Genomic DNA, 121,896 nt, shown 5'->3' on the forward strand with positions numbered 1-121,896 from the left:
TTAAATGATGCATCTTAAATTTAATAATTTATTGTAAATTTGTGGGTTTTTTCCTGCATTGAAATTTTGATGGTACAACATTATGTCATGTAATTGTAAAGTATCATATTGTAAACAAATCATTACATGAACATATTCCTACCAGTGCATGCTGGACTTGCTTGCTAGCCACCAACACCTGCTTGTTAAGAACTATAGAAGGACTTGACTGCTGATTGGTTAGAACTTGCGTTTTGTGTGTTTATTTGGAAAATAATATAATCACTACAACTTTAACTCTGTTACACAACAGGTGAAACATGTACAAATAGTTTGTCAGAATTTTCTTATCTTCTTTCCTTATGCTTCTAATGCCCCCTTGTTTTTGTTCAGTGCTCCCAATTGCACCCAAGGCTACTATACCTCCCCCTTCATCAGTCCAGCGTTCCCCATGGGTGCTATTGCCCATTATGGGAACCTCTGAATGTGATAATAAAGCCCCTTTGCAAACTTTAAATGTGAGTAATTGAATTGAATTGAATGACCTCCAGAGTTTCTCCTTCACTGGTATGTACTTGGGGAGGAGGGAGTGCCCAGGGAGGGAGGGCCAGAGGCCATCCATGGCAAGAGGGGAGAACAAACAAGGAAAAGAGGGAGATATTACAGTGATCTAAGACTTATTAATGGGGAACTTTAGTCAGCTGTGAAGGCTAAGATGGGGTGATAACCATACTGGCAGCAATAAAGGGGTGGGGGTGAGGGTGGCTACCAAAAAGCCAGACTATTGGGTACCAGCTTTACTTCCCGCCCCCTCATGCTTCCGCCAGTGCCCATGGCTGTGCCTTAGATGGCCCTATAAATGCCCCAATCCCAGCTTTCTCCAGAGACTGCTTGAAAAACCTCTGTGGCTTGAGTCCTTCTGCGTCTCTCAGTCTCCCACCGGGACGCCAGCCCAAAGGATGTGGGAGTTGCGTTCCTTAGCCTTCTCTCGGGCTGTCTGTACAGAATTCTTGGCCACTCTCCTCTTTGTCTTCTTTGGCCTGGGGTCAGCCCTCGACTGGCCTCATGCTCAGCCTTCTGTCCTGCAGATCTCCCTTGCCTTTGGTCTGGCCATTGGCACCCTGGTGCAAACTTTGGGCCATGTGAGTGGAGCGCACATTAACCCAGCTGTGACTATAGCCTGTCTGGTGGGTTGCCATGTCTCCTTCCTCCGAGCTACTTTCTATGTGGCTGCCCAGATCCTGGGGGCTGTAGCTGGGGCTGCCATTCTCCACGAGCTCACCCCACCTGCCATCCGGGGGAATCTGGTCATCAATGAGGTGAGTAATCCAGAAGCCTCACCCCTCAGGGCAGGGGATCTCATTGTATGATAGAAATAGTACCAGAGTAGGGATCAAGAGTTTCAAGTCAACTATTCCATGTAATAATCAGAAAGGAAATTCAATATAGTGGAAACACCAGGGGCCTTGAACTTAGCAGACACCTGGCTTTGAATGCTCTTCTGATACTCAATAGCTATGTGGCCACGGTCCAATCACTTCTCTTTGCTCCTCAGTTTTCCAGTCTCTAAAACATAAATGATAATTCCCGTGAAACTTGTCTCTCTGAGTTGTGGTGATGATCAAATGAATTCATTGATATTAAGTGCTTTGTAAATCTCAGACAAAGGGCTTTATAGATAAATGTCAAGTGTTACCAGTTCCATGACTCTGGGCCAGTCACTTTATTTCTCTAAACAAGTCTCATCCGTAAAATTAAGATAGCAACGCATGCCATTGACTTTACAGGTTCTTTGTAAGTTTGAAAACATTATATGAATGGGAAATATTATTACTATTCTCGGTCTCCAGTAATTGAAAAAGCTTTTGCTGATTACTGGGATAAGAGGGTCTAGGACTCAGGATTCTGGGTTTGAATCTGAGACACTGGTTTTGTTGTCGGTGTTTTAATGGAAAGGAGAGGTAATCAGAACAGTCCATGCTTAGTGAGGAATGTTGGAGATTAGAGGGGGCATTCAAGGGCAGGTGGAGGTTCTAGCCAAAATCAGAATCAGGGTTGCAAACATAATTAAAAGCTATCAAAGATCTAAGTTATCCTTAAGAACAGAGATGGAACCAAGGTGCATGATGGGCACATAAATTTAGAATTTTTGTCCTCCAAGGAAAAACCTCAGAAATCAGCACTAAAGTACAAGGTTCTTAACCTTTTTTCCTGTCCTGGACTCCTCTGAGAGTCTGGTGAAGTCTATCTGGTCCCTTTTCAGAAAAAAGTTTTTAAATGCATAAAATAAAATACAAAAGAAATTAGTTATATTGAAACCCAGTTATCCAAAAAATATTTTTTAACCCAAGTTCATGGACCCAGTAAAAAAAAAACAAACCCTATTGTATTGAAAAGGTCCTAAGCTGCTCAACTGGAGAGCTGGATTCTAGCTCTAGTCCACTTAGAACCAAGGGGAAGGGGTAGGTCTGTGTGTTCTAAGGAATCCTGATAAGGAGCAGTGGGGGTCAGGGATGGGGCATTCTAAGAGCAACTAGACTCTGATTCTCCCTTCAAGGGTCAGGTGAGGGAATCTACCAAGCTCCTTACTTATAGCTCTTCCAAGACCTCCTTTCCCTTCTTTCCCTGACTCATGCCTTGCCCCGGTCCTTCTATTTCTACCTGCCAGGGCCCCTCAGCCCTCCTCCCACCTTCCTATGAATGTGTCTACTAGAGCTTAGGCAAGGGATCACCCACTGCACCAGACACACAGAAAATGGTAGCTAATCCTATGGGGGAAACCAATTTCTTACTTGAGCTGTGTTGATGATTCCTTGTGACCCTAGGCAAGTTGCTAAATCTCCACGAGTCTCAGTTTCTTCATTTAGCAAATGAAATTAATAATACTTGTATTATCTACACTACAGGATTGCTATTAGGGGCAACTTGGCATCAGAGTAGATAGAGCACTGTTCCTAGAGTCAAGAAGGCTTGAGTTCAAATCCAGCCTCAGATACTTACTAGCTGTGTGACCCTGGGCAAGTCACTTAACTTTTGCTACAGTTTCGTCATCTATATATTGGGGATAATAATAGCATTTGCCTCCCAGAGCTGCTGTGGTAATAATAATTTAATTTAATATTCATTCATTTAATAATAATATTTATTTAATAATATTTATAAAAGCTAGCCATTATTATTTAAGTTACTATGAAAAATATGATCAATTATCATTTTAGGAATGAGGAAACTGAAGTCTAGGGAGGCTAGTTAGTGGCAGAGCCCAGACTAAGTCCTCTAACTATTTGCATTATGCCCCACAGCCTCTTAATAAGTTAAAACTAAGAAGAAATACAGGCCACACTTGTGTATGTGGTGCTGCTGGGCTGTGGTGTTTGTGGGAAGGTATTTGTGTAGTTGGAACAGACTCTGCCCATCATCACCTGGGGAGACCTAGAAAGCCTGAGTTCCAGTTCTAGCCACAGCTATAGAGAGGTCCTAGAGAAGACCTTTGAGTTAATAATAGCTAGGAATTACAAACAAGATTCCAAGAGAGGCACTATGATAACATTACAAAGAGCTCTAGCCTTAGAGTTCGGAGCCTTGCAACCATGTCTTCAAACAAATATAGCTTGCATTATCTTTGGAAAGTAATTGAATCCATTCTGTGAATTCATCTGTAAAAAAAAAGGGGGGGGGGCAAAACAACTACCTGTCTCACAGGAGCCAGATAGACTTCACCAGGTAGTTTACACAGCATGTAAAGAGAGCTCTCTATGAGCCTTAAAGATATGTAAAAATTGAGCTATTATCATAATGTAGCGATTGACTCATCATCTGACATGAAGAGAGCCAATGCTGGGAGAGGCTGAGGTACACCAGGCACATGTGCTACCCTCCTACACTGGCCACGACTTGAACTAATGGGACATAATCTCTGATTCTCAATCTCTCCTCCCTGGCCAGGTCCCCAAATTTCTCAAGGCTGCCCAATTGCTTCCGACATACAGTCCTAAAGTAATCCATTGGCCCAGTGGAAAGAGCCCTGAGTCTGGAGTCAGAAAAGTCAGATCTGAGTCCCAACTTTGTTGTTTATTTTTTGTGATCTTCAGCTAATCCATTCACCTCTCTGAGGCTCAGTTTTCTTCTGTAAACCGAGGGACTTGGATCTTACATCCACAGTAATCTGTAGGATTTGGCACATAACTTTCACTATCCCCAACCTCAGTCTCCCTGTTAGTCAGAGAGGGCAGTGCAAAGTCCGGATCACTTAGGTTCTTCTTCTTTGCCTAGTTTCACCCATTCAGTGATACTGGGATCCACTTTTTGTCCCTCTCTAGACTCTTAGAAGAGGTAAGTGGGATGCTCCTAAGAAATATCAATAAGACTGGGCCCTTAGAAAGTTCATCCCATCCAGCTATCATTTGCAGAGAACACAAAGCCAGTATGGATAACTAATGTACTGAATGATAGAATCCAAAATGTTCACTGAGGTTTAGAACATTAGGCTAAATCTAAGGAGATGAAGCTCAGAAGGGGAAAAGGAAGGTTTTATATTCAGGTTTAAGAAGTTGACTTTGAAAGACACAGGGAGGCACAGTTAGACAATGGTTTGTCTGAAAAAGTCTTGGGAATTTCAGTGGATTGTAAGCTCAGTACGAGTCATGTGATTATTTATGAATGGAAAGGAAGGAAGGAAAGAATGAAAGAAAAGGAAGGAGGGAGGGAAAAGAAGAGAAGGAAAGGAGGGAAGAAAAAGGAAGGAAGAAAGAGATGAAGGATGAAAGAGAGGATGAATGGGGGAAAGAAAGAAAAAAGGGGGAGGGAAAAGAAAGGGGAGGACAGGAAGGAAGAAAAAGGAAGGAAAAAAGGAAAGGAAGGAAGAAGAAAAAGGAAGAAAGAAAGAAAAAGACGAAAGAAGGAAGAAAAAAGAAAGGAAAGGAAGAAGAAGGCAAGGCAAAGCAAAGAAAGGAAAGGAAAAGGAAAAGGAAAAGGAAGAGGAAAAGGAAAGGAAAGGAAAGGAAACTGTGATTGTAATGACCCACTTTGGTCCCCCAAAAGACATAAGAAAACCTCTCTTCCTTCTTTGTAGAGGCAGGTGTGGAACATTGTATTTCATTGTCAGACTCCATCAGTGAGTTGATTAGTTTTTTGAAACTGTTTCTCTCTCTCTCTCTCCTCTCTCTCTCTCTCTCTCTCTCTCTGGGAAGGGAAAAGGGAGAGGTAAGCTTTGAAAATTGAAATGATGAAAAAACAACAGATATCAATACAAATTTTATGAAATGCTGGATTGCATGGAGGCACATAGCTTCCAGGAACAGGGAAGTGATAGGTCCTCTACTCTGCCCTTGTCCCATACCGTCTAGAGATCCAGGTTATTAGGTCAAGTATTACGTCAAGTTCTGGACCCCAGAGTTTTCTACTGATGAGCTAGAGGGGACCCAGAGCATGACTCAGACAGTGAAAGGCCTTAAGTCCTTGACTTGTGAAGATTAGTTGAAGAAATTGAGGCTACTTAGCCTGAAGAAGAAACGGCTCAGAGGAGATGTAATAGCTGTCTTCAAGTGTTTGATGGGCTGTCATGGAAGGCGGATTAGACCAGTGAGGTCTGGCTCCAGAGGGCAGAATTAGAAGCAGCAAAAAAGGCAAAGTTAGGCTGGAACACAAACTTCCCAGCAATGAACTCAGCCTCGGAGTGAACCAGGCTGAGGAGTAGGGGAGGAAAAGGTGAGGTGTTCTTACTGGAGATGTTCAAGCAAAGATTAGATGACCATTTGGACTGGGAATTCCTTCTTGAATAGGGATGGGACTAGATAATATTAACAGCTAATATATAGTATTTTGAGGTTCACAAAGCACTATATATGTATCTGTATCTATATAAATATATATGTACATATATATTTTTTATTTGATCTGAATAACAGTCTTGAGGGTAGAAACTCTTATTATTTCCATTTTACAGATAAAGAAACTTACACAGATGGAGATTGTGACTTGCTTGCTGGTGAGCTATGATCTGAGGCCAAATTTGAACTCAGGTCTTTTTGGTTTCAGGACCAGTGCTCTATCCACAGCACCACCTGTATTGGGATGCATTTAAATTTGAAATTGCCTGGTTCCATGATTCCCCCTTCTGTTACACTCACTAGATCCTCCCTCCTCTTTGCATGTGAGTGTCTTGGGAGTAGAAAGTATATTTTTCCTTCAAGATGGAAATTCCTCTGAAGGAGGGTGACTGCCTTCCACTGGGTGATCTTAGGTAGGAACTCCCATCAGAAAAAGAGATTGGGGTAAGATTGAGTTAAGCATAATTTCCAACTCTTAGGATGCTTAGGAGGTTATAACTTGTTATGACTACATTTATTTGTGTGTGTCGGTCTCCATGAAAGCGGAAGCTTTTCCAATTCAGCAAACATTTATTAAGTGCTTATTGTATACATTGCAGAAGCTACTCGAAGGCAGGGACTAAGATGTTTTTCATCACCATATCCCCAGGGTCCCAACAGAATATTTTGCACATAGTAATAACCATAACAGCAATAATAAAGATAGCACATATTTATAGACCAGTATTTATTTGCCTCAGTTGTAACTAATTTACAACAAAGGAGGAATTTCCTTAGTGCAGCTGTTGGAGAACTAACAAATGAGGCTCCCTTGATCAAGGAGAGTTGGTGGAATAAAATGCACTCAAGGTATTAAATGCTAGGAGAGAACTTTACGTGGCTGATACAGCTTAGAGGCTGTCCTGACCCAAAGCAGGATAATGGATACTAGGACTGCAGAGATCCTGAGCAGCCTAGGAGTCCTTGTGTGTCCATTAGTGCCTCGCATCACCAATAGTAGTGGGAGAGATTAAGATTTGATGCTAGAAAAGCCTCAGATGCCCAGGAAGATCACTATAACCTAGAGTAGGATAGGGAAGGAAAGAAAAAAAAAAGTAGGTTAGGACCTGGAAAAGAAGCCTGGGGGGTGGGGGGACCTCTTATTGGCAGCTGCTCCATTCAGACCAATGCCCGATCCTTGGGGGCAGGGAGAGGCTTGGCAAAAACTGGTGGCAAAAACTAGGCTTGGCGTTAGGTGTGGCTGGGTTATGAAATCAACCTTTAGCTCTTCTGCCTAAGGCTGCTCCCAGCCAACTTGGCACAGGGGTCAGGTTGGTGCCAGGAGTTATATTGGGATGGATAAGAAAAGAGCATAATTAGGGAAAGTGAGGCTCAGAGAGGGAGTAGGCATAGGCCAGGAGTACATCAAGGAATAGGCCAGCCCTAGGAAACAGAGACATATAGTGCCAGGGTAAAATTTTGGTCCCGGGAAAGATTGCGGGAGTGCGAATCATCCTCCAAAAACATTTCTCCCTACTATAGAAAACTTCCCCCCAAACTGGAGGCCTCAATAGCCAGCCAGTAACCTCAAAACTTGGGAAAAGAACCATAGGCTTAGCTTCTAAAGAAGCTATCCTTCTAAAGTATAGGCTTAACTTCTAAACTCCCCAAAACCAACTTCCCCCTCCCCAACCCCAACTCCCTCAAGAAAAATGCCACACAGGGCATTGTGACTTCCACGACAGTCAAAGTCTTCCCTTCGGTCTAACTTAACTCTCTTCTCCTGCCGTGAATACCCCTTCCTCTCTTATCCCATTTGCTTCTCCTATAAGAAAGAGATCCTACAAGAAGCCTGAGCCTGTAGCATGATCTCAATATAGGCATACCTTGGAGACATTGTGGGTGCAGATCCAGACCACAGCAATAAAGCAACAAAGAGCCACATGAATTTTTTGGTTTCCTAGCGCATATAAAAGCTATGTTTCCACTATACTGTAGTCTATTAAGTGTGCAATAGTATTATGTCTAAGAAAACAATTTACATACATTAATTTAAAAATACTTTATTGCTAAAAAGAAAATGCCAACCATCATCTTCAGAGCCTTCAGAGAGTCATAATCTTTTGCTGGGGAGAGTCTTGACTCAGTGTTGATGGCTGCTGACTGAGTAGGGTGGTGGTTACTAAAGGTTGGGATGGCTGCGGCAGTTTCTTAAGATAAGACAACATAAGTTTGCCACATATCTTGACTCTTTCACTTGAGTGGTTAGAGGCCAATGTAGGGTTATTAATTGGCCTAGTTTCAATATTATTGTGTCTCAGGAAATAGGGAGGCCTGAGGAGAAGAAGAGACAACCAGTCAGTGGAGCAGTCAGAACACACACAACTTTAATTGATTAAGTTTGCTGTCTTATGTGGGCCTGGTTTGTGGTGTCCCAAAACAATTACAAAGATCACCGATCACCGATCACAACAGGCAGAATAATGATAATGAAAAAATTTGAAATATTGGGAGAATTATCAAAATGTCAGGCAGAGACACGATGTGAGCATATGCTGTTGGAAAAATGGTACCAGTAGATTTCCTTGATGCAGGGTTGCCATAAACTTTCACTTTGTAAAAAAAAAAATGCAGCATTTGCAAAGTGCAATAAAATGAGGTGTGCCTGTACGTCCTTTCCCTGTTCTCACCTCTGCTCTCTTCTCAAGCCTAGATAATATCTGTTCCTATCACTGTTCCTCTTTACAGTCTCACTCCAAAACATTTATACCGTGAAGGTTACTCCCCTTCCTTTATCTGGGCACATCCTTACTCTCCCAGCTCCAGGTAGGAACACAAGATAGGGAAAAATCATGACTTGGGACTACGATGACAGGTGACTCTAGGTATGGATTGTTCTATATTATTTATACATATCTATATCTATATTATCTATATCTATATTATTCCCATATGGAATGGTAGTGGGGCAGAGGAAAGAATAAGGTGTCTGGTGAAAAGAGATTTGGACTTGGAGTTCTACCAGGTTTGAGACCTATTCCTTTGAAACATCTAGGTGGCACAGTGGATGAAGAGATGGACTTGGAGTAAGGAATACTTGAGTTCAAATCCTACCTTGAATACTTATTAGCTGTGTGATCTTGGGCAAGTCAATTAATCTCACTCAGCCTCAGTTTCTCTCATCTGTAAAATGAGGATAATAATAGCACCTACTTCACAGAGTTATTGAAAGGGTAAAATGAAACTGTGTAAAGTGCTTTGCAAAATTTAACATGCTATATAGATGTTAGTGATTATTATTTTTCCATTTATTAGCTCTGTGACTTTGGCCAAACCACAAAACATCTCTAGGTTTTAGTTCTTTATTTGTAAAATGAGGGCCAGAACTCTCAAGTCCCTTATAGCTATGAAACCCTGTGAACTTCCTGAAAGGAAGGAAGGAAAGAGGGAAGGCAGGAAAGAAGGGAAAGAGGGAGGAAGGAAAGGAGGAGGGGAGAGAGGGAGGGAAGGAGACAGGGGTACTTGCCTGCATTGGTGCTTAGGGCCCCATTTCCTCTGCTTCCTTCAGGCCACCCTTTACCCCATCGACTGCTCTCTTTCTCCAGCTCAGTAACAATACAACTGCTGGCCAAGCTGTCACCGTGGAGCTCTTCTTGACTCTGCAGTTGGTCCTCTGTATCTTTGCTTCCACTGATGATCGTCGAGAGGACAACATTGGCTCTCCAGCCCTCTCCATTGGCTTTTCAGTGGCTCTGGGCCACCTGTTGGGGGTAAGTCATAGCCCAGTTCAGGTTTCCTGAGAGAGGGGAAACACAGAGACCCCTTTCTCAAGAAGACACAATTCCCACTGCCATCCCTTAATGTGTATAGTGCCCTTTCCCACTATCAATTCCATGGTAAGACATAAATGACTATAATGATGATTTTAAAATACTTGGCATTTATACCTTGCACTTTAAGGTTGCCATTATATCCTCACAGCAGACCTTCTGAGGAGGACACTGTTGTGGATTGGGGCAGGGGTCACATGAGTGTTGTATATGTTGAGGGTGGGATTAAAACCTAGGTCTCTTCTCTTTACACTCCAGCTCCCATTCAGTATACAATGGAATCTTCATCCTTTATCCTGCCTCCTATGTGCCTATGGACACATACATCTGCCTAGGCTTTGTGGAGGCAAAGTGGTGGTGGGGGAAGCAATACAGGAGAGGAGGGAGGATACCAACAATGAAGAATCCAGGAAACCCTGAGTGAGGCTCAGGCTGGGATTGGACATGAAGTGAAATCCTCAGTCTTGCTGCCTTAAAGCACCTACTTGAATCCTGCTCCCTTTTCACTCTCCATAATCTTTTTCTCCCTCAGATCCACTATACAGGCTGTTCCATGAATCCAGCCCGTTCCCTGGGCCCTGCTATCGTCGTGGGCAAGTTTGATGACCACTGGGTAATAGCTGAAACCCTCTCCCCTCCCTACAAAAGATCCCAGAGAGAGACTGAGGGCCAGTATGTGAACCTTCTGGGAAAGGGGAATTGGGTCAGCATTAAAGGCTTAATCTCATAGGGATTTCCCAAAGGAATAAGATTCAACAACTCCCCACTATCAAAATGGTAGTCTCCAGACTCCCCGAGGAGCTTTGATGGTTCTTGAAGGAAGAACCAAGTCAGGCTAAGTCAGGAGTAAGGAAGATACAAGATACTGTAGAATTTCTACAGTTTCTCTTAGAAATGGCTTAGAATCACAGAACCACTTCCTTGGACTGGTTCTATGACTCCTAAACCCTCTCTTCTCTCCATATTCTCCTAGGTCTTCTGGATTGGACCTCTGATTGGTGCCATCCTGGGCTCTCTCATCTACAATTACCTCCTATTCCCTCATGCTAAAAGCCTTTCAGAAAGGCTGGCTACTCTGAAGGGAAAGGAGCCAGATGTGGACTGGGAGGAAAGGGAAGTGAGAAGGAGGCAATCGGTGGAACTCCACTCCCCCCAGAGCCTGCCTCGAGGCAGCAAAGCCTAATGTTCCTTTGGCCCCCTCATGCTCCCTAGCCCCACCAGATCCTCTGAGGCAAAGAGAAATGAACCCCAGAGACAGAGCAGTTAGGGATATCTGGAGCTGTTGACTGTGGGGGTCAGAGCTTATGCTCTAGACTGGAGGGGGTCTCCCATCCACACACTACTGTGCCTCTCTTCCATATGCAGACAGGAGACAACCTGCCTGCCCCCACCTGCATTCTCATCCTTCCAAGGATGGAAGTTGGCCCCAGCACAACATTAGAAACAGCTTCCTGTACATTTGTTGCAGTGGGTGACCCCTGCACAGGATACATATTGGAGGGGGGAGCAGCAGGTGCTGGTAGGTGTAAGAAGGACTGGGGCAAGGGGTGAGATCAGCAAACAGAAGCAAGAGCCTCTGAGCTATTAGTGAAGGAGCTTGGTAGATTCCCTCACTTGACCCTGGAAGGCCAAATCAATTCCCACTGTTTCTATAACTCCCCCTGCTTTCCTTAGGATGAATCAGAACCCACAGATCCACCTTCTCCCTCAGTTCTCTAAACATTTAGATTCCCTTAACTAGAGCTAAGAGCTGAGGGGCCAAGGAATAAGAGATCAGTTACCACGTAACAGTGGGTTTGTGTATCTGGGGTTGTGTGTGTTCATATATATCTATGTATGTGTTTGCATGTGCAAATTACTTATCAGAGTGTATTTGTACTTGCACAAGCACATTGTTGTGTTTGTACACAAATGTGTGTTTATACATGTGACTGAGCTGTTCTCTCTCTCTCTCCCTCTCTCTCTCTCCCTCTCTCTCTCTCTCTCTCCATATATATATATGTTTATATTATTACTGTGAATTTGTGTGTGTGCGTACACACAGGTATATTTGGGGATGCCCAGAAGACATGTTTTTGATTGTGTATCTTTGAGGGTGAATATCAGAGTCCCAAGCATGAGTGTCTGCTTTTGAAAACATCTGTGAATGGGCCTGAGACAATAACCCCTCCCTCTTTTCTTGACTTGCCTTATCTCTTCTAGTATCGCTGGACCTTTGATCATTTCCTCTGGGTTCACAATGATCATTTGAAATAAACTAGATTCCCCAGCCTAGAATCCTTTGATGTTTATTCATTCAAAGAGATATTCCATCTAGAGGCTAAATTAGTTGGTGCTGAATGGGGTGGATGAGGCAGGAAGAAGCTGGAAAGGCCAAGAAGGTGGCCACAGTTAGAGATCTATTTGGGGAGTGGGGTAGGGCAAGGAGCAGTCCGCAGATAACTGAAATAAATTGGAGGAGGGCCCTCAATTTCCCTATCCACTTTACCTAGAAGATTCTTCTGACTTGTCCCAGGTCCTGAATATGAATCTGCTGGGCTGGGTCACCCACCTGCTGGAACTTCTGGTCCAGGATCCTCACTGCCCAACCATAAAGCAGACACTCAGTCAGAGCATGGAACTTTCTTCCCTGAACCTGCCTGCCTGGACACAGAGGGGCACTGGGAGGAAGGGAAGGAGAGATGGAGAGGGGAGGAGACTAAGAACATCCCAGATGCCTAGGTCCCTATCCTTCCCTTTCCTCTACACTCTCCATTTAAGGAGTTGGGAGGAAGCTTTTTCTGAGGGTTTGTATGGATGTGCGAGTATGTTCATCACCTAGTAAGAACAAAAATATTTTTGTGACCCCTTGGCCTTTGTGTTGGGGAAGGGAGGGTGGTGGTGAAGAAGGCAGAGGGAAACTTAGAAAGGGGACGCTTCTTGAAAGAAGCCCTCCCACACAATACACACACTCCTACACTATGCAGAAACATGGCACCATGTACCACCTTCCTGTTCCTCCCATTTCTATCTATCCCTTCCATCCCCCAAACCCAGTCTCCCACTCATGAACCCAGTGACCCTTCCTATCTAGCAATGACCTCCACTCCATCTCAGTCTCTCTCAGCTCCATCTCCCCAGGCTCTCCCCATTTCTCAAAGAAGAGAACTGCATGGCAGGGGCCTCATTCTCAAGGATCATCTTCTGAGGCCAGGTCTGAGATCTTATTTGAGGTAGATGGAGGAAGGGAAAAGATTAAGAGGTCCTGAGGTCCAAGGTGGAGCAAGGTAGCTATTGTTCTGTATATATTTAACACCCATTTGCCCCTTGGACTTTCCATTCATAGACTCATGGCTCTAGAACTGGTAGGGCCTTCAGAGAACATGTAATCCAAACCCCTCATCTTACAGATGAGGAAAACGGGGCCCCTGACTTGCCCATGATCAAAAAAGCCTCAGAAAAGGGATTTGACCTCGGGTTTCTGACTCCAAAGTCAATGTTATTTCCACTGTGTGACCCTGCCACCCTAATTTCAACCAGACCAACAGGCTGATCACCCCTCACTCACACTTTGACTTTTTTCTGGCCTTTGATCTGCCCACAGGCTATTTTCAGTTATTAGGTGTTCTTACCTCTTCTCCTATCCTCCCTGACCATACCCTGCCTACCCCTTCTGTTCCACCCTCCTAGGATTTCTTGGATCTCACCTCGCTTTGCTCATTTTTTCCCCTTCTGTGACCTTAAGTCAATTAACATCTTAGGGCCTTAGTTTCCTTTTCACACTTGTCAAGTAAGAAGGTTGAGTTAGATCACCTCCAAGGTTCCTTCTAGGTATGATAGACTAAAATTCCTTCTCTCTCTGGAAATACCATCCTTCCATTCAAGCCCAATAAAGGACTCTGAGTACCAGGATCCTCAATACCAGATGAGAATAAATGACCTGATCATTGGCCTTCACACGCTAAGTACATACATAGAGGGTTCTCACACATACACATACACATACATACACACACACACACGCACACACACACACACTTTAGGATCTGAAGCTTAGCCTTCCTTTGGGGGACAAATAAAGAGCTGCCCAGAGGCAGAGATGGGGATACATACCCTCTGGTTCTTACCTATCTTAACAGCCAAGGCCCCATATGAATTCAAACTCCCTGGACCAGCTGGGGTCAAGTAGAAGTTAGTGTGATCTCACCTTACACAGGGTGTTGGGTGTGCTGCCTAATTTGCTGAGTAACTGAATAGTTCTAAGAAGGTAATTGAGCTCTAGATGTCCTTCCCTTGGGGCTCCCAACCCTGCTGGGTTCCAGGCGTCCTGTCCTTGGGTCCCCCAAATTTATGGGGACTCTTCTGTGTGCTGACACAGCAAACACCAAATTTGATTCAAGCCTAGGCTAATCTTCCCATCCTTCCTTCCCAGGAAGTGGCCCTCACGTCTGCTCCATTGCCTGGGTCAATAGGAGATCAGAGGTCAAAGCCAGGAGCACAGAGTACTAAAATTAGAAGGCACGTTAGGGGTCATCTAATTCAACCCATCTTTGAAGTACAAGTCCTCTCAGGAATCAGGAATCCTCAACTCCCCCAATTCCTCTTGTAAGCAACACTCTTAGTCAGGTGGAGGGGGGAATGGGGACCAAGAGCTAATCCCAGTCCACCAATCTCCACTTCTACTCCATCCCCCTCACAATCCCCTAAACAGGACAGCTGTTTTCCCTGTATTCCAGGTCGTTTAGAATTCTCTAAACTCTCTTCTTTCTCTTTTCTCTTTCCTTCTCTTCTCCTTCTCTCCCACCCTGTTCACTCTTCCTCAGGGTCAGGCACATTTCAGACAAAGGATCATTTGACCAAGACTTAACGACTACTTCCCTCCCCAAAGTAAACTAGCAGCCAACTAAGATAGGAGGGGCACAGATCTGGTCACAGTGTTCAGACCTATACATAGGAGATGTATCACAAAAGTGTGAATTTGATAATTGAATCATTGGGAAGGGAGAGAGGAGTGAGAAGGGGTTGGGTTTCTGTGGAGTCCCTGCAGCCTACAGAGTTCCCTAAAACATATCCTGCCCCATCTTCCAGGGCAGCCCCAAATCATTCTGACCTGAAAACTCCTCGTATGTAGAGTCAGTCATTGAGCCAACAAACATTTATTAAATACCGATTTTATGTCAGACGTCAGACTAAATGCTGTGGATACACAGCAAGGGAAGGAAAAAGAAGTCTGTGCTCCTAAGGAATACAAGTCTAACAAAGAAACTAACATGAGAATGACTATGTACCAATGAGATACAGACAAGATAAACGGGAGATAATCTCAGAGAGAAGGTGCTAGCATTTAGGGACTCAGGAAAGGCTTCTTGTACAAGGTGGGGATTGAACTGAGACCTAAAGGAAACCAGAGACAGAGATGAGGAGGATAGCCCCGTCAAGGGAGATTGAAATGGACCCAGGAGGAGGAAATAAGGTCTCTGTTTTGAGGAAGCAAGTTTGACAGGAGAGACAGTCCAGACATATACCCAGGATACACGTAGACACTTAGACATGAAACCCGACAAAGACTGGGATAGAGCCTTGAAATTAGTACCCTGACTAAGGATTATGGGAGGTGAAATGGACCTGGTAATGACCAGAACGATCTGTTCCTTTTTGTACCTACAGGTGTTTTGAGTCATCATCTGAGTCCTTTCCTGTGTTGAAGGCACCTCCCCCAGCTAGATTATTAATTCTTTGAGGTCAGAGATTCCTTTCTTTTGTCTGTATTTCACTCCCTAACCTGAGTTTTTAGAGGGCTGGGTCTGGAGTCAGGTAGATCTGAGTTCAGCATGGGCTTCAGATACTATCTGTGTGACCCTGGGCAAGTCATGTGGCCCCTGTTTGCTTCAGTTTTCTCATTTGTAAAATGGGGACAAAATAACAGCCCCTATGTAACAGAGTTGTTGTGAAGATCAAATAATATTTGTAAAGTACTTAGCACAGTGCCTGGCACATAGTAGGTACTTAATAAAAGCTTTTTCCTTTCCCCTCTCATAGCAAGCCCTCAATAGATCTGATCTGTTGATGAATGCTGGTCCTGCTCCCAACTTAGAAAAGTTCAGTCCACGTGGGTCATGTACCAGTTTGCTGATACTTACCCTACCACACCAGGGGAGGCCTGACCTCATGTCGGTGCTCCCCAAATTCTGTGGTCTGGTTGGCATTTTAGAGAGAAGGCATGAAGGCATTTGAGGGCCATAGAACAAATACCAATCCTGGAAGGAACAAGAATCAGAGGAAGAGATATGGAGCGGAGGGCTTTCCTCTCCTCCTGCACCAATTGCCTGGAGAGAGAGACATTCCTTGAGTCCCTGAAGGCCTAGAGATGAGCCAGGGGCTTACTACCTCGCCACTGGGGCTTTTCCTTACCTCATCCACCATTAGAACTCATGGCCCCCCAGCTCCCAATCCCCTGCTAAGTTGCAAACTAATCAGACAAATTACTTACCTTTTCTGGGCTTCAGTTCCCTCACCTGTAAAATGAGAGGGTTGTACCAGGTGTTATCCTGGATATCCGCCAGCTCTGAAATTTTAATTCTATTGTAGTCAAGTAATACAGTTGGTCTATTGTACACGCTAGATAGTGGTATAAAGGGAAGGGGAGAACAGTAATGGAATAGAGTTCAGGGTCCAGAAGATTTGGGTTCTGATCTTGGCTTTCCATTTACTGGCTAAGTGACCCTAGGCAAATCATATTCCTCCTTTGGACCTCTCAGTTTCTTCATTTCCAAAATTAAAGGCCATCTATTTTAAACTAGGTGGTCTTTCAGGTCCCCTCTGATTCTAAAGTCTTGCCCTTCTAGTTCCATAACCTTGAACTTCCTTCCTTTCTCACGGCCTCAGTTTCTTTACCTGTAACCTGGACAGGGGAAGGGGAGAAGGTGGAACCAAAGGATGCCTGAGGTTTCTTATGGTTCTAACATCATGTGATACACTCTGAGATAATCTGAAATCTTCCAGTCCTACCTACCTCCTATTCCATTCCAGATAAAGAGTCTTTTGGACTGGGCTGGACACAGCTGAGGTCCATAAAGATCTCAGAAAGATAGCAGAGCTTGATTCTGAGGTAGCCTCCCCTCACAATATCATATGAACTTTCTCCTGGAGACGCAGGCTCTGAATCTCTACAGAAGGGACTGATTTTGTTTGTGCCTTTGTAACTCTCAGCACCTTACACGGAGTAGGCATTTCCTAAATACTTACTGAATTGAATTGGATTGAATCAAAGCATACCTTGAAGTGAAAAGATTCCAGGCCCAGGAGGTTTTACCTACAGCTGACATCTCTCTACATAACCATGAAAAATTTGCCTATCTTATCTTCTTCTCTCCTGATTTACCCTAGAACAGGGGTGGGGAACCTTGAGGCTGAGGCCACGTGTGGACCTCTAGGTCCTCAGGTGAGGCCCTTTGACTGAATCCAATCTTGTCATGAAGACCACCTGTGGCCAGCCACAGGTTTTCCCATCCCTGCTCTAGAACATCAGGGAGCCAACACCATAGGACAAGGATCAAATGATTCTCATCTTTCTTCCTTCCCAGAGTGTCTTTTATTCTTAACTCCCCTGGAATGCAAGACATTCCTTGGAACCTCACAAGTATGCCTGACCTTGAGGAAGACAGAAGAGGGTGGCAGAGAACAAAGGAGAGTCTAGAGAATTCTAAATGACCTGGAGAGCAGCTGGCCTGTTTAGGGGATTGTGAGGGGGATGGAGAGGACATAGAGATTGGTGGAGTGGGATTAGCTACCACTTCTTTCCCCCCTTCCCCCACCTGATTAAGGGTCTTCCCTAGTTCCAAGATGGTGCTGCTTAGGGGAGGAATTGGGGGAACTGAGGATTCCTGATTCCTGAGGGAAAGTAAATGCTCTGAGCAATTGGAGATGAACTCTTTGATGAACCAACGACCTCTATAACCTTCCTGAGACTGGCCCTTGGCTTCATCAGGCAGTGTCTTGGCTCCAGGAGGGGTGATGGGGAAGTGGGGGTGGGGAAGGAAGCAACACGAGCCGGAAATGCCAGAAGAGATGGAACAATAGTGGGGTTTCATGGGCCAGTGTTTTCCTTGGCCTTTTCTCTGCCCTATGTTTACTCCCAGGCTCCTCCCCTCCCCTGGCCTCCATCTCTCCCTCCCTAAAAGGCTTCTCTCCATCCCCTCTCCCAACCCCCATCTGTCCACTGGCCAGAAAGTTGGTAGTTAGGAAAGGAAACCTGTTCCCTCACCCTACCTCTACCCCCTCTGCCAAGGCTGGCTCTCTTTTCCAAGCTCCAGTTTGCAACTGGGGGGAGCAGCCTCTGGTTTTTCTGCATCACACTGTCCCCCCCCATCCTAAGGACATCTCAGAGATGAGAGCTAGCTTAGACCATGATACACATGAAGTCACTGGGAGAGTGTGGTTAGAGTGACCAGAATCCCACCACCAGCAGCAGCTAAAGAATGTCAGTGACATCCCCCCACCCCCAGTCCAGGGCCCTGGGGCCTGTCCTTTCTAACACTCCATTCCTGGGTGAATTCCCTGACACCCCCCACCCCCCTTCTCTAAACACTAGTGAGCAGGGCACACACACTAGAACCTCATTCCCCACATGCCTGACCCTAGGTAAGGAAGAGGGAAGAGGCAGAAGGAAAAGAAAATGGGGCAAGAAAGAATGTGGGGAGGAACATGGGCAATCCTAACATTGATGAGGGGCTGTGGAAAAGTCTGTCCTATGGGGGGATTTAGAGAAGGGGAGTTATTGGGAATCTGAGATGGGTAGAGTGGGAAAAAATGGGAGAAGACCAGATAGAAAGAAACAGAGTGAGAGGAAAGGAATGTGAGAAAAGGGGGTAACAGGAGAGAGAGATGGGAAGTTCAAAGGGAAGAAACAGAGGGACTTGGAAGGGGAGCCAAGATTTAAGGTTAGAGAGAAAGGAAGAAGGGAGAGCAGGCTGTGAAAGCCAGGAGCCCACCAAGGGCACCCCCTCCTCCTCACTAAAAGAGGAAGAAAGAGTCTGAGTGGATTGAGAAACTGAGTGATCACTCAGATTTAAGGTCTGTGTATTTCCTCACAACAAGCCTCTGAAGCAGATCATGTAAGGATTACTGTCCCCATTTTACAGATGAGACTTGCCCATAGTCGTTTAGTGACAGAGGGTGATAACAGCCAGGATTTGAATTCATAGCCTCCAGACTCCAAATGGAATGCTTTTTCTAAGATGTATTGCCTCTCCAAGGGGAGAAATAGAGGGAAGGAACCAACGGGACAAGAGGGAAAACTGAGAAACAAGGAGGGGCAGAGAAATGAGGCAGAAATAAGAAAGGACTGAAGGTGGGGAGGGGGAGCAAGGTCCAGGAAGGGACAGGGTCACTCAGGCCAAGAAGAGAATCTGGACCCAAATCCAGGCTAGCTCCCAGTCCTGTCGGGTCCCCTCCTTTGACAAACAAAAACACAACAGCAGCAGACTCCACTCACCCTGGGGTCCACACGATCATTCACTCATTCACACACACACGGTGATTAAGTCTCCCCTATCTCTATCCCACTAAACTCTACTCCAAAGCAGAACAATTAAACCACCAAGGTCACCCCTTCCTCTCCCATACCTTCCCCTCTATGAGCTCTCCCCTTTCCTGGATGAACAGAAGACTGAGGGAGAGAAAAGGCCACCCTACCCCTCACCCTCTGCCCAGTGAATAGTGGAAAAGAACCCCAATGTCCTGACTATCTACCTAGTCCCAGCCCCCCCATGAAGGTGGGAAAGGGAGAATCAGGATTGGGAACCACTGGAACTAGTCACTTTCCTACCCTCCATAGGGCAGGCAGGGAGAACCACCTCAGCCCATACCTTAGGGAAACCAAGTGCTCCCATGGGGTTAACAGCTCTCATACTCATGGGACAAAGAGCTCTATTTAGTCAGCACACCATAGGGAGGTAGACTTGCCAAGTAGCTGGTGGGCACAGTGCCCAATCTTGCCACTGTGCCCTTGTGCCAATTTCAACCCATTGGAGAAAAAAAAAAAGCCCTGTGAGGCTTCCCATGGTCAGGGTGGTGGTACAGAGAGTTAAGGAAAGACAGGGACCCCTGGGGAGTGCAAAAGGCAAGGGGGCTGGATGCCAACTGAACTTGACTGTCTTTGCCCACCCTTGCCGGTCACGCTGCCTCAGCCAACTCAGGCAGGTAAGATGATTGGGAAGCACAAGATGCCTGAATCCTGAGGGAGAGAAGCCCAGGGGTGTGCTGTCATAGGAAGAGAAGCCAAGCTGAGGAGAGAGATTTGAGATTGATGGAGAATGTTGATAATAAACAGATAGATGAGACAGGGAGAAATCAAGGAGAGCAGAGAGGAAGGGGAAAAGAAAGCCTGATGTAAAACGAGACTGAAGATAAAAGGGGAGGGAATCAAGGGGAGAGAAGAAGAGAGGAAGGATTAGCTCCAGACTGGAATCTGGAGGGTGGTGGGAGTTGGCCATCGGAGAGAGCCCCACACCACACTTCTACAATCCCATGTGGAACCTAGCAGGACTGGTCACCAGATCCTTGTCAGTGGTGGATGGGTAAAAACTGTCTCTGAATCCAGGCAGATGGGAGGGAGCTAGGAGCCAGCCCTAAATGGAAACTTTTTTCCCCATTCACAGCCCCAGGGTGGAGGAGCCGCCCAGTTCTACCACCCCACCCCCTTTACCCCCTACCTGGACTCCCGCCTCCTATATATCCCTCTCCTCCTGCTCCAGTGCCAAGCAACCAGGAGTCAGAAAGAGGGAGTGGGAGACCAGGCAGGCTGGATTCAGCATAGCAACAGGAGGACAGTGATACCACCACCAGTGATACCCCTCAGGACTGCCAGGGAAGTTGCCTTCAGCCACCATGAAGAAGGAGGTGTGCTCAGTGGCATTCCTGAAGGCTGTGTTTGCTGAGTTCCTTGCCACTCTCATCTTTGTCTTCTTCGGCTTGGGCTCAGCCCTGAAGTGGCCCTCAGCACTACCCAGTATCTTACAGATTTCCATGGCATTTGGCTTGGCTATTGGCACCCTGGCCCAGGCCTTGGGTCCTGTGAGTGGTGGGCACATTAACCCTGCCATCACCTTGGCCCTCTTTGTGGGCAATCAGATTTCTCTATTCCGAACTGTCTTCTATGTGGTCGCTCAGCTGGTGGGTGCCATTGCTGGTGCAGGCATCCTTTATGGACTCACCCCTGTCAATGCTCGAGGCAATCTAGCTGTCAATGCTGTGAGTCCCTGGCCTAGGGCCAATTGAATTCTTGGGGGGGGGGGGTGGGAATGACGGGGGGATGGGGGGTGGGAAGGAGGTGTTGGGGGGAGGGGAGTATCAAATCATGGAGCCTTTTTCTCTCCATTCCCTTTCCCAGAGGGCTTCTGACTTTACACTCTAACATAAGCCTCAGTTTCCCATTTAGGATGTGGGTAGTAGGGTTGCCATTGTTGAGAGGTGCAATGAGGGTCCTCAACCTCTGCCAATGGATCCTTGGTCAAGCTCCTGCCCCCAAGCCCTATCCTCTTTCTACATGTCCTCTCCTCTCCTTTCCTCCCTTTCCTTTCCTTCCCTTCCCTTCCCTTCCCTTTTCTTCTCTGTTCTGTTCTGTTGTTTTGACTGCTTTTTAAATTTCTTTTCCTTTACCATCTTCTTCCCTTCCACTCCCATTGTCTTTCCTGCATCATGTCTCATTCATACTTTTCTCCTGGCTCCCAATTCCCAGATTCTGTTCCCTGATCCTGTGCTCTTTCCAACCGCCTTCCCTTTCCCCCCAATCCCAGTAGTCCCAATCTCAAATCTGGTCTATGATGTCTCTTATAGTCTGGACTCATTAATCCATTAATTGAATACAAAGAAGGATTTTCTTGGCTATTGTGCGGCAGTCTGCCCTACTGGAGAGACAGGTTTGGGGTTGGCACTGGCATTTGTCCAGGCATAGATAGGGGGAGAAGGGGGATAGTTGGGCAGCTCCCCACAGAGGGGGAGAGGAAACTAAGTACCCTTGGAAAGACAAGGTTCTCCTCTGAATCAACTTTGGATTTAGCCAGGACAGAGCTGTCTGGAGTACATGGGGGACCTATCAGAGGCTCTGTTCCAAAGCCCAAAGACTTTTTGTGATCAAATGAGATCATATTTGTAAAGTACTTAGCACATGGTAGGTGCTTAATGAATACTTGTTCCCTTTCTCCCTACATAATCTTAGTAAATGACTACATCTGCGCATAATTTGGGATGCTTTGCAGTCTATCTATAACTAGGATTCCTGGACAGAAGATAAAGCTTGTCTGGTTTGAGGGGGTCCAAGTCATTTTTCAAGGCCAAGATTCAGCTAATTTCTCTTAGCCTAATGTTTCAGGAAGAGGCAGAGAGACATGGGAGTCCAATAAACTAGTCAATGCAGCCATGATAACTGAAGGACTTGGGGTGTCCCTTCCATTCAGTAACCCTGCACAACTTCCCTCCTCACCTGTAGCTGAACAACAACACAACTCCAGGCCAGGCCGTGGTGGTAGAGATGATCCTGACCTTCCAGTTGGCACTCTGTATCTTCTCCTCCACTGATACCCGACGCACTGACCATGTGGGCTCTCCAGCTCTCTCCATTGGCCTATCCGTCACATTGGGACATCTGGTTGGGGTGAGCAAACTAGTCTCAAGGACTCAGCTCTGTTTTGGCGATAGGTTGGGGGATAACGATCTAAGTGAGAGAAGCGCCCATTGCATAGGGAGAAGATGGGAGTCCCATTGGCACTCTCCCTTGATCCCAGACTTTGGGAGAACCAAGGGGCTCAATGGACTGGTGAACAATCCCTTTTCTGGGCCCTGATTTACCTGAGATTCTGGTTCAGCTTTGAGTATTCCAAGCTCCAGTTCTGATCTTGTCCCTCTAGAAACTCACAGGATATGTTTGAAGGGAGCTAGAGGTTGGGTAAGAGGGAAGACTGAAGAATCAAGTTAGAAGAATGGAAGAATTAATTAATCCAGGATTAATTAAACAGATTGTTGAGGTGAAAAGTTCACCAAGTTGAGAATGAGGAAAATTAGGGTCTAATATTCGCTCCACCCTTAACTTGCAGGATGATCTTGAATAAGTCATTCCTCTCCACCTCAGTTTCCTCATATGACAAAAAAAGGGGTTGGATTACATGACACGTTTATTTTTTCTGGTCCTCTTAAAATTCCATATCAGTGTTCATGATTGACTGAGGGCAGGGAGGGGAGAGGAGCCAAGGTGAAAAGAAAGGAGAATTAAGCTCTTGGGTAACCACTTTGGTTGCAGATCTATTTCACAGGATGCTCCATGAACCCTGCTCGATCTTTTGGCCCAGCTGTCATCACGAAGAGATTCAGCTCTGCTCACTGGGTGAGACACCCTCCCCCTTCACTCCCCCCCCCACCCCCACTTTAAACCACTGGGATTAAATAGCTGGTGGTACAGGCAGAATGTAGGGTATCAGGGCTGGTTGGTGAGAGTTGAGAATGGAGGTATAGGTGGGTAGGAAAGTGCTAACTTGTTGACAAATTATATGGACTGCCTTTGGGGCAGAGGGAGGGAGGAGGATTTGTATGTTTAGTTTTTCTTAAAGGCATTTATGGCCTGCCCTGGGTGGGGCAGGGTGGGGTGGGGGCTGGGTTATGGAATCTGCCTCTGGTGCTGTTCTGAGAGGTTCTGAGTCTCCAGGTCCTTCTGGGTAGATTTCTTAGTATTTGAGCTTCTATGACCTGTCCCCGTGGTCACTGTCTTCACCAGGTGTTCTGGGTGGGGCCCATCACAGGGGCTGTCCTGGCTGCCATTCTCTACTTCTACCTGCTGGTACCTAACCCCATGAGTCTGAGTGACCGAGTTGCCATTGTCAAGGGTACATATGAGCCAGAGGAAGACTGGGAAGATCATCGGGAGGAACGAAAGAAGACTATGGAGCTTACCTGTCATTGACCTGTACCTGGCAGTGTGGGGAGAGACAAGGCTTTACTCCCATAAAGCATCCAGGGGAAAAAAAAGGACGAAAATAACAGCAAAGTTTCCTTCTTCCATAGACGTGCATTCTGGGCTGGGGAATCAGTCTCCATGGTTACCCAGTTAGAGCTGGGAGCTAGGACCTGCTCCTGGGTTGTCATGGGACTATGAGGGAAAGGGACCTCTCTATGAAGAATGTTCTCTCAGGGATGGGCAGGTAACTCAGAAATGATACCTGGAGGCCTCAAATTCAGAATCCAACAGCAGGGTCTAGAGTCTAGAACCTGTGGAAACCAGAACCTAGAACCCAGCCTACTGAGAATTCCGCCAAACAGGGCCAAGTTCTATAATCAATAATCTGGCCTGGGTTCAACTCCTCACCAGTTCTGCTTCAAAATCAGAGAAACCTGAATCCCAAGAAATGGCAAGGACTCTTCCCTCCTCCCTATCCATGCTCCTTAGCTCCTCTAGGAGAGACAGACTGCTTCACTGAAAGACACCTTATTTATTTTCAATCAACTAGGCCAAAGGGTAGGCTGGGGGTATATAGTGGTATTTGGAGGAGGACTGTTCCATCCCCCAATAAATCATTAATAATCCTGACCTGCCTCCTCTGTCCTTCCCTATTTAAGGCCATTTTCCCTGAGAGGGAAAGAACAAGACAGCTCCTTCTTGGACAGATAAGGAAAGAGGAAGAAAATAAGCATTTATTATATTTATGTAGCATTTGCCAGGCACTGTACTAAGTATTTTGCAAATATTATCTTACAGAAACCCTGTGAGATAGGTGCTATTATAATCCCCATTTTTACAGTTAAGAAAATTGAGGCAATCAAGGGTTAAGTTACTTGCCAAGGATCATGCCACTAATTAGTGTCTGATGCTAAATTTGAACTCAGGGCTTCCTAACTCCAGGCCCAGTGGAATCTCCATTGCACCAATAGCTATAGCACCACAGTTAGTTGACTCTGGTATTTTTTCAGAGAGCAAAACTAAACACCAAGAGTATTAAAAGGTAGATAAATTAAGTAGACAGACTAATACAGGAAAAAAAATGCAAGACCCGGAAAGGCCCAGAGAAAATTGAGACATTGAGAGAGACAGAGACAAAAGGACAGACAGAAATAGATGCAGACCTAAAAAACAACAAAAAGAGAGAAATCCAATTAGGGAGCACATAAAGAGAAGATTTCAGAATTTCCGGATTGTTCCCTTCTCCACCCCCAACTTCGAATACCAGCGACTTCAGCTGGGGATGACTCCCTTCAAAGCCATCTCAAGTCTGCCACTTTCTGAAGGACTTGACATTCACCTCAGGGTGCACCAGGGCTGAGCAGTCAAGGAGCAGGTAGACATTAGCTTGGGCAGCCCCTTGAGATGCCTAAGGAATGACACGGCTCCCAGGCATAAGAGACACTCCCTTGAATTGCCTGTTTTCTGGGTTTCTTCAACTGTTTGAGGGGTTCTCCCTCTCTCCTCTCCTTGAATTGTCATCCTCATTTTCTGATTCTGGTTGCTTCCCTCAATTTCCTTTCTTTGTGTCTCTATTAATGTTTCGATTTTTTTTTCCTTTCTTTCTGTCCTAGTCTCTCCTTGGTTTTTTGTCCCAGCCCCTACTTGATACTGTTTCTCTGTGCCTTGTTTCAGTCTCTCTATTTGTCTAGCTCTGTCTCTCTGCTTCCTTCGTCTCTCTGTCTCTGTCTCTGTCTCTCTCTGTCTATCTCTGTCTCTGTCTTTTTCTCTCTGCTTCTCTGGTTTCTCTGTCTCTCTCTTCCTGCTTCTCTGTTTAGATTTCTTTGTCTCTCCCAGTTTCTGATTCAGCCTCCCAGAGCCTTTCTATCTCTAACCATGTCTACGCTGAGGGGCCATTTGGAACACTTATCATGCTGGTCTATGTAACTTGGCAGTCAACGAGTTCCCTCATCAAGCTGCTCAAACACAGGTTAGCCCTGGGCCAGCCTGTTCCCTTCACTCAGGGAAGGGAGTGGCCCTTAAAGTGATGAAGACTTTCGAGCTGTATGGGCTAATAGGGAAGGGGGAGAAAATGGAGAAGACACCAACAGAGGACCAGGAGGAGAATGAGATGTTCAGCATGAGTCCAGCCTATCTCCCTCTTCCCCAACAAGGCTAGAGGCAGTAAAACCTGAATTGCAGTAAGATGGGAAGAGGAAGCCCTGATACAGAGGATAGGGAGCACTTGGGTTCTATCTCACTAATAGTCTGGGCTTTAATTATAGCCTTCAAGACTCAGGGTAGAATCATAAGATCATAGACTTAGAGCTGGAAAGGACCTTAACAGTCATATATTTCAAATCCCTCATTTTATATGCAACTGGTTCTCATACCCTTTTATCCTCCCTCCAAATTCTTACCCCAGGGTCTTGGTTAATGCTAGTTTAGGGAAAAGAGCCCTGAGGCCCTTGGCCATGCTTTCCCCTTTCTCTAACTGGGAAAAGAGTAGGACTGAGTCAAACTCCTGCTCAAGGCAGGACAATGCTTTGGTTGAGGACAGTGAGGTGGTAACACCTCAGAAAGCACATGCTCTGGACAAGAAATTTTTGTAGATAGGAGATGGGTAGTGAAATCTCTCCTTCCTTCTTTGCCCTGTAGAGAGACTTCCTCCCAACCATGTGAAGAGAAAGAGGGAGAGAGAGGATGAAAGAGAATAAGACAGATGTACACACACACACACACACACACACACACACACACACACACACACACACACACACACACACACACTCATACTGCAAAATTTTAGGGCTTTGGTGCTTGAGGCTGAGAATTTTGAAGGGAGGTAGGAGGGAGAGATACAAGTGGTAGCTACGAATTGTGACTGTCCTGGGAGCAGTGGCAGGAAGAGTGGGTTTGGATCGTAAGCTGAAGTAGAGACCCAGGTACAGGAGGGCATCCTAGGTCTGGAGAGTAGCCAGACATAAGCCAGTACAGAGAGATGAATCTAAGAGACAAAGAGAAACAGACAGCTTTTGAAAAACTCATTTGCTGTCTGAGAAGCTGGGAGACCAGTCTTATCTCCTGGTAGACATCATTCCCCTTTCCTGCAGGTTTGGAAGGAGTTTCTAGAACATGTTTAGAATGCTAAAAATAAAATATTTTCCCCTCTTGTCTTCTTTCTGTGTTAAATAGACAAGCTGTGTGACTATAGATGTCTGTGTAAAATAAATATGTATAAATACAAATAAAGTCAACAAATATATAGGATCAAGAGTAAGCTAAAAAATTTCCCTGGTATGTATAGGGGGGAGGCGCACGTCTAGAGGTAGATTTTTCTAATTTTAAAATCTTAAACAATATCAGTCCTTAGCTTAGGATTTAGATAGGGTTTCTTTCTTGCCCAGTCATTTGAAAACATGCAGCTTGATGGGGAGTGGGGGCTAGAAGGTTTGAACATGTGCATGGAAGGAATCTTCTGTTCCTGTGTCAGAGAGACCTTGACAAGACCACCGAGTTGGTGGCTTGGCTATAGCGCCATCTGGTGGGGGAAAATATTCTACTCCCTTGATGATTAATAAGGAGTCTTTCTGTAAAGTTACATAAGGTAGGAAACAAGGTGGCGTGGGCTGCTGGAAAGCCTACAGTTCCAAAATTTCACATGATATTTGCACCAAGTACACCCACAGCCTACACCTGAGTTACATATAGATGAGGAACCGAGGCTCCTACAAGTTAAATCATTCTTATAAGGTTGCACTCAAAACTAAGGTCCTCTGATTCCTGATTTAGAATTCTTTCCACTGCACTATGCTAAATAAAGAAAAGCTAGTGATGGCAGGAGGTGGGGTAAAGAGGGGAGAGAAAAGTCCAATTTATGAGTAGGGAAACCCGGGAAGCAGTTCTACTGGGAGCTTTCAAAGTGGAAGGGACTGGCTATCTGACTAGTTATTGGAAAGCCAGTCCTGCTTAGAGGCAAGGGAATGAACGAAAGGTCATTTGTCTGAGCCTTGATTTTCCCAACTAGGCCCTTGACGCAGATCCTTGGTGCGTCATAACCTCACTGTCCTTTGTTCCAGTTTTTGACTAGGAAGCAAGGGGAAGAAGGAAGTGTGGAAATGTTAGCAACCATGGTAGAAAGAGGGAAGAGGGTAGGATGGACGTCTAATTACACTGGTATAAGAAAGGAATTTGTCTCTCTTCCAGTCCCTCTCGCTGAATTTCATTTTCTTCATTTGTAAAGTAGACCTTTGCTGCCTACTTCATGGGAATATTTTGAAGATCAAATGAGATAGAAGTATAGAATACTGAACAGATAGATAGAATACCAAAAACCATGAGTTAGAGCACAGAATTTGGGGCCAAGGGACTTGGGTTGGCCTCACAACCATTATGCCACCATGAGTAAATCACTTCATCTCTCTGTGCCTCAGTTTCCTTCTCTGTCAATAAGGAGATTAGACTCATTTTCTAAGTTCCTTTCTAGTTTAAAATACAAAGTAGTCCCTTCCATTTAAGGCCTGTGCGCGTTTATGTGTATTCTGGCCAGCAGATGTCGATCTTGTCCATTGAATGATCTGTCTTAGTTGCCAGCACTCGCTGTCAAGGGCTGTTTGGGGGCCAAGACTCACAGGATGTAGAGTTGGAAGCAGGGGTGTGTTGGTAAATGTTTAATAATCAGCTCTCCAGGAAAAAAAAAATGCTGCATAACACACTTTTCAATGTCAGCTACATTACCATTTTCACTGATGCTTTTTTAAGTCCAGACAATCAACAGAAAAATAAATCAAACCCTGCTTTGTAACGTTTGCCAAAATGCTCAAGCTAAAAATTTAACAATCTGCTCAGGAAAGCATCTCTGACCAGGAGAGGTCTTAGGTTGCCTAGGGGAGTGAAGAGTAAAGTCTTGGCTCAAACATAGTTTCTTCCTTACCCCCCCCCCCCCTTCCCCCCATGATTCCTGGAAGATATGTTGCAGTTAGACCTGGAATCAGCAAAACTGAAGTTAAAATCCTGCTTATTTGTTTGACCTTGAGCAAACCCTTAGTGATGATAGCTAGAATTTTTATAGCATTTGACAATATTATCTCATTTTAACCTTACAGCTACACCGGAGTGGAGCTGCGATCATTATCCCCTTTTACAGATGAGAGAACTAGAACCGAAAGAGGTGCCTGAGGTCTCATTTGAACTCAGATCTTTCTGACTCCAGGTCCAGTGCTCTATCCACTGTACCACCTAATTGAACTGCTTCTCTCAGTCTTATTTTTTTAATCAAGAAAATGGGGATATTGATAGCACCGACTCCACAGGGTTGTGGACAAAAGGAAGTAACATATGTAAAGCCTTCTTCAAATCTTAAAGCACTACAGAGCTGGTTGGTATCACCATCATCATTCTCCTCCTCCTCATCAGTCCCCTAGTCAAACCTCTCATTTCTGGATTTTACTCACTATGTATAGGCTGAGGGTGGGCAGAAGGGAGATGAAGGGACCCAAAGGGAGCCATTTACTTGAAAATGTTTCCTTCGGCAGGAGCAGGCATCCTGCAGGGCTTCTGGGAGTGATGTGCATGTATAGGGTGGAGGAGGGGGCAGGAAGGAGGATGGAGAATCAATTCTAGGCTAAAAGTGGGTGAAGAGGGGCCTTACTGCCACCAGGGGGTGATGATGTACCACTCAGAAGATCATACAGTCTCCTAGATAACATAAGCACACATAGAAATTCTCATACACAGATGTCCCCAGGAACTCAAATTTGTCTGAACACATCCACACGCTTCCACATGCACATTTACATATCAGGTAAAGATTATCCTTAAGGGACCTGGATTCAATGATCAGTGCTAGGAAATGCTAGGAAACAGCAGAATCTATGAAGAACATCACTGTAGGCTGCAAGAATTTAGTACCTGCAGAATACCTCAAAAGAGGTATGGTGTGGTGGCTAGAGTCATACATCAAAGCCTTTCTTAAACTAGCAAATAACCAATTCCTGCCTTACAAACTGGGGCCTTAAAATATCAGTTCAACCAACAAATACACAAGCAGGGAGCATTTTTAACCTCTTTTGTCACCAGCAGATAACTGGTGCCACTGACTAGCAGTTAAATCTTGGACTCCTGGGAATGGCACCTTCACCCCCACCTCCCCACCCCAACTTTGATGCAACTTTCAGCCCAGCCCGCCATCGCCATTATCTAGGCAAGCAACCCCTGTGGAGAAGGGGCCAGACATCCCCCTCAACTGTCAACCAACTGCCATATGCCAAGATGGTAAATCAAGCTAGTTAAAGCAGCAGAGTTCTCTGAAAGGGAGATGGGAGGCCGAATGCACAAGGCAAATAAAATTCTTCCACCATCTTAATGACCATCTCCCCTCAGAACCAGATGGAGGACAGCCCAGGACCCTGAAACCAAGAACTTTGAAACAGTAATGCTTCCAGCCCAGTGCCCACAGCCATCATCCTGGGAAGCAACCCGTCTGGAGATCCAACCAGGTCACTGCTCCTGAAGGTGCTATAGACACAGCTGCTGAAGACTCAGAAAACAAAGTTTTTGCCACTAAAGTCTTTAGTACTGTCAAATGGTTCCACATCAGAAACAGATATGATTTTATTTGTAGAAATAACATTAAAAAAGAGCCATTACCATCTGCTTTGCAACTGTACCCTAAGGACCATGAGATCAATCCATCTGACTTGCAGCTGAAACCTATCACATAGATTGTCTCTCCCATTAGAATGTGAGTTCCTTGTGATCAGGAACTGTCTTACCCTCCTTTATGTATCCTTGGCATTTAGAACAATGCTTTGTATACAGAAAGTGCTTAATAAATGCCCTTTCTATGTATTCATTCATCTTTTGAAAACTTTTTTTTGTTTTTACCTTACAAACAGTTCCAGATTATCCCTGCTATTTTGCGAGAGCTCTCATGTAACAAAAATAAAACAAATCAATAAAACAAACTAATAACACAATAGAGGCAGTTAGATGGATAGAGCACTAGGCCTGGAGCCAAAAAGACTCACCTTTGTGAATTCAAGTTCAGCTTCAGAAACTTACTAACTGTGTGGCCCTGGACAAGTCACTTAACCCTGTTTGCTTCGGTTTCCTTCTCTGTTTGTGTGTTTGTCCTTCATCGCCGAAGAAGACCATGCCATCGGAGAAATGATGACATGACTTGCACTTGACTTTGTTCTGAGTGAGGAAGGGCTGTGCAGGTCAGCAGCCTCACTTCTCCTCCAGAGCCATCTGAATCCAGTGAGCAGATATTCATCAGGGTGACTGGAGATGACCCAGGATGAGGCAATTGGGGTTAAGTGACTTGCCCAAGGTCACACAGCTAGTGAGTGTCAAGTGTCTGAGGTGAGATTTGAACTCCTCCTGCATTGGTGCTCTATCCACTGCACCACCTAGCTGCCATACCTCATCTGTAAAATGAACTGGAGAAGGAAATGGCAAACCACTCCAGTATCTTTGCCATTAAACACCCAATGAGGTCACAAAGAGTTGTACATGACTGAAACAACTAAACAACAACAACGCTGCAGTGACCTCATCTGAAAATACACGTCACATTCCACATCTGCAGCACCTATTCCTCACTTCTCTACATTAGGGTTTTTTTTAAATGAACGGAAATCTATTTTCTCTCCCACCTATCACCCACCCGATTTTTAACAGAAGAGAGAAAAGAAAAACAAATTTCTTGTAACAAATAGGCATCATCAAGCAAAACAAATTCTCTCATTGGCTGAATATAAGAATGGAAACATTCTTCACCCTACATCTATCACCTGTCAGGAGGTGGTCATACCTCAGTCCTTTAGAATCTCAGTCCTTTTGAATCTTATGGATTTAAAAATTGATTACCTTTACAATACTGTTGTCGTCATATAAGTTATTCTTCTGATCTACTCTTTTTTCTTCATCATTTTATAAAAGCCTTCAAAATTGTTCAGATTGAAGCATTATCACAGACTGAGCTTTTGCCTACAATCACCCAGACACAATATTGATCCATAAAAATTTAAGAATAGTAAGAACAGTGTTTTTATTTTTTAAAATTATTTATTTAGTATTTTATTTTTTCCCAATTATATGTAAAAACAATTTTAACATTCATTTTTTAAATTTTGAATTCCAAATTCTTTCCACAATGAGAAGACAATTTGATATGGTTTATACACGTGTAATCATGCAAAATATATTTTCATATTACTCATGTTGCGACAGAAAACCCAGACCAAAAAAACCCCAAGAAAAATAAAATTTAAAAAGTATGTTTTGATTTACAATCAGGCTCTATCAATTCTTTCTCTGGGGATGGATAGCATTTTCATTACAAGTCCTTTGGAACTGTCTTGGATCACTGTATGATTGAGAATATCTGAGTCATTCATAATTCTTCATCATACAATATTGATGTTACTGTGTACAATATTCTCCTGGTTCTGCTCATTTCATTCAGCTTCAGTTCACGTAAGTCTTCCCAGGTTTCTATGAAATCTGCCTGCTCATTATTTCTTATAGCACAATAGTATTCCATCACAATCGTATATCACAACTTGTTCAGTCATTCCACAATTGATGGGTATCCCCTCAGTTTCCAATTCTTTGCCACCAAAAAAAGAGCTTCTGTAAGTATTTTTGTACATGTAGGTTCTTTTGTTTTTTATCTTTTTGGGTTTCAGACCTGGCAGCGTTTTTGCTGGGTCAGAGTAATATGCATGGTTTAGAACAGTGTTTTTATAGATGTTATAATACCAGATGTAGCAGAGTCTGAATTCGCCTACAGGGGTCACCACATGGACAATTCTTACAGTTACCTTTCCCAGTTCTGGTCAACCATGTGGGAGCTTTAGGGTCTGCTTCTGACCATGTAGTGACCTAGTGCTAAAAGGACTTAGCATTTTAGTATAACATGGCAAACCTCAAGTCATCCCTAGGCGTTGCCTCAGTTAGAATAAGAGATTCAGACTTAGCCTCTTCTGCCTTTGACTCTCCAGTTATTAACTCTAAGACATTCAAAGATGGGAGAAGAGGCTGACCTTTCTCCACCCCAGAATCATGACAATCATGCCCACGTGACCTCTAGTACTAGGGAACGTAAAACGAAGTGAACCTGTAACTGGATACGCATACTTCAAGATAGTGTCCAGGTGTGGAAGCCACCTTGTAAGATGGAGAAATCAGCAGAACAGAGCTGAATGAATGGAAGCGGGGGAGGAGTCTCTGGCTACCGCCCAGTACTCTTGGAAAAGACAACTAACAATTAGAACAACAAATAAGAACCAAAAGAGGATACGCAGAAACCTGGCAGCCTACCAGCAAGTGTCAGGGAGTTGTTTAGACAGTACCAACACAAGGTGAAATCACTTAACCGGTAGTCCTGAAAACTGCTTTAGGTTCTGATGAGGTTCAATGTGAGCCTTTCAGTAGATGATAACAGTAATTATAAATTAAAAAGCAGAAGAGGGATCCAGAAAATGGAAATTCAGTCTCCAGTTCACCTAGACAATGTACATCTCACTGTCATGTGCCATAGCCACCAAAGCAGCCCAAATCACAAGCCATATATTGGGAACAGGGTAAGGGCTTGACTTGAAAGTCTACTGAAGGGGCAGCTTGAGCTGAGCCGCTTGGCCGTCAGTCATTTTATGGGTAGCTCCTATCACAGCAAAGTAGCACATGGAGACTAACCACAAACCCGTGATCCTCCAGAGAAACAAACTTTGCCATAAGTTGCTAGAGTCCAGGCTAGGTATTACACATGGTCTATGGAGCAGTCTCCAGACCGATGACATCTTCACTCTTCATTACATCCTGAAGTGTGCACAGACATATATGGAGGAAAATACAAGGTGGTTTTAGGAAGGCGGGGTCAGAGAAGGCTTAGTGCAGAAGGGGAAGGGAACAAGCATTTATTAAGCGTCTACTAAGTGCTTTTCCTACTGTTATCTCATTTCATCCTCACAACAAACCTAGGAGGTAGATGCTATTATTATCTCCATTTTACAGTTGAGGAAACTGAGGCAAACAGCAGTTAAGTGACTTACCCAGGGTTCCACAGCTAGTAAAGGTCAGAGGTCAGATTTGAACTCAGATTTTCCTGACTCCAGGCCTAGCGCTCTATCCACTTTGCCACCAGCTGTCTCCTAGGTGATTAGGGGATGCATTCCAGGCATGGGAAATAGTCAATGTAAAGGCAAGAAGATGGGATGTATGGTTGGATCATGGGGTCTATGTGGAGGAGAGTAATGAGCAAAAAGGGCTCAGGTTATAGTAACTAGGCTTGTTCATAGTTGATCCTGGATGTAATAGGGAGCCACGAAAATTTACTGAGTATGAGAAAGAAAATGATGGGGTCAGAGAGACCTGAGCTTTAAGTCTTGTGGGGACAGCTAGGTGGTGCAGTAGATAGAGCACTGGCCTGGAGTCAGGAAGACCTGAGTTCAAATCTAGGCACCAACCAGCTGTGTGACCCTGGGCAAGTCACTTAATCCCAACTGCCTCCCAAAAAGAAAAAAAAAAAAGATACTCCTGACAGTGGTGATCCAGTTTGGCCAGAAGACTTTTGTGGAGAGGAAATCCACCAACTCGAGAGACAAGATATGGCATTTGGGTACAACTGTAGTTGTCAGGGAATTCTTCTTGACATCAAACTTAAATTCACCTCTTTGCTCCTATTTCTATGTGTTGCTCCTAATTTTGTCCCCTCCTTTACATCACAACTCTTCAAATCCTTTATACAGTTTCATGTCCCATCTGAGTCTTCTTTTCTCCAAGCTAAACCTGCCTAGGTCTTTCAGCTGATCCTCAAGTCATGAACGCAAGGCCCTTCACCATCAGTGTGGCCCTTAAATCTTTTTTTCTTCCTTCCTTCCTTCCTTCCTTCCTTCCTTCCTTCCTTCCTTCCTTCCTTCCTTCCTTCCTTCCTTCCTTCCTTTCTTTCTTTCTTTCTTTCTTTCTTTCTTTCTTTCTTTCTTTCTTCCTTCCTTCCTTCCTTCCTTCCTTCCTTCCTTCCTTCCTTCCTTCCTTCCTTTCTTTCCTTCCTTCCTTCCTTCCTTCCTTCCTTCCTTCCTTCCTTCCTTCTTTCTTTCTTTCTTTCTTTCTTTCTTTCTTTCTTTCTTTCTTTCTTTCTTTCTTTCTTTCTTTCTTTCTTTCTTTCTTTCTTTCATCATGGTTAAGTGACTTGTCCAGGAAGAGAGAGAGAGAGAGAGAGAGAGAGAGAGAGAGAGAGAGAGAGAGAGTGAGCTGGAGAGAGAGATGGAGAGAGACAGAGAGACCAAGACTCAGACAGTTAGTGAGTGTCAAGTATCTAAACCTGGATTTGAATTTAGGTCCTCCTGATTCCGGGGTCAATGCTCTATCTGCTATGCCCAGCTGCCTCCTTTACATCTTTCTTAAACCATGGTGCCCTGGACTGAACATAAAACACCAGATGAGGTCAGACAAGAACAGAGCACAGTGAGATTATTACTTCCATGTTCCTGGAAGCTATGCCCCTCCTAACACAGTCCAAGATTACATAAGTTCTTTTGCCTGCTCCATTATACTGTTGGCTACTGTTGAGCTCTTGCAGTCCTCTAAGATCCTCAGATCCTTTTCAGAACAATTGCTGTCTATCCCTGCTGCCTCCATCTTACATTTGTGGAGTTGGAGGTTTTTTGGTACCTAAGAACAAGACTTTACATTTATCCCCATTGATTTTCATCTTAATAGCTCAGAGGTGATCATTGAAACCACAGGAACTGTTCATATCCTCTTGTGAGAAAATAGAAAGAGAAAAGAGAAGGGGGCTCAGAACAGAGGCTTAGAATATACTCATGTCTGATGGGTCAATGAATGAATTTTTAAAAGCATTTATTAAGCACTTCCTGTGCATTAAGCACTCCTTCCAAGTACTATTCTAACAATAGAAGATGACATAGATGGGGAGGGACATTTTGATCTTGAAAACCGAAGGGATGGTGAGTAAGGCAATAGGATGGTAGATTCAGGAATCCCTTCGAGGAACAATGGCTGAGTTGAATGAAAGATGGCTCCATAACTGGAGAGTAGAGGAGGTCAAGAGATCAAGAAGAGAGGGAAGGCAGGAGAGAAGAAGGCCTGGAAGGAGACAGTTAAGTAAAGCCCATCTGAGCTGGCCTGAAATAATGGGTTAGGTGGGACAGTCATCAATCAGTACAGCAGGGCCTAAGGCAAGACATGGATGATGAAAAGAATCTATCAAACAGAAAGAGAAGAACCAGGAAAGAGCAGTGTCCCAAAAAACCAGAGGAAAGGGTACACAGGAGAGGATGGACAACAGTGCAAAATGCTGCAGAGGTCAAGAAGGCTAAGGATTAGCTATTCTGATCAAGACAATGGTTCAAGCAAGTTCCAAAGGACCCATGATGACAATTTCCACTTCCAGAGAGAGAACTGATGAACTCAAAGTGCTGACTGAAGCATATTTTTTAAACTTTGGGGCAGATAGGTGGTGCAATGGATAGAGCACTAGTGCAGGAGTCAGGAGGACCTGAGTTAAAATCTCACCTCAGATACTTGACACTCACTAGCTGTGTGACCTTGGGCAAGTCACTTAACCCCAATTGCCTCATCCTGGGTCATCTCCAGTCATCCTGATGAATATCTGCTCACTGGATTCAGATGGCTCTGGAGGAGAAGTGAGGCTGGTGACCTGCACAGCCCTCCCTCACTCAAAACAAAGTCAAGTGCAAATCATGTCATCATTTCTCTGATGGCATGGTCTTATGCACACACATTTTTTAAACTTTACTTTTCATGTGCAACATGGCTAATATGAAAATTCGCTTTGCATGCCTTCATGTGTATAATTGATTATCATATTGCTTGCCTTCTCAATGGGTGGGGTAGGGCAGGGGGGTGGGAGAGAATTTGAAACTCAAAATTTTTTAAAAAGTGAATCAAAAAAATTTTACATGTAATTTGGAAATGTTTAACTATGTGTATGTGTGTGTGTGTGTGTGTGTGTGTGTGTGTGTGCGTGTTTTAAAAAAGACTAAGGATTGAGAAAAGGCCATTAGGTCTGTCAGTTAAGAAATCATTGGTAACTTTGCAGAGATCAGTTTCCGTTGAATGATAGTCGGAAGCCAAATTACAGAGAGTGAGAGGAGAGGAAACAGAGGCAGCAAGAGTAGACAGCTTTTTCAAGGAGTTTGTCTGGGAAAGGGGAAGGATAATGGCTAACGGGGAAGTTAGGATCAGTAAAAAGTTTTTAAAGATGGAGGAAAGTTGGAGTGTGTGTGCAGGTGCCAAGAGGATATGAAGACTGAAGACCCAATAGAGAGGATGATAGTGGAGGAAATCTGCTGGAGAAGACAGGAGGGGGATGAAATCAATACATATACCATTCACAAATATAAACTCAGATCCATACCAACAGGGCCACATGCACCCACACAAGCACATATGGATACGCATTCTTTCTAGGAACTTAAAAGCACTTAGACTAAACAAGTATAAATCATGCATGTATATTCACTTGTCATGCACACAAATGTGATTAAATATGCTCATATATACATAAGTATGGCTCCATGCAGTTATAAATGCCCACAGACTCAGAGACACAAGGACACATAAGCCAGACAGTTTGTGGCTACCAACATTCACATATATGCTCAAATAACTTGATATATGCATAAGTGACTCAGGCTCACTCAGGTGCATCTGGAACATGCATGGTCACACACCCACACTTCTGTATGCCCACATATATGTTCTGTCTCTCTCTCTCTTTCTTTTTTCTCTCTCGGTCTCTCTGTCTCTCTCCATCTCTCTCTCTCTCTCTCTCTCTCTGTCTCTCTCTCTCTCTCTCTCTCTCTCACTTTTCACTTTTCCCAGTATTTGGTCTCCACTTTCCTACCAAGATCTACACATGAAGGTCAAGAATGTAGAACCTCAGTTCTTCCTCCTAGTATTTACTCTTTGTCTCCCACTTTTCTGAGCTCTACTGCTTTAACCTTAATCAGAGAATTCTTCCATGAGGTAGCTTTCTAGTCATACTGTCTTACTGTCTTCTCCCAATTCCAAGCATAAACTCAATTTCTCAACAAATCAGGAGAGAAGTCAGTGAACACATGCCTGTGTAGACTCAACAATTGTACAACTAACCAATCTGGCTAGGGAGAAACGTATGTGTGACAAACCAAGAATGGCATCTTAGCTACCATCCCATGGGCAACAAGTAGGCTCTGGACCTTGCAGAAGGTGCTGGGGATGGTTAAATACTAGAGGCAATTGGAGTAGAATAAAGAGTAGTTAACTGCCCACCTGACCTCAGCAGGCATAGCGCCCATTGCCAGTGGGATAGAAACTCATAGTAATTCTGTTTGGACATGGCTGGATGCCAGGAGGGAGGGAAGTTAGGTAAAGTACTTGATTTGAAGTACTCATGACCTTCAGTGTCCCCTCCAAACTTCAGTCAATCAATATAACATTTAAGAATCCTCTACAATGTGCCAGGAGCCCTATTTGAGCTGTGATTTGAAAGAATCCCGGGAAGTCAAAAGTCCTCTCCTTTCTGTACCCATTCCTACCACTGTCCCAGGATAAGTAAATTGACTCCTTCTAGATTTCTCCTTCTATCCAGGCATATTCTTGGGTAGGACAGGAGAGAAGAATGGAAGAAGGAGAGAGGGAGCTTCAAAGTCTTCCTGGGGCAGCAGTGTCTCTACCAGCAGCCTTTTACATATAATCCTAGATGCCACCCACCTTCCTGCTCACTCCCATTCCAGTCCTTCAATCCTTCAAGGTTGGCTCAGAAAACATAGCACTGATTTGCATAATAATTTTCATGGACATTGAAAGCTTAGAATTTATTATATTCTTCTACCCATGCCCAGCCTCCACACCTTACCCCTCTCTAAGTGATAGGACTTTTCTGCCCTGCAGGACCCCAAACCCAGTTGAGTTCATTTAAGTCAAGTCTGAGAAAAACTTGAGCTGAGTTTTATGTCAGTGTTCTGGACCTGACCTGTAATTCTGATCAGGTGAGCCTACTGGGGCGGGGCATTTATATGAATACCACCCTTGACTTCCCACACTTAAAAAGACCAGTCTGACCAGAACATTCCACCAAAGGGAGACAGACAGTGAGACACAAAGAACAAAGAAGAGAGAAACTATATCAGAAGCCAAACAGCAGAGACACAGAAAGAGGAAGAACTAGAGAAAGACTGCATGAAGGCAAAAGTGATATAGGAAGAAAGTGAGAGATAGGGAGATAAAGAATAGGGTGACAACCCTGAGAAAGTGAGACAGAGAGATTAAGGGGGGGAAAAGGCAAGGAAAGTGGGGCAGAGACCATCTGCTCAGGGTGAGGATGTTGGTCTGCCGACTGTGGGCAGCAGTTAGCCGGGCACTGTTTGCTGAGTTCCTGGCAACAGGGCTCTATGTGTTCTTTGGTTTGGGCTCGGTCTTGCGCTGGCCCTCAGCAATGCCCTCTGTGCTCCAAGTGGCCATTACTTTCAATCTGGCTACAGCCATGGCCATACAAGTCACTTGGAAGGTGAGTGGGGCCCATGTCAACCCAGCTGTGACCCTGGCTTTCCTGGTAGGCTCCAATATTTCCCTCCCAAGAGCTATGGCCTATGTGGTAGCCCAGCTAGCAGGGGCCATTGCAGGAGCTGCTCTGCTTTATGGAGTCACCCCAGGGGACATACGAGAAAGCCTCGGAGTGAATGTGGTAGGTATCTCATCAAGGGGTGAGGGAATAAGGATTAGGGATATACAAAGGTAAGGGAGCTAAGACATACATGACAGAAGGAGTGGGGGTCGGGTAGGATGGGAAAGGAACAGTCCAGGAAGTTTAACGTGGATAAGGGAAGGGAACAGGGATCAAATCATATGATCATGATTGCCAATCATATGATCATAGGATAAAAGAATTTAAGTTATGGAAGGGATCTTAGAAGTCATCCAACACAAATCCCTCATTTTACAGATAATGAAACTTGAGGCCTAGAGAGGTAAATATATATATTGAGTAGAATGTTTTTAATGAGATCCTAGGCTAAGTTGGCCTTGTGAGAGATATAATGACGAACACATGGGGTTGAGGGGTAGAAAGGAGAGGTTGGGTGAATTTCTCTTAAAGAGAAATATGGAGGAGGATATGAGGGAAAAGAGAGGGGGCAAAAAGACCACAGATATGGAAAAAATATTGGGGCGTGTTGGAGACCCTCCCCCATTGTACCAGTTTTTTGTACTTACCTTTTCCATTCTTCAAATCTTCTTTCTCTCCCCTTCTCACCCTATTTTCTCAGTTCTTGCTAGTGCCTGTCTGCCCCAATGTCCCTCACAGTACAAACCTCCCTCCTTTCCTTTCTCCAACCTTCCCTCTCTACCTATTGCCCTAACCTCCTTACTTTTGTTTACTATAATTCCCCTTAATGACCTCTCCAAACTCGGGTCCCCAACTTATCTGGAACCCATCTTCCTTCCCAGACCTGCTCCTCCAAACCCAAACTGGGATCTTTTGGGCCCAGAACAGCCTGTGGTGGCTCCAGGTATATCAGGGGTGGAGATGAGAATAAATTCACCTTCTATTTGTACAGTGAATGAACTTTCATGCCCATTAGTTTATTTAATCCTCAAAACAATCCTGTGAGGCAGGCAGAGTCCAGGAATCAACTAGGTAACTTTGAGCAAATCACTTCTTCTCTCTGGTTCTCAGTTACCTTCTCTATAATGTCACTGTTCCTGGTGGACAGATTGTGTTGTTGTTGTGTTTATCCTTCATTTTCGAAGATCATGCCATCAGAGAAATGATGACATGACTTGCACTTGACTTCGTTTTGAGTGAGGGAGGGCTGTGCAGGTCACCAGCCTCATTTCTCCTCGGAGCCATCTGAATTCAGTGAAATCAGGATGACTGGAGATGGCCCAGGATGCACTGGGAGACCTTGACCCCTTTAGGCTAAGGTCTATTCAGGTACTTACTTAGGGTGAGGTAAGGCTCATACAGTGAATAAGTCTGTTTAAGAAGTAGTCAGGAAGTGGCCCCTTTAATGAGCAAAAGAAAAATAACTAAATCAAGCTGAAAGAGAAGGGAAACATTTACAATTGACAATCACTCTTTAGCCAGGAGGGGTCCAGGAAACAGCCCTTAAGTGGGGTTTGGACAAGGACCCAGTCTATGGGCCTCAGAGTCAGTGGACAGATTAGGGGTGAGGGAAAATGGTAAACACTAGCGAAGATGGAAAGATGTGTCCTGGTGGGTGACTATATTCCACCTTCTCTTACAAGGATAAAATCCCATTCAACTTTAGACCTGTTTTAAGAGTATTATCTCCATTGTAAAGCTGAGGAAACTGAAGCTGAGAGAGAAATTATCTGACTTGTCTAATGTTACACAATAGAATCAGGAAGAGGGCAAGGACTAAGCCCTCAGTCTCCTGTTTTCTGTGTCTTTATTTATTCTACTGCATCACAGTATGAAGTGACATATGACTCCTGTTTCCTCCCCATACTTGGGTCTCTTACTTCCCTGAACCCTCAGAACAATACTTGAGATAGTAAGTAATATCTCATTTGATTCACATATGCATGACACATACAAACATGGACATTGGCACACAGCTGTGGAGAATGTGTGTGTGCAAATGCCCTTGGCACCCTGTCTCTCAGGTGCGGGGCAGTGTTTCCTCAGGTCAGGCTGTTGCCGTAGAGTTGGTGCTGACCCTTCAGCTGGTGCTCTGTGTCCTGGCTTCCACTGACAGCCGCCAGACCCCAGGCTCTCCTGCTGCCATAATTGGGATCTCTGTGGCTTTGGGCCACCTGATTGGGGTAAGATTATTCACTACTGAAGGGGACAGAGTAAGAGGAAGGGAAGAGAGAGGAAGACCCTCTTACGTTGTCTTATACTAGCTTTCCTTAGCCAGGGGTTTGGGGGAAAGATTAGAGAGACAGAAAGCTGGAGAGATACAAGAAAATCCCATTTAAGCCTCAGGAATAACCCCTTCCACCTCATGCTGGTCTCTCACACTTAGATTTCCAATAGCTACAATGCCCTCTGCTACCAAGGAATGGATGATTTGGGTAATCAAATTTGGATGAGCTCAGCAGCATCCACGCCATGGCTCAGTTGCCCATTGAAGGAAAGAGGAGAGGGTGTGGGGTGGTGACAAATTTTTCTCTGTGTGGCTTCCCATGAACCTTATCTTCTTACTCTACCTCCATGCCACTACCCTCCCCTTCACCCTCATCTTCTCTCAGATCTACTTCACTGGCTGTTCCATGAACCCAGCTCGCTCCTTTGGTCCAGCTGTCATCGTCGGCAAGTTCTCTGTCCATTGGGTGAGGTCCTGGGGCTGGGAAACAAATGGCCTAGAGAGGGCAAGTGGAAGAAGAGGGAGCTCAGCTAGTCAGGGGGTTACTAAAAAACTGGAAATGGAAAGGGAGAAACAAAGCACATGAAGACTTTGTGTCACTTCCTTGGTCCTAGAAGGAGAAAGCCCAAGATTTCCCAAATGAGGCATGCTTTCTTGGTGGGTCAACCCCCAGGCCTTTGGCCCCTTACCTGGACTGAATCTGCTGGGAAGTAGACAAGATGAGCTAGTAGTTGAGCCTATTTTTGTCTCTGATTTATAACTTCAAACACTTAGCTGTTTCCTTATCCAGTTTTTCTAGTCAGACTGGTTTCTAAACTTATAGAGGAAAAGCCAGAGACAAACAACCAGATATAAAAACATAGAATAACTCAAATTCTTGGCTGTAGGGTTGGAGGGATGGATGGAAGATCTAGTAGAAAAAAATGGCACCTCAAAATTCAACCACTTATTCTTATGTCCTGTGTTTCTTCCATTCTAAAATTTGAGAGTAGGCTCCTCTATCTATGTAGTGAGGCTTGGAGAAAGTTCACTAGATTAGGAATTGGGGCACTTGAGTTATCTACTCTTGGTCTTGACTCTACAGGGATGTCTCACCTCTCTGCACCTATAGGGATGCTTTAAGATTTTTGGGAAGTTAAGAGCAGGTCAGCAATAGAGGAGGTGGGAGGTCAGAGCCATCCTCATTCCCTGGATGGCTCACAGGCTTATGGATCCATTTTTCTCTGTGCCTGCAGATCTTCTGGGTAGGACCATTGACAGGAGCTATCCTGGCATCCCTGATCTACAACTTCATCTTGTTCCCAGACACCAAGACTCTGGCTCAGAGGCTAGCCATTTTAACAGGCACCATGGAAGTTGAGGATGTTGTGCCTCGCAAGAATGATCCAGAGCCCATTTCAGGGGGCACTGAGATGCCCAACTTGGTATAGAGTTCTTAAGATCCAATCTGTACCCTGTAGTAGTGGGTGGAACAGGAATATGAAGTATCAGTCAAGAGTGTTTAGGGAAAGTGGGAGCATGTCAAATGCAGTGAGCACCTGGCCAAGGAAATCTGGGGCACCTTGGTCTGGGAGAGGGCTAGTGTCCTACCCTGATGTGGAAGTGAGTTTCAAGAGGGTTCGAGGGAAGAGAAGGAAAATTAGAGACAAGTTGTCACTAACCCTCCCAGAAAATTCTAGACAGAGTAAAGCCCCAGAGTGAGTCTGGATCACCTTCATCTCTTAGATGGTGGGAGAAGCAAGGAAGCCCTGACCACTTATCACTACCACTTGACCTAGAATCCAGGGGGAGGTCCAGACTTTTGAATTAATTCAATGTAACAAATTTGTATTGAGCATTTACTGTGTACACGATTTGTGTTAGTCATCGGGGAAGTTTCTACTCTCAAAAAAGCTTAGTCTAGTAGAGGTGATTAAAAAAATACATAAAGGTTGGACAGTTAGGTGGCACAGTGGATAGAGCACTAGCCCTGAAGTCAGGAGGACCTGAGTTCAAATTTGGCCTCATTAACTTGCCATTTACTAGCTGTGTGATCCAGGCAAATCACTTAACTCTGATTGTCTTGCCCACCCTCCCCCCCCCCAAAAAAAAACTAGAGGTAACTATCATACAGGATAGGACAAGACTAAAGTATAGGAAAGGTATTAGGGCTATGTGAGATCCAAGGTTGGGTCACTTCCCACTTTTGCAAAGGGATCAGGGAAACATTTATGAAAAAGGTAATATTTGAACTGGAGCTCAGGGGATGGGTAGAAATTCAATAGGGATGGCATTTCAAAAATAAAGTACAAACCATGAAGTTTGGCTCTATAAAAGCCTGGGATCATGTCTAGGGAATAGCAAGTAGTCTAGTTTACCTGGAGCACAGAATATATATTGTGGTGAATAATATAAAACCAGGCTAAAAAAGTTGGGTGGCATGAGACAAAGGAAGGCCTTGGATGGCAAAGGAATGTTTTGAGCAAAGAAAGGTGTGGCAAGATTCATTCCTATAAATGATTGAAAGAAAAAGCATTCATTAAGGCTTACTCCCTGCTAGGCACTGTGCCTTAGCACTCCTGGAGGATACAGATACAAAAAGCAAGACACATCTTTACCCTCAACAAGCTTACCTACTAAAAGAGGACAATAACCTAGAAAGGGAAGTAATGGCCAGGGAGGGGTGATTGGTATGGGAAAGTAAAGAGATGGGTAAGTGCAGTTAAAGGGCCATTCTTTGATAGTTATTTCCAGGAATGACAAGTGATGATTTGATAACTGTTTTCAGAACTGTCGGTGGAAGATGGGCAGGGAGAATGTGTGGGTTTGTTTGGCAGGACTGGAGCAATGCAGTGGGGCTGGACAAGCCATATATAACAAACTCTACCCAATCAGAAGCCCAGGGCCCCAGGGCCAGAGCTAGAAAGCTGGTCTGAAGCCAGAGGGGACTGGGGGTGGCAGAAAGATAGCAAGATGCTATGTACAAAATGGACTGGGAAAGAGAGAGAGTGGAGGCCATGAGGACCAGTTAGGAAGATATTGCCATGATCTAGGTAAATGGTAATGAGGGACTGTACTAAGGCAGTGGCAATCAGGATAGAAATTCGTGTTAGATGTTTTGGATATAGAACCAACAGGGTCTGGTAATTGACTCATTATAGAGGTAAAAGAAGGAAATTTCAAAGATGGCCCTGAGGCCAATGGCAGTGTGTCAAAAGCATGAGCCCCAGGCCAGTGGAATCTGGGGGGACCCTTGTTCAGGGAGAAGACTTCTATCCTACCCTAATGTGGAAGTGGATTTCAAGGTATATGTGGGAGAATTTGAGAGAGGGTAGGAAAAAGAGAAGATAGTGTGTCACTGACCTCCCCTAGAAGATTCTAGCTAGAATAAATCTCTTAGGTGATGGAGTATATTGCTAAAGGAAGTCAGAAGTAGGTCCAGGTCTGGGTTGGGGCCAGGAAAACAAACTATTTGTGGCACCTTGGGCAATGTTGTAAAATAGTAGTCCCTCAAGCTTTCACTTGTAACATGGCTTTATTTGTCACAAAACAAATACTATATGCCTTAAAGTGAAATCTGTTGCTATCAGAATAATGGCCATTTATAAATATTAAAAAATACCCCTCCTTGTACCTGCATGGTGTTGTGCTCTTGGTGTCTGCTACATGATCTATCCTTCATTCGAAATCTGTCTCTAACATACTGAGCTTCAGATTCTTACAGGAGATGTCCAATAGGCAGTATAAATCCCAGTCTGGCACTTGGGAGGGAAATCAAGACTGATTTCATATATCTCTACCTCCCCCCTCCCCCCCACACACAATGAACAGATCTACAAATGTTGGGGAGAAAAGGAAGATCATGAATTGAGGACTGAGTATAGAACCATCCAGAAGACTGGAAATAGTAGGTGCGTCTGAAAACCCTGATGGATTCACTTTTCCTCCTCTCAGTAGAGGTGGAAGACTATGGATTGGGAATGAAATATACAGGGTCGAACATAGTCGATCCACCAATTTGTTTTCCTTAGCTATGTTTATTATAAGAGTTCTTTTGCAAAGTGGGGAAGACTTGCTGAGAAATGACAAACAAGAGAAAAAAAATTTAACTGCGAGCAAAATAACTTCACTAACTGGTTATTATTGGGTGTGAATGCAATTATAATTGGTTATAGGAACAGAAGGGAGATAGGACTTCTTAATGCAAAGGGGGGGGGGGGAAGAAGACTCCTCTCTCAGCAAATGGTGGTCTTAAATTCCCTAGGTTCCTGCTCCTTTCTTCACTCTTGACCTTAAGAGTCCTTGAGAAAGGATTAGTAGACAAATCCATAAACTGTTCTCTAAGGCTCACATCTCATCATTTCTATGGTGCCCATCACCATGGTACCCTGCAAATCTGTCACTTGGAAGGGGGTAGGGGAAAATGAATTATAAAAGGAGTCAAAGGACAGTAATGATGACATAACCACCTAAGTCAGGCACCTAGTACATATTTAAAATTGCAATCCTTATCATTACCAGCAGATAGTTCACAGGCTTTTAAGTGTAAATTTGTACATGTCCAGAAACTGCAGTGAAGTAAACAGTAACTAACCTTTCTCTTAGCGTTTAACAATTTGGTAATTTTTACAGGATTCAAGATTAGAAAGGACCAAAAGGATGGGTGATTTAACCAAACTCATTCTCTTCCATGTCTACAACTCCCAACCCCCAAGAGACCAGAGTTTCCCCTTCTACTTTACACTGGGAGTGCAGGAAGTGGACACAGTGCATGAACAACTATAAAAATCACATACTTTTCAGTGGTAGAGTCCCAGTGTCACTTGTTTCTAGTTCAGAATTTCCTCAAGTGACCAGTGTCACTTGTTTCTAGTTCAGAATTTCCTCAAGTGAAGCTCCTCAAGGTTCAACCAGAAGCAAACAATAGAGTAAGAGGATGGAGGTGAGAACTTGGAGAATATGGAGGAGAGAAAAGGGCACGAGGATAAGTTTAACTTTGTAGGATAATTTGGAAGGTAAATCAGGCACCCAAGAAAAATCTCTAAAAAAATTTTTTTAAACATTTTTACTTAATGTTTTGAGTTCCAAATTCCCTCCTCTTCCCCTCCCTGAAATGGTAAGCAATCATATAGATATAGGTTATACATGTGCAGTTAGGTAAAACATTTTCATATTAATCATTTTGTATGAGAAGACTCAAAAAGAAAAAAAGTGAAAAATATCATGCCTCTGTCTTTATCCAAATAATATCAGTTCTTTCTCTGGAGGTGGATAATATGCTTATCGTGAGTCCTTTGGAATTGTCTTGGATCATTGTATTGCTTAGAATAGCTAAGCCATTCACAATTCTTCATCAAACAATGTTGCTGTTACTGTGTACAACATTCTCCTGCTTCTATTCACTTCACTTTGCATCAGTTCATCTAAGTCTTTCCAAGTTTTTCTAAAAAGCATCCTGCCAGTCACTTGTTATAGCACAATAATATCCCATTATAATTATATACCACAGCTTAATACAAAAAAACTTAAAGGCAGTTGGGGAACCTAATTGATTAATTAATGTGGTAATTAAGCCACATGAGGGCAAAATGATAGCTGTGAATCCCATACAGGAGTTTGGAAGATTTTTGGAGGTCACAGTAGACATCATACACTTTTCCCCAGTTCTCAATGGGATCATTCAAAAGAAGTAATTTTTTCCAGTATTTTTTTTCTTCAAAGTTTTCTAATCCCACTAAAGAAAGACAAGAGGTAACAGACAAACTACAACAGGATTTAGGCTCAACTCGCCCATCCATTCCACCTGCTACAGCATTTAAGGAAGGATCTGTCAGTGGGATAGATAATCAAAGGTTATGCAGTCTTCTTTGGAGACCCACCTATGTACTTGAGCTATTGGGAGAAATATAGGTCTTTTAGGAAGCAGGGGCTAGATGAGACAACTTAAGGTCCATTCTCATCTTAATGTTTCATAACCACGGTTTAAGGAAAAGGATTGATTTAACAAGCATTCCTAGAAAGGTGGTGCCAGGCTCATGGAGGACTAAGCTCCCCAGATGCACAGGTCCTTTGTGTGCACTCCCTCCTTTCATCAGGGGAAGTTTTTAATTAATGGTGTGTAATCTGATATGCCCCCTCTCCCTGCTGAGTGTTGCCTTCAATCAGCAGAGCCATCTGCAATTGCAATTCATAACTCAACTGGTGAGGGGGAGGGAAAGGGATTGGATTTGGAACGGGTGCCATGGTGATTAATACAATTAGTTTTCCATGCTGATGATTTCTGTAGTACAGGCAAATGACTGCAGATTCAGGGCTGAAAGAGATCTCAGAGATCATCTTGCCCAACTCCTTTATTTTACATATATGAGCAAACTAAGACCCAGAAAAATGAAGCAGTTTGGTCCAGATATGGTTCCAGGACACATTTTCTTCTTCTTCTTCTTCTTCTTTTTTTTTTTTTTTTTTTTTACCATTGCCAGGCATAAACCCAACTTTAGCCTTCTCTCTCTGCATATAAAGTGACCGTGACACAGAAGATATTAGAATGGGAAAAAATAGTAGATGTATCCATCAAAGGACATGGTGCTTTAGAAATGAGCATTTCAACCAGAGCTGAGTAAATGAAGAATCAAAGCATGACAGCTTTATTTACCTTTGTTTATGGTCTTATTTAGTATTTTATTTTTCTTCAGTTACAGGTAAAAAAATTAACATTGGTTTTTAAAACTTTGAGTTAAAATTCTCTTCCTTCCTTCCTCCCTATCCCCCTCATTGAGAAGGCAAGCAATTCAATATAGGTTATACATGTGTATGTATGTGTTTGTATGATTACATGTAAAATATTTTCATAGTGGTCATGTTGTGAAAGAAAACATAGACAAAACAACCTCAAGAAAAAAGTAAAAAAGTATGCTTCAGTCTGTATTGAGACACTATTAGTTCTTTGGATGTGAAGAGCATTTTTCATCAAAAGTCCTTCAGAATTTTCTTGGATCACTGTATTGCTGAGAATACCCAAGTCATTCACGGATGATCATCTGACAATATTGCTGTTACTTTGCACACAGTACATTTCACTTTGTATCAGCTCATATAAGTTTTTCCAGGTTTTTCTGAGAGCATTCTGCTCATCATTCTTATACTACAATAGTATTCCATCATAATCATATATAGCAATTTGTTCAGTCATTCCCCAATGGATGGGCATTCCCTCTATTTCTAATTCTTTGACCCCAGAAAAGAGCTGCTACAAATACTTGTGAACATATAGATCCTTATCTTTTTTATCTTTTTTTGGGAGATAAATACCTAGTAATGATATTGGTAGGTCAAAGGGTATGATAGTTTTAGAGCTCTTTGGGCATAGTTCCAAACAACTTTATAGAATGGCTGAATCAGTTCACAACTCCACCAACAATGCCTTAATGTCTCATTTTCCTCACATACTCTCCAATATTTGTCATTCACCTTTGCTGTCGTATTAACCAATCTAATAGGTATGAGTGCCAATCTAATAGGCTCTTCTCCAAGCAATAGTGTTAAGAGTATTTTTTTTTGTATGCCTATAGATAGCTTTGATTACTTCATCTGAAAACTGATCATATCTTTTGATCATTTATCAATTGGAAAAGGGCTCTTATTTTTATAAATCTGACTCAGCTCTCTATATGTGTGAGAAATGAAGCCTCTATCAGAGAAATTTACACCAAAACTTTTTTCACATTTACTATTGCTAACTCCATCCTATCCCTCCCCGATTTGTTCTATTCTCTCCTTCCACCCCGTCCCTCTTCAAAAGTGTTTTGCTTCTGACTACCCCCTCCCCCAATCTGCCCTCCCTTTCATTGTACACACATTCCTTCTCTTATTCCCTTCCCTTCCTACTTTCTTATAGGGTAACATAGATTTCTATATATCCAATTGAATGTGTATGTTATTCCCTCTTTGAGCCAATTCTGATGAGCAAGGTTCACTCATTCCCTCTCACCTCCCCTCTCTTCCTCTCTGCTGTAAAAGCTTTCTCCTGCCTGTTTTATGTGAGATAATTTACCCCATTCTACCTCTCCCTTTCCCTTTCTCCCAGTACATTCCTCACTCACCCCTTAATTTTATTTTTAGATATCATCCCTTCATATTCAACTCACACCTGTGCCATCTGCCCTATATATATACTCTTTCTAACTGCCCTAATAATGAGAGTTCTCATTAATTAACAAGTGTCATCTTCCCACATAAGAATGTAAACAGTTTAACCTTAAGTCCCTTACAATTTTTCTTTCCTATTTACCTTTTTATGCTTCCCTTCAGTCTTGTAGTTGAAAGTCAAATTTTCTATTCAGCTCTGGTCTTTACATCAAGAACGCTTCAAAGTCCTCTATATCACTGAATGTCCATTTTTTTTCCCCTGAAGGAAAATACTGTTTTGCTGGGTAGGTGATTCTTGGTTGTAATCCTAGCTCCTTTGCCCTCTGGAATTTCATATCCTAAGCCCTCCTGATCCCTTAATGTAGAAACTGCTAAATCTTGCATTATCCTGATTGTGACTCCATGATACTTGAATTGTTTCTTTCTGGTCACTTGCAATATTTTCTCCTTGCTCTGGGAACTCTGGAATTTGGCTATAACATTTCTGACAGTTTTCATTTTGGGATCTCTTTCAGGAGGTGATCAATGGATTCTTTCCATTTCTATTTTATCCTTTGGTTCTAGAATATCAGTTTTACCAAGTTTCCCTTGGTAATTTCTTAAGAGATGATGTCTAGGCTCTTTTTTTGATCATGGCTTTCAGATACTCCAATAGTTTTTAAATGATCTCTCCCTGATCTATTTCCCAGGTTAGTTGTTTTTCCAATGAGATATTTCAGTCTTCTATTTTTTCATTCCTTTGGCTTTGTTTTGTTGTTTCTTGATTTCTCATAAAGTCATTATCTTCTATTTGCTCCATTTTAATTTTTAAGGAATTATTTTTTTCAGTGAGCTTTTGGACTTTTTTCCATTTGGCCAATTCTGCTTTTTAAGGTATTCATATCCTCATTGGCTTTTTGGACCTCTTTTACCATTTGGCCTAGTCTATTTTTTAAGGTGTTATTTTCTTCAGTATTTTTATGTGTCTGTGTCTCCTTTACCAAGCTGTTGACTAATTTTGCATTATTTTCTTGCATCGTTCTCATTTCTCTTCCAAATTTTTCCTCTCCCTTACTTGATTTTCAGAATTCTTTTTGAGTTCTTCCCTGGCCTGAGATCAATTTGTATTTTTTCTTGGAGGCTCTGTATATAGGAGCTTTGACTTTGTTATCTTCTCAGTGGGCATTTTGATCTTCCTTGTCATCATAGTAACTTTAATAGGGCTTTTTTTCCTGTTGTTTGCTCATTTTCCCAGCCTTGACTTGACTTTTAACTCTTTGTTAAAGTAGGGCTCTGCTTCCAGGGTGGAGGCTCACTGTCCCAAACTTTTGTGTAGCTGTTTTTAGAGTTACTTCTAGGAACCTGTAACTTTTCAGTTTCTCCAAGGTGGTATGATATAAGGCTAGGTGTTTACTACTCTCCTGGTCTGTGAGTGACCACAAGCATTTTCCATTATGGCTGCAAACTCTGCTATGCTAGAGTTCCTCTTTGCCCTGAGACTGCCACCCAGGACTGCAACCTGGATCCAGGTAGTGGCAAAGCAACAGAGTCCTGCCTCAGTGTCAGCAAAAGACTCCTGAAATCTTCTGACTAGTTGCTCAACCACCTTACTATCTGTGGGCTAAGAGCACCTGAAGAAGCCACTGTTGCTGCTGATTCAGTGGCTCCAAAGGCTTGCTTCTGGTTTCCTGTAGCTGGGGCTGTGCTGTTGTGGCCTGCACTGGACTGTGCTCCACTCTCACCCAGGTGCAACAGACTTTTCCTGCTGACCTTTCAAGTTGTCTTTGGTGCCTGTGGGCTAAGAGGTCTGGAAACCACTACTGCTGCCAGTGATTCATTCACCCTGTTCAAGGTTTATTGGGGTCCAGTCTGCTCAGGCATGGCCTACAGGTCCTCTCTCACCAAGGTGCAACAGACCCTTTCTGCTGATCTTCCAAGTTGTCTTGGGCTGGGAATTTGTTTTACTGTCTTTTTGTGGATTCTGCTGCTCTAGAATTTGTTTAGAGACATTTTTAAAAGGTATTTGGAGGAGTTTGGGGGAGAGTTCAGGCAAGTCCCTGCCTTTACTTCAACATCTTGGTTCTGTTTGGATCTCCAGACAGCCTTACTTTCAAAAGGGAATTGGGACTCAGAATGGCAGCAACAAAAAAAAGAGCTAAGGTTTCCTGGAAGAGGTAATCTGAAGGCAAGGAGATCCAGTCTTCTTGCTACTGAGTAAGCTATAATTTTGTATAATAATAATACAAAAGAGGTAGCCCAGGTATCATTACTTTTTCTTATCATCCTCAATTTGCTTCAGGGCATAGGAACAGACAAGACACTCAGACATATCCAAATAAGTGCATATTTATGCAAGGATGATGTGAGCACAGTCAGACAGGGTTTGGGAGAATTTCATTGAAGAGGAGACTGTCAGCAGAATTATGGAGAAGGAATGGAGTTGAGTTAGAGCTTAGACAAATCACAGTGAGGCCTGGGGCCAAAAGAGCTTGACTAAGGCCAAAGACCAGGTGGGAAAAGCCAAAAAACCTAAAAAACAAACCCCCAAACCCCCAACAGTAGAATGGAGGTTTGAAAAACTGGAATTTCATAATTCATAATATGCTTTAAAATGTAACGTTATTTACGTTTTATTGTTTTTATTTATTTTGTCAAATGTTTTCCAATTACATTTTAATCTGGCTGGAGCTGCACTCAGGAGTGTTTCAGACTGCACATTTGTCATTTCTGTTCTAGAGGACCTTCCATCAGTTATATGTTTTTAGGGCTGTCAGCAGACAATCCTAATTTTAGGAATACCTGGCCTGGCATAGGCAGGACTGGAAAAGAAAAATTAAAACAAAGATTACCACCCACATTCATACCCAATCATGCTCTCTGGAATGAAATTATATTGAGCAGACCTAAAAAAATGAATTCTAGGCTTTAGACCTTCTACCTTATCCCACAAACCCCTTTCAGGAGGGATTCCAGGTCCATGTGGTAGGTGATGCCAACTTTGATGTTCACAGTGGGCCTATGGATGTAAGTTTGTGACTGAGAAGCAGAATCAGAAATCCCAGAGGTACAACACAGAAGACATTTCCAGCAGTCAGCGGTCCTCATCACAGTTCAGGGTCATCTGTAGTAAAGTTATAATGTCATTACCTGTTCCATTGCCAAAGTAGATACTGAGAAGTGACCTGTACTTCCACTTACACAAATATTACCCAGTTTACTACCCAGGGGTGCTATGGGAGTGGGAGCATAGAAGAGGGTAGAATATAAAAGCTTTCCTCTTTAGAAACCTATGCTGAAGGACTGCAACCCCCCCACCCCTTTCTTTTTTCTTTAATTTATTTTAGTCTTCAACATTCACTTTCATAAGCTTTTGAGTTTTAAATTTTCTGCGCCTCCCTCTCCTCCCCCTCCCCCAAGATGGTGTGTAATCTGATAAAGGCTCTACATATACATTCTTATGAAATATAGTTTCACATCAGTCATCTTGTGAAGAAGAATTAGAACCAATGGGAGGAAGAGAAAGAAAAAAACAAAACAAACAAAAAAAAAGAGAGCAAATAGTACTCTTCAATCTACATTCAGACTCCATAGTTCTTTCTCCGGATGTGGAGAGCATTTTCCATCAGGAGTCTTTTGGAGTTGCCTGAGATCCTTGTGTTGCTGAGAAGAGCAAAGTCTATCAAAGTTAGTCATCAAACAATGTGGCTGTTACTGTGTACTGTGTTCTCCGGGTTCTGCTTATTTCTTTCAGCATCAGTTCATATAAATCTTTCCAGGTTTTTCTGAAGTCTGCCTGTTCATCATTTCCTTATAGCACAATAGTATTCCATTATATTCATATACCAGAACTTGTTCAGCCATTCCCCAATTGATGGGCATCCCCTCAATTTCCAATTATTGGCCATCACAAAAAGAGCTGTTATAAATATTTTTGTACATGCTCCACCCCTTTCTTCTGAATGAGATGGGTAAACAGTTTCATTTTCCCTCTTATGTCAGAAAGCAAGCCTCTTCCCAACAATGCAACACCTTTTGGTCTTCCATCTACTCCCTAGGAAGCTGCCCAGTGTCCACTGGTTACTGCACTGCAATTAGTTGCACAGCAATTAGTTCCATTAGTTCCAGATTATGTTAAACAAAAGGTCTCATTGGGCTTACCTTTACCCATGCAAGTGCCCATTCTGTTTGGTCTCTAATATCCACTCTACTGGGGCCTGAGCACTTCCCTCTCTCCCCAAAGCTGGGTCAAGCACTCCCACTACTGACGCCTGGACATAGTTGTCCTGGCCTGTTGAGAGCTGCCCTGGTTCCTTGGCATTTCTGACTCCTTGTACCTAAGCCACCAAGAAGCTATGTCAATGGCCTGAGCCATAATCCTCTGAGTCAATTAAGCCTAGAAGGCTGTTTCAATAACTTTTAAGAAAAAATTAACATGAGAGATATTGCTCCTGCCACGGGTCCCTTCCAGATCTGACAGTGTTACAGACCAAAACAAAATAAAAAAAGCTCAGGCTCAAACTATTTGACTGAACTATAAAAATGAAATGGGCTGAGTGGTCATAACTATAGATAGTAAGAGAGATGCGAGAGGAAGTGAGGAGTTAGGAGGACATGTTTTAGTCCCTCAGATTCCAAAGCTAGAGCAACTCTAGAGAATCTAGGGAGACCAGGTCAAGTGAGTTGACCTCCCTGAGCATAAAGATGAGCTTAATCTATAGTTTAGCTCTAGCTTAGTAATGAGAAGGAAAAAGTCAGGGGCTAATCAAGAGGAAGCAGTGGCTCAAGTCATGCTTGCCTTGGGCTGCAGGGGGTCAGCACAGTAGAGGCTTATAATCACTTCTCAGCAAGAGGCATCCGTGTTGAGGTGCAGTACAGGCATTTATCAAAAGAACTGGGGGGAGGGGAAAGAATGAGGATTGGTGAGAGTGGGGAGTCCAGCAGCTTTAATTAACAGGCTTGCAGTTAACAAGCAGAAAAGGAAGGGAATGAAAATGATGGTTTAGAACTCCAACTGAATAAGGCAATGGGGAGAGAAACACTGGATTGGGGGAGGAGGGCAAATATCTCGAATCAATGAGCCTAATGTCCTTAGGAAGAGGTGGGGGGGGGGCAGGAAGACTGACCACCTAAACGGGCTGACAGGCCTGTGACCTAAGAAAAAAGTCCCCCCTTCACTTATCCATATCCTCTAAGTGGAATTCCGAATAGGCCAAAGGGCTGAACAGATGGTGACACCAGGCTATATAGAAAATGCCCCTGCTTTTCTACAGAAGCAGTTGATTGCCATTGAGACGATGAGTTTTCTCTTTTCTCCACAGCTGGAGGAAGGTCTCTTGCCTGGAGCCTTCTAATCAACTAAGGCCCTTGGACACAACCAAATACTGCACAACGATTTCTTTCAGAAGAAAATAATAGTGGTAGTAGTTCATATCAAATAGGCAATGGCTACAGCTAATGTGGCAAGTGGGATAACTTGGCAGTTAGGATAGGGTGGTGCCCTAATGGCCAGAACTCCAAAGAGAAGGAAGTGGCACTGAGAAAGGCAGCTCGATGGAATAGGATTGAGCATCGTAGCTATGACACTGTGGATCCCTCTCCTCCTCCCCTCTGTCTCACATCATAACATGGGGTCAAACAATGATTCACTCAGCCAAGTGCTGCCCAATAGCAGTATGGCTGAATGTTGATGAAGGGCATGACGATCCATGAGAACACTGATCTTTACTGCTCCTGATCACACTTTTGATTTCTGTTCTTCTAGATCCAATGTTTATTCTCTCAGAATGCGAGTTTTTGATTGGCTATCCAAAAAAGGACTTCCATTCACTCTAATATTTAGTGACAAGTCTGAAATTCTAATTTGAAGTTCTAATTCATAGTACCCACATCCTCCACTTTTTCACACACTGGGAGTTGACAACCTATGGCAAAAGCAATTCAGGAGGGGATTTTCCACAAAGTCTATGGGCAAAACTGCCAAGCCAGTGAAGTCCAGGTGGAGAGACGGTTCTGAACCGTGGTAAGCTTTCTCTGGGACTCCTCTCTCTCCCTGCCTGACTCCAGTCAATGCTAGAAAAAGGGTAAACAGACTGGTTCTCCACTCCTGAAAGGCTGTTATATTCTAAGTCTGCAAAGCAGGTGCTAATCTACATTGATAAGAGAAGCTTCTTCGCTTGAATTTCCCTCTACAAAGAAAATAAAAGATCTGGTCCAAAAAACCCCCAAATTGACTTAAAAAAATCTACTGTACAAGTACAGGATGTAAGAAGTGGTTTAACAGCAGGTCATTTGAAAAAGACCTTGGGTTTCAACTGACTCCAAACTAGTTCAGTATGTCAATACTGATGCTGAAAAAAGGTTAACAATCTTAGGTTTACTATAATGCTCAAAACAAGAAAGGTGGGAGGTGAGATAGTCCCATTGTACTCTGCATTAATCAGATCATACTTGGAACTTAACCATTAATTTGTGCTCAGGTCTTGGGTAAAATAAGGAACTCTGAGCAGAGGAGGCCAATGAAAACCAAGGTTTACATGAAGACTCATGAAAGAAACCAGGGATGCTTAGCCTTAGAGGAAAGCTTCTCTTCGGAGGGAGGAGAAACATGACTATTATCTAAAAGTATCTAAAAGACTGTCAAGTGGAAAAAGGACAGAATTTGCTGTCTCACCTCCAAGAGAAAAACAGAATCAAAAGGTAGAAGCCACAGTGTGAGATTTCAGCTCAATATAGAGAAGAATTTTCTAATTAAAGCTGTCTAAAAATGGAATGAGCTTCTTTGTCATTTTAGTGAGTTTCCCCAACAATGGAGCTTTCCAATCAGAATAGACACTTGTCTGGACTGAAGGGGGAAAAAGGAGGGAAAAGATAGAAGGTAGGACAAATACTTAAACTTTAATAGAGTTCACTTGAGATTAGACCATAGACTAAGCCCAAATGGAGGGTCTTTGGGCTCCAGTCAGCATCCCCCAGCTCTGTAGTCTCTACTTCTCAGGCACCTCAGCTGTCAGAGTTTCCAATTACCTGGGCCATATCTTACTTTGGACAGCTTTCTTTTTCAGCCTTTAGCTGCTGGCTCAGCACACTCTCCTTCCTGATGTGGAATCCATCTGCTGCAGTGCTCTGCTCAGAAGAGACAACAGATAACCCTGCTTTCCAGGACAAAGGTAAGCTAACCAGCTAAACTAGGGACCACAATTCTTGGGTTCTGGGTAAGCTTCCTCTTTGTGAGAGGGTAAAGGCCTGCCTCTACCCACCCCCTAAGTCATCTTCCAGAGGACCTCCAGCACCGTTGTCAGAAGATGAAAAGATTAGTTATTTCCTCCTAATCGGGTTTAGACAGCTCCGTTAAGCTGCTGGCTGCAGGCAGTGCCTGTTAAAGCAAGCAGCTGGAAAAGGCTTAGCCCTTTAATGCCAGCAGCTGTATTACTACAGTTTGGATGCTCTGCTGAGAGGCTGGACTCTGTCCAGCAGCATCAGGCATTTAGCCCCAGTCAACGTGTATTAACCTGGGAGGAGAGAGCAGCCAGCCCTTTTGGAGAATGGAGAATTTTCATTTACGTCACCTCCACCCCTAGCCTTTGGAGCAAGGAAAAATAATCCTAGCTCTTTTTTCCCTCTCCCATCCTTAAATGAGGAAAACTGAGCAAACATCATCCACATAGAGGCAGAACTCTCTATGGTAGGAGCTGTTTCATCTTAAAAATCTGTGTTTTTTGTCTGTTTTCTATTGATAGATTGGTTTGTTAGAAGCTTACACAACAAACATAGACCTTTCACCCACTAACCTAACCTCCTCTATTTACCCTCCCTTCCCTAAGGCTGGCTCCTTCCTTTCCCTTGGTCCCTCAGCTTTCTTTTAATGACTAAAATATTCCTCTGATTGTCAGAAGCTGGAGAGGGGAGAGGGTGGGGAAAAGATACACAATAGAAATAAAAAGAGGCTTTCCTGACACCTTCATTTTTTCCTTATTTCAGGCTGTCTGTCTTTAGATAGTACCAATCTCTTAGGCTGATGGAGACAGCTCAACAGTTCTCAGAAAGCCCTGGCACAGAGTAAGCTACTGAAGAGAGATCACTCAAAGACTTCTTACTCAAAGCCAGATGGTGAGCATGAGACAGGGTAAGAGCTAATGCCACTCGGGGGGAAAGCCAATAAGCTAATCCGCTGACACGTTCTAGAAGCAGCCTGATGGCTTTGGCTTAGAGGCTCATCTGCACTTGGCTCTAGCCTGTGTGGCATACAGGGTACACAGAAGTGACCATAGAATCCTACTGCCAAGAAGGGGACCATAAACACTCATCTAGAGCATCTCCCTGTCTTCATAAAGGGCCATACCTAAACCATACTAGACAGAAACATCATTTGTTATTTCTGTCTGTTTGTTTAAAGGAGAATACAGTCTCCCTTGGTTCTCAATCCTAATGCCAAATAACCCTTACTTATCAGAAAAAATTTAATTGCTCTATGTAATGAGCCCAGCCACTACCTAGAGAAAACAAGTGGTCAAAGGACCTAAATAATTTTCATGCAAAACTAATTGACAACATACTCAGAAAAATACAAATTAAAATCAAATGGCTAAACAAATTGTTGTGTATGAATGTAATGGAGTATCACTGTGCTACTAGAAACAATGAATATGATGATACATAAACAGATGCAAAGTGAAGTAAGCAAAGCCAAGAAAACAAGCTACAGAATGACTATAGTATAAATGGAAAGAATAACTGCAAAACCATTGGAAATGCATGTTACAATTTATAAAGAATAAAAATGGCTGGAAGAGATATGAGAAGATGTTCCCATCCCACCTCTTGCAGAGGCAGGAGGGTCACAAGTGTTATACATCACACATTTTTTCAGATTTTTTTTGAGATATTGATCAGCTATGATGATTTTCCCCTTATTTTTCTTAAAAAAAAAAAATGCCATTATATGAAATGGCTCTTTAGGAAGAGCAAGAGATATGATGGGGAAAACTGTAGTGATGTTAAAAAAAAAAAACCCCACAAACATTTCCAAAATTAATTAAAAATATGAAAAAGAATTAAAAAAAAAAAAGAATGCTGAAAATTGAAGAGCAAGCTTGGTCCCCAAAGAGATTTGAAAGGATACCTTCATCTCTGCAGAGGGGAGGGTCCTTAAGAATGGAATAATGCACAGAATATTGGCCTTTTTGGATGTTGATTGGCTTTGTTGAATTTTTTCCTCTTCTTTTTTATAAGGGATGTCTGTCTTGGAAACTTGGGGAGGAAGAGAGGAGTGGAAAAGGCGGAATACAGGTGGAATAAAGACAAAACATATCAATAAAAATTTAATTTTTAAAAGAAAAATACCAAACACCTCACATCTTTTTAGCAAAGATGCTAAAAGCCAGGAAAACTCATTGATGTAAAAGGTTGGGGCTATTCACCGTTGGTGGAGTTGAGAATTGGTTCAGCCATTTTGCAAAACAACTTGAAATTATGCAATAATGGTCACTAAAAATGACTTAGCTATTCTCAGCGATACAAAGATCCAAGACAATTCCAAAGGACTTATGTTGAAAAAAGCTATCCATCTCCAGGGACAACTGAATGCAGAAAGAAACATACTATTTTTTACTTTCTTCATTTTTTTGTGGGGTTTTTTTTTTTTGTCTGTTTTGTTTCACAACATGACTAATGTGGAAATGTTTTGCATGACCGCACATATATAACCTATATCAAATTGCTTACTTTCTCAATGGGGGGAGGGTTGAGGAAGGAGGGGAAAGGGAGAGAATTTAGGACTCTAAAAAAGAATGTTAAAAATTGTTTTTACATGTATCTGGAAAAAATAAAATATTTTTTAAATAAATTATTCATATCATTTGACATACTAATAGATGTATATCCTAATGAGGTCACTGACAGCAAGCAAGAAAAGCCCCATATGTGCAAAAATATTCAACAGAAGCATTATTTGTGGTAAAAATCTGGAAACAAATTCCCAACAGGGAATGAACTGTGGTCTATTAACATAACAATATTACTGAGCCATAAGAAAAGATAAGTAGGAAAAATTCAGAGAAATGTGAGGACTTCTATGAAATAATACAAAAAGTGAAGAAAGTACAATGCTTCAGGTGATTTACAACAATGTAAATAAAGCCAAGAATGAGGTCAACAAGACTCTGGTGTTAGTGTATCATCAAAATTAAAAGACATTTCTGCAAGAGCTATGCCACCATAGCTCAGCTGCTGTTTCACCCTAGGACCTGTTTCAGTGACAGAGCTCTCGTGCCCTACAAAATCCCTCTGCCATGCTGGCTCCTTTCTCCCCATTTTGTTCTTTCGGAAGCCTCTATTTTGGGGATGTGCCTAGTTTGGCTATGCTTCGTTGCCCTCTCAGCTGTGCTTCTAATGTCTTGAGAGGGCCCCTCAGTGACCTCTTACCTTTTTTATGTGTAGCCTTCCCCTGTTCTCTCTCTCTCTCTCTGTGTATGTGTATGTATTTATACATATAAAATGTGTGTATGCATTTTTACTCATTCATTTATTTATACATATATTTTACTTCTCTTTTATCCCTAGTACTTGTAAGCACTTAATAAATACTTGTTACCTACCTGGCACATGGTAGGCACTTAATATTGCTTGATAACTCCTTTGAATTAACAAAGTTATAAACTTTTCAGGAATGTTGTTTTATAAGTGAACTTCTTGGGAAATAGGATAAAATCTGCCACATCATTTCTGTATGTTGTTTTGCCCTTTAATTGCAGGTAAAGCTCCATACAGTCTATATAGCAAACTCCACAGCCTAGTATTTAGGACCCTTTACAATGTGGCTCCACGTTAGCCTTATTTCACATTAACTCTGCCTCAAGTAGTTCCAGTTTGGCTGGCACACAGCTATTCCCTAGACTTGGTATTCCATCTCTTACCTCTGGTGCATTGGCATAAGCCGTGCCTCATGCCCAGAAAGTATTCCTCCTTCATCTCCTTCTCAAGAATCCTAATAACCATTTTCCCTCCCCCAAAGCTGACTTATTCCTTTGCCTCTGCTCCCCAGCCTTCTAATGACTAAAACATTCCTCTGATTGTCAGGAGGCGGGGGGTGTTGGGGGGGAGGTGGGGGTGTGAAGAAAAGACACTGGATAAAAACTAAACCAGGCCTTCATTAATCATTTTCACCTCCTCAATCCTTTCAAGGCTGTGGTTAGGGGCCAGCCCACCGCCCTAATCTCCCCTCCTCCCCAATCTCTCCCCCTCCCCCTCCCCCCAATTGTTAAGGCTCCTTCCCTCTTCAAATTACTTTGTATTTTTAAGGATACATATCTGACTCCTCTCTCTCTCCATCTCCTCATAGAAAATAAGCTACAAAGGTTAGTTTCACATTTGTCTTTGTACTCCTACAGAGAAGATTCACAGGACATATACCTTGGATAGTTACTACAGCTGGACAATGAGCCAAGACCAAGACTGAACGGGAGGGAGGAGAGCTGGATTGTCTCTAGGAAAATAGCACTACCTTTTAATAATCCCAGGCTTCTTCCTGAAACGAGAGGTCCTTGAAGCACACACACTCACCTCCCCACACCCGACTGCCAGGAATGCCATGACTGGAAATCGCTGAATACTACAGATTTAATATTGAGAGTCATTCAAAAGGGCAAAGGAGAGGTCCATGGTGGGTGAATGTGCTACAACACTTAAAAGAATTGTATAAGAGAATCAGTACAAAAGACAGTGGACATCATTCTCAGAAAAGGTATAGAACAGTTATAAGGATGAACAAGGGATACCTGATGAACAGATGTACATAATGTCATAGAAAGGAAGGCACTCAGTACATTGGATTTATGGGAGGACAAGGACAAAAAGAGATATACAGAATGAGAAAGTGTGGCTATGCTGCTATTTGCACTGCTGGATGGTGTGCCTACATTAATGAGATCATAGATGCAATAAAACATCCCCTCTCCCCAGGAACTGAAATCTAAATGCCTGTTCAATTGAAGTTTGAAAAAGTTAATCTTTGGAGAAATGAATGGGAAAATGGGTTATATGCCCTTTCTCTTCCTCCCTCTTCCTCCCCCCAGCCCCAAGACTTGTGAATTAGGAAAAAGCAAATGTCCTAGAGCTCAGGGTAGGCTACTATCCTAGACAAGTTACCTTGCCTCTTTGTGCTTGAATAAGGAGATCAGATGACCTCTAAGGTCCCTTCCAACTCTAAATCTGACTTATCAAACACCCACATAGTTATGGGTTACCAGACTATAAATAAATACAACTAATAATTCTGGCTCCCTCCTCCCTTGATAGGACCATTTCTGTATAATTTACATTACTGCCTGGAAGACTAAGGAAAGCACTATTTTATACTATCTTTCTGTATTGACCCCACAGTGCCTACCACAGCACGAAACACCTAACTACACAAGTTTTGAATGAATGGGAGGGATGACAGGCTACTCCATTGGGCTAGCAGTGAAAATGTAATAATGACAGACCTTAAATAACTCTCCTTTCCCTTGACATGTGCTAATCTACTGCCAAACGAAGCACAGCTGACTTTCTCTGCTCCCTCCCATCCCCTTTGACCAATGCTTCTAAGTTAGTGCTGTATGGCATGGAGTGTGTCATTTAGAAGGAATGAGAAGGCACAAGAGTTATATAGTGACAAGAATAAAAACCAGGTTTACTATGTCCTAATTGTGTTGGCTCATTTAAAATAGTTGGTCCTTTTTCTTTCTGCAAAAGTATAAACATCTTCTGTATGGAAAATGGGTAGCTCTGGCTATAGCACCGACCACTATGTGAGTACTTGCTGTATGTCACACTATAGTCCCTTAATTTGCTGAAGTAACTTCCAAGAAGGTTTTGGGGACAACTGTTTCCTAAAAAAAGAACATTAAATCCACTGACCCAGGTGGAGATCGGAGTGTACTGTTTTCACTTGGTGGTCAAAAACTGAAGCACGTCACAAAGATTCTTCGAAGTGTGATTTATCTTTACAGTTAGCTACGGGAGGCAAGGAAGAAATAGGAAATACGCACCAGAAACTGGTCAGAGGGGAGGGCTGGTTTAAAATATAGAAGAGAAAAAATTCTCAAAGTCCCTGAAAAGCCTCCCAGCTCCTTTTAGACCACGTGGAGAGGACAATATGGAAACAGGAAAAAGACAAAACTCTCATAGACGACAAGGTTATTCCAACATCAAGCTTGTATTCTGCTTAGCCAAATGAATAGAAACCATCAACAAATACAGCAATGAGGTATAAGAATCTAATAAATTAGACAAATTATGCTATTCCCATTTATTTACAAAACACATCAGCAACAAGGAACAGTTTGTTTAAACCCCCACCCCACCTCAACCAATGACCAAGTTCTTAAGTTAAGTGGCTTTTCTACCTGCCCTATTTATACTAAAAACACAATGAACAGTGTTTCCAAACTTTGGTTGCTTAAAAGCTTCTTGTGGCTAGAGCCTGAGTCATCATACCATTATTGGAAAATCACATTTATCAAGGGCCTACTATGTGCACACTTCTAATATGGGTATTAAAATTTCTCAAACCTGGACTGTTACACTCTGAACAGTCATGTTCAGACTCTAGGATAAAAGCAGATTTGGGAAAGTCCCCTCTCTATTGCATTTATAGCAATGGGTCCCCCCAAATGCCTCTCCAACAGGAAAAAGCACATAAAAGTTGACAATGTGCTGCACTCATGAAAAGAAATATAGCAAATCCTCCACTGGCTCACTCCGCAACGTGAGTTATGTATGCAGCTTGCTCCACATCCTAACAACTAAAGTACAAAGCTCTACAATAACAAAAACTCCTCCCAGAGATCTGGGGTTTAGCCTTTGGCCCAAACTGACCCAATCCATGGCAGATTAACTAAATACCAAATAGTTCTGGTTTGACATCACTGGCTCTAAAACTCAGACCTTTGCCCAAGATAACAAAATCCTACAGCAATTTCCAGAAGTCTTTTTCCATCTCTTTTTTAGCAAAGGGCTTTGGAGACTCTACTATAAGTAACAGAACTCATCAAGTCTAGTTTCTCTAAGAAACAAAGTAGACAACAACTTAACAAAAAGCAAGCCGCACCACTGAATCAAACTACATAATGCCCACCCAACTCAGTAAACATCTAACTCAGTCGCTTTAAAAGCCAACAGTCATTTAACAGAGTACAGAGGTAACAGACAGTAATGCTTTCAAGATCTATTAACAAGAGGACAGAAAAGCAAACCTGCAATAAAGTTACAGTAAAAAGGAGGCATCAACAGGGTATGGATATTAAAGACAACCGCAAAAAGAAAAGAAAAAAACCCTGGACTTCCCTCATAATGATCTCATAGTAAAAATGCCAAATTTTCAGTCAAGCAAGTCCTTCAAAGCATACCTGGTTTCACATTATGTAAAAATTTTTTATCTTATTTTTATTGCCTTTACATTACACTCATTTTCAAATATATCCCTTCCCCCACCACTTTCAGGAAACCACTCCTTATTACAAAGATTAAAAAGGCAGTTCAGTAAAACTAAACAATCCATCAACCAGGTCTGACAGTGTACACATTATTCCATACCCACTGTCATCCCACTTCTGCAACGAGGGGAGAGAGGTACATTTTCTCAATTCTTTTCCAGGGCCAGAGCATATATCTATATTTCTCTTTGCTAATATGCTGAGAAAAAAAAATATTTTCATAGCTAAAGCTGCTGCTTAACTCAAAAGTTGAGCAACCGGCTGCCAACATTTGACACACAGGTCCATTTCCCTCTTGGTTAATGGGCCATCAGTTTTGAGATAGGGTAGCCTTGCCTTCACTAACATTACACAATCCATTTACTCCTTCTACATTAGTGACTTAAAATGCACTTTGGGGAGATACCACAGAACAGCAACCGTGGACCCTGGCCAAATGTCTTTGCTAGCTAAGATAAAAGAAAAAAAAAGTACTTAGGACAAGAAGGGGGAGGGGAACAACTAGTAGAGGTACAAGGGGGAGCTGGGGCACGTCTGTTATCAATTCACCAAGGCAGATGCCTCTCACGCTGTGAGAGTTACCACCTCCTGGGAAATGAGTCAGAAGGCTGCTTCTTTTCTCCACAGTTACATATTAAGTCTGCAACTGTTTACGTTTAATCTCAGATACATTCTGTTCACTGGTCCAGAGTTCCAAGCACAGGTGCCCTTAGTTAATCATCCCAGTTGACTCCGGAGTTGCTTCTAACAGGAAAGATGTTCCCAGGCAGCAAGACTGTGGACTTCTTTTGATCTCTACCATTCCGGCCCCTAAAGATTTGCTCAAAGGTTTTTGTTCTTTTTAAAAGGAAAGGTCTTCCTCCAAAGAGCAAGGCAAAACTGAGTTCAATCATGGAACAAATCTAGGGCTCAAATTGGAATCAACTATGGCCAAATACTGACATAAATAAGAAAAACCTAAATGGCGGAGAGATGGGAGGGTGAATAGGGAGGAATTTATAACAGATTCAGAAAAATAGGTAAAGAGATCCTTTTATAAAAAAGGGCTTTTAGACAGAAAAAAGGTAACTAACACATATACCAGAAATCAGAGAGAGACTCTTTATGGGGTCAAAGAACTGGAATCAAAGTGATACCCAAATGGAGAACAATTAAACAAGTTGTAGGACAGAAAAGTAATATTGTCGCACTCTTAAAAACAACATAGAGAATGCCGAGAAGCATGGGGAGACTGATAGAATTGATGAAGTGTCAAGTAAATAGAAACACAACGACCACCACAACTTAAGCAGGGAAAAACAACACCTCAAGAAAAGCCAAACAATGAATGCTGTATAATTATGACCAGTTAGTCCTAGAAAGTGTGTGGAATACTGTGAACATTGTAAAGCATGGCTGATATAGTTAATTATGCTGAACATCTTTTAATCTTCATTATAAGGAGTGGCTCATTGGTGAAGGAAGGGAAAGAAGGAATATATTTGGAAATGAATGTGATATAAAAATATGAAGCTATTAATAAACATAAGATTAAAATTGTTAATTGAAAAAGGAGGCTTTGAAGGTATTCGCCAGGAGAATAAACAAACTCCATATTCATAATGAAAAAAGTTTACTTTTTTCAAAGTTATCATTCCAATTATCTGAGTTTGACAGACAAGGGTCAGTACAGTTTCTGAGATAAGAATACAAAAGAAATCATTTTTACAAATATTGGGGTAGGTCTTTTCAAGAACCCCAGGGATATATATACATGTTTCAGGGGCAAATCCCAGCATCCAAAGTGCAAAGAAAAAAATGACCAGTGCTTACTGTCATATAAAGCTGTGATAATACTTATTGTAAATTCTACTCTCTTGACTCTTAGGTAGGACACCCAACAAAAAGTTTATCAAACTCCAGAAATGAGGTCCCTCTATACAGAATGAAGGTCAAGGACCAGCAGAAATTAATTTTTAAAAACAGACTGGCTTTGACCCCAACTAATGGAAACTTCCAGTCACATACACGACATAAACATAAGCTTTAGTATCGTATTTACAAGGCTGTGCCCACTTAATATCAAGAGCTAATCAATTCATGTTAAGACAAGCACACTAGATTTCTAAGTGGCACACCAAGCTATCATGTTCAGAATGGAGTCAGGTATAGTGGTAAAGGAAATTTTAATGTTTGCTAAAGCAGACAGGTTCTCAGTCCTTTATTCCTCCTCTCCCCAACCCCCTGCTTTCACTTTCCCCTAGGACAAGCGAGTCCTGTCAAATAGATGGGATTCTTGCCACTACCACAAGGAAATACCTCTTAAAAAATCTTAGGGACAGCTGGGTCATTTCATGGGCAGCATTTAAACTTCAAGCCAAAAGTAAACTTAAAAAAGGGGAGAAAAAAAAAAGAGCAAACCTAGTGTTTTCTAAAGAATCCATTCAATTCCCACTCCTGCACAGATCTTCTCTCACTTAAAAGTTAACAGAAACTACCAATATTAGGGGTTACTACTTCAACTGAAAATATCTATATATGTATATATATATGATACGTTTTAATAAAAATTCCATGCACAATTCAATTTAATAAAAAGCCTAGAGAGAATGATAGATACACTAGTAGCAAGTACAGGAGACCACAAAACAGAGTGTACAGTTGTGGACTTTTTTGCAGAGTGCAAATGCCAGGGAAGAAACAAAGCCAGAGTGACTTCACTTGAGCATCGGAGAGGCAAAAAAATTGCCTTGACGTCCCAGGGTGGTAGTAGACTTGCTTTTGCTTCCAAACCTAAAATAAAATGGAATTACATTAGAGAATACCTAACAGAGATAGGTAAAAGGACCTTAACTATATATGTTCACTTCCTGATTGTTTTTCATTCATGTTTTAAAAAAAACCCCTGAAAATACTAATACTGCCATACCACAAAAACCTATGGCCACAAAGACTGAGTCTAACAGTGTGTGCAACATTCCATAGTCTATATCATAACCCCTCACTTCTTTGTCAAGAAGAAAATGGGCATCTTCTCCCTCAACCCCCCAGACTAGCCAGGGCACTAAATCCCCTTTCCACCGCTTCTTAGTGTTGTTCTGTTACATAACTACGATCACTGTGTATGCTATTTTCTTCATTTTACATAGGTCTAAACAAATCCTCCTGTAGTCTTCCCAAATTCTTCCTGTTTCGCACATAGTAAGTGCTTAATAAATGCCTTTTCATTTATGCAAATATGATACGATATTTGCTCAGCCATTACGCAATTATCAGGTACTTACTTTATTTCCAGTTTTACTACCATAAAACAAGCTGCTACAGAACCAGAACAATTACAAGATGACTACAACACAAGTAAAGCACTAAGAAACATAAAAATTCATACAAATTATACTCAAATGAACCTGTGATTACAACAATTCGAATCCAAGTGTTTCAGATTTCAAGTTAATGCTCTATCATGTTTCTCTAGAAGGTGCCTGCAGCATTTTGGGGCATGACAAAACCAGCACAATGTCATCTACAAGCAAGCAGGTGGAGGAATCCCTCTACAATTTGGACTCTGCACTGAAGCTCTCCTCTGTAACACTATAGGCAAATACATATAGCAAGCACACATCTCTGCTTTATGCTTTGTCTGATATTAATAATCAAAGGACTGAACAAGTTTCTGGCATGTCTTTCAAGAAATCTTATATAATTTTGATATGTGCATGGGTAACATCAAATTTTAAGAGAACCTTTAAGGAAAGTTTTTTTTCCCATCAAATAAAAAACCTTTTTTAAAAAATACAATGGGATCCTTTGGTCTTTACACCTTTTAATCAACTGCATGATGGTAAATATGTGGTCTCTACTATGGAATTTCACTTGTGTAAGGCTTTTTTATGGGAGGAGAGCCTGAGTATACTTTTTTAAACATCAAGAATATCTTACACGTGTGTATGTTATTCTAATAATTGTTCATAAGGAGGGACTTCTACCTACATTCCCCTGAATAGTTGCTGGTGTCAGAGAACTGGTATGAATTTTTAGATGCACCATGATACATGTCTTGTTTTATGATTTTCCTAATATTAGTGATTTGGAGCCTTCTTCTGTGTGGTTATTGATCCTTTCCATTTCTGTTTTTGAAAATTGCTTCCTCCAAAACTTCTCCCCAGGTATTAGTGCTTCCTCCCCCAAATTACCTTGTATACACTATACAAGGTGTTCGAAAAATCTTGGTGTGGTTTTAAGCTGCATTAAGGTTTTTGAAGAACTTGAAGAAGAAGGTAGAATCCTGACAGAATGAATGTAAGTTCCTTAAGAGCAAGAACTGCTTAATTTTTGTCTGTGTCCTAAGAAGCCTAAGACTGTGCAGATGCGAATAAGTAAATTCTACTAGCTGGCTGGCTGGTTCCTCAGCCACTTTGGAAAACAATTTGGAACTGTGCCAAGAAAATGACTAAAATGTCCATATCCTTTGCCCCAGAGATCCTACTGCTAGTCATATATCTCAAACAGGTAAGATTAAGATCCCATATATTCCAAAACACTCATAGCAGCACTTTTTGTGGTAGCAAAGAACAGATGCCCATCAATTAAAGAATGGCTAAACAAAATGCATGTGAATATGATGGAATACTACTATACTATAAGAAATGATGAATATGGAGAATTCAAGGAAATATGAAAGACAGAAAAAAGGATGCCTGGTGAAGTGAGGTGACAGGAAAGCACGATGTTTACAACAATATAAATAGGAAGAATAATAATCATTCCCTACTCCCCTCCCCAAAAAACCCCTGAAAGTTGAGCAGTTATAATTATCAGCTTGATATTGGAGCAGAGTTCAAAAAATGCATTGGTCTCTTCCCTGCAGAGGTGGGAAACCATGGGTTCTGCTTACTGCATGTACTGTCAGACATGGTCAATGAGCTAGTTGATGTTGCTTAGCTTTTTTTTCCCTTCTTTTAAAATCTTTCTTACAAAGAATGACTGGTTAGTATAGGAAAGATAAAGGGATACATTAAGAAATAAATGTGTAAACATAACAAAAGGTATCAATAAAAATTTTACAAATAAAAACTGTTTAAGTTCATTGACCATTTATCTAATGGAGAAATTTTTCTAAATTTTATGAGAGGCAGCCTCAAAGTCAGACAGAGCTCAGTTCAAGTACTGCCTATGATATACACTGGCATGTGTGATGCTGGCCAAGTCACTTAATTTCTCAGTGTTTTAGGCAACTAAGACCAGGAGTTGCAGAGAAGGTGACAACCTGCATTTTGGCAAAGGGAGTTTCCTTACCTGGGAGCTCTCTATGCTCATCTTGGATATCAGACTTACCATATGTTAGAAGCAAGATTTTTTTCTTTCGTTTCACATCTTTATACTGATTTTGCTTGTGCAAAGTCTTGAATTTTATATCATCAAAATTGTCAGTTTTGTCTTTTGTCATCATCTAAATATGTCTGAAAAGTTATCTTCCTTCTGCTCTTATTTCTATTCTTACTTCAAAAGTCTTGTTTTAATTAGAATTAGTCAACAGGAGAAAAGCCATTTAAACAACCCTGAGAAGTCAAAGCCTACTTACTTGGGAGTATTTTTACTGAGAGTAGAGCGAACTCTCTGGGACAGCGAACTGGATGAAGGAGTCTTGATGAGTTGCTGCTCAGGAGTAGTCAGAGGCCCTAATACACTCACTTCAACAACAAAAAATGACATGTGAAAAGAGGCATTCTAGAGAAGAGGGAAAAATTCATCCATGTTCATTTTCAGTTTAAAAAATCTCATGGGAGATGCTATCTAAAGGGGTAAACTCAAAAACTCAGTCAATTGCTAGGTAACATTTCTACACTATAATCTTAGAAAATGTATATAAATCTCTTTGTTCTATATAAGCTTCTGATAACATAATGAATGGCTTACCCTCTCTAGTAACCTTGTAATACCAGAGAGGCATAACTTTTCTCATATTTGCTTAAAGGATCTATTACTACCTAAAATGTACTAGCAGTTAAAAGACAGCTTTAGGGAAAATGGGGGAAATCATACTCCCAAAGCTAATGATGGATACTTAGTCCAGTAAGATACACTTCTTCAAGAGGAACACTTTTATTTAACAAGGATCTCCTCAGAGCCTTACCTTTAACATCAGGTGTCTGTGGTGTAGAAAAGGCATTAGAGTTTTCGATGCCATGCATTGGGTCAATGTTCTCTTGCTCTACCATCATAAACCGGCTCCAGTATTCCACTGGCAAAGAAAGCAGGCGCTCTATCACCTAAAAAACCCAACAACATTATCATACCCAGAGTTCATCTATCATCTCCTAAACACTTCAAAAGTGACTTTTCAAGTCACAGCACATTATTATTTTCTGTGACTCTCTGTTGGAGAGTCAAGACATTTGAACACTCACATATGATTGCAAATACTCTTATAATTTGTGGTATATGCTTTGAAAACTATTGTCTTAAAGGCAAAAGCTGTCCATAGCTAGTTTATCATATGATACAGATTTTTATGAACATCATGTCTCTGACTACCTTGGGCTGACGTTTGGTATCCTGTAGTATTGTCATAGGGTCAGGGTTGGGCACTGCATGAGCAACTATTGTAGGACCAAAGACTTTGGCCAGATTGGCAACATCCATTTTAGTGCTGGAGCTCTGAGCAACTCTAGACAAAAGAGAATGTTAAGTCAGAAAGTATGCTATTTCTCTTATAGAAACATCAAAATTTAGATCCCAAATGAAAATAAGCCATAACTCTCCACATCAGCCAGTCCAGATAATCTTTCCCATTGGTAAATTCTGTTACCTCCAGGAACAGATGTTACCAAAGACACATTTGTACTGACCTCTGCAAGTGTATCATGAGGAAAGCTAATGTGTCCCTGTTGGCCTGGGGGAGTTCACCAATAGCCTGGTACATGGCAGCTATGCTGTTGTCCTCATCTGTGATTTCTATAAATGAAAAGAAAGCACTCAGAAGCCGAGAGGCTCCTTTCCCCAGACAGCAGGCATCTGGGTTATTGACTACAAAGGCTCATCTATACAGTACAGTTTTGATTAGGTTCATGGCTACATCAGCCTCAAGTTCCATTAACAAACAGGATACTGACCAACAGCTCAATATTAGAAGTCAGAACTTTAAAAAAAAAATCAGCTCTTCTGTTAAGAAAGCACTTGGCTCATGATCTAAGATCACATATATTACTGCAATGATGTCAACTATGTAAAAGGTTCTCAAAAAAATTTTTAAGAACTAACATTTGCAGATTCTTTTTTTTTAAATTGGTATTAAAGATGACACCTTAAATAGCTTAGAACAGAAAAAAAATCACAAGAAACATTTTTCTGAGATCTGTCCTTACCTGCTGCTTCCATAAAGGTCTTATTTAACCGAAAGGTAAGAAGGGGTTCCCTGAGGTTCCGAAGAAAGTCTTTAAGAAGGCCACATATAGCATGGATATCATCTACTTTGCTGAGAAGAGGAACAGTTTTTGATCGAAGGAACTTCTCTTTCAATTCTTTTACTGTTCGGTCACAACCTGAGATCCTATAGAGACCTGCCTATAATCAGAAGACCCTTGATTCAAAAAAGTTCTATTTGTAGAATGCAACCACAATCCTAACTCCTGTCTTTAAATCTTACCTCATTCAACCCTCGTTGTTCAATCTCATTTACACAATGGACAATAATGGAGGGAATCATTGGTGAAGTCAGGGACACAAAATCTGCCAGATTTCCCTAAAAAAAAGAAGAAAAAAAAAAGGAAGCTTACAGTTATGCTTCATAACATTCAGACCAACGGGTGTAGCCTGAAAACTTTGCATACTGAGCCATCTCTAGAAGACACTGATTTAGGCTGGATTATTGTGTATCATATTCCCAAAGTATGTATTATCAGGTAAGTATACATGTCAGTATCTATGTACTGTATTTTATGTGTACATGGATATGTCTGCATGCTGTGTACTGTGCGTACATGTGTGGATACATGTGTTCATGCATGCATGTGTGTGTGTAAATATGGATGTATGAGTGCATGCATGTATACTTCCCAAAGAGACCTACCCCATATCCTTCCAATGCTATTTACTGGCCAAGAACAGGTAAATGTTTTGTTAACAGTCAAGTGGAAGATATAGGAAGATATAGAAAAGGGTCAATGCAAAAGAAGAAAGAGTATTCTAGCAAAGGAGCAATTCTACCAAGCATTCCTGACTAGGGAGTTTCTACATAACAATAAAAACTAATTAAGCTTAATACGATTGCAAAAACTAATCAACACCAAGAAGCTAAGAAATCTAGCGAATCTATAAAGGAGAAGCTGTGACAGATGCACATTTGCTTAGCATCTTGAGAGAAACCCATAGAATCAATAGCTTCAAACCCCAACATGGTCTCATATCACTCTGAGGCTTTTTTTTTTTTTAATTTTAAAGTATGACAGTCTTCAATAGTTGGAAGGGACCTCTGCGGTCATCTAGTCAAATCTTTACCTGTACATCATATTCCTTATAATATTCCCATCAAGTAGTCTTCCAGTCTTTACTTGAAGACCTATAATGAGGAGTAACCCACTACTTTCTGTGATAATCCATTTCACTTGTAGGTAGCTTTAATTATCAGAAAATCATTCCTTATATCCAACTTGTTCTACTCTCAGAGTTTCTGAATAAAGAAATCTTACAGAATGCAAAGGGGTCTCAAAACCAAGAGAGACAGCTTTTGAAAGGCTCCCTTCTTCCCCCAGTTTTTCTTTTTTATAATAAAGACGAGACAGGATTTTGCTAGAAGCCGTGGGGTCCTAATTAGTGTATGCAGAAGACAAATCATATAATTCTATGTGATTCTGCAAAGTCTGCCATTAACTCCTTCAATGACTACACAGGGTCTATAGTCAGCGAAGAGATCCCAAATTAAGTTGTACCTCTCCAATTCTGACAGGTGTGCCTGTCAACGTTGGAATGCAAGGCAGGGGACAACGGTCCCGGCATTCTGGATGAGCCACCACTCGACAGTCTCGGCACTTTAGGGACAATTTTCCAAACTTTATCCTTTTTCCACAAGGAACACATGACTCTGGTTTAATAACCTAAGGAAAGAACAGACATAGAGGGAAGATCATGAAAACTGAAAGGAAAAACAGGGAGGGTGTTACACAAAGTAACGAAAGGAACAGATTCAGAAAAACCTAGGAAGACTTGCATGAACTGATCAAGAGTAAAGTGAGAAGAACCAGAAGAATAATTTAAATGATATTATTGTTAAAAAGCAAACCAACTGCATATAAAAGACTTAAGAACTAAGGTCAACACAAGGACCAATCTTTCCATTTCAAATAAGAGGGGTGGAATACTACAAAAGCAGAATGAGACGTACATTTTCAAACATGACCAGCAAGTTAATTTCTATTGCTTGATTTACACTTGTTACAAGGGATGACAGAAAAATGTGGTGCCAATTCTAAGAAAGAACATCAATGAAAAACATTTTAAAGAGCAAAAAGACCTGGGCTCCCATCCAAGCTACTCCACTTACTAAGCTGTGTGATGTTGGGACTTAATCTCTCTGGCCCCATTGTACAAAATGGGTTAGCTGTGGTGAAGATTAAATAAGGGGATATGTGAAAACACTACATAAATATAAAGTAAAAATCATGAAAGTATACAATTGTTCTTACAAAGTTTCTTCTTAGACATTCACAGACTTACCGTCTTAGAAACAAATTCATGCAAACGCATGCCTCCATTACTTTGTGGAGTACTGGAACTGTCAGTCTCTGGCATGGACTCCATTGGCCTGCTAGCCAGTGTAGAGTCGCTGTTCCAAGGCTGTAAAGTGCCTAAAATACATCAAAGTAAGCAACTCAGACTTTCAGTCTATGCTAATCATTCACATAGACCTAAGAAGCATGAAAAGCAGACAGTTTTAATTTAATGCAGTAATTTAATTTGCAAACTACTACTAATAACAGGTCCCACTTCAAGGTAAGAGCTAATGTAAGTCAAAGATAGGAAGCCAATAATGTCACGGCTAGCAATCTGAAGCTGAATAGTCAGTACTCTGTTCTATCAATTTAAACATTTTTTATTTTTCTTCATGAATCAGCCAGAAACTTTAACACATCCTGAAGAGTTTATTCTAAGAACATGACTCTCCTAAATTTTATCATTTTTCTTACATAGGCACTGTTAGCCATAAACCAAAATCACCTGTTTTCCTTTGGCTCCTTGTCCAACAGGGCACAGTTTCAATAGTAGATATTGCTTCAATAGGGCCACCATCATTGGGAACAGTGACTGTAGTTTTTGCAATTATGGATTCGTTCCCCTGAAAGAAAAGTAGCAATGAGGGCAAATATGCTGCAAGAGACAAGAGAATGAAATTTCCCCCAGGTATACCTTTTGGCTTGTAACAAACCCTTAAGTTCTTATCAGGATTTAGGGAAGCAGATGAGTTGCTTCCAAGTTTACTATCTCGTACTTTAAAATGGAAAATTTGGCCATAATAGCACATACCCAAGCTACTTAGAATCAAATATAAGGCTAACATTGTTTGCTCAAATCAGTTTTAAAATGTGGAGTAGTCTCGTTCATCATGGAAGTGACAGGTTATATTGTGCAGAAAAAATTCTGCTTCATCAACCAGCTCTCAAAGGATAACACTGCAGTTACTGACCCTAAGAATTTTGGTGCTTGAGACCACAAATCTCTTCATGTTCATAACCACAACTTTCTCAGTTATGTTGCTCTCACCTGGTCTACTGTAGAACCAATGGAACGAGTTTTCTTCATTGGTCCTGGGGGACCTTCTATAAACTGTCGGCTGTTAGAACGCTAGAGATGGGACAAAGAGTGATAATGTTAGGATGGAGCAGTAGACTTTGGAAGCCTGAGAGATAAAGTGGCTAAACTGGCCAAACTTTATGCAAATAATTAGGGACTAAAGCTGGATGTGAGAAGAAAAGTAGAAGACAAAGCGGGGAAGAAGCAAAATATGCCCTTCACACCTTACATCTTCATTTCTCTGTGAAACTTAAAAATATACTCATACAAAATGGCTTTAAGGTCCTGAAACACGTAAGAGAAAGCTTTGAGAATTTAAATGACAACCCTAAGTAAAAAGACTTGTAATCCTATCTAAGGACATAAAGACTTTGGAACAATATCAATTGTCCCAATAGGATGACACCCCCCGCCCCCAACACATACACTCTCTCTCTCTCTCTCTCCACTTGAAGCTTTTCTCAGGGCAGCAAAATGTCTCACATAAAAATTAACATGACAGCTGAAGGCAGACATAAATTATGTTCTATTTCCTTCTAAGAATGGAGGCTGATGAAATCCAGGCCAGGAAATAGGGCTGGGACCTGGTCACCCACTGACAAAACTAGCCACAGTATACTGATGTTGGGTTTCATAGTTCTCCCTAGACCCTTGAGACAATTACAGGACCAGTGCATTAGGTATTTGACATCGTAACTAAATTTCATGGAGCAAACTTTTCTACTTCCTTTGGTTAGCATGGAAGCCTACATACCCTCTTTTCTCTCTTCTTCAGCCTTAAGGTCTTCACCATAGAAGAATCCCAATCCTGTTGGAAATTGCATTATCTTATTAATTTCTTTGGTTACGCCTACACTCAACTACATCCAAGTTTCCAGAAAACTTTTTGTCCCAACCAACCCAACTTGCTTACAAAAGTTTCCACTCAGCAGTTACCTTGTTTTCCTATCTATATTAATTTTGGGTCTTATAAACACAAGTGATTTGTTTTAGGCTACCCTATTACTACTACTAAGATCATTCCTAAGAATAAAACTTTTCAGTCTTGGGAAATTTATACAACAGATAACCATTTGGTCTAATGAAATTAAAATTCTACACCCTCATAGTCAGGAAAATTTGGCCACTGGTTGCTTGATTCAGTTTAAGTTACTATGAATATTGATTATAATAAATCATAGGTCAGTCTATAGCTTTACAATTAATAATATCCTGAAATTTTGACAAACACTCTGGTTTTGGTTAATTTTTCTCATTTTGGAAAGCTGACATCCAATTTTTGTACCTGAAAAGTAAATGATAACTCTTTTTCTCACTCAAGTATATCGTATTGAAGTAGCTCTCCCACTAACATCACATTCGGAAGTATTTTGGTACCTTAGAAAAATTGAAGAAATCTCTCAATATTATTCAATTTCTCTTGATATCCTTCTGGAGAGAAACCCAAACCAATGGAATTGGCAGTCCTCTTCGGATCATAAAACACTTTTCACAAATGCATCGTATGGTAGTTGCCAATCCTCATCACTATTTTCAGTATATTATAAGTTTCCTTCTAATTGGGATATATGTAAGCCACTTTCTCCTCAAGCCCCACACTTGAAAAATAAGACATAAGTCTATTCAACCAAAAACATATCTGGGACAGATGAACAGCAAGAAGACCGATCACTAAGGGGACCCTCTTTCCAATCTCACCCCAACACATCCAAGCTGTTTAACTGCATGCATAGCTTGGATTAGATGAGTCACCAATTCTATTACTTCTGGTATAATAAGACCACTAGGCCTTATCACTTGACCCACAGACCCTTCTCTTTTCTTCCCCCCACACTCCTTGCAATCTGACCTGATATAATCTAAGGACCCATGGGCCCTGCCATCTGCCCCTCTGATGAATCCTTGACTTGGGACTTCATTCACCCTGATGCTGATTTTTCTTTCATTTATTATCTCTTCCAGTTAGGAGGATAGTTTTCATGAGAACAGGGACTATCTAACCTTTTCTATTTATATATTAAGTGCTCAGTACAGGGCTTGGGACATAGTAAAAAGTTAATAAACACTTTCATTCATTTATTTATTACAAATTACAAGAAAGCAGACCATGTTTGGGAAATTTTGGTTTTTGTTTCTTTTTAAATTTGCTAGTTGAGGCCTTGAGTAGTCAGGATAAAATCAATTTCAATGCTGAATTCTGAATTGTGCATTTTTTTTCTTCAGAGAGAAAGCCTCTTAAAAGTGAATAGGTGTTTATAAGAGTAAAAGTGAGAGGCAATAGGAAGATGTATTTTTAAATACTGTCAGAATTGATAGTACATTAACCAATGAAATACCAAGACAGCAAAGAAAGGGCGTGTGTGTGTGTGTGTGTGTGTGTGTGTACACTTGTGTGAGTGTGAGAATGTGGGGGGGGGGGGGGGGGGGGAGGGAGAGAGAAATGGACTATCCAGAGCTTTATCAAAGCTTCATTACCAGGGATTCATCAGTCTTGTCAAAGCTGATATCTGATAAAATGGAGCCCGACTCATCAATGGTTGACAGTCTAAAAGGGTGAAACAACAGAGTATTAGTCACAGAAGGCAGTACAAGGTAAATTCTAACACTCAGTGAGTTCCACTGGTCAGGTCACACCATACACAGAGCAGTCTGTTTCATATGGGAACAACTACAAGGGCAAACCCTGGCTGTGATTTTTTCTTTAAAGGGCCTACAAAGCGAGCTCCGAGTTGCAGACAAGAGTAAGATGCTCCACCTCCCAAGCTGTGTTTCTATACCACAGGCAACTCAAAATCTGTGGCAAGTGGAAGAATGAAATTTAATTTGATCTAAAATGAAGCTGCGTTCAACATAACACAGATTTACCGCAGCTCTAGTTTTCTAAGATATTAAGCTCATGTATTTTTAATTATAACTATTTCTCTGAAAGACAACTGGGTCCTAAAACATAATAGTACCTAAAGTTCTGACCTTTGTCCATTAATTTTACTGGGGTGTTCAATTAAAGTCTGGTTGAGACTATTTAAATAGTGAATAAGCTGAACTAGAATTGCCTGGCCTTGGCTCACAGACGGCTTTCTAAACCAGAAGAGCTACAATGACTCTTTGGAGAATAAACACAAAGGATTCCTGAAGTGCCACTTCCACTACAGACTTCCTAACAATGTGCAGAATTACTTATTGATGTGCAATTTAGTCCTAACATCAAAATTTTACCAGTGGCAAGACAAAATCATACAAGAAGAAAAAAGGTTGGCCCCCCAAGCCTTCCTTTCCCACCCTCCTCTCCTTGGACAGCTTTCCAGCTTTATTCAGCACACCATCCAGAAGCAGGATATTCACAAGTTCAGAGAATGGGAACTTCGGACAGCTGTACTGCTCCTGATCACACAACAACAGATGCTGTTTCCCCACCTTTTGTTCCCAGCATTGCCGTTGGACTGCTGGCCCCTGTTGAGGAAAGCCAGAGCGGATTTTTGTTCCTCGCTTAGCTGAATGCTGCCAGATGCATCACACATGAGCAACTCCCGAATCAGCTGAATCTGTCGTTCCTACAACCACAGCAGAGTGAAACATCGTAACTAGCACCTCAGATTTATGGGACAGGCAGAGCAGAAGACATTAAAATACAGCATTATGCAAATAGGCCTTCGGGAAGGCCACTACACCAATAGCATATTAATTCACATCAAGCCTAGATTGTCTCCAGTTCCTGAGCGGTAAAACAAACTCCATTTAGAATAGTAGGGCTTCTGCTGCAAGATTTCTGGATTACTTGGCTAACCTAAAAGAAGGATAATTTAGAATGAGGGCCCCAAAATAGATCTGTCATAGCAAACATTTTAGTGGCATCTTATAGGACAATTATTGGCTCTTCCACAGATCAAAGCAGGCACCTATGCACCTTTCTAAATGGAGGAAAATGCGTTTAAAATGGATACAAAGCTGTAACATGGTGGAACCAGTCAATCTGAACTTACCCAGGCAACTTACCAAGATGGATTTATGTCTCCCACCAGAGACCTGACACTGCACCATTGTACCAAGACCCATCCTGGTACATTAAAATGCTAGCGCTCTGTCAGTCACACTGTTCAACTGGTTGAATACTCCTAACCCTCTGTTCTGGAGCAGAGAATAGTGATGCAGAAAGCCTTATAGTACATTCTCCTCTCTTACGGTGACTAACTACAGATATAGAAATAACCCTAGGAGGCAATGTTTGGAGCACATAAAGGGAGAGCTAATATCCCATGCCAGAGTATATAAATAGGAAATTTTGTACAGAAAGCTTGGACATCTCCCATGCCAAAGGTGACATTTCCAGAACATCACAAAATGCACTGGAAAGAATCTTGTCATGGTTGCTACTAAGAATTATAGCTCAAGAAACAATACACACCAGCTTTTCACAGTCAGCTTCTGCTCGTTGTCTCCGTTTGATCTCCACATCTATCTGGTTTCGTGCATGTTTCAGTTTCACATCTAGGGCACTACGTTCTGTCTCTGCTTTCATCAAAAGATCCTTGTATTTTCCCAATTCGTGCTCTGTCCTTTGCCATTTCTTGCGAAACTCTTCAAAATTCCTTGCCAACTGAATAAATTCTGAGGAAAGGGGAAAACATCAATAATTCAGAGAGAATAAACTCTAATAAACAAGTCCAGTGGTTAGATTTATTCTGAATGAATCATTAAAAGACCAGCTGAACCATGAGCTAATCCAGCTGAAAACAACTTGGTTCCAGCTACAGATTTTGGATTGATGCTCTCTGCTCCATACTCTCCCATATTTGAGGGTCTTACATATTTCATAGGGAGAGGTTCCTGTTTTGATAGGCCACTTACTTTTGCTGTGGCCAGTGGCATCTGTTATAGAATAAGCTACTTATTAGTCAACCTGGCTCCAGATGTGACACTAAAGCTCCTGAACAGAATGCAATCAAAAGGAAACACCTTTGGGGCATCTGTCATATACCAGGCCAGCTACAGCTATAAAACAAAAACAGACTCTTTTACAGTCATGCATTGCTGCACCAGGGAGACACTAAACAGCAAATTCAAATGTAACTGTTGTAATATGCTCCAGTAAATATAGATTAATATTATATACGTCTAGACCTGCAATTCCACTTAGCTAGATAATTATACAAATATTGATTCGAAAGTAAAGAGCCAATTTGCTTTAGCTGTTTAACATTGCCCTGAAGGGTATGTAAACGTTTAAACGCAAAGTTACAGAAGAGGATTCTACCTCTTTTTGTCAAATCATGGATGGGAGGCCATGGAATCCATAAGACAGCCTGCAAGAAGGAACTGCCTCAAATTAAGAGACAGGCAGTATCAGAAACTAATATATTACTTCCTGGTTACTTTACAGTTAACCTCCATACTTCACTTGAAATATTTGCCTTACAGTTAAGCTCAAACCTACCTTCAGATAGAAAGTTCAAGCATGCAATTCTGGCATTGGTCAACTTGCCAATGTGTGGAGTTTTATGGCTGAAATTAAGTCAAATCATCAACTAAATCAGCAGGTTGTCAGAAACACTTTAAAATGAACTGAACTTAGAAGCATGGAGCTTTATGTAGTAGAAAAAAAAGTGGAAACAGTGGTTACTCAATTAATTGCAGAATGGCTGAGGAAACAGTGGTACATAAAATAGAATGGACTGTCACACCATTAACAAATGGCAAAAAAATGAAGAAATCAGAGAAACTTGGGAAGCTTATATGAGCTAATGAGAGCATGGCAAACAAAACCAAGAACAAAATAAACACAATAACATGAAGGAAAACAAGACTAAAGAGCATCAGAACTCTAATCCATATAGAAACCAGTCTTCAGAGGACTGAAGGTAAAAAGATGGTAGATTACAGGTATAAAATGAAATCTATTATTATCAGACATGGCCAATGTATTTGTCTGGCTTAACTATTTCATTGTTACAAAGAGTCTAGGAGAATAGTGTTGAGTAAATACTAAGGAAGTGATAGAAATGGGAAAACAGGATTAATAAAACATTTTTTAAACTTAGAATTACAAGGAAATTTTAATAGCCCCTTGCTTTAAGTACATTCGCTTGAAATTATTTCACAAAATGTCAAATTTTAAAAAAAAATGACAAACTAGGACACAAATTTTCCAGAACCCAAAGCCTCAAACTCAAGTAATTATCAAGCAAGCATGGCATAGTGGAAGGAGAGCTGACCTTAAAGCCAGAAATGTTGGTCAGTGAGTCACTAAACATTTGTTAAGCATTTACTGGCTGCTAGGTAGCACAGTGGGTACAATGCTGGGCCTGGAGTCAGAAAGACCTGAATTCAAATTCAGTCTCAGACTCTTACTAGCTGTGTGACCTTGGGCAAGGCACTTAACCCTGTGAGCCTCAGTTTTTCATCTGTAAAATGAGAAGGAAATGGCAAACCATTCTAGTATCTTTGCCAAAAAAAAACCCAAATGGAATCACAAAGAGTCAGGTATGACTAAAACAAATAAACAGCAACAATAAGCATTTACTATGTGCTAAATTAAGTACTGGGGATAAAAAAAAACTAATGGGGAAGTGTATTATTATCATTTAGCATAAATGCAAGGACCCTGACATTCACAGGGGGGCCTTTGGTCTGCTTTTCTAAAAGGAAAGGCAACTTTTCAGGGGTCAACAATCATTTCAATCAAGCACATATGTATCATTCACTTAGTTCAGAGGGAGAGTCAGCAACCTGAACTTCAGAGAAAATGGAGAAATCGGGGGTGGAGCCAAGATGGCGGAGTAGAAAGATGCACATACACATAGCTCCGAACTCACAACTCACAGAACGGCTAGAGGGGACCAACTCACGGTGAATTCTGCACCCAGAGGCCACGGAATATTGGAGCGAGGGAGATTTCTGTTCGGAGAGACCTGCAAACCTCTCGCGGGGGTCCTTCGCGCTGCGGACTGGGCGCCAGGACCGGGAGCTGAGTGCAGCCCTGCCATGGCCGCGACACCGTGAGGAAAAGATCCGAGCGGGCTACGGAGACGGGATATCCTGTGGCCACGCGGGTCCCTCCACCCACAGAGGGACCTGCAAACCTCTCGCAAAAGGTCCGTCGCGCTGCAGACGCGGAGCCCAGTCCAGACCTGCGGCAGCCGGGGCTCTGAGAAGTACAGATCCGAGCAGGCTTCAGAGAGGGGATCTCCAGCGGCGGCACAAGCCCCCCCCCCCCCCCCCCCCCCCCCAGGTGACAGGGGTCGGTGAGAGAGTCTCTTTGGCGGGTTGAGAGGGGAGTGGGGTGCCCCCATGGCTCGGCCCCCCCGGGAGATAGAAGCTGAGAGGCGGCTGCAGACAGGGGCTCCCCAAGCGGGCGGGAGCCTGGATCCATTGTGGAAGGTCTGTGCATAAACCCCCTGAGGGAACTGGGCCTGAGAGGCAGCCCTGCCCCGACCTGACCATCTGAACTTAATTCTCACACTGAATAGCAGCCCTGCCCCCGCCAAAAATTCTAAGGCGGGAAGCAGCATTTGAATCTCAGTCCCCAAACGCTGGCTGGGAGGACCAGGAGGCGAGGTGGGTGTGAGGAGAATATTCAGAGGTCAAGCCACTGGCTGGGGAGAATGCCCAGAAAAGGGAAAAGAAATAAAACTATTGAAGGGTACTTTCTTGGAGAAAAGACACTTCCTCCCTTCCTTTCTGACGAGGAAGAACAATGCTTACCATCAGGCAAAGACACAGAAATCAAGGATTCTGTGTCCCAGCCCACCCAATGGGCTCAGGCCATGGAAGAGCTCAAAAAGAATTTTGAAAATCAAGTTAGAGAGGTGGAGGAAAAACTAGGAAGAGAAATGAGAGGGATGAAAGAGAAGCATTAAAAGCAGATCGGCTCCCTGCTAAAGGAGAACCAAAAAAATGTTGAAGAAATTAACACCTTGAAAACTAGCCTAACTCAATTGGCAAAAGAGGTTCAAAAGGCCAATGAGGAGAAGAATGCTTTCAAAAGCAGAATTAGCCAAATGGAAAAGGAGATTCAAAAGCTCACTGAAGAAAATAGATCTTTCAAAACTGGAATGGCACAGATGGACGCTAAGGACTTTATGAGAAAGACAGATATCATAGAACATAGTGAGAAGATTAGAAAAATGGAAGATAATGTGAAATATCTTATTGGAAAAACAACTGACCTGGAAAATAGAATCAGGGAGAGACAATGTAAAAATTCTGGGACTACCTGAAAACCATGATCAAAAGAAGAGCCTAGACATCATCTTCCATGAAATTATCAAGGAAAACTGCCCTGAGATTCTAGAACCAGAGGGCAAAATAAATATTCAAGGAATCCGCAGAAGACTGCATGAAAGAGATCCAAAAAGAGAAACTCCTAGGAGCATTGTGGCCAAATTACAGAATTCCCAGGTGAAAGAGAAAATATTGCAAGCAGCTAGAAAGAAACAATTCAAGTATTGTGGAAATACAATCAGGATAACACAAGATCTAGCACCCTCTACATGAAGGGATCGAAGGGAATGGAATAGGATATTCCAGAAGTCAAAGGAACTAGGACTAAAACCAAGAATCACCTACCCAGCAAAACTGAGTATAATACTTCAGGAGAAAAAATGGTCTTTCAATGAAATAGAGGATTTTCAAATTTTCTTGATGAAAAGACCAGAGCTGGAAAGAAAATTTGACTTTCTAACACAAGAATGAAGAGAACCATGAAAAGGTGAACAGCAAAGAGAAGTCATAAGGGACTTACTAAAGTTGAACTGTTTACATTCCTACATGGAAAGACAATATTTGTAACTCTTGAAACATTTCAGTATCTGGGTACTGGGTGGGAGTACACACACACACACATGCACACACGCACACATACATAGAGACAGAGTGCACAGAGGGAACTGAAGAGGATGGGATCATATCTCAAAAAAAAAAATGAAATCAAGCAGTGAGAGAGAAATATTGGGAGGAGAAAGGGAGAAGTTGAATGGGGCAAATTATCTCTCATAAAAGAGACAAGCAAAAGACTTATTAGTGGAGGGATAAAGAGGGGAGGCAAGAGAAAAACATGAGGTCTACTCTCATCACATTCCACCAAAGGAAAGAATAAAATGCACACTCATTTTGATAGGAAAACCTATCTCATAATACAGGAGAGTGGGGGACAGGGGCACAAGCAGGGTGGGGGGAGGATAGAGGGGAGGGCATGGGGAGGAGAATGCAATCCGAGGTCGACACTCATGGGGAGGGAAAGGATCATAAGAGAATAGAAGTAATGGGGGACAGGATAGGATGGAGGGAAATATAGTTAGTCCTATACAATACAACTAGTATGGAAATCATTTGCAAAACTACACAGATTTGGCCTATATTGAATTGCTTGTCTTCCAAGGGGAAGGGGTGGAGAGGGAGGGAGCTAAAGATGTTGGAACTCAAAGTGTTAGGATCAAATGTAATGTTCTTACCACTGGGAAATAAGAAATACAGGTTAAGGGGTCAAGAAAGCTATCTGGCCCTACAGGACAAAAGAGAAGATGGAGACAAGGGCAGGGAGGGAGGATAGAGGGGAGAGCAGATTGGTCACAGGGGCAATTAGAATGCGTGGGTTTGGGGGGGGAGGGGATAAGAGGGGAGAAAATTTGTAACCCAAAATTTTGTGAAAATAAATGTTAAAAGTTAAATAAAAAAAAAAAAAAGAAAATGGAGAAATCAAAATCAACAGACAGAGCTTCCAACAGCCTGACAGTAAGCAATACATACATCACAGATCAACAGACAGATACAACTGCTTGAACATCTATACATAAGTTACCAGAGAAGCACCAACATCTGGGTTTTCCAAGGGGGAGGAGGGTACACTTAGAGACTTCCCAGAGTCTCCTCTGGCCAAACAAACACTCCCAATCAGTAAACCCCAAAGTGAAACCTCACAACTCAGAGTACTTATATTTTTCAGAGCCAGAAGGCAAGACAACCCTGGAGAACCAGTGTTTCATTAGAAAATTAACAAAAGGTGTGGGCCTTCCTACAAATCTTCCCAAATCAAACTCCCCTTAATAAGCAGGCCCATTAATGGGTGGGGAAGATCTCCTCATTAAGAAGCAAAATTATATTAACAATAAGCAAAAATGCATCATCAATACACCTAGATAGCAAATTCCAGACATTTTTCATACTCTAATAAGTTTGGTTTTTTTTATTTCAGTAAATTAGATATGGATAATGCCACCTACTACTGCAGATTATAACATCTCAGGGGTCCATTTTCCCCCCCCTTTACTCTGTTTCCTGTTTCATCCTGAGGATGAAGATCACATGGTTCACCCACCGCACAGGTTCCACGAACTAAACTGGTGAAAAGGGAAGAACTTCTTTCCTTCACTTCCTTCCCTCTTTTATTTCCTTGCTCCGAGGTTTCTCTTTTTATTCTGTGTCATTTATACTTTTCAATTTTACATGCCACAGGTGATCCACACTGGCCTGAGAGGCCATGGTGACCCTGGAGCCAGAACAAACTCAGCCCCTTCTCCAGAGACTGAGGTGGTAAAAGGCGGAAGTAGGTGGGTGAATTATGCATACTACATGTTGGGAGAATAAGAATGTATATTTGTGATTGTTTCTGAAATAAATATTCCTTTGTAAAAGTTTTTTTTTTTAAGCATCATGGTACCCTAAAATTTCATTCTGCTACAGCCAACTCAATGATGAATTTTATCTATGCTACTCTTCTGACAAATACATATGGTGTCATAACTAGGCCTGTATTCTATTGTCTTTCCAATTTAGGAGGGGCTGTCAGAAATGGAGCTCTACTGGCATAGCATTCAAGAACCCAGGTCTATGCCACCATGAGGTACTAGAAGAGCATTTTAATAGATGGTTGCTTTAAAGGAAAAATTTTGAAAACTGACAATCTGGCTCTTGCAGCTATCCATTAAAAAGATTATTTGAATATTAAGATGCCTAATTTTAGTTTTTTAGTATTTTGGGGGTGGAAAGGGGATGTTGAACCAGATCTATGATTTTTTTAGTGCAGTGAACTCTTAGTGAAAAATTCTTTCTACCAAGGGATTTTTAACTGAGAGTCCACAAATTCCCAAAGAGTCAGTGGATAACTTTCAGGGAGTCCTGTAAATCTGGATGACAGAGAAAAAAAATCATTATTTTCACTAAAGTATAAATGAAATTCAGCATTTCTTTCAATTATGAATCTTAAAAAAGGAGAAGGGCGGCATCCATAAGTTTAAGTTTCACCAGACTGCCAAAAAGGTCCATGAAAGTCTAGATAATTCTCACAGAGTCCTTTGGGGGCACTGACAAGTATAAGTAACTTTCCCAGTTACAGTTGTCAAAGGTGGAACCTGAACCCTGGTCTCCCTAATTCCAAAGTCAGACCTTTATCAATTATGCTACATACATCTGTTTGTCTTGAATACTGTTATAAAAGTTCTATTTGAAGGGAAAAAAATTGTACTCAAATACTTGAATTAAAAAACAATAACATTTTCAGTTAAGATAATGATGTGAAAAGTTAGAGAGAAGTCATCTCTTCTATAGAAAAATTCCATCAAATATCTGCGTAGGGACACAGAAAGATGAAAAAGGAATTGGGGGTTGAGGGGGGGTTTGAGCATCCATTCCAAAACTTCACAAAAAGATGTCTGAAGCAGATGCAGATAAAGGGTATCTCACCACCAGGGAAGCCAGGGAGAGCACAGGTAAACAAGCTTCTCACAGGCAGTGACAAGAGTACAGTTTAGGGAAGCTATTCCACAAAAGAAACCTGAAGCCAGCTTGTACTCTGAGCTGGAGTATGGCAAATCAATGCCAACTCTAATGAACTGACAGAGTTTGATGCCAGATCTTGGCCCTGGCCAGTCTGAACAAAAACCAGGAATAGAATACTGCTCAAAGAAAGATGGCCTGGCTTGCACCCCTCAGTGAACTTAGAGATGCAGCAGGAGACAGGGCCAATTCAGAACCTGTGCCCTAGTAGTGGGAGAACTGTGCAAAGAAGCCTGGGACCGCTGAAAATTCCAGGGCTGTTAAGGCTACAGCAGAGGGCACAGCCAACAAATAACCAAGGTTCATGTAAAAAGAAAGATAAAGAGTAGTCGAAGCCAGAATCTGTAGAACTAAGACAGAAGCCAACAATTGAGGCAGAGTGTGGAGTCTAATTCCAGAAAACGCATCCAGGGTATAGAGGGCACAGGACCAAACAAGGCCTGTTGAACCCATCTCAAAGAGGTCTGGAGGGAACTGACTGGCTTGAACACAAAACTGTAAATCAAGTACTGACACTGAAAACAAGAGAAAAAATTAATCACAATTAAAAAATGCCAAGGATTGAAGGCAGACTAAGAGATAAATCCAGAACAAATCAATTCAATTCAATACACATTGGTTAAGCTCCCACTAAGTGCTAAACCACAGGGATACAAAAAGGGACAAAAGATAGTCCTTGCCCTCAAGGACAATATAATCCAAAGAGATAGATAACCAGCAAATAGATATGTACAAAGCAAGCTACATATAAGATAAATAGGAAATAATTAAAAGAGGAAAAGCACTAAAATTAAGAAGGGTTAGGAAAGGTTTCCTGTAGAAGAAGGTATTTTAGTTGGGACTTAAAGGAAGCCAAGGAGGTTGTCAGTCAGAGTTGAGGAGGGAGAGTGGTCCAGAAATGGGGATAGGGCCAATAGCCAAGAGGCCAGTGTCAATGGACAGAAGACAACCTCTCTGTGAATAAGGTGTAAATTAAAGACTGGAAAGCTAGAAAGGGGGCTAGGTTATGAAAGGTTTTGAATGGAAAACACAGCATTTTGTATTTGCTCCTGGAGATAATAGGAAGCCCCTAGAGTTTTAAGGAGTAGGAGAATGACCTTCATTTTAGGAAAATCACTTCAGTGGCTGAATAGAATAAGGATTTGCCTCACCAGCAAACTATTGCAATAATACAGGTGTGAGGTGATGAGGGCTTGTACTCAAGAGTTGTGGCAGTGTCGGAAGAGAGAAAGGGCATATTCGAGAGATGTTGCAAAGGTAAAATCAAAAGGTACTGACTGGTAACAAGTTCGAATATGAGGAGTGAGAGACAACAATTATAAGCAGTGCTTTAGAGAAAAAAATGAGCTAGTCAAAAAGACTACAAAAACGAGATAAAGGAAGTAAGAAATGAGATAAGTTTGAGAAGGAAAAATTTAAGGAGAATAAATAACTGAAGATGGAAAATCTTACCCAAGTATTATCTTCCAAAAAAACAGAATGGAACAATCAGAACCCAACAATTTAGTAAGGCAGAAAATAATATTTGAACAAAGTAAAAAAAAAAAATGAGGAGAAAAGATAAAAGAAAATGTATTTACTATGGAAGACAGCTGACCTGGAAAAAGAGGTCAAAGAGAATCATAAAAACATGACCAAACAAATATAAGCACACTTCAAGAAATCATAAAATAAAACTCAAATCTATTAGAACCAGAGGGCAAAATGAAAAGAGAATATTCCAGTAAATTCTTAAAAGAAACTGCAAAAGGAAAGTTCCTAGAAATGTCATAGTCAAAATCCAGAGCTTTCAATTGTAGGAAAAAATACTAAAGTAGGCAGAAAGAAAAAGTTCAAGTACCAAGCAACTATAGTCAAAATCATGAAGACCTGGCACCTAAAGAAAATCTTGGAATATATTATAGAGTTAAAAGATAAATGTTTACAACCAAAAACAAATTCCCTGCAAAACAGTACATAAATCTTCAAGGAAAAAAAAATGGACTTTTAAGCTGGGCATAGTGCCTATACTCTCTGCTATTTGAGAAACCGGGGCTAGTAGACTGCTTGAGTTCACTAGTTCTGAGCTACGGTAGGGCTAAAAAGTCAATCAAGTATCCACACTAAATCTCCCACCAATACAATAAGCCTTAGTTTCCACTAAACATACAAATGAATTTTAGTTAGCATTCAAAGAAAAATGTATTCCAATATTATATTTGTTTTTGGAAAAAAAAAAAGGAGAGAACAGATCCTACCAAACACAAATATGGTATGATATCTAAACCAGAAAGAGATAAAGCAAAGAAAGAAAATTTAAGGGACATCAGTACAAAAATACTGAAGTACATCAGCAAAGAGGCCACAGAAACATATTTATAAAATTTTATAGTATGACCAGGTTAGATTTATATCAAGAGGGTAGTCAGTTCAATATAAACAAAACTATAAACATAATAGATATTTTATAACAAAAATAATTTAAAAAACATACAGTTCTATCAATAAATGGGTTGTTTTTTGGTTTTTTGTTTTGTTTAAAACAGAACATGTACTTAACATCTTAAAAACATTAGACAGCATAAGAATGGACCATTTCCATAAACAGCAGAAACTTTATTAAAACCAAGAGCAAACATCTATAGTGCAGAAAACTAGAGTCCTTCTTAACGTTATCAGCAGAAAAGGGCCAAGTGTCCATTGTCACTATCATTTTCTAGCAACAAAAGAAGACAAGAAAAAGAAACTGAGGAAATAAGCATAGACAAAAATTATAGATTTTTGCAGATGATATGATGGTCTATTGGTAGAACCCTAGAGATTAACTTAAAAAATTTAAAAGGAACAATTTCAAGAAATTTAGTGTTATAGAAAATAAACTCATAAATCATTCTTTCCATAAGTACATTATGAACAAAATTAAGCAAAAAGTCAAGTCAATCACGTCAATAAGCATTTTTAAGCACTTACTTGGTGCCAGGCACATCTTCAAACAAAAACTTTGCTTGAATAAATAGATAAATGAATTTGGGTTTGAACAAACTAAGCCAGTTCTAGTTTTCAGTTCAGTGTAATCATTTGTGGGAGAATATCAACAAAAATTAAAAAGAATGAGAAAGTATGGATACATTTTGATCTGCATCAGTGAAGAAATACTAATACAGGTGAGATCACACACCTCAGTATTCAGTTCAAATGAAAAAATTCAGGCACTCACTGACCTTCAGAACCAACATTTATCTTCCATTGCTCAAATGTCCTGAATTCAGTCAAGTTAGTTTCTTCAGTTTTCCCAAAATAAGACATATTTACTCACATTTCCAGACCTGTGGTCATATTATGCTCTCCTCCAACCCTCCCCCTATAAAATCCTGAAATGTTATTATGACTTATATATTCAATCTCAAATTCCACCTCTTCCACAGCTTTTTCCCACACTGTACTCTTCCCACAGTGATGCCTTTCCTAATCTCCTACCTTTCCTCCCAAAATTATATCTACCTACTGGGTGTATACCTATGTATGTACATGTCTCCTCTCAACAGACTTTTTTACACTCCTTGAGAGTAAAGACTCTTTCCCTTTTATAAAACAACTGATGACACGTTGGATAGAGCACTGGGCCTGGACTGAGTTAGACCTGAGTTCAAACCCAGCTTCAGACACTTACTAGTTGTGTGACCCTGGGTTAGTTACTTAACCTGTTTGTTCAAGTTCCTCAACTGTAAAATGAGGATAATAAAAAAGTGCTTTTCTGTGCTTGGCACATAAGCACTATATAAATGCTTATTCCCTTTCCAATGCTTATCTTCCTTCCCTTTTTGTCTTTTCTAGTACCAGCACATAGTACGTCCTTAATAAATGTTGACTGACATCTCACTGTACTTCTAGTTTGTAACATACTTAGGGACTTGCATTAATCTCTAATTGTTTTGTGTGTTTAAGTCTTGCTTTCTTAATCATATAACCTTCCTGAGGATAGGGAACATGTCCCAAGTTCTTTTTTGTATATTCCACAGTATCTTGAATAGTGCTCGGTAAGAACTTAATAATTACACAATGACCTATCCCTAGAGGAGATAACCTCAAGGCCCACTCCCACAGGAAGTGCCGTAAAAGTATAACATTTGGGTTTGGATACCTGCAAACACTGATATATTTGCATTTTTATATCTTTGTCTCTTTTTCTCTTGAATAAAATTCCCACCTTCTCAAGGACATATAACAATTTCTGGGAAAATGGAAAAGTGGGTTGGAATGAATGAGAGCTAGATCAGCACCATATGCCTCATACCATAACTAGGTCAAAGTGGAGTATTAAAGGTCACACCTTAAAAAAGTCAACTAGATCAAATGAAATAACTCTAACTGTTATGGCCAGAGAAGGATTTTTTAAAAACACAAAAGATAAAATAGATCATTTGAAGTACAAAAAAGTAAAAAGCTTTGGCTTAAACAAATCAGAATAACAGAATCAACTGGAAAGAACAAAACCGGCATCAAATGTCAATGATGTGGGTTTGATATACAGGATATATAGGTAATTCAAACAAATATATAAGACCAAGAGCCACTTTATAACATATACGTGATTAAAGGATAGCAACAGTTCTTACAAGAACTGGAAACAGCAGCTGTATGAAAGACTGCCCCACATCACTGCACGTAAGGAGGATTTGTTATTCTTTTTAGAGTTAGTTTCTCAGGATCCAGGGCCATGGGAATGTCTAGTTTCCAGGTGTTAGAAAATAACTCCCAGAATAGCCCCAAGGATTCTAGATAGTAGTTCTAAGAATCATAGTGACAGACAGTTTACCGAGGCTGTGCTGTGAAATAAGGGGCGACAATGTGATATTTACTATGCTTGCGCAGAATGACGATATTACTAAAGTTAACTTGTGAGGCCATTGTTGGCAAGATGCCTTCTTTGTCTGTCGCCCTGTAAAGCGAGTGGGCACTGGTCAGTGAGTGGGGAAAACCACAGAGAACCTACAGGGGAATATGTGTGTACCTCAACCAGCCCTCACTGAGGCTTCAGGGGACTCAGGGAAGTGCATGAACTGTGCCTTCTTGATTGACCCTATCGAAACACAGGGGTAGTTGCCCCCCCTTCTCACCGGCCCCTGTGAAAAGGGTGATTAGGGAATGTTGTAGGAGCTGGTTCTCCCACAATCCTTTGAGAAGACTAGACTAGAATAAAACTAATTATCAACCTCTTCAAAGTTGTCTGCCTGTCTGACCAGATCAAGAGTGAACCTGTTAGAGGCTGGAGACTGAAACCTCCACTGTCTCCTGTGTGTTATCTATGAAACAATCTCTAATAAGAAGAGAAAAATACAAATTCCATTAAGACAGCTTGAAGCAGTGGATGTTGAGCCCATCTTGATGTCAGGCACTACCTCTGACACATATTGGTTGTGGAGCGCTGAACATGTCACATAATCTCTCAGTGCTTTTTCTTTTTTAAAGTATGCAATGAAGCTTGTATGGCTTTACCATAATACTAAAATTATTATCTTTACGAGTTTTAGAAGCAGAAAAGAAGATAAAGTCTACTTATGTGTCCTGCATCTGTGATCCCATTTGCACTGATTCTCTTGCCATCGGCTGTAGAGAAAAACCCCTTCTTGGTCTCCCATTTATATACTTCTTCTGCATGTCCCCTGCTCCTTTTATTATCTTAAAGATAACTACAGAGCCTTTAGGCTTTTCGTTCACCTTTGCTTCTTTCTGATCATACATGTGCTTGATGACCTTTATGCCATTTTTCAGATACTTCATTGGAAATGTACCAGTGTGCTTATATTCGTCTTGTGTCTTTCCATTAAAATCTGGTAATCTGTGACTTTGGTTCTTCTGAGATCTTGGTATCACATGATTCATAATCACCAGGAAAATACAAGTTGAAGGGAAGATGTCAATCTGTATTGATGGAGAGAGTTCTCTCACCTAGGATTCCCTCACATTAATGAAACTGAAGGTCCAGACTACTGCATATGTCTATGACATGTCACTTCCTACCCAGTAAAGATGGGAATAGTCAACTTTGGAATGGCTGTTAGAAAGACAGGCATACCAATACACCGCTGATGGAGTTGTGAAGGTGTCTACCACTCTGGAATGCAACTTGAAATCATGCTAAGAAATAACCAAAATATCCTTTTAACCTAGGGTATACTGCTAAGTATACCCCAAGGAGGTCAAATATAAAAAAGGAAGGTCACACATAGAGCAAAATATTTATAGTAGTACTTTTTGTATTTAAAAAAATGGAAACAAAGTGGATGCTCACTGATAGGGAATAGCTTTATGTCACATAAATGATGGACTATTACTGTTATCAGGAAAAATGAATATGAAAAAATCAGAGAAGCATGTAAAGACTTATGTAAAATGATAAAAAGCAAGGTAAGCTGCAGAACCAGAAAAATGATACACAAAATAACTACAATGTAAATGAAAACAATAAAATGCTAAATGCATTTATAATGACCAAGGCTTGACTCTGATAAAGAGATTTAAAAATGCACCCCTCCCCTCCTTTCTTTGCAGGAAGCTTGGGGAGGAAAGACTATGGGCACAAAACACTGCATATATGTCAGATTTTGCTGCTTAACTGTTTCTCCTCCTTTTTTTATTCGTTGAAATAAAGGATGGCTTGCTGGGTAGGAAAAGGAAGAAGGGGTCTATTAGGAAATAAAGACAATGTTCTAAAAAAACTTGTTTTTAAAAGTTGAAAAATTTCACCCTTATCTTGGCTAAACTAAGGCAAAAGAGATTTGTCTGTGCTTAGACCAGAAAAGATGGATTCAAAGCACACCTCCAGTTATGGTTTTCAAAAGCCTGGAAAAGAAGCTAGAGATGGAATATTTAAATGTGGAAGCTGAGTACAGTCTTTACTTACACTTGCATGTTGTCTTGAACAAAACTACGGGGTACTTGTGTATGTGCCTTTAAAGTTCCACTTACAAATCTGGGTACTAGTGGGGACATAAAAAAGGGAATAGGAAAAAAAGAAAAGATTATGAAAGTATATAGTTTATTTAGGGTAATTTCCTTGTATCACATTAATGCTACTAGGTTTTTATTGCTTTCTAACTAATCTATGTTCTCTCATCTTTTCTCTTAAGTCTCCCTAATGATATATCTGGCCCCTCTATCCAACTTGAAACAAAGGAAATAAACATCCTTTCTCCCAAGGGCAGAGAAATCCTATCACATTATCTTTTGAAGTAGAAGTATTGCAAGGATAAAACATTAGAGACACATTACTCTAAACTCTAAGCAGGTAGCACCCTTCCTAGAAATTCTGTAAGAGTCTTTGCAATCCTAATTGTGAATAGGGAACTAGCAGCTTAAACCACAGTTCTGAGCAGAACTGAACTACCATAAGAAAACCCATTTGAAAGCAAGGGCTGCAAAGAACATGAAGCTCAGAATAAGCACATTCATGGTAAGCTTTAAACATGGAGGAAAGAAAAAAAATCTAGTTCTTTTAGGCTACTCTATTAAAAACTGTTCTAAGACTGGAACACACTTTAGCTGTATCAGAAAACCAGTTCTAAAAATCTGTTTTCCTCATTACACAGACCAGCTCAGAATGACTTACGGAGTTCATTTCCTTCATTGAGAATCTCCGCCTGGCGTACAATCTGCTCAAACAGATTCCGCAGATTCAGCATCACAGTCTCCATCTTTCTGCCAAGAAACAGAAAAATATGTTAAGAGGTCTTGCCTCTTTCTCAGACATGAGATTCAGTGGAACCCCTGAACAGCCTCAAGTGACTCAAACTTCTAGATGTGCCTAGTGAAACCAATACCACAAGAATCTCAGGAACACAATCGTCACAAGAACAATACTAGAGGTACTGACAGCAAAGATGGCAAATGTGTCAAAAATCAGAGAAACTCAACTCTCCCTATACAAACTACATCAAAGATCTAAAAAGGATTCTAGATTGAATGATGATCAAGAATTCAAAAAAGAAACAATAAAAAGCACCCTCATCGAGCCTAAGGCTGAAAAAAAGGGTCAACCACAAATCTACATTCAAGTATTCAGAGAGGGATCCCACCAGACAAGCACAAGTAAATAGTATCGGAGACACTCTTGACACTAATAAGGTATCAAGGAAAATTTATTACAGCAGAGTTCAGAGGAATTGGTCACTTTGGCCAAAGCGAGCCCCCACCTTCTTTTCAGGAGGAGGGAGTGCTGAATACAGAAGTAAGATGAACTATATACAGTTAGTTCAAGACAGATCCTCCCATCAGAGGATGGACTGGTTCAACCTCCATTGGGTCACCATCTGCTCTACATGCCCATTACATAACCCCCTTAGTATGAGTCCCCCTCCCAAACATGCTCTAACATAGGACCCATGATCAAAAAATGGAGGGATAATTTTATGTGTGGTGTGTCTGCTTATATACATGAGGTTCATTAAGCAAGTGCAGTGAAGGAAAGCCTTCTCCAGGTAACTCTAGGTCATTTTCCTTGGCTAGTTCTAGCTAGCTGTAGATTTGGTTTATCAAAAACGATGTAATTTTCTGAAGGCCACTGTCTGTTTTTTGATTGTTTGAGTCCATCTGCAGTCTGCTGGCCTTCTTATTATCTAACTTATTCTCAATAACTTCATCAATTAACAATAACTTACTGTGGAAACTTAACTTTTGCTGTCTCTCACAATAGGCCAGCTCCTCTAACCAAAAGATCTCTAAGGGTAACTCCAGAGCTAAAGGGCAGAGCCAGGAGAGAAGTCCAGAAGCTAGCAGCCCTCTGATAGAGGATACACCAAGGGAAGTTCTAAAACTGCAGTGTCCTAACACAGGAAATGGGAGGGGGGCTGAAAGATGCCAGAACCAAAAACCTGGAAACTGAGGTTAGAATGAAAAAGGGCCTGACCAATTCATGTGAGACGGGTGTGGGGATGAGTAGACTGGGAAAACCTGGCCCCAGAAAAAAGCCTTAAATCAGAAACTGAAAATAGAGAAATGAGTTAAACAGGAGATACCAAACACTCTAAATAAATACTATAGGTCAAAAGTAAGTCAGCATCATTAAATATCAGGCACTGTATTAAGTAAGCAAAGTACTCTCACAGATGGTGGGCTTTGAGCTGAGTCTTCAAGAAAGACTGAGAGGCAGAGGTGAAGGGGCAGAATATTTTAGGTATGGGGGAATGAGGATTAATCAGTATAAAAGCACTCTTATTCACCCTATATATGCAATACTTTCAGTATTATCAGTTCATTATTACCATCATAACTTCTCCCTATTACTACCCCTTCCCTTTATTTACACAGCCACCACCCCATTACAGGCCCTCATAATCTCTTACCTAGATTACAGCAATAGTCTTTCAACTGATCTCTACCATGTTTCTTCCCCACTTTACTCTATCTGCCATTCAAATGCCAAAGCAATTTTCCTAAAGAATAGGTAGGTCTGCTGTCACCCCCTACCCTCCTCCAGTGGCTCCCTATCACCTTCAATCAAATATAAAGCACTTAAAGCTCTTCATAAACTTGGCCCATTAATACTCTATTTCCTACCACTCACTCTACAATCAAGCCACACTGAACTACTACTTGCAGTTCCTTGAATGTAACACTCAATCTCCTAACTTCCTGCCTTTGCACTGTCTGAACTCCAAGTATGGTACACACTCCTTGGCTTCCTATAAGGTTCAGCTCATAGTCCAAATATTACAGAAGGCCCCTTGCTTGTCTGCTAGTGCCTTCCCTTCTGAGATTATCTTCCATTTATTTTATGTATATTTTATATGCATGGTTATTTCCATTTTTTGTCTCCCCCATTTCAATGTGAGGTCCTTGAGGTCAGCGGCTATTCCAGTCTGTCTCCCCAGTGCTTAGTATAGTGTCTAGTATTTGTAAGCACTTAATAAATGTTTATTGTCTGAATAAGACATTCACCACAGAGGAGTCAAAAAAAGATGGAAAGGACCCATGAATGTGTAAAAATATTCAAAGTAGGACTTTCTGTTGAAGCAAAGACCTGAAAACTAATCAGGTGCCCATTATTGGTATAGTGACTGAACAAATCTTAGTATGACATGTTATTCTCAAATCCTCACTACTACCCTCACCCCCACAGTCAATCAGCTGCCAAGTACTATCATTTCTACCCTCTAACATCTCTCATAAATGCCCCTTTCTCTCCTCTGACACCCTAGTGGTGATGGCTCTCAACAATTCTTGCCATTAACTATTATAGGTCTCTCCGCACACCAGTCCACCCTCCAATGAGCTGTAAAACTGATCTTGCTGAAACATAGGTCTGACCATGTCACCCTCCTATTAGATAAACTCCAATTTATCTCTACAATCAAATATGAAATATTCTACTTAGCTTTTAAAGTCCACCTTGCTCCTTCATACCTTTTCAGTCTTCTTATTCCCCTTCCCTGTATTCTACAACTCAGTGACACTAGCCTCCTAGCTATTTCTCTCACAAAACACCTCATCTCCTATCACTGGCTATTCCTCATGTCTAAAATTCTCTCATTCCTCATCTTTGCTTCCTTCAATGATGCTCAGTTAAAAGAAGCCCTTCCTTTTCCCCATTAATGCTTTGTCTTCCCTCTCAGATTATCTCTAATTTATCTTGGAAGTAGATTGTTTATACTTGATTGTTAACATTAGACTATCTTTGTACATTAGTTTGTACTCAATTGTTAACATTAGACTGCGAACTCTTTGAAAGTAGGCACTGCTTTTGCCTTCTTTGTTGGCACATTCCTAGCACACAGCAGATGATTAAAAAATGCTTGGGTGGACCTATAAAAATGTAATTGATTATCGTAATATAAGAAATGATGAAAAAATATAAAGTCAAGAAAAATTGGGAAAATTTTCATGAACCAATACACAATAAGATGGACAAAAACCACGAGAATTATTTATACGAGGACTTCAACATTCTAAAGAAAAACAATGAAAGACTCGACAACTTGATCAATTCAATAACCAACCACACAACTCCAAAAAACTGATGAAGTTTGCCTTCCATCTCTTGGTGGAGAAGAGTAGAGATATGGAAAGAGATGTATATTTCAGATAAGATCAATTGTGCATTTGTTTAACTTTATTTTATTTATTACAAGGAAAGGTTGTGAGGTTCCTTGGAGTTAGGGTAGGTATCTGAGATAGAAGAGCTGTTCATAATATGTCAAAAAAAAAAGTGCCAATGAAACATTTTAAAACAAATACAAAGAACACAAAGAAATTCAGAGAGAGACAAACAGGACAGCTTTGGAACTAATGCATGAATTTTATTATATACTTTCAAGACTGATTTAAAAATTATCAGAAAGCCTTTTGACAAACAATCATACATGACCTTTCCCCACCAGACCCCTGGAGCTCAGAATATAATTAAAGATACCATACAAGATGATTAGGTCGCTACAAAATGTGGTTTTTAAAATCAGGTCTAATATTTTTTACCATTTCATCTTTCTAGACTTTGAAGACCTTTAACATTCTCTGAAAGCTTTATATTTCTTTATAGTTAGTGCCCCTGTAGTAACCAGCTTTTAAAATGCAGGACATGGTCAGCACATTTCCTACCAACAGTGGCAATGACGTCACAGGAGTGATTAAGGGGGAAATCGCCAGCTCAGCAGTGCAAGAATTATTTCTGTAATGCAGGTCTCTCTGCTGGACTGCGTATAGGGACTATGGTTAATAAATTTATACTAAGTATAGGCGAAGGATTATGTTGTACCACATCCTGGCATCAGAGAGACAATACACCACCTTCACAGTGAGAAGGGCAAAGGAAAAATCATTTGCTACTGAGTTCTATATAAAGAATCTCAGGCTTCCTATTTCCCTCAAAGACCTGCTCATACCACATTAAAAACACTGTTCATATAAGTAGTTCTGCTTCAAATAAGTCTTGGCTAAGAAGAACTGCACTAAAAAAAGTCTTCCTTTAATAGTCAAACAACAAAGATCTCAACTGGCTACTGTGGAAAATTGTCAAACAGCAGAAACAATAAACTGAAGCCTCATTTTTAACAAATGTACCTACGAGGATCATAAAACGAAAAAACAACAACAGCAATACAGTCACTCTTACAGACTTTCTTAAAGTAATGAAAGTTTAGTGACTTGATGGCTCTTTCCAAGATCTTGGTAAGGACAGAGCACAAGAAGGGCTGCCAATCAGAATGAGGGGAACTCCACTAAAGAACAGATACGGTCCAGTAAATGCAATAAAAGTACTCACTTGTACTTGCACAATGATCATTGTAGTACGGAAAAAGTATCTAATTTAAGTGTATATTCAGTAATCTACACTACTCAGGGTTAGCAACTGAGATTTTCCAAATGGAAAACTACCCATTCCATGCTGCATATTCACAGCAAGCTGCTAAGCAACCAAGCCAACAGATTATAAACATATTCGTTGTAAAGAACAAAACTAAAAGCAGAATAAATAGCATTACAAGTGGTAGTTTTGTTAAATCAATAAGCAATTCTACAACCCCCAGTATGACAAGACAGAGCAAGATAATAACAATTTAAAATGTAGCATAAGCATAGGCATAAAGCTTAACAGCAAATTCAAATTACAAGATTTCTTTTGGATCCTAGCAGAAATGGAAGTCATTGCTCAATAGCTTTGCTAGTTTTTTTTTTTTTATCAAGTTCTATCATCTTGAGTACTAAGGACAGAGGGCAGTGAGAACCCAATTTGCAAAAAACCAAGAAATTTTATATGAAAGACAAGGATAGTGATTTATCATGCCATTTTTAGTGGGAGAAGCAATTTCCCAATTGGTTTAATCAAATACCAATCCTTCTTTGTTAGGATAAACTTCTTAATTGACAATAAAATTATTGGATTCTTCATCATTTTAAAAATGTCCCTCTTGGCTGCAGGAAGACAGGCACATGAACATACTTGGTGGAGTTGTGAATTGGTTCAACCATTCTGGAATATAATTTGGAATGATGCTAACTAAGAGTGCCTAAAAATTCCATTTTTTGACCCTGAGATTGCTCTTGCTAGGCATAGATATCCCAAGAAAGTCAAAGACAAAAGGTTCAATACATACCTATGTCAGAATATTCACTCCAGCACTCTTTGAGGAATTAAAGGATTAGAAACAAAAGTAATTGCCTACTGATTGGGGAAATGATTAAACATGTTGTGGTACATGTACAGAACCAGGATAAAAAATATAGACGATGACTACAAAATGTAAATGGAACAAACAAACAAAAAGATACTGAATACTGTAAAATTATACTACGTTTGTCCTGTAAAAGAGTTGAAAAAAATGCACCTCCCTTCACCGCAGAGGTGAAGAACTGAATATGGAATATTGCACATATTATCATATATGAAGCCAATAAACATTTAAGTGCTTACTATGTGCCAGAAGTGTTGGTTTTGCTGAACTGCATTTTCCTCTCTTTTAAAATCTTTACTCCAAAGAATAGTTCACTGGATAGCGGAGCAGTACAACAAAAGGCGTCAATAAAAATAAAATTTTAAATTCCCCTTCTATCCCATTGTTCCTTCTTCCTTTCATATTTTCTTGATGTATATCCTATCTCCAGGGCATCCTGTCATCCACAAAATGAGAGACCAAACTATTCAGCCCAAACTGTCCATATTTCTTCTGTTATCTAGTGCTACCAGCTCATATGTCCATTATGCTCTTTCAAAAGAGGACAAAGATAGAACCTCCAGCTTTAAGTCACAATATTCAAATCATTTATGAATGTATAGAGTACATAAGTCACAAACATATAAATGTTTGAGTTACTGTTCTTTCTTCCAGTTCATATTCCCCAACATCAGATGTTCTCAAAGGTTCAATACATAGCTTCTGGTTTGAACTCTGGATGTAGTAGTCAAGAACTGGGTTCAAAACCCCATCCCAAATACTTGATGTAATCTCTAAACCCTACCTTTGAGAATGTCAAATGAGATAACTGTATTTGCAAAGCCCTTTCCATACCCACGCAGATGTGAGCTGTAATTAATTATTCTCTCTACTACCTCTGCCCCCTTAATGAACTCATTCACTCTTCTGTTCATCTGTCACTTCTTTGCAGATAACTCCAAAATCTTCACCTCCAGCTCTAGTCTGTTCCCCAAAGTATTTCCATTTGACTCTCAACTGTCCTCTCCAAGTCAATCTTAGTCTAGTTTGAAAGGTACTCTCTCCTCACTACTCTATTTCTAAACAGGCCTCCTGCTGACTTCTCCTCTTCTAATCAGAATCACACAATCAGATTAGAAGTGAGAGGGAATCTTAGATAAATCATCTAGGTGGTGCAGTAGACACCCAAAGTCTTGATATCAAATCCGACCTCAGACACTATGCTGTGTGATCCTAGATAAATCGTTTAACCTTCCTAAGCCTCAGTTACCTCGTGTGTAAAAATGGGGGTACTAATGGCACTTACCTCACAGGGTTGTGAGGATCAAATGAAATAATGTAACATGCATTGCAAACCTTAAAATATCATATAAATGCTAGTTCTTAAATCAGTGGAACCACAAGTTTTCTAGGTTCAAGACAGTAGAGATTTTTGATTCTTCCGAGTCTTGTAGATTTTTTTCAAATGTCTTTCATTATCTGTCTACTTCTGCTATGTAGCCCAAACCATCCCACCTACAGTCTCTGCCTCGTCTAGTCCATCCTGTACATGTATCAATTAATTTTCCTAAAATATCAGCCATTTGGTTTGGTATTGTTATTTAACTTTTCTCATTATTGTTACTTAACATTTCTCTTAGGGAGATCTTACCTCCCTATATCTGTAGCTTCTTTATATCTTTAGCTCATAAGCTTCATGTTATCTTCCAAAGCAGACACACAAAAATATTTGTTTGCATGTTACTACTGCCAACAGTTTCTAATTTGGCAGTATATTACTTATTGGTATGTACAAATGTATTAGTGGTAAATGTTGCATCCTTACAAACATTACTTACATTTTAAACAGTGACTCTTAGTCCTGCTTTGCCTTTGAAGATGAATCAAGTTACCAAAAGGGGTATCACAAAATGCTCAAAAATTTCTAAATAAAATTTTAACTCACTTAAAAAAAATACTACATACTAATTAAAATGACCAAGCCTGGCCCTGGAGAAGAATTGAGAAAAATGTACCTCCATCATTTCTTTACATAGTTGGTTGATGTTGGTTGGTTTTTATTGAACTACTCCCTACACATTTTCCAAAATCTGTGTTAAAATGGATAGCTTGTTGGGGTAAGGTAATGAGGTATGAATATATGCACAAATGAAGGGGATGTAAAAACAAAATATTAACATTTTATTAATGGTTTTTGTTTTAATATCACTCTCATTTCTGGATATACCCTATCCCCAACTCAGTGAGCCACCCCTTGTCAACAAGAAAAAACTGTTAAGCTAAACCATCTTATAAATCCATTTCTGCCATAAAATGAAACCATTTACACCCAGTCCCACAACTTTCTAAGTAAAAGGAAGCTTCTTCTCAAGGCTAAGACCGGTTATGACAATTACAGTGTTGGGCTTCCTTTGGATGTACCTTTTGTCTATATTATTGTAGTTATCATGTAATATTCTGCTTACTTCATTCTATTCCAATATATACAAGTTGTTTGATTCCCACAAAGTATTTTTAGAAAGGGAGAAGGAAGACGACATCAAAAGCAGAAGTGTTTTACAGACAAGCATTCTAAGACACTACCCCAAAACTACATTATGCTAGAAGAAAGGAACAGATATTCACATCTGACCTGGCAAGGCTCTCAGACAAGCTGGCAAAGATAAGACTTAAGTCTGAGAGGAGAGGCAGCAGTAAATTCAGCTCTTCCTCTCACAAAGCTTTAAAGTAATCCCTAAACTATACTACCAAATAATATTCTCTGTTCTTTATTTGTTGAGAAACTATCACCTCTAAAATTAAGATTCTACAGAAGTAACTCAGGAATTATTTTTGGATTATTTCTGCATCAGCATTAACCCTGATATTAAAGCCAAATTCTAACTCAGTAAAACTCAAATTTATCTACCTCCTTTGGTATCAGTTGAAATGGTCTTAATTCTTCTGTTGGTTATTATTTTTACCCCAGTCAATAGTACTTCATTGCTCAGCCATCCCCTCCCTCCCCCAACATACACAATATTATTTCCAAGATGTTTATGTGAAAGGAAACAAAAACAAAATCACATTATAGTGCAATATTGTATGGCTGTGAAACAAGCCATCCCTTTCACTACAGAGGTGGCTGCTTTTCAGGATAGATGAAATAATACCTTTGTGTAGTTAGAAAATCAGTTTGTGAAGCACTTCCCACAAAACTGTGCTAGAGAACCTCAGCTCTTATTGACGGGAAGCCCTCCCGGTGCACAAGTCACTATTTCACAGATTCCCAATCTGTGAGTGTCCCTAAGGGAGCAATTTAGCATGGAGAGGCAAGAGTATCAGCTTGATGTGATTGCTTCGAGGCCCCAATTTAATTTCAATCATCCAGCCAAGAGACAGACACCCTCCTTCAGAATAACAGACTATTATAGATCTAACTGCAGGGCATGCTAGATAAGGTTTCTATCCTCCACCTTCTCAATCCCTAACCTCCTCCAGCCCCAACATTATTAACAGACTCATAAATCAGTTTTTTCTTTCAAAAATATGCATAATGTGTCACATTACTAGATGTGCCAATGTATGGGTTGCTTGTTTGGTTGGTGGGGGAGGGATAATTTATAAATGAAAATACTTGTCACAAAAAGAAATAAGAAAAATCCCCCAAAAAATTTCTAAAAATCACCGACAGAACTCCTGTGTTGCCAAGTAGATTCCTAAGCGCACCATCTCTAGCCAGAAAAATAACTTCACTACAAAAGTACTGCTCTTGCAAAACTTTCTGCGCCAAAGCATTTGAAAATATAATTTCTCCCCGCAAAATTTACACTCCTTACTTCAACCTACCGTAACTAGTCCCCCCAAATATATACCGATGCTCTCAGCCGTATAGATATGCGAGGAAAATTACTTCCTTTTATTAAGGGGTCAAGTGAAAAAAAAAAATGAATTACCTTCGTTTAGAAAAACTTACTGGCCTTCTACATGCAAAGCTCCTCCTATTCTCCTATTCCTTAATGTTTCAAGTCTCACTCCCTCCGTAAACCTTTCCTGACCAGAAAAGTGGACAAAGATCCTTCTTCTAAGCTCCCTCCAGTATAGATTGTCCTATATTATTTATCTTCTTATGCTCTCTTTCCCAAAAAATCTTGGTGACATCCTGGATCACAGAGGAAATAAACAAATGGCACCGTCAGGATTTGAGCTTGGGTCCTCTGGATCAAATCCAACTTTCTTTCTTCAGAACTAAGCTATTAGTTGGGAAATCAGTTACTAGATCCTAAGCATTCTCCAAATACCCTTCCAGGAATTCAGTTCAAAGAGAAAAACGTCCTAACACAATCTTACAGGATACAGTCATCATCGAACCCACCCTACAAAAAAATAATTCCCCACAGGAATGCTGGGGCTAGAAGTCTACTGCGCCTACTGTGCGCCTAATTCCCGGGGTAACAGATGAGGTAACATTGTTACAGCGTTTAGCAAACCTCAGAGTGCTACTATGCCCACCACTACTTCAGACATTCAGACACTATCAAGTGTAAGAATGTAGCAAAGGCACAGCAGAAGGAACCTTGGCCTTGGGAGCCGAAAGCCTGGTCTAAGTCCCAGCCGTGACCCTCCTAGGGCTGTGCATCCCCTTCACATAAGCCCTTGAACCCCTCAGAGGCTCAGTGCCTCCCATCTGCGAAATGGGGCCAAGACTACTAGACGACAGGACTAAGCCGGCCCGCGGCGCGCAGCAGCCCCTGGCCCACCCTGCCTCCCGCATGCGCATTCACCTCCTAGAGCTGGGCAGCGAGCCGGAGGCATGAGCAAGGGATGCATGGCCAGGGAGCGAGGGCACCACGGTTTCTGACGACTCTGGTGTACCCCAGCCTCTCTAGAACGCACCCCTTATTCCTTACCTCCCCCGTGGTCCGCCCCATCCCCCTCCTCCCTTACCCGACCTCGTGACCTCCGCCCCCGCTCCTCAGGCCAGGATCACCCGGAAGGCTATCAGCCCCCTCGGACAGCAGCCTCCGTTCCGCCCCCCAATCTCCCCACAACCACCGTAGCGCCGGAGGCTGGAACCCTAAAAGCCACCACCTCTTATCACAAAGCCCACGCGGAGCGGCCCTTTCAGCCAACCCCGAAACTTGCCTGGACGAAGACGGCCAGGTGGTCCGCGGGACCCCGAGTCCGAGCTTTTCTCCCCAACGGCACCTCACCCAACGACAGCCCGACGCCGCGATACCCGCTCTGATTTGAAATCCTCCAACGACCAATCAGAGGGCAGTATGTTCCTCCCCCAACCTACCAATTAGGGCGCATGTACGTATGCACGCACGCCTCGTAGAGCCTGCGCACTATCCTCCGACGAAGCCAGTCAGGCAGCCATTTTGGCTCCGGTCTTTCCTAATAAAGCCGTCAAGGGTGCCATGTTGATTGAGGGCAAGGGCTACTGAACTTCGACCTCAGGTTTTGATAGGACCCTAGATTTCGAGTTGGAAGGGGCTTTCTCAGAGCATCGTCTTACAGATCAGGAAACGTAGGCCCAGAGTGATTAAATGATTTACTCAGGATCACCCAGCTACTCCCTACAGTGGGATTCGAACCTAGGTTAAGCTGCTCCATCTGTAAAAATGGAGAAAATACTGGCATGGTCCAAATGGCTTTCATTCACAAATAGCACCCCTGAATGTTTCCTCTGCCGAGCACCAACCTGAGGGATACTTTTTTTTTTTTGCCTAGATTTCAACGCCTCAGCGTGGCCTTCAGCACCACCAGATCACCTTTGCCCACCCTCCCCAGATATTCCAGGGGCTTTTTCCCCCAAGACTGTCAATACCCATCTCCCAGAGGACTTTGGCCACCACTTCTGCCTTCGTCCCTGTCTTCCCTTTCTTGCCAAGCAAACCCTCTCTCTTTGCATTCCCTTATTCTCCAGCAGACTGTCCCTCATCATCCTCACTCTAACTTATCTTCCACCTCTTCTGTCTACTGGCTGCTTCCCTATTGCCTACAAGCATGCCTATGTCTTCCCATGCTCAAAGACCATTCCATCCCTGCTGCCCTACATCTTCTGTGGCTAAACTTCTTGAGAAGGCACAATCTGGCTTCTCATTCCTCTGAAACTGTGCTCTCCAAAGTTACCTTACTGTTGAGTAGGTTTTTTTTTTCAGTCCAGACAAACTTTTCATGACCACATTTGATGTTTTCTTGGTTTGCCACTTCCTTCTCCAGTTCGTTTGACAAAAGAGGAAACTGAGGCAAACAGTTAAGCGACTTGCCCAAGGGCATATAGCTAGTAAGTGTCGCAAGCTGAATTTGAAGTGAGGTCTTGGCTGACTCCAAGCCTGGAGCTCTATCCACTGCACCACTTAGCTGCCCCCTCTAAAATTACTAATAATCTCTTAAATGCAGCTTCTAATGACCTTTCATCAATCCTCATTCTTGATGACCTCTTTGCAGCCTTCAACACAATTGATGACCCTCTTCTTGATAATTCTGTTGTCCCTAGGTTTTTGAGACATACCTCTCTCCTGGTTCTCCTCCTGTCTAAACACTTCTCAGTCTCCTGTGCTAGATCTTCATCCAGGTCACTTCCACTAATCATGGGTGTCCCATAGGGTTCTGTCCTGGGACCTCTCTTCTTCTCCATCTATACTATTTCACTAAGTGACCTCATCATCTCCCATGGTTTAAATTATCATCTCTTTTCAGATAATTCTGAAATCTCTTTACCTAATCTTAACCTTTTTCCTGAGCTCCAGTTTCATATCACCATCTACTTATTGGAGATCTCAAACTGATTTATCCCATAGATATCTTAACCTCATTAAGACCAAGACTGAACTTGTTATCTTTTTCCCCAAAGCCCTCCCTACTTTCTAATTTCCCTATTAGTATAAAGAGTATCATTAAACTTTAAGCCATCCAGGTTTCCAATATAGGTGTTATCTTTAGCTCCTCTCTTTCTCATTCCTTATTTCCAATCTATTACAAAAGTCTGTTGATTTCATCTTTATAACATCTCTCATAATTTAAATTCTCTGACACTGGCACCACCTGGCTGCCAGCCCTTATCACCTCACTCTTGGACTATTGCAATTGCCTGCTGGTTGGTCTCCCTGACACGTCTCTTTCCAATCCAATCCATCTGCCACTCAGCTAACGAAGTGATCTTCCTAAGGTGCAGTACTGGCCATGCCATACTCCTACAGTGGCTCCTGATCATCTCCAGGATCAAATATAAAATTGTCTGTTTGCTGTTCAAAGCCCTTCATAAACTACCACCCCCCCCCACTTTTCTAGCCTTCCTATATTTTACCTTCCTTCCCTTCTCTATCATTCCCACCCACCCACTCTGTAATCCACTGACACTGTCTTCCTTGATATTCCTCACTTAAGATACTTCATCTCCCAACTCAAGGCATTTTCACTAGCTGTTGACCTCCTTACTCACCTCCACCTCCTAGCTTCCTAAAAGTCTCAGCTATCTACAGGAAGCCTTTCCTGATCTCCCTTAATTCTAGTGCCTGCCTTCAACATCCTGTATATAACTTGTCTGAACAATGTTATTTGCACCTTATCTGAGCTCCTTAAGAAGAGGGACAGTCCTTTGCCTTTCTTTGGATCCCAAGAGTTTAGCACAGTGCCTAGCCCGGGGGTGGAGAACCTGCATCCTGGAGGTCACATGTAGGTCTTTGGGTGCAGCCTTTTGACTGAGTCCAAGTTTTACAGAACAAATCTTTTTATTAAGGGGATTTGTTTTGTAAAGTTTGGATTCAGTCAAAAGACCACACTTGAGAACCTAGAGCGCCACATATGGCTCCCCACCCCTGGCCCAACTTGAAAAAGACATAGCAGGTATGTTCATCATCCTCATGAATGGCACAAAGCTGTGAGAAATAGCTGAGAAGATGGATGACAGGAACAAGATTCAAGAATTAACAGACCAGAAGTCTGGGACTAAAACTAACAAAATGAGACTCAAAAAAAATTAAAAATCCTGCTCTAGTTTCAAAGAATCAACAGGGCACATTAAAAAAGAGAAAGAGAAGAGTTTTAGTTGACTACAAACTCAGTATGGGTCAAAATTATGATACTGTTGCTAAAAAAATCCCTTATATAATCTAATCTTATATTAAAAGAAGCATGGTATCCACAGCAAGGAATATAGTAGTGCCCCCTGTACACTGCCCTGCTCAGACTTTGGGGAGATAATTTACCTCTCTGGGACAGTATTCTTATACAGAAAATAAGAAAGGGGCAGTCAGGTGATCAGGAAGACCTGAGTTCAAATCTAGCCTCATACACTTTTACTAACTGTGTAACCTTGAGCAAGTCACTTAGACCAATTTGCTTCAGTTTCTTCATCTGTAAAAAGAACTGGAGAAGGAAATGGCCAACACTCCAGTATCTTTGCCCAGAAAACCCTAAATGGGGTACAAAGAGTCAGACGTAACTGAAATGACTGAATAACTATAACAAAAATAAGGAAATTCAATGAAAGGTTTCAGCCCTAAGTTGACTCCTAGTTCTAACATTCTATGGTTTAATGATTGTCTAGTGCAAAATTCACTCCTGTTCATAGTTATTCAGTCACCATTCCAGACCAACATCTGGAGAGTCTTATCCCAGGATTCTAGGGGTCTTCTGACCTAGGGACTACCCAGTCTAATTGAGGAGATAAAGCAAGTACCAACGTTGACAATGAAATATAAGAAGCAAAAATCAGAAACACAATTTCTAAATGCACAGAAGTAAAGGAGGAAAGGGTTAGGAAGAAAGAAGTAGAGGGGAATGGAAGTTACTGTAATAAAAAATTAATGGAATAACCAGGAACCCCCTAATAATGGGTTTCCTGGAATGGGTGAGTCTTGGGGAAAATGTTGGGTGCTGGTAAAAGATAATTTGATGAAGAGTAGTAGAGTGTCAGTGAATAAGCGACAAAGTGGGAGAATAATGACCTGTATGAATGGGTAGAGCTTAGAAATGGCAATTTGATAATAAAGCCAACGAGAAATCCTGCACCTTACTCCCCCCCCAAAAAAACCCAACAATACTTCTTTCTGAACAAATTATGGAAAGAGGAAAGGAAGATTTTTCAATAAGCTTAACTATTGCATGGACATATCTAAGGTCACCTTTATCCCGGGCAAGTCCCATTTAACTTTCTGTATCAACCATTCAGCTTTCGAAGGAAAGAAAGAGTAAAGACAAGGGTGGGAGGTTTCTGACATCTTTTGCTCCAAACCTCCAGATTGATGGGATGGGATCCAGAGGTACAAACCTCCCAATATTTCCAGGAGGAGCTTGGCAGGATGAGGGAAGAAAACCTTGGACGCTGGCCTCTCTCCCATTATTGTAGTCCTTATTTGTCGGGCTTGTGCCCCCACCCCTCTCCTCCCCCTCTCCCAGGCTCAGAGCTTCTGCCAGGAAACTGCTAATGGGATTTATGCTAATGGGGCTGATGCAGGTGATTGCCTGAGTGTGTCAGTGGCTCCGGCTCTGCCTGACTGCTCCCTGGGCCTCCTAGACCTTTCGTCCACTGGGCTTTCCTGGTTGCCAGCCACCTCAGACTTCACCTTGTGACATGAAGTGACAAATTTGATCTGCCTCTTTCTTGGAGGAAAGGATACCAGTTAGCACCCAGGGACTTCCTGACACGGATAGGGGTCAAAATCCCATTTCTTCCGTGGTCTCACCTGCTCTTCCTCTGTCTCCCATTTTCTTTTTTGCTTACTGACTTTTGCTGTTCTTTGCCTTTCTCTGCTTTGTTGCTGTTTTTCTGGCTTCTTACTGTCTTTCTCCCTCCTTCCCTCATTTCACAGTATTATGGCATCATAAATTTAGAGTTGGATGGGACTTTATTAACCATCAAATCTAACCCTTGCATTTTACAGATAAGTAACAGGCTCAATGCCCAGGATCACACAACTAGTGTCTGAGGCAGAATTTGAATCCATTGTTTCCTGTCTTCAAGTGTAATGCTCTCTTCTCCATAGCATTCACTATTCAACCTCTGACACCAGTTCTTCCTGAGGTCTTAGTCTCCCTCTCACGGCACAGACTCTCTGTGAATATCCTAGAAATACCTTCAGCGGGGGAGCCAAACTAATAGAGTATAAGTTTGTATTTCATTTGTATAGGACATGGCACAGTAGGCACTAGTAGGCACATCCAGCAAATGTTTGTTGATTGAGTGTTCAGAAGAAATTCCTTTAAAGCTACCCTTGAGATTCATCTTAGTCAAATAAGTCCTGAATAAAAAGGTTATACTGTACGCATGATGACCCATACAATGTGATTTGCCACCATACTGCACAAGACTAGGGATTCTGGAGCCTCCCTCTTTTTTCACCCCATTCTCTCCCATGGGCCATAATGGAAAAAGCACCAGTTTTGGCATCAGGGGACCTGGGTTTACATCCCAGCTCTTCTATTTACCACCTGTATGAACTGCCCGAGTCATAGTATCCTCATCTGTAAAATGAGGGGTTTGAAAGGCATTATCTCACCCAGCTCTAAATCCCATGATTCTGTGAACTTTCTCTCTCTTTAAGCCCTTGAAGATCCAGTAAGACCGAGAGTGAAACAACATTTTTGGCAGAGCTTTCATCCCCACCCCAGTTTGCAAAGTAAGCTGGAAATGAATCTTATTTCACCAAAGGATTGTAGGAGGAACGTAAAACACAGAAGAGGGTGTTAACCCGAGTTGCGTAGAGTATAATATTTCAGCTTTGTTGTCTCCTTTTCAAATAATAGAATTTTAAAGCTAGAAAAAAATCTTTTTAGAAATGACCTGGTCCAATACTTTCATTGTACAATTGAGGAAACTGAGGCCCAGGAAAGGTAAGTAACCTGCTCAAGCTTGTACAGGTAGTAATCCCTGGCAGAGTCAGTGCTAGAGCAGTACCATCACCATCAAAAAACAAACATGAATTGAATGCCTACTTTGATTATGGCAGAGTGTGTAAGAGACAAAGAAGTATAAAATATGGTCATGGTCCCTGTCCTAAAGGAACTTACAGTTCCAGTTGGGAGAGACAAGGCAGACACACAAAAAGATAAATAGTGATCCAAAGTAGTGTAGCTTAATTATTACATGAAAGCAGATATGTGCTACAGGAGTTCAGGGAAATGGAAAACAAGGAATTTATTCAGTGTTCTAGTGGTGTGGAATATGCCTATGCAGATAACTCCCAAATCTTTAACTCCACCTCAAGTTCTCTATTTCCATCTAAATGCCAGATGTGTGCATTAGGATGTCCTACCAGCTCTTCAAATTTATCATGTCAAAAACTGGTGCATTGTTCTCCCCTCACACAACCTGCCCTTCTCCAACCTCTCTATTTCTCAGTCTCTCAGATCTTCAATTGTTTATCTATTGGTTCCTTCTTTGCTGTCTTCAAACATATCTAAATCTCCCCCCTTCCTTAATTAAAGATCTTTCATTACTATCCCCTCGATTATTGTCCTATATCTTTTCTCCCTTGACCAGCCAAACTCCTCAGAAAACCTTCTGTACTGTTTCCACTTCCTTTCAATCCTCAACTCTTTGAAATGTGGTTTCTAAGTCTCATTCATTACCCAACTGAAACTGCTCTCTCCAGAGTTACTAATGATCTCTTCATTGCCAAATCCAATCAATTTTTCCCTGGCCTCATCTTTCTCAATCTCCCTTTGGAGGTTGGACTTTGCTGATCACTCCCCTCCTCCTGGCTACTCTCTCCTCTCTGGGTTTTGAAGACGCTGCTCTCTCCTGGTTTCCTTCCTACCCGCTTAAACAATTTTTCTGACTCTTTTGTTGCCTTGTTATCCAGATCACAACCTCTAACTGTTCATGGTACCCAAAATTCTGTCCTAGGTCCTTTTTCCCCCCTCCCCTCCCCTCCCCTCTCCTCTCCCTCTCCTCTCTTCTCTCTTCTCTCTCCTCTCCCTCCGTTCCCCTCCCTTCCCCTCCCCTCTCCTCTCCTCCCCTCTCCTCCCCTCCCCTCTCCTCTCCTCCTCTTTCCTTTCCTCTCCTCTCCTCTCCACTTCAGTAAATTTTTTTCATTTCTTCTTCCACAGCATCTCTTGCATCTGACTCACATCTGACCTCTTTAGTTCAAACCTTCATTACCTCTCCCCTAGATTATGGCACCAGGCTTCTAATTGAGCTCCCAACCTCAAGACTCTCTAATCTTTCTAATCACTGCTGCCAAAGTAATTTTCCTTAAGCACAAATATGACCATGTGATTCCTCACTTGATCAACTCCAGTGGCTCCCTATTGCCACTACAAACTCCTTTGTTTAGCTTTAAAAGCCCTTTATGACCTGACCCCAACCTATCTTTCCATTCTCATAGGATATTCCCCACCTCTTTCTCTACCACTACCCTTATTCTGCATCCAGCAAAACTGTGCTTGCCTCTATTTTTCACATAGGCACTCTATCTCCTGCACTGACTACTCCACATTCCTAGAATGAACTATCTTCTTGGAGGCAGCTAGGGGGTTGAGTAGATAGGGTGCTAGGCCTGGAGTCAGGAAGACCTGAGTTCAAATCTGGCCTCAGGCATTTAACTAGTTGTGTGACCCTGGGCAAGTCATATAACCTCTGTTTGCCTTAATCCCCTGGAAAAGGAAATGGCCAAACACTCCAGTATCTTTTCCAAGAAAATGCCATGGACAGCATTGGTGTGTTATGGTCATGGGACATGAAAAGTCAGATATGCCTGAACAACATCCCACGTTCCTAGAATGAACTACCTCTTTACTTCTGCCTCACAGAGTCCCTCTGCATGAAGGCTTTTCTGATCTCCTCCACTGCTAGTGCCTTTCCTCCCCAACTACCATGTAATTGTGTACTATTTATTTTCACTGATTCACTTTATTCTAATATGTACTAATTGTCTCCCTCATTAGAATGTGAGCTCCCCATGAGTAGGGATCGTTTCATTTCTTTGTTTCATATCCCCAGTGCCTAACACAATGCCCGACACTGCTTAATAAATGCTTTTTTGATTCATTGTCTGGTAATGGTATCACTGTTCTGAGTCCCCCAAAGCTATAACTTGAGAGTCAACTCTTTTCCTCTTCCTACATGTTATATAATCATTTGCTGTGTCTTAGTATTTCTTTCTCTTAGACCCATCCTTTCCTTTCTATTCCCACTGTAACAATTCTAGTTCAGTCTCTCATTTCTTTTTTATATAGATTATTGTATTAGCCTTCTAATAAGCCTGCCTTCCTTTGCTTCTCTCCTCCAATTCATCCTTTACACTGCTACCTGAGTAATTTTTCCTAATGAACTGCTATGTTCATGTCACCACTGTACTCAGAAACCTTCAGAGGCTGCCTGCCCATCATCTACCAAATAAAATATAAATCAGTGTTTCCAGCCTTCCAGGTCCTTCACAATCTGACTGACAGACTTGACCAACCTCATGCCACACTACTTGCTTTTCATATACAGGCATACCTTGTTCTATTGCACTTTGCTTTATTGTGCTGCACAGAGATTATGGGGCTTTTTAAATTTGTTCTTGTTTTTTTACGAATTGAAGGTTTGTGGCAACCCTGCATCAAGCAAGTCTATCGACATCATTTTTCAACAGCATGTGCTCTCGTTGGGTCTCTGTATCACATTTTGGTAATTCTTGCAATATTTCAAACTTTTCATTATGATTATATATGTGATAGTTATGATCAGTGATCTTTAATATTACAATTGTTTTGGTATGCCATGAACCACACCCATACAAGACAGCAAGCTTAATCAAGAAATATTGTGTGTGTTCTGATTGCTCTGTCAACTGTGATTCTGTCTTTTTCCCTCTCCTCAGGCCTCCCTATTCCCTGAGACACAATCATATTGAAATTAGACCAATTTAAAACCCTACAATGATCTCTAAGTATTCAAGTGAAAGGAAGAGTCAATCAATGCAGGAAACTTCACTGTTGTCTTATTTTAAGAAATTGCCACTGTCACCCCAACCTTCAGCAACCACCGCCCTAATCAAGTAACAGTCACCAATATCAGAGCATGACCCTTTATGATTTGCTGAAGGCTCAGATAATGGTTAGCTTATTTTTAGCAATAAAGTATTTATTAATTAAGGTGTGTGCATTGTTTTCTTTTAGACATAATGCTGTTGCACACCTAATACACCTATATACCTAATACATGGATAGTGTAAATATAACTTCTGTATGCACTGGGAAACCAAAAAAATCTGTGTGACTTGTTTTATTGTGATATTCACTTTTATTGTGGTAGTCTGGAACCAAAACCACAATATCTCTGAGGTATGCTTGTACTCTATATTCTGGTTAAACCAGTGTATCCCTCATCTCTCATTCTCTATTCTCAACCTGCCCATCCTGTACAGATGTCTAAAATGAAGCCTTTTCCCACATTCAAGACCCAACTCCAATGCCCAACTCCATGAAGCTTTTCCTGACCTTCCCAGGTGAAAATCATCTCTTCTTTCTCAAATCCTTCCTAAAATTTAACCCAGACCTCTCCATTCTACTCATTCCACCTACTTTTCCTCATATAATATTTACTTGTGTACCTGTCCTTTCTCTTCTTTGAGAGCAGGACCTGTATCATGTCTATCTTTGTATCCCTAGAGTTTAGCATAATTCTTTGCACACAGTAGACACTTAATAAATGTTGAATTGCATTGAATTTAAGTTGGACACTGAAGGAAAGATAAAACTTTAGACAAATGGAAAGGAGGGTGGGACAACATTCTAGGCAGTGGGAACAGTGTGAGCAAAAGGTAGGGAAGAGGGAATGTGAATAGTGTGTTTGGGATCAACTGGGGGACTAAGTCTGTCAGGAGTGAACATTCATTCATCTCAATGCACTTCAAAATACTCCTTTATTTGGACAGTGGAAATTAGGTTGGAGACAGGTAAATAGGAGGCAAAGGAAATGCCTGAGGACCAGGCTCAGTTGACTGATTGATAGGACATACATGAAATTGAGAAGTGGAGTCTCTGGTTTGTGCATGCAGAGAAACTCACTACCCTGGGACAGAAATACCCCACCTCTGCCCCAAGAAGAATGTCTAACCACATTTGATTGATCTTTTCAAAGCATTTGGGGATACATCCCAAAGACTCCAGAGGTCCATACTCTGGGGCACATACTTCATTGCTCTCTATGGACATCCTGTTCTCTGACCTAGCACAAGATCTGACCTCTTACTCCTTGTTATTGGTTTGACCTACTGGCTCTGAAGAGTTTCTGCCCCTTCTCCTTTTCTGTTGCTTTCTTCCCTTTTCTGTACTTTCTTCCCCTGCTGCAGCCTCTTAAATGTTAGGTTTTCTTATGAACAATTACTATCACCCAGGCTCAAGACTTGCTTTGTTCCCATTCACTCTCTCCTCCGATTCTTATGTAGTGCCTTTCTGAATTCTGATAATCCTGAGTGTTTAATTTGGGCAGAGCTAAAGGCCCCCCCATTGAACAATAGGGTGGCTTCCAGATTAATAAAGGGACTTTCAGAACAAGGGGTTGGGGTGGATGTCCACTGAGGACTACTGACGATGGCTAAGAGATTGTAGACAATTAGGTCAGATAGACACACCATAGGGAAAAGAATTATTTGTTGTCATATTTTCTGTGATTTTTCAGCACAGCAACTCTGCTTCAATGAGGTAATTTGTTGTCTCCATTGTCTGTAATCTCCTTTGTCACATTATCACACAAGTACTTCCCTGTATTGGTACTGTGATATACTTCCTCCTTCTCCACTCCTATCCTTGACTTTTCCTGCTTATGAACCTATAAAGCCTCCTTTAAGAAACCTTCCTCAACTCAACACACCCTGCTTCACTTCCTTCAACCCTTTCCCTGCCTACCCCATCACCCACAGTACCAATACGAAAGAGGGGCAGGATGACTGGATCTGTCCAGCTGCCCCTACCTAGTTCTGGCCTTTTCCTTTGTGTCTACGTACAGGGTGTATTGTGCTACCTTCCCAATAAGATTTTTTAGCTCCCCCAAAGTAGGAAACCATATCTATTTCTCCCTCAGGGTCATTCCCCCAAGGGAATAGCCAGCCTTAATAAGAGTGGCTGCCAGAGGAACCAGAGACTCCCCTGGTTTTCTGCTACTTAGAGACAAAGGCAGAACTGTATATGAGAATGTGGGCGTCCTAATTCCTCCTAAACACCACCTTCCATGAGATATAGTGTTCCTCTTTCGAGGCTTTTCTTCTCTGCAGGCTGATGCTTCTTTTCCCTAGCTTAATTTGAATCAGTCTCCAAACCCTTCGCCTCCCTCCTCTTTCCCCACTACCTCCTTTCTTATCCCTCTTCTGTGCCTCTGTAAAACCTTTAAAGCTATTAGGGAGGTCAGAATGGAGCCTATCCCAGCAAAATGAGAAAAGATTACAGCAATACATTTACTGTCAATGGCAATAAGACTGCCTGAACAGGGGAGCAGAAATATTTGATTTTAGTCTCTCTGGGGGGGTCTTGATGGAAGAGAGCTGTCAGCTTGAGGGTCCCAGTCAGGATATGTAGGGAAGTCTAAGACCACAGCCTTTTGGGAACCCAGGAATCCCAACTTTCACAACTCCTGTATCCATCATATCTTCTCCTACCTGAATGTCAAAAGTATGTTTGCCTAAAAGACTATTTTTACAGAAAACTCATACAAGGCAAGTGCTCACATGGATATCAGAAGTAGTGATACAAGGACACTCTCAAGGTCTCTCAGAAGAACTTTGGAATTGATTATGAGACATAGAAGACACTGGCACAGGACTGTTCAACATGACCAGAATTGTAATAGCTTAAAAAAAAGAAATGTGAGATATGCAAATTTAGAGACATCTCCACTCCAAATGTTCATATGGTCTATTTGTGTTCAACCAGGGATAGAGCATTCCAAGCTCGTATTGATCTGACCAGTCACAGCTGGACGCACTAAACATTGACCCCAATATTATGATATCATTTTGGTCCTCTCCTGTTATGAAGGACAATAATCAATCTCCTTGCCTTAATCATCTCCATAAAGGTTATTCTTTTTTTAAAATTTAATTTATTTCTGATTCATGGAACAAAATAAGCATTTCCATAACGGTACAATAAAAAAGAGGTTGACACATGAAACTGCAAATCTACTATGCACATCTTACTGTTTGCTCCAAATATACAACAAAGTTATCATGGCCACCCTTAGACACAAAGGGGCTATTTCTGCTTCCTTCCTCATTGCCATGCTTCCTTACTTCCTCCTATGTCAATATCAATATTGTTTCCTCCACCTATTAGTGTGGAGAGAGAGAAAAAAACACTTCCAAAAGGGTGAAGAGACATAATAGAATCCTGTATTGCTCTCCCAATCATATACTTTCTGAGTATAGTCGTGTCTCCATTGAGGATAGATGGGTCAGATTCAGTCTGAGAGACGTGGAAAATAATGCAATATTCATGGCTCCACTGAAGGTTCTTGTCTTAGCATCTTTAGCTCCTTGCCCAAATCAAGCCAATAAGACATGAACAATATCTATCACACGCAGCAAAGGATATTCAAAGGGTTCATATCTGAGTCCATAATTATTTATGGGAAACTCTCCTTCAGGTGGTCCCATCTTTCGTAGAAACCTATATTTACTATGCCACTCTGGGATCAAAGTACCTTCAAAATGGGAAAGAAATTAAAGGAGTAATCCATTCACCTCTGCCTTGTTTGTTCTGTCTCTATTTGTTTTGCTATCTCTATATCCTCTCCATATCTGTGTATGTTAATCTCATATTAGGAACTCCCTGAAGATATTATGTTTTCTCTAATTTCTATCTCTTTGTTCCCTATCTCCCATAAACCTGAAAGCAGGGTAAGGCAGGTAGTGAGAAAACAAAGAGGGAGGGAATATGGGCATGTGCTAACAGTCAATGTGGTAGATTTCCACTCTATCCTTTTTTCCTGTGATTTGTGCCATTGTCTTCACTCATTCTCTCTCTTTTTCTTGGCCAGGTTTTCCCACCTACCGCAAAATAAATGCACCCCATACTCAGCTGCTAACTTCCTAGACTACTGGACAAAGCTGAAGTCAAAGAAGGTAGAGGGACACTTACTCCAAATTCTTATATGTCATTATTCCCTAACTCCATCTCATTTTTCAGGAGGACAAAGGGAAATGGAATGACAAAGTCAAGAGAAGTGAAGATCGGAAAGTTTCAGGATTGCGTTTTAGAAAAATTATTCCCCTATCCTTTATATTAGTCTCCAGGATCAATAACCTCTGCCTTGCCAACTGAGTTAGTGTCCAAGGAGCAAGTTGGCAGAACTTCTGAGAATGGGCTAAGAATAAGGAGATCTGGGTTCTAGTCCTATCACTAGCATGCTCTCCATTCCATTCCAAATGTAGACCCCTCTCCCTCAAACCACCAGTTACTTTTGTTACCAAATATCTCCAAACAAATTCATCTCCTAATGCTAATCCACAAAGATTTGCCATTACATATAGTAGGTATTTAATAAATGCTGGATGGATGAATTTCATAAATTCTGGATTTAATAAATGTTGGATTAGATTAGTTTGGATTATTCCTGAAGCACATTATTTGCTCATTTGCATGAAGTAGTTAAGTGAAATAATAAATAATAGTAAATGGTGGGTAATTAAGAGGAAAAAACAAAGGGAAAAAAGTGAAGAAGAAAGAATGAGAGAAAGACCAAGAGAGACAGGGAGTTTTATATGGTGTCCATGTTAGAGAGAGCAGGAGTACTAGAGAAAGGGTGTTAAATGGTACTATGGAGGGGCAGAACCAAGATGGCAGAGTACAGACCAGGACCCAGCTGAACTCTCCCAACATTGTCCTCCAAACAACTTGCAAATAATGTCTCAAATAACCTTTTGGAGTAGCAGAGATAACAAAAGGTCAGAGGAAGACGTTTTTGCAGCCTAAGACAACTTAGGTCCACAGGTGAGGTCTGTAACACTAGAGTGGACACAGGTGAGGAGAAAGGAAGGACCAAGGTAGTTCTTAGAGGTAGTGTCAGCCCAGAGACAATAAGGTCTACCTGGCGCTAATTGGTAGCTATATTGACCATACACAGTTCTGGTTTGCAGTTCTAGGGTAGAGAAAAGTACTTATGGCTGATCACAAGACAGTAGGAAACCTGGTCTCAGCTTGAGGGTCAAGAGGAGCATTATTACCTCTGGTTGCAGGGGAGCAAAGACCCTTGCTAGGTAAAGACCAGACCACAAACTGAGAGAGTACTTTTGGAGTGAACTTTTCCCAGGTTAACACCACCTTGGAAGCACGAAAAACTTACAGATCTTTAGAACTAGCTCTGAAAACAGCAGCACAAAAATTGAAGCTTGGCTCTGTTTCCCCACCCCTGAGGGAACACAGCCCAACTTTAACACAAAGTTCAAAGTAAAGAAATAGACTGGGCAAATGAGCAAACCTATTACCGTGACAGGCAAGACAAAGACTTAGAAAAAGACAACAATGTGAAGACAGCTATAAGCAAAGCCTCGAAGAAAAATGCTGATTGGACCCAAGGCCTGCAAGAATTTCTGGAAGCATTAAAGAAAGAGATAAGAATAGTTGAGAAAAAATGAAGGGGGAGGGAAATGAGAGTGATACAAGAAAATTATGAAAAGAATTAACATTGTCATAAGAGAGGCACAAAAGGTACTGAAGAGAAGAGCTTTTTAAAGAAGAATATGCCAAATGAAAAAAGAGGTACAAAAACTCACCTTAAAAAAACCAAATTGGCCTAATGATAAAAGAGCCACAAAAATTCACTGAAAAACTCTTTTTAAAGAAGAATACACCAAATGAAGAAGAAGCCACAGCTATCTACAGTCATATGAAAAAAATGTTCTAAATCACTCAAGGCCACACATGTCATCTACTTGCCTTTGTCCATTTTTAGTTTTTACGGTCATTTGTATCATTTGAGAATTCTTTCTCATTCATAGTTGTGACAGGTAGCTCGTTAAAAAAAGGAATATTCTTTTCTCATGTTTATGACGTGATCTTTTCTAATTTATGTTGTATATTCATCTAAAGCTTATTGTGGTATATAATGTGAGATGCTGATCTTATTGATCATTACATTACTGTGTTCAATTTTTTTTTCTGGATTTTGTTTACCTAACTTGTCCCATTGGTCTACTTTTCTCTTTTTTAAAAAAGTGATCCAATAGTTTAGACAATTACTACTTTGTAGTATTATTCAAGATCTAGTAATGCTAGGTTTCCTTCACTCCTATTATTTTTATTATTTCTCTTGAGATGCATGGCTATTTGTTCTTCCAAATGAATTTTATTATTATTCTAATTTTATAAAGTAACTCCTTGAATGTTTGATTTCTCTGGCACCAAATCTGTAAATTAATTTACATAGTATTATCACATGACTTCATTGGCACTGATCAACTATGAGCAATAAATACCTTACCAATTATTTAAGTCCTCCTTTATTTTTCTAAAGACTATTACTATTCATAACATCTAAAGCATGTCTTGGTAGGTTGATTCCCAGATATTTTATATAAATTATATAGGTATTTTCAATAAAATTTCTTTTTCTTTCTTTCCCAGCTGCATCTTCTTAGTAAAATGCAGAAAGGCAGACGATTTTTATAGGTTTCTTTTATATGCTATTACTTTCCTGAAATTTTAGTTTTAATAAATTTTTAGGTGAATCTCTAGCATTTTCTAAATAGACCATCTTATCATGTGCCAATGGTGATAATTTTGTTTCTTCTTTGTCTCTACTTATCTACTTAGTTTCTTTATATTTTCTTATTGCATTATTGCTAGAATTGTACCAGATAATAGTGGTGATAATGGACATCCTTGTTTTACCCTTAATCTCACTGAAAACATCTCTAGTGTTCTTCATAACAGATAATCCTAGCTTTTAGATTCAGATAGATATATTTTGCCATTTTAAGAAAAAAACCACTTATTTCCATGCTTGTTGGTGTTTTTAATATGTATTTTATTTTTATCAAGAGCCTTTTCTGCCTCTATTGATATGATCATGTTATTTTTATTGTTTTGTAATTAATATGGTCTATTATGTTTATAGATTTATTAATGCTAAACCAACCATGTATTCCTGGTAGAAATCCAACCTGGTCATAAAATATAATCTATTTAATATGTTGTTGTAGTCCCTTTGCTAGTATTTGATTCATATTTTGCAGAAATATTCATTAGAAATGTAGATCTGTGGCTTTTTTTTCTTTGCCTTATATTCCTCTGGTTTGGGTATGAGGACCATATTTGTCTCATTGAAGGAGTTTGGTAGGATGCTTTCATTCCCTATTTTTGCAATAAGCTTATGTAATATTGGTATAAGTTATTTTTTGAATGTTTGGTACAATTCATCTGGTTGTGAGTTTTTTTCCTTTGGAAGTTCTTTTGTGACTTGTTCATTCTTTTTTTTTCTGAGATCAGGTTATTTAAATTATCTGTTTCTTGTTCTGTTAATCTAGATAGTTTATATAGTTGTAAGTATGAATCCAATTCATTGAAAGTATCAGCTTTGTTAGCGTATAATTGGGCAAAATTGTTTCTAACAATTTCCTTATTTCCTCTTCCTCTGTATGTCCTCCTTTTTCAGTTTTGATTTTTGTAATGTGGTTTTCTTTTCTTTAAAAAAATTTAAATGAGCCTATTTTATTTGCTTATTTTATACCTTTTTAATCTCTTAGTTTTATTGATCAATTCAAAGGGGGTTTTTTTTGGCTTTTTGTCTATTCTTTATTTTTTATCTATTTTATCTTATTTATTTATTCTTTATTTTATTTATTCTTTGAGTTTCAGAATTTCTATTTTTGTGTGTGCATGTATATATATATATATATATGTATATATATGTAAGGTTTTTTTTAACATATTGTTTTTTTAAGATGTTGTTTGTTTTTGTTGTTGCTGTTGTGTGTCCATTTCTTCTGTTCTTTGTCTCTTTTGTTGGTGAAAGTATATGTATATTTATATATTTATAATGTATATATACGTGTGTATACACATACACACAAATATATGTATACATACATACAACACACACTTTTTCCTAAGGACTGCGTGTTTCTTATTGTTGTTATTTAAAAAAAGTAAAATTATCTATTGCTTCTTTAATTTGTTCTTTATCCCACCAATTATTTAGTATTAAATGTTTTTAGTTTCCACTTAAGTTTGAATACTTTCTTCAAAGACTCTTTATTGGTTATAATTTTTGTTGCCTTGTGGTCAGTAGAGAATATGCTTCATTTTGCGGCTTTTGTGCATTTGTTTATGTGTTTATTTTATGCACTAGAACAATAGCGTCAAACTCAAATAGAAA

At 41.2% G+C, this 121,896-nt stretch overlaps 4 protein-coding genes and 1 long non-coding RNA gene across 8 annotated transcripts; 3 read left to right on the plus strand and 2 right to left on the minus strand.

Annotated features, from left to right (window-relative positions):
- The first annotated feature begins 840 nt into the window (after positions 1 to 840).
- On the plus strand, positions 841 to 10,900 carry AQP2 (aquaporin 2). Its single transcript, XM_072654644.1, has 4 exons — positions 841 to 1,298; positions 9,392 to 9,556; positions 10,149 to 10,229; positions 10,590 to 10,900. Exons 1-4 carry the CDS (start codon positions 939 to 941, stop codon positions 10,797 to 10,799), a joined length of 816 nt encoding a protein of 271 aa, XP_072510745.1. The 5' UTR covers positions 841 to 938; the 3' UTR covers positions 10,800 to 10,900.
- LOC140534044 (uncharacterized) lies at positions 7,834 to 17,076 on the minus strand. The gene is made up of 5 exons (XR_011977151.1): positions 16,871 to 17,076; positions 16,086 to 16,110; positions 15,736 to 15,852; positions 9,313 to 9,547; positions 7,834 to 8,120 (listed from the first exon to the last, which is right to left on the minus strand). It is a non-coding gene; the product is annotated as an uncharacterized lncRNA (long non-coding RNA).
- A 3,273-nt stretch (positions 17,077 to 20,349) lies between these two features.
- Positions 20,350 to 24,170, plus strand: AQP5 (aquaporin 5). Its single transcript, XM_072654643.1, has 4 exons — positions 20,350 to 20,845; positions 22,083 to 22,247; positions 22,890 to 22,973; positions 23,361 to 24,170. The coding sequence occupies exons 1-4, from the start codon at positions 20,483 to 20,485 to the stop codon at positions 23,544 to 23,546; spliced, it is 798 nt and encodes a 265-aa protein (XP_072510744.1). The 5' UTR covers positions 20,350 to 20,482; the 3' UTR covers positions 23,547 to 24,170.
- A 14,578-nt stretch (positions 24,171 to 38,748) lies between these two features.
- On the plus strand, positions 38,749 to 43,217 carry AQP6 (aquaporin 6). The gene is made up of 4 exons (XM_072654645.1): positions 38,749 to 39,234; positions 41,178 to 41,336; positions 41,766 to 41,846; positions 42,616 to 43,217. Exons 1-4 carry the CDS (start codon positions 38,872 to 38,874, stop codon positions 42,808 to 42,810), a joined length of 798 nt encoding a protein of 265 aa, XP_072510746.1. The 5' UTR covers positions 38,749 to 38,871; the 3' UTR covers positions 42,811 to 43,217.
- Positions 43,218 to 65,549: 22,332 nt separating this feature from the next.
- RACGAP1 (Rac GTPase activating protein 1) lies at positions 65,550 to 104,899 on the minus strand. 4 transcript variants are annotated; one of them, XM_072654646.1, is made up of 17 exons: positions 104,733 to 104,899; positions 94,073 to 94,161; positions 79,121 to 79,323; positions 78,133 to 78,269; positions 77,194 to 77,263; positions 75,473 to 75,526; positions 74,689 to 74,769; positions 74,146 to 74,263; positions 73,645 to 73,775; positions 72,861 to 73,025; positions 71,579 to 71,674; positions 71,298 to 71,496; positions 70,782 to 70,887; positions 70,468 to 70,600; positions 70,067 to 70,202; positions 69,515 to 69,623; positions 65,550 to 66,726 (listed from the first exon to the last, which is right to left on the minus strand). In XM_072654646.1, exons 2-17 carry the CDS (start codon positions 94,155 to 94,157, stop codon positions 66,651 to 66,653), a joined length of 1,899 nt encoding a protein of 632 aa, XP_072510747.1. In that variant the 5' UTR covers positions 94,158 to 94,161; positions 104,733 to 104,899; the 3' UTR covers positions 65,550 to 66,650. The 4 variants fall into 4 exon arrangements, with proteins under 4 accessions (XP_072510747.1, XP_072510750.1, XP_072510751.1 ...); XM_072654649.1 differs by having other exon boundaries at positions 94,073 to 94,157; positions 104,733 to 104,833; XM_072654650.1 differs by lacking the exon at positions 104,733 to 104,899 and adding an exon at positions 104,372 to 104,449.
- Positions 104,900 to 121,896: the final 16,997 nt, after the last annotated feature.

Source organism: Notamacropus eugenii, chromosome 3 (genome assembly GCF_028372415.1).
Source record: "Notamacropus eugenii isolate mMacEug1 chromosome 3, mMacEug1.pri_v2, whole genome shotgun sequence".
NCBI lineage: Eukaryota > Metazoa > Chordata > Mammalia > Diprotodontia > Macropodidae > Notamacropus > Notamacropus eugenii.

Coding starts and splice junctions, on each gene's coding strand:
- AQP2 (XM_072654644.1), top strand. CDS start 939: ATGTGGGAGTTGCGTTCCTTAGCCTTCTCTCGGGCTGTCTGTACAGAA. Junction 1,299..9,391: donor GGAATCTGGTCATCAATGAG/GTGAGTAATCCA, acceptor CTCTTTCTCCAG/CTCAGTAACAATACAACTGC. Junction 9,557..10,148: donor CTCTGGGCCACCTGTTGGGG/GTAAGTCATAGC, acceptor TTTCTCCCTCAG/ATCCACTATACAGGCTGTTC.
- AQP5 (XM_072654643.1), top strand. CDS start 20,483: ATGAAGAAGGAGGTGTGCTCAGTGGCATTCCTGAAGGCTGTGTTTGCT. Junction 22,248..22,889: donor CATTGGGACATCTGGTTGGG/GTGAGCAAACTA, acceptor CTTTGGTTGCAG/ATCTATTTCACAGGATGCTC. Junction 22,974..23,360: donor GATTCAGCTCTGCTCACTGG/GTGAGACACCCT, acceptor TGTCTTCACCAG/GTGTTCTGGGTGGGGCCCAT.
- AQP6 (XM_072654645.1), top strand. CDS start 38,872: ATGTTGGTCTGCCGACTGTGGGCAGCAGTTAGCCGGGCACTGTTTGCT. Junction 39,235..41,177: donor AAAGCCTCGGAGTGAATGTG/GTAGGTATCTCA, acceptor CCTGTCTCTCAG/GTGCGGGGCAGTGTTTCCTC. Junction 41,337..41,765: donor CTTTGGGCCACCTGATTGGG/GTAAGATTATTC, acceptor ATCTTCTCTCAG/ATCTACTTCACTGGCTGTTC.
- RACGAP1 (XM_072654646.1), bottom strand. CDS start 94,157: ATGGAGACTGTGATGCTGAATCTGCGGAATCTGTTTGAGCAGATTGTA. Junction 69,624..70,066: donor ACAGACACCTGATGTTAAAG/GTAAGGCTCTGA, acceptor TTGTTGTTGAAG/TGAGTGTATTAGGGCCTCTG. Junction 66,727..69,514: donor CTCAGTAAAAATACTCCCAA/GTAAGTAGGCTT, acceptor ATTTTATTTTAG/GTTTGGAAGCAAAAGCAAGT.